General features: G+C 43.2%; 2 protein-coding genes across 2 annotated transcripts; both read right to left on the reverse strand.

The window, feature by feature from the left end:
• Positions 1-491: 491 nt before the first annotated feature.
• On the reverse strand, positions 492-15,688 carry slc22a7a (solute carrier family 22 member 7a). The gene is made up of 10 exons (XM_064965324.1): positions 15,245-15,688; positions 11,766-11,869; positions 11,084-11,238; positions 10,364-10,532; positions 8,231-8,354; positions 6,135-6,244; positions 5,386-5,600; positions 3,445-3,553; positions 2,933-3,139; positions 492-2,720 (listed from the first exon to the last, which is right to left on the reverse strand). The coding sequence occupies exons 1-10, from the start codon at positions 15,617-15,619 to the stop codon at positions 2,645-2,647; spliced, it is 1,644 nt and encodes a 547-aa protein (XP_064821396.1). The 5' UTR covers positions 15,620-15,688; the 3' UTR covers positions 492-2,644.
• Positions 15,689-30,312: 14,624 nt separating this feature from the next.
• ttbk1a (tau tubulin kinase 1a) lies at positions 30,313-76,981 on the reverse strand. The gene is given in 17 exon segments (XM_064965326.1): positions 30,313-31,829; positions 32,155-33,644; positions 51,770-51,933; positions 52,295-52,629; positions 52,984-53,165; positions 53,567-53,641; positions 53,644-53,776; positions 55,917-56,071; positions 56,471-56,596; positions 57,087-57,179; positions 57,866-57,931; positions 64,401-64,505; positions 65,074-65,214; positions 67,498-67,571; positions 70,194-70,341; positions 71,536-71,694; positions 76,854-76,981. Coding segments are annotated over 16 exon segments (3,819 nt in total). The 5' UTR covers positions 71,644-71,694; positions 76,854-76,981; the 3' UTR covers positions 30,313-31,405.
• Between the last annotated feature and the right edge of the window lie 33,553 nt (positions 76,982-110,534).

Below are 110,534 nucleotides of genomic sequence, written 5' to 3' on the forward strand. Positions count from 1 at the left end.
TTTACAGCTGAAATCGTTAATGGTGAAATAGCCATGTCATTGAATTGCAATATAACAACAAAGAAGTTACTGGAAACAATAAACAGTTTTTTTCCCCTTGGACATGAGAACAATAGGTCCTGTATTTTTTTTTAACATGTTGCGCGACGTCTCCGATGGCTCGGCAACAAAAACAATAACAACGCTGGTGTGGAGGGGCGGACGTGGCGCTGTTTCCACCTGCTGCAAATTCCATATTTAAGGAAATGTGCCCCATGAGGGGTAGTGAGCCAGAGAATGTCATTGCCTGTGCTCTTAAGGTCGTACTGCCTTAGTTAGCGACCAGAATCACACCTACACCTATGGATTCAAACGGTATGGCTAGAGAACTACAAGGATTTAAATATGATTGTAATTTGGCGATTGGAAACCACAAATGCATTAGCACCTCTAAGAAATACAAAAAGATAAGTATTTAGTATTTTTTGAGAATATTATATTGTTGATACAGAGTCAAAAAAAAGGTGGATTACATCATGACCAAGTACAATGGTTTGTTACAAAGGCATGACATACAGATGAAGTCAGAAGTTTACATACACTTAGGCTGAAGTCATTAAAACTTGTTTTTCAATCACTCCACAATTTTCTTGTTTAACAAACTATAGTTTTGGCAAGTCGGTTAGCACATCTACTTTGTGCATGACAAGAGTCATTTTTCCAACTATTGTTTACAGACAGATTATTTCACTTATAATTCACTGTATCACAATTACAGTGGGTCAGAAGTTTACATACACTAAGTTGACTGTGCCTTTAAACAGCTTGGAAAATTCCAGAAAATTATGTCATGGCTTAAGAAGCTTGATAGGCTAATTGACATCATTTGAGTCAATTGGAGGTGTACCTGTGGATGTATTTCAAGGCCTTTGCTTGACATCATGGGAAAATCTAAAGAAATCAGCCAAAACCTCAGGATAAAATTGTAGACCTCCACAAGTATGGTTCATCCTTGGGAGCAATTTCCAAATGCCTGAAGGTACCACGTTCATGTGTACAAACAATAGTACGCAAGTATAAACACCATGGGACCACACAGCCGTCATACCGCTCAGGAAGGAGACACATTCTGTCTCCTAGAGATGAACGTACTTTGGTGCGAAAAGTGCAAATCAATCCCAGACAACAGCAAAGGACCTTGTGAAGATGCTGGAGGAAACAGGTACAAAAGTATCTATATCCACAGTAAAACGAGTCCTATATCATTATAACCTGATAGGCGCTCAGCAAGGAAGAAGCCAATGCTCCAAAACCGCCATAAAAAAGTCAGATTACGGTTTGTAACTGCACATGGGGACGAAGGTTGTACTTTTTGGAGAAATGTCCTCTGGTCTGATGAAACAAAAATATAACTGTTTGGCCATAATGACCATTGTTATGTTTGGAGGAAAAAGGGAGAGGCTTGCAAGGCTCCACTCGCCGTGTTTGGAGGAGGAAGAAGGATGAGTACAAAGAAGGATGAGTACATTCCCAAGAACACCATCCCAACCGTGAAGCATTGGGATGCTTTTCTGCAAAGGGGACAGGACGACTGCACTATATTGAGGGGAGGATGGATGGGGCCATGTATTGCGAGATCTTGGCCAACAACCTTCTTCCCTCAGTAAGAGCATTGAAGATGGGTCGTGGCTGTGTCTTCCAGCATGACAACGACCCGAAACACACAGCCAGGGCAACTAAGGAGTGGCTCCGTAAGAAGCATCTCAAGGTCCAGGAGTGGCCTAGCCAGTCTCCAGACCTGAACCCAATAGAAAATCTTTGGAGGGAGCTGAAAGTCTGTATTGCCCAGCGACAACCCCGAAACCTGAAGGATCTGCAGAAGGTCTGTATGGAGGAGTGGGACAAAATCCCTGCTGCAGTGTGTGCAAACCTGGTCAAGAACTACAGGAAACGTATGATCTCTGTAATTGCAAACAAAGGTTTCTGTCCCAAATATTAAGTTCTGCTTTTCTTGATGACATAAGTATTTTATCAAATACTAATGAATGCAATAAAAAAATGCTAATTAATTACTTAAAAATCATACAATGTGATTTTCTGGATTTTTAATTCCGTCTCTCACAGTTGAAGTGTACCTATGATACAAATTACAGACCTCTACATGCTTTGTAAGTAGGAAAACCTACAAAATCGGCAGTGTATCAAATACTTGTTCTCCCCACTGTATGTAAACTTCTGACCCACTGGGAATGTGATGAAAGAAATCAAATCTAAAATAAATCATTCTCTCTACTATTATTCTGACATTTCACATTCTTAAAATAAAGTGGTGATCCTATTTAACCTAAGACAGGGAGTTTTTACTTGGATTAAATGTCAGCAATTGTGAAAAACTCAGTTTAAATGTATTTGGCTAAGGTGTATGTGAACTTCCGACTTCAACTGTACATGAGTTACACATCTAATTAATATAGACAATACAATAGTGACATATACAATAGTGACATGCATGATACATGATATAGTGGAAAATATCCATCATTCTAACATTTTTAGGATATGACCATTGTAGGAAATAATTTTTTCCAATTCAGAAGTTTGGGGAGCTTTCAGGTCAGGACTTGGTACTGGATTTGAATGACCAGCAGCAGCCTTAGGAGTTATCTCATGCTGAAGCTACCGGTAGTGAGTTTATTTCATTCAACTCAACCATGGCATCATTTCTAGATGTGCGCTTATGCCTACCAAAAAAAGGGAAAACAATTAGGCACCTGAACTCGTCATATTAACATGAAATATTTTTACAGTAGCTAATAAATTGAGCAGCAATGGTTGCCAACAATCATCAAGCAAGTTTGAACAGAATCTGTCACACTTTTCAATTGTTTATCCCAGTCTGTATTTACGGACTGAAAACGAGAGCTTATTATGCAGAGAGTGTGTTTGACAGTACCTTCCCTCCTCTACGTCGAGGATGTTTTCCGGAAGACACAGATTCATGGTCTCGGGCAGCAGGAAGACCACACAGCCACTGCCAATGGCGGTGGCAGCGAAGATAAGTGGGGGCGTGAACACCCAATAGTCCTCCAGCAGCATGACCATGGGGACCAGTGAGCCCCCCATACGCCCGATGAAGGAGGTGTAACCTAAACCACACTGTCTGTAGTAGGAGGAGAGTGCAAAGGTCGTGTTACCACAGTCTATCCTGGGGTCTCATTAAGAAAAGTTTCCTAGTTTCTTACTTAAATTTCACAGTCAACTCTTAAAATGTGAGGAAACAAATGTATCCATAGTGGACAAAGTAGACTCTGTGAAGCAGAATTGAGAAACGCAGAAGACTAAGAATGACAAAGGTTTGAGAATGACCAATCAGACAGTTCAACCATCATCCAAGAATTGAAGGTGATATAGGAGTAGTGTGCATATGCATGTAAGTTATGGCGCTAGTTTCACAGTCCCACTTACCTGAGAACGGTGGGATAGAGCTCCGCTGTGTAGAGAAAAGCTGTAGTGAAAGCAACTTCTGAGAAACCCTTCCCCACCACAGCTATGCAAGTGCGAACCAGGGCATTTTCTGGATGAAGAAACAAGAAGGATAGGATAAGAACAGGGGCGTTGTGATCCCCAAATCTGACGTGCCACAAAGTATGTGAGGATGGCTGAGGGGTGTAAGTTGGGAGAATTTTGTATTTTTTCAAACACATGAAACATCTTTTTCCAGCAATCTAGAGCCGCAATCATTATGCTTAATTCTATGTACAAGAATACGTATTTTTTTCTATATATCTAAGCACACCTCTTTTTTAAAGAAACTAAATATGCTTCTCTGCATCTCTGCAAAATTTGAGAGGCGCACCGCGATGCGGTATGGAGCTTGATTTGGCCTAAGCATACATCCGGAGGCTCCCCAAATTGCATCACACCCTCCATATGAAGCCTCCGACCACATCAAGCTTAAATTGGCTTTGACTTGATTGATAGCCTGAAATAACTTCTTGATAGCTAGTTATGAGGGACGTTCACATACTTTTGTATATAGTGTATCTGGGTGAGCTAAAACCAACTTTACAAAATTGCTAGGTGGCTAGTAGTATTACATTTGAGTAAATTTGACCAAATCACTCACTCATAATGTACCAAGTATAATCTGTTAAATGTATAAATATTATTTACATATTAATGTTTAAAAAAATAATGAAAAACTTGACTAGGGGAACAACTATTCAGAGACTTGCAAAATGTAGATAACCTCTCTCAACAACAATTATACAGAGCAGGCCTGACACAAAATGTAGAAATAGTAGCTTACTTTGACAACAATTCAGTGAATGCAACAAGTATTAGATAGAGAAGATAGAAAACAGACAATTTGAAAAAGTACACAACTTCCCAATAAGATTTGTAGGACAAATGATTCATATTTCACACTGTCACATTAGTGTTTGCATTTAGCCTACAACATGACATGGAGTTTCTGGGAAAACATGACCCCATCCTTTAAAGTAGAACAGAACAAGTAGAACACCCAAATGAGGTTTCTACACATCTCCCACTCTTTGCCCTGCGTCCACTCCGGATGCACACCACTCCCTCTCTTGTGCCCTTTAAACTTCACCAGAGAGTGACCTGCTTTCAAATGATGAGTAACAACTCGGTCCACACCCTTCTGTGTCACTCTGTTGGCTCCCCCCTTCCCTACCACTATAGCCATCACAAAGTGAATGCACAAGGGGCATTTTAAATGCCTTCAGGGACCAGCACCTGCAGTTAATGGGAAGGGCCTTTCCAGGTTCCCTCATACAATGTATGCATTTATGATGGCAATGTTGAGCATCCCCCAAAACACATACTTCCACCATTTCTGCCTGTGTGTGTAACATTCTATTAGCTTTTCAGTTGGTCAAGATGGTCAACTGCTCATTTTCTTGTTGTAATCCATTAAAGCTCTGGAACAGATATGTTTATTCTGCCTGAACTTGGACACTAGTTTGAGGATGTCCTTCCCTGAGCTGTTTGTGGACAGACAATCTCTTTTGACCCTCCACCAACACGCCATTACATTATCTGCAGAAGATTTTACACTCTGAACTCTCTGGAGCTTTCCCTCCATAATGGCCTTGGGGAAGTTCTTACGATTGGGCCTTACTATGCCACAACAATCAGTACGGTGGATGCCCATGAGTGCTCCCTATGGGCATTACGCCTCTGGATAAAAGTCCCAGGATAAGAGAAGAGCAACTGTGATATGCATGTATCAAGTAGAAGAGCAACTGAGTTTTAAACCGTTGCATTGATATTCAATGTCACCATTTAGTATTTTGTGAGTTGTTTTAATATGGCAGAAACTCTTCAATACAGGACCTGAAACCCAAGGTGAGTGTGCATAGAGTATTTTTAATAACCTACCTATGGGGATAGCGGTATTGAGAGCTATCAGCGCTCCCGTTATGATGAGAGACCATGCCTGGCCATTTCTTCGGCCAATGCGATCCAAGGCGAAGTAGGCCCCCACTTTGGCTGGGACTTCAATTGCGCCGTAGACAAAGTGAGTGAGGTACATGTTCAGACCAAACCCTGTAATCTTAAAGCTGATCCCATAGTATGCGAACGACACAGCAAACCTTTTGGGAGGTAAATATAGGTAAAAACATTACTTGCAGTGAGGGCTCGACATATATTATAATCAGTAATTGGGGAAACTTAAAATATGAGTAAGTGAAGGAAAGTATGCAAGGGAAACATTGTATGAGGCAGAATATTTTAATGAAAATGTGTTGAAAGTGGAATCATGGAGATTGCAGGCCTAAACTGGACACAAATGTACATGCATGCACACAAACTACACACACACATACACACACACACACACACACACACACACACACACACACCTATTTCTCTTCACAGCAGTAAGTCCACTCTCGCCCTAGCTTAGGGGCAGGCAGACTCTATATATCTCCAATCAAAGTTATGGGTGGAGTTGTGGAATGATAGACCTTTCAGGCCTAACCTGGAGACAAACACACTCATGCACAAACACACACACACACATTTATTCCCAAATACTCCACTCTCCCTAGCTTAGGGACAGGCAGCTTCTCTAATTGTCTGTCTCTCATCGAAAAGGTCAAGGGTGAAACATTTTTTCCTCATACCAGAATATTCCTGAGCAAATAGTGATTTTCCTGAGCTTGGGTGTCTTGACCAGATCCAAGTAGGAATAGTCCTTATTGGCAACCTCAGAAACAGTTACCTTCCTCAAAGTCTAAGATAAGAACGAATTAGAATATAAAGTTCAGAGATTAATGTTCAGATATATTTTATTAGTCATCAGTAGAATAATTTTGGTCTGTAATGATGATGACATTTTATTCTACAATGCTCAATAGCTAATAAGCAGAGCTTTGCAAAACATATTTTAAAATACAATTGGACAAAATGTAAAAGTTCCAAGACAACTTTTGTACAAAATACAATTTTTCGTTCAACTGTTCAGGATTTATCCATTTGTTCTCAAACACATGTATTTTAAGACATGAAAAAATGATAGTGTTTAGTTTACATTTAATTCAATTATGTATTTACTGTGTCTTCAGAAAGTATTCATACTTATTCCACGTTCTGTTGTGTAACAGCATGATTTTAAAATGGATTACATTTATATATTTTTCTCACCCATCTACACACAATGCTCCATAATGACAAAGTCAAAATATGTTTTTATACATTTTAGAAAATGTATTGAAAATGAAATACAGAAATATCTCATTTACATACCCTGGAGTCAATACTTTGTAGAAGCACCTTTGTCAGTGATTACAGCTGTGAGTCTTCCTAGGTAAGTCTCCAAGAGCTTTCTACACCTGGATTGTGGATTGACATTTTTGATTATTATTTTTTATTAATCAAGCTCTGTCAAGTTGTTTGCTGATCACTGCTAGACAACCATTTTCAGGTCTTGCCATATATTTTATATTAGATATAAATCAAAACTAACTTGGTCACTCAGAAACATTAACTGTCTTCTTGGTAAGCAACTCCAGTGAGATTTGGCCTTTCTGTTATTATTCAGCTGAAATGTGAATTCATCTCCCAGTGTCTGGTGGAAAAAACACTGAACCAGGTTTTTCTCTAGGATTGTGTCTGTGCTTAGCTCTATTCTGTTTTTATCCTGAAAAACTCCCCAGTCCTTAACAATTACAAGCATACCAATAAGATGATGCAGCCACCACTATGCTTGATCATATGGAGTCAGTAATGTGTTGTATTGGATTTGCCCCAAACATGACACTTTCAGGACAAAAAGTTAATTACTTTGCCAGATTTTTTTCTAGCATTACTTTAGTGCCTTGTTGCAAACAAGATGCATGTTTTGGAATATTTTTATTCTGTACAGGCTTCCTTCTTTTCACTATAATGTTGTTGATCCATCCTCAGTTCTTCTATCACAGCCATTAAACTCTGTGACTGTTTTAAAGTCACCATTGGCCTCATATTGAAATCCCTTAGTGGTTTCCTTCCTCTCGGGAGGAAGGACACCTGTATCTTTGTAGTGACTGGGTGTATTGATACACCATCCAAATTGTAATTTTTAACTTCACCATGCTCAAGGAGATATTTAATGTCTGTTTTTAAAAAAATGTATTTTTACACATCTACAATAGGTGCCCCTGTTTGTCATGCATTGGAAAACCTCCCTGGTCTTTGTGGTTGAATCTGTGTTTCACTGCTAGACTGAGGGACCTTACAAATAATTGTATGTGTGGGGTACAGAGATGAGGTAATCATTCAAAAATCATGTTAAACACTTATTGCAAACAGAGTGTGTCCATGCAACTTATTAAGCAAATTTTTACTCCTGAACTTGTTTAGGATTACCATAACAAAAGGGTTGAATAGCCTAGTTATTGACTCAAGAATTATGTTATTTAATATTCATATTTTTTTCATTCAGGCTGTAACACAAAAAAAATGTGGAAAAAGTAAAAGGGTGTGAATAGTTTCTGAAGGCAATGTACATTTATTTTTTGATGGCACCCATGGCTGGGGTCAAATTACATTCCAGGCAATTCAGGAAGTGTACTCAAATTACAATTACAAATCCAATTCCCTTCAATTCTTTTCAATTAGAAAAATGTGGAATTGGAATTCAGAATTGATTGGAATTTAAATGGACCCCTACCCTGATAGCAGAACACTATTACACTGAGAAGAAAGAGTCCCCAGTGTGCACCTGGGTTGGTTGACTCACCTCAGTGTCTAGTTTTGCAGCGTAACCATACTTCCCATTCATTATGGCACACTGCACCAAATACTTCTTTGCCTCCTTCACTTTGCCATTGGCCAGTAGCCATCTGGCAGACTCTGGTATCCACCTAAATTAAGAAAAAAAAATCCTGGACATTATATTTGTCATTATCCACTGCTGTAACAGGATAATATCTTGGACACAAAATCTGAGATTCAAATCATTAGCAAATTGATTCATTAATAAACTTTAATAATAATAATACACTTTAATCCTTCATCAATCACTGTACTGTTATTCATTTTGTTTCATTCGTAACTCTACATTAGATGTACTGCATAACGCTAACAGGTGGGAACACATCATACGTGCATCTTCTTTTCCATTGGCAACTTTCTAATGTATGTAGTTCTGTCCTTGAGCTGTTCGTGTCTATTGATGTTCTGTATTATGTCATTCTGTATTATGTTAAATTTGAGCAAATGTATAAAAACTAAAACTGACATATCACATTTACACACGTATTTAGACCCTTTACTCAGTACTTTGTTGAAGCACCTGTGGCAGCGATTACAGCCTTAAGTCTTATTGGGTATGACGCTACAAGCTTGGCACACCTGTATTTGGGGAGTTTCTCCCATTCTTCTCTGCAGATCCTTTGAAGCTCTGTCAGGTTGGATGGGGAGCATTGCTGCACAGCTATTTTCAGGTCTCTCCAGAGATGTTCGATCGGGTTCAAGTCCGGGCTCTGGCTGGGCCACTCAGGGACATTCAGATACTTGACCCGACGCCACTCCTGCGTTGTCTTGGCCGTGTGCTTAGGTTTGTTGTCCTGTTGGAAGGTGAACCTTCGCCCCAGTCTGCGATCCTGAGCGTTCTGGAGCAGGTTTTCGTAGAGGATCTCTCTCTACTTTGCGCCATTCATCTTTCCCTCAACCTGACTGGTCTCCTAGTCCCTGCCGCTGAAAAATATCCCCACAGCATGATGCTGTCACCACCATGCATCACCATAGGGATGGTGCCAGGTTTCCTCCAGACGTGACAAATAGTTTAATCTTGGTTTCATTAGACCAGACAATTTTGTTTATGATGGTCTGAGAGTCATTTAGGTTCCTTGCAAATTACAAGCTGGCTGTCATGTGCCTTTTACGTCTGGCCACTCTACATTGAAGGCCTGATTAGTGGAGTGCTGCAGAGATGGTTGTCCTTCTGGAAAGTTCTCTCATCTCCACAGAGGAACTCTGGAGCTCTGTCAGAGTGTCTATCGGGTTCTTGGTCACCTCCCTAACCAAGGCTCTTCTCCCCCGATTGCTCTGTTTGGCCGGGCAGCCAGCTCTAGGAAGAGTCTTGGTGGTTCCAAACTTATTCCATTTAAGAATGATGGAGGCCACTGTGTTCTTGGGGACCTTCAATCCTGCAGACATTTTTTGTAACCTTCCCCAGATCTGTGCCTCGACACAATCCTGTCTCAGAGCTCTACGGACAATTCCTTCGACCTCATGGCTTGGTTTTTGCTATGACATGCACTGTCAACTGTGGGATCTTATATAGACAGCTGTGTGTCTTTCCAAATAATGTCCAATCAATTGAATTTACCACAGGTGGACTCCCAAATTGTATAAACATATTTTAGTTTCTTGTTTGTAATACATTTGCAAAAATGTCTACACATCTCTGTTCGCTTTGTCATTATGGGGTATTGTGTGTAGATTGATGAGAAAAAAATGATCCATTTTTGGATAAGGCTGTAATGTAACAAAGTGTGGAACAGGGAAAGGGGGAAGAATACTTTCCAAATGCACTGTATGTCATGGCTATGATGTTATTGACTGTGGGCTATGCAGGTCTTGCTCCAAAACCACTTCTATAGCATCACAGCAAAATTCTACAAGACATTGTCCTTACTTTCTTTAAATAGTCTGTTTAATGAGATTATGTGACATTTCAAGTGTAAAGATGGACAGATTACTCAATTAATTCCCTTCCAACATTTGTCAGAATTATGCTGTCCTTTATAGAGTTGGACTTCATTCCACTTCAATTCAGGAAGTACACTGAAATTCAAGTTCACTTCCTGAATTGACTGAATTGAAATGGCATTGCCGCCAACCTGGAGTTTTTCTAGCCCCATCTTACCACCAGGAGATGATGGCAGCGATGCAGGGGGACGTCACCACCAGCATGAGGTATCTCCAGTCCCGTATGAAGTATGCCAGGAGGGCCAGGAGCATATTGCCCACACTCCAGCCCAGACTGATAATGGTCCCTGTGAAGGTGCGATGCTTAATGTCCGTCCACTCTATACCTGGAGGGAAAAACACAACTGCAACTTACCTCTGTGTACAGTAAATAGCATTTATGTTTTGTCAGGTTAGTCCTTTAGGACTGAATTTGGTCCCATTGCTTTAAAACAACTGTCTGGGATCTGGGAGTCTGTTCAATGGCCATTTCAATTCTTGATGGAGCCTCAAACGGGTCTTTCACTATCATAACCCAAAATATAACGTCTTATACCTTTATTGTTCTCAAACAAGAATGTAAATAAGCCATGTATAGCTTTGTTTAAAAATATCATGTGGATGTCATGGACTGTAACTCCTTGCGTCTGGAGTGCTGTCTATACATTTGAGAGGAGTTACATTTTCCACTGGATATTCAGTCCTTGCATCCATAGCTTTGTCTATAAATTTGAGAGGGGTTACATTTCCCAGTGGATGTTCAGTCCTTGCATCCATAGCTTTGTCTATAAATTTGAGTGTGGCTGCATTGTTGTAGTTTGAACTGCAGATTGCCCCTTTAATCAACACATATCATGTTATAGGAAGCCCGGGTGGGGGTTAAAGATCATGATAGTACTCAGGGCAAGAGTGGTAATGGTCATTCCCGTCAGTGCGACTCCACAGAGGGTCCTGGTCACGGCAAACATGACGTAAGAGACAGAGAAGGCGGACATTGTTCCGAACACGGCACTGGCCACGAAGGACACTAGGATCATGGGCTTCCGACCAAATCTGCAGCAGGAGAGAAAGGGGAAAGAGTCAAGAGTTCCTTCAGCAGTCTTCACTGTCTGAATGTCTGCCACAAAATAAAATACAGAAGTTCAGAGCTCTCTCTCCCCCCAAAAATGATTTTAACCACTAGCCCTAACCCTGACCTTAATCCAAATGTTAACCTGACTAACTTGGTCATCGATTCTGATGGTATCGCACATTTTGTCATTTGTAGCATCTTAGTAAGTAAGGACATTCTCTTTTATTGTGACCATTAGTCTTGCAGCTAATGTACGACTGTCTACTTCTATCGAGACCGTGTTAAGAAAGCAAGGCCAATTTTCTTGTTTCCTGTTGAGAGAGGATAACACAGTTTTGAAACATGGTCAAGCCTATGTTTTGTAAATTATGATTGTATGCAGGCTGCTGTGGTCAAGTGGTAACATGCATGTACTGTAAATGTTGAATTTGGGAACATTAGTATTGATAAATACTTGTCACAGTTATTACCATAGAATAATTAGATTCTAATAGGATAAATAACATACTTATCTGAGAGGTATCCAAATATAACTGCACCGATTGTGACTCCAATGAAAAAGAAAGTAGCAACGGCCTGGTTTAATTTCTTACTGTCACACACCAAATCCCACTGTGAAAAAAATAAATAAACAGGTTCATAAATCAGAATTAACCCCCAGTTCCACAAGCATCCCAAGGTGTGATAGAACAGCATTCAAGACCTTTCACACTACAATGTGAAAAGAAATGATCCAAGCCAGCACAGTTTGGTTTGGGTCAACCATGTAGGGTAAAGACTTGGGCTGCAGTGTGACCATATTACCGCCACACTGGCAGTCATGAGTCATGACCGCATAAAATTCCACATGGCAGTTGAGTCACGGTAATCTCCTCTTATGCACTCTGGACATGCTTTGATAGTACCCAGCTCACTAATGACCATTGTGCCCTAATGGCCTGGTACTCAGTGCTCTATTGTCCCTCTAACCCCTCTGACATCAATGCAAATGAAATAGAAAATCACATCAAACACTTATCAGCAAAACAGTATCATGCTCTCAAAACTCACCTGTGATGATCAATTTAAAGAAAGAAGTTCAACAGCAGGTTGAAACTGAGTGCAAAACATGGTCGTTGTGGATGTTGTTTCAAAGCCTAACACAACCAAATGGACAGCTCTTTCTAAGATGATGATTTATTCAAAACACCCATATGAATATTAGAGCTTATGCAATCGCAATAGGCTTATGAGCTAAAGCCCAAAGAAAACACCCTGAATACATACAGTTGAAGTTGGAAGATTACATACACCTTAGACAAATACATTTAAACTCAGTTTTTCACAATTCCTGACATTTAATCCAAGTAAAAATTCCCTGTTTTAGGTTAGTTTGGATCACCACTTTATTTTAAGAATGTGAAATGTCAGAATAATAGTAGAGAGAATGATTTATTTCAGATTTTATTTCTTTCATCACATTCCCAGTGGGTCAGAAGTTTACATACACTCAATTAGTATTTGGTAGCAGTGCCTTTAAATTGTTTAACTTGGGTCAAACGTTTCGGGTAACCTGCCACAAGCTTCCCACAATAAGTTTGGTAAATTTTGGCCCATTCCTCCTGACAGAGCTGCTGTAACTGAGTCAGGTTTGTAGGCCTCCTTGCTCGCACACGCTTTTTCAGTTCTGCCCACACATTTTCTATAGGATTGAGGTCAGGGCTTTTTGATGGCCACTCCAATACTTTGACATTGTTCTCCTTAAGCCATTTTGCCACAACTTTGGAAGTATGCTTGGGGTCATTGTGCATTTTGAAGACCCATTTGCGACCAAGTTTTAATTTCCTGTCTGATGTCTTGAGATGTTGCTTCAATATATCCACATCATTGTCTCTCCTTATGAAGCCATCTATTTTGTGAAGTACACCAGTCCCTCCAGCAGCAAAGCACCCCCACAACATGATGCTGCCACCCCTGTGCTTCACGGTTAGGATGGTGTTCTTCAGCTTGCAAACCTCCCCCTTTTTCCTCCAATCATAACAATGGTCATTATCGCCAAACAGTTCTATTTTTGTTTCATCAGACCAGAGGACATTTCCACAAAAAGTAAGATTTCTCCAAAAGAATCGATCTTTGCACCTATGTGCAGTTGCAAACCACTGTCTGACTTTTTTATGGTGGTTTTGGAGCAGTGGCTTCTCCTTGCTGAGCGGCCTTTCAGGTTATGTTGATATAGTACTCATTTTACTGTGGATATAGATACTTTTGTACCTGTTTCCTCCAGCATCTTCACAAGGTCCATTGCTGTTGTTCTGGGATTGATTTGCACTTTTCACACCAAAGTATGTTCATCTCTAGGAGACAGAACACGTCTCCTTCCTGAGCGGTATGACGGCAAAAACTATAGTTTGTTAACAAGAAATTTGTGGAGTGGTTGAAAAACGAGTGTAAACTTCCGACTTCAACTGTAGCATATTACGGATGGCAGAAGAACAGATTTACTGAAGATGTATTTTTGGTAATTCCCAGCTGCACATTATGATGGAGCACATGATGACTGGGAATGTGACAAAGTCATAGATCACATGTTATTTGGATAGTCAACAACAGATCTGTTGATGCTCAATCTATCACCCTATCAACTCATCAACTGAATCTCTGTTGATATGCAACAGCTTGATCACGTGAAGGCTTTGGTTGGGGCTACAATTTACGATTAGGGTAAAGGGGGATACCAAGTCAGTTGTACAACTGAATGCGTTCAACTGAAATGTGTCTTCCGCATTTAACCCAATCCCTCTGAATCAGAGAGGTGTGGGGACGCTGCCTTAATCGACATCCACGTCATCGGCGCCCGGGGAAGGTTAGTGGATAGTTAGTTGAATAATTGTTGAGAGTTAATGGAACACCTATAACCTATGTACAAACCATCTATTGCAACATCACAAATACCTCATTACCACAAACCACCACATCGTCATACAATTCATCGAAGATGGGTAAAGCCCTAACAAATGAAAACCAATGGGATGGATACAAATTGTTTTATTCTACCAGGTAAATTGACTGTGAACACGTACTCATTTACAGCAACGAGCTGGGGAATAGTTACAGGGGATGAATGAGACAATTGGAAGCTGGGGATGATTAGGTGATCATGATGGTATGAGAGCCAGATTGGGAATTTAGCCAGGACACCAGGGTTAACATCCCTACTCTTACGATAAGTGCCATGGACTCTTTTAGTGACCACAGAGAGTCAGGACACCTGTTTAACATCCTGGCCGAAAGTCGGCACCCTACCATTGGGATATTGTTTTAGACCAGTGGAAAGGGTGCCTCCTTACGGGGCCTCCAACACAACTTCCAGCAGCATCTGGTCTCCCATCCAGGGACTGACCAGGACCAACCCCGTGTAGCTTCAGAAACAAGCCAGCAGTGGGATGCAGGATGGCATGCTGCTGGCATACTGTACACTTTGTGACATGTGCTGTGGTTATGAATCTGATTGGTCATCTTTTGGTAAAATATGCATGTATAAAAAATTACAATGACAGTGCTATTTATAGCTACACAACAACCATTCTATCAAATATTCAGTTGGAGTTACTGTAGTCATGGAAACAAATGATATTGGGGAAGTTTTACATATTGATCTTTTTTTCTGATTGACAGAAACCACAAACAGTAGCAATTAAAATGAACTGCATATTCACGAAGCATACATTGGGCATCTATAAGCACATTAACATGACATTACATCTCCATAAGGCATCAAACCAACCAGTACAAGTGTTCTGGAGGTAGGAGCTTAGACTGCTAGACCACCATTGTGGACAACAGTGTTCATTAAGAAAAAAAGTAACCTTTATTTAACTAGGTAGAACGGGGTCAGAACGACAGATTTTTACCTTGTCAGCTCGGGGATTCAATCTTGCAACCTTTTGATTACTAGTCCAACACTCGAACCACTAGGCTACCCTGCCGCCTTATTAATAATGACATTACCTGGGTGGCAGTGGTGGATGTGAACTGGGAGCGGTCGTACACCCAGCCGTCCTGGCAAGGCACCGACATGGACACATTGGTGTAGTTGGAGTGGCCAATGTCAAGGGTCACCGGAGTGGCAAAGGCCCTGCAGGAGCTGAAGGAGCCGTCGGCTTCACGAGGGACCCTGAGGGCCAATGTCATGGGGTCGGCCAGGGTTTCGGATCCATCTCCAGGGATCCCGAGGGCGCAGTGGTGCGGAGGCACACCTGAGATGAAGTTGTGCAGGAGAAAGTGGAGGGGGAGGATTACCCTGGGCAAGCAGAGCAAGTGGAGCACCAGGAACTGAAACTTGGAGAAGCCACCCACTTCGTCCAGCACCTCCTCGAACCTCATCCCAAGAGCGTATGAGTGTGCGTGTGTGTAAAGTCAGACAACACAGACCTGTCTTCTCTCCCCCAGGAATAGGAGTCTCTCAATGTGGAGTACCCAACAGAGGGAGGGAGGGTCTTATTCCGTGTAAGTGTGCAAATTGAGGCATACCATAGGCCTTGCTTCTGATTCCCACACTGTCTGTGGATAATCCCAATATAGTACACTACTCATCGTAGTATTTCATAGAACGAGCTTCCGTCGTACGCCTGTTGAACTGTGAGACACACAAACACTCCTTTGTGAAAAATGGTATGCGTGAAATAGTACTCACAGGGATCCTCTTCACCAGAACTTCTCACCTGACCAACAGTGAAAAAGCTGATCTAATACATTAGCTCTGGTAAGAGCTCCTTCCTGAAATCCATCGTAATAGTGCTGGTTGTATAAGATGTAAACTAATGACCAGAGAGAACTAATAATGAAGATGATCCCTGTCGAACTCTTGAGTATACAATGGGGAGAACAAGTATTTGATACACTGCTGATTTTGCAGGTTTTCCTACTTACAAAGCATGTAGAGGTCTGTAATTTTTTATCATAGGTACACTTCAACTGTGAGACAGAATCTCAAACAAAAATCCAGAAAATCACATTGTAAGATTTTTAAGTAATTAATTTGCATTTTATTGCATGACATAAGTATTTGATACACCAGAAAAGCAGAACTTAATATTTGGTACAGAAACCTTTGTTTGCAATTACAGAGATCATATGTTTCCTGTAGTTCTTGACCAGGTTTGCACAAACTGCAGCAGGGATTTTGGCCCACTCCTCCATACAGACCTCCAGATCAAATCAAATTAATTTATATAGCCCTTCGTACATCAGCTGATATCTCAAAGTGCTGTACAGAAACCCAGCCTAAAACCCCAAACAGCAAGCAATGCAGGCTAGGAAAAACTCCCTAGAAAGGCCAAAACCTAAGATGAAACCTAGTGAGGAACCAGGACACCGGATAGGACAGGAGAAGTACTCCAGATATAACAAACTGACCCTAGCCCCCCGACACATAAACTACTGCAGCATAAATACTGGAGGCTGAGACAGGAGGGGTCAGGAGACACTGTGGCCCCATCCGATGACACCCCCGGACAGGGCCAAACAGGAAGGATATAACCCCATCCACTTTGCCAAAGCACAGCCCCCACACCACTAGAGGGATATCTTCAACCACCAACTTACCATCCTGAGACAAGACCAAGTATAGCTCACAAAGATCTCCGCCACGGCACAACCCAAGGGGAAGATCACATCAGTGACTCAACTCACTCAAGTGACGCACCCCACCTAGGGACGGTATGAAAGAGCCCTAGTAAGCCAGTGACTCAGCCCCTTATAATAGGGTTAGAGGCAGAGAATCCCAGTGGAGAGAGGGAACCGGCCAGGCAGAGACAACAAGGGCGGTTTGTTGCGCCAGAGCCTTTCCGTTCACCTTCACACTCCTGGGCCAGACTACACTCAATCATATGACCGACTGAAGAGATGAGTCTTCATTAAAGACTTAAAGGTTGAGACCGAGTTTTCGTCTCTCACATGGGTAGGCAGACCATTCCATAAAAATGGAGCTCTATAGGCGAAAGCCCTGCATCCAGCTGTTTGCGTAGAAATTCTAGGGACAATTAGGAGGCCTGCATCTTGTGACCGTAGCGTACGTGTAGGTATGTACGTTAGGACCAAATCAGAGAGATAGGTAGGAGCAAGCCCATGTAATGCTTTGTAGGTTAGCAGTAAAACCTTGAAATCAGCCCTTGCCTTGACAGGAAGCCAGTGTAGGGAGGCTAGCACTGGAGTAATATGATACATTTCTTTGGTTCTAGTCAGGATTCTAGCAGCCGTATTTAGCACTAACTGAAGTTTATTTAGTGCTTTATCCAGGTAGCCGGAAAGTAGAGCATTGCAGTAGTCTAACCTAGAAGTGAAAAAGCATGGATTAATTGTTCTGCATTTTTGGACAGAAAGTTTGATTTTTGCAATGTTACGTAGATGGAAAAAAGCTGTCCTTGAAACAGTCTTGATATGTTCTTCAAAAGAGAGATCAGGGTCCAGAGTAACGCCGAGGTCCTTCACAGTTTTATTTGAGACAACTGTACAACCATTAAGATTAATTGTCAGATTCAACAGATCTCTTTGTTTCTTGGGACCTAGAACAAGCATCTCTGTTTTGTCCTAGTTTAAAAGTAGAAAGTTTGCAGCCATCCACTTCCTTATGTCTGTAACACATGCTTCTAGCGAGGGCAATTTTGGAGCTTCACCATGTTTCATTGAAATGTACCGCTGTGTGTCATCCGCATAGCAGATCCTTCAGGTTTCGGGGCTATCGCTGGGCAATATGGACTTTCAGCTCCCTCCAAAGATTTTCTATTGGGTTCAGGTCTGGAGACTGGCTAGACCACTGCCGGACCTTGAGATGCTTCTTACGGAGCCACTCTTTAGTTGCCCTGGCTGTGTGTTTCGGGTCGTTGTCATGCTGGAAGACCCAGCCACAACCCATCTTAAATGCTCTTACTGAGGGAAGGAGGTTGTTGGCCAAGATCTCACGATACATGGCCCCATCCATCCTCCCCTCAATACTGTGCAGTCGTCCTGTCCCCTTTGCAGAAAAGCATCCCCAAAGAATGATGTTTCCACCTCCATGCTTCACGGTTGGGATGGTGTTCTTGGGGTTGTACTCATCCTTCTTCTTCCTCCAAAAACGGCGAGTGGAGTTTAGACCAAAAAGCTCTTTTTTTGTCTCCTCAGATCACATGACCTTCTCCGATTCCTACTCTGGATCATCCAGATGGTCATTGGAAAACTTCAGACGGGCTTGGACATGCGCTGGCTTGAGCAGGGGGACCTTGCGTGCGCTGCAGGATTTTAATCGATGACGGCGTAGTGTGTGACTCATGGTTTTCTTTGAGACTGGTCCCAGCTCTCTTCAGGTCATTGACCAGGTACTGCATTGTAGTTCTGGGCTTATCCCTCACCTTCCTCATGATCATTGATGCCCCACGAGGTGAGATCTTGCATGGAGCCCCACACCGAGGGTGATTGACCGCCATCTTGAACTTCTTCCATGTTCTAATAATTGTGGCAACAGTTGTTGCCTTCTCACCAAGCTGCATGCCTATTGTCCTGTAGCACTGACGGAAACATGGATCACCACAGATAACACTGCTACTCCTACTGCTCTCTCTTCGTCCGCCCACGTGTTCTCGCACACCCCGAGAGCTTCTGGTCAGCGGGGTGGTGGCACCGGGATCCTCATCTCTCCCAAGTGGTCATTCTCTCTTTCTCCCCTTACCCATCTGTCTATCGCCTCCTTTGAATTCCATGCTGTCACAGTTACCAGCCCTTTCAAGCTTAACATCCTTATCATTTATCGCCCTCCAGGTTCCCTCGGAGAGTTCATCAATGAGCTTGATGCCTTGATAAGCTCCTTTCCTGAGGACGGCTCACCTCTCACAGTCCTGGGCGACTTTAACCTCCCCACGTCTACCTTTGACTCATTCCTCTCTGCCTCCTTCTTTCCATTCCTCTCCTCTTTTGACCTCACCCTCTCACCTTCCCCCCCTACTCACAAGGCAGGCAATACGCTCGACCTCATCTTTACTAGATGCTGTTCTTCCACTAACCTCATTGCAACTCCCCTCCAAGTCTCCGACCACTACCTTGTATCCTTTTCCCTCTCGCTCTCATCCAACACTTCCCACACTGCCCCTACTCGGATGGTATCGCGCCGTCCTAACCTTCGCTCTCTCTCCCCCGCTACTCTCTCCTCTTCCATCCTATCATCTCTTCCCTCTGCTCAAACCTTCTCCAACCTATCTCATGATTCTGCCTCCTCAACCCTCCTCTCTTCCCTTTCTGCATCCTTTGACTCTCTATGTCCCCTATCCTCCAGGCCGGCTCGGTCCTCCCCTCCCGCTCCGTGGCTCGACGACTCATTGCGAGCTCACAGAACAGGGCTCCGGGCAGCCGAGCAGAAATGGAGGAAAACTCGCCTCCCTGTGGACCTGGCATCCTTTCACTCCCTCCTCTCTACATTTTCCTCCTATGTCTCTGCTGCTCAAGCCACTTTCTACCACTCTAAACTCCAAGCATCTGCCTCTAACCCTAGGAAGCTCTTTGCCACCTTCTCCTCCCTCCTGAATCCTCCTCCCCCTCCCCCCCCTCCTCCCTCTCTGCAGATGACTTCGTCAACCATTTTGAAAAGAAGGTCGACGACATCCGATCCTCGTTTGCTAAGTCAAACGACACCGCTGGTTCTGCTCACACTGCCCTACCCTGTGCTCTGACCTCTTTCTCCCCTCTCTCTCCAGATGAAATCTCGCTTCTTGTGACGGCCGGCCGCCCAACAACCTGCCCGCTTGACCCTATCCCCTCCTCTCTTCTCCAGACCATTTCCGGAGACCTTCTCCCTTACCTCACCTCGCTCATCAACTCATCCCTGACCGCTGGCTACGTCCCTTCCGTCTTCAAGAGAGCGAGAGTTGCACCCCTTCTGAAAAAACCTACACTCGATCCCTCCGATGTCAACAACTACAGACCAGTATCCCTTCTTTCTTTTCTCTCCAAAACTCTTGAACGTGCCGTCCTTGGCCAGCTCTCCCGCTATCTCTCTCAGAATGACCTTCTTGATCCAAATCAGTCAGGTTTCAAGACTAGTCATTCAACTGAGACTGCTCTTCTCTGTATCACGGAGGCGCTCCGCACTGCTAAAGCTAACTCTCTCTCCTCTGCTCTCATCCTTCTAGACCTATCGGCTGCCTTCGATACTGTGAACCATCAGATCCTCCTCTCCACCCTCTCCGAGTTGGGCATCTCCGGCGCGGCCCACGCTTGGATTGCGTCCTACCTGACAGGTCGCTCCTACCAGGTGGCGTGGCGAGAATCTGTCTCCTCGCCACGCGCTCTCACCACTGGTGTCCCCCAGGGCTCTGTTCTAGGCCCTCTCCTATTCTCGCTATACACCAAGTCACTTGGCTCTGTCATAACCTCACATGGTCTCTCCTATCATTGCTATGCAGACGACACACAATTAATCTTCTCCTTTCCCCCTTCTGATGACCAGGTGGCGAATCGCATCTCTGCATGTCTGGCAGACATATCAGTGTGGATGACGGATCACCACCTCAAGCTGAACCTCGGCAAGATGGAGCTGCTCTTCCTCCCGGGAAAGGACTGCCCGTTCCATGATCTCGCCATCACGGTTGACAACTCCATTGTGTCCTCCTCCCAGAGCGCTAAGAACCTTGGCGTGATCCTGGACATCACCCTGTCGTTCTCAACTAACATCAAGGCGGTGGCCCGTTCCTGTAGGTTCATGCTCTACAACATCCGCAGAGTACGACCCTGCCTCACACAGGAAGCGGCGCAGGTCCTAATCCAGGCACTTGTCATCTCCCGTCTGGATTACTGCAACTCGCTGTTGGCTGGGCTCCCTGCCTGTGCCATTAAACCCCTACAACTCATCCAGAACGCCGCAGCCCGTCTGGTGTTCAACCTTCCCAAGTTCTCTCACGTCACCCCGCTCCTCCGCTCTCTCCACTGGCTTCCAGTTGAAGCTCGCATCCGCTACAAGACCATGGTGCTTGCCTACGGAGCTGTGAGGGGAACGGCACCGCAGTACCTCCAGGCTCTGATCAGGCCCTACACCCAAACAAGGGCACTGCGTTCATCCACCTCTGGCCTGCTCGCCTCCCTACCACTGAGGAAGTACAGTTCCCGCTCAGCCCAGTCAAAACTGTTCGCTGCTCTGGCCCCCCAATGGTGGAACAAACTCCCTCACGACGCCAGGACAGCGGAGTCAATCACCACCTTCCGGAGACACCTGAAACCCCACCTCTTTAAGGAATACCTAGGATAGGATAAAGTAATCCTTCTCACCCCCCCCCTTAAATGATTTAGATGCACTATTGTAAAGTGGCTGTTCCACTGGATGTCATAAGGTGAATTCACCAATTTGTAAGTCACTCTGGATAAGAGCGTCTGCCAAATGACTTAAATGTAATGTAAATGTCTGTAGCTCATCCCAGCCTTGTGCAGGTCTACAATTATATCCCTGATGTCCTTACACAGCTCCCTGGTCTTGGCCATTGTGGAGAGGTTGGAGTCTGTTTGATTGAGTGTGTGGACAGGTGTCTTTTATACAGGTAACGAGTTCAAACAGGTGCAGTTAATACAGATAATGAGTGGAGAACAGGAGGGCTTCGTAAAGAAAAACTAACAGGTCTGTGAGAGCCGGAATTCTTACAGGTTGGTAGGTGATCAAATACTTATGTCATCCAATAAAATGCAAATGAATTACTTAAAAATCATACAATATGATTTTCTGGATTTTTAGATTCCGTCTCTCAGTTGAAGTGTACCTATGATAAAAAATTACAGACCTCTACATGCTTTGTAAGTAGGAAAACCTGCAAAATCGGCAGTGTATCAAATACTTGTTCTCCCCACTGTATGTTGGCTTCCATCTATGATTTAGAAAATGTGATTTTATACTGAACAAATATATACATGCAACATGCAACAATTTCAATGATTTTACTGAGTTACAGTTCATAAGGAAATCAGTCAATTGAAATAAATTCATTCGGCCCTGATCTATGGATTTCACATGACTGGGCAGGGCCGCCCATCCACGGGAGCCAGGCCCAGCCAATCAGAATGAGTTTTATTACAGACAAAAATACTCCTCAGCTTCATCAGCTGTCTGGGTGGCTGGTCTCAGATGATCCCGCAGGTGAAGAAGCCGGATGTGGAGGTCCTACGCTTGCATGGTTACACATGGTCTGCGGTTGTGAGGCCGGTTGGACGTACTGCCAAATTCTCTAAAATGACTTTGGAAGCAGCTTATGGTAGAGAAATTTACATTCAATTCTCTGGCAACAGTTCTGGTGGACAATCCAGCAGTCAGCATATCAATTGCACGCTCCTTCAAAACTTGAGACATCTGTGGCATTGTAACACAACTTAACATTTCAGAGTGGCCTTTAATTGTCCCCAGCATAAGGTGCACCTGTGTAATGATTTTTCTGTTTAATCAGCTTCTTGATATGCCACACCTGTCAGGTGGATTGATTATCTTGGCGAAGGAGAAATGCTCACTCGCAGGGTTGTAAGCAAATATGTGCACAAAATTTGAGATGGGTGTAATGGTCATGTGGATTGTGAACTGTGAATATATTGTTTATTTAAGCAATGGCACAGGGGGTGTGGTACATGGTGAATATATCATGGCTAAGGGCGGTTCTTAAGCATGATGCAACGTGGAGTGTCTGGATACAGCCTTTAGCCGTGGCATATTGGCCATATACCACAAATGTGAATCTGAAGTGCCTTATTGCTATTATAAACTGATTACCAATGTGATTAGGGCAGTAAAAATAAATGTTTCATCATACCCGTGGTATACAGTCTGATATAACATGGCTGCCAGCCAACCAGCATTCAGGGCTCAAACCAACCAGTTTATAATATATGATAATGCATATGTGCACTTGTATGGATCAAAACATTGTCTTTTAAGGTGGTATTTAGGTGCATATTCAGTGTGCAGGCCTTTGTTCTTTTCATGTAATTTATTAGACCAACAACTATGTTTTTTCAGATTTGTCTATAACCACAAGCATTTCTAGAAAGTGTGAGTGATGGAGGAAGCCATCATACAGTAAGACTGAAACTCATATAGACTGCTTCTTTTTCAAACTTTAACTTGAACTTTAAAGTAAAATCTTGTTACTGTGACAATACAGAGGCGGATGCAAGATGCAAGCAACGATGGTTTAATGAATATAGTTTACAGCAGCAACAGGACAGACAGACTGTACTCAGACGGAATCCGACCCAGGGACTCGGGCGCATCTTCCGATGATAGCGTGCTGAGAAAACCAGGGGAGTGGGTCCGGATGGGTAGGAAGGAGCACAGCAGATAATCCACACAAGGGTGGTGAGAGAAGAGCACGGACACACGACACAACCTCAGGGAAGAAACAACGATCTGACAACAAGAAACACTGGTTACAGAACATATAAAGGGAAGATAAGTGGTTCCAGCTGGCGCAGACAATCAGGCCGAGATTGGGAACCACGCCCACACAAACACGGGAGAGAGAGAGAGAGAGAGAGAGAGAGAGAGAAAGAGAAAGAGAGAGGGAGGCAGTGGATTCATGAACCGTGACAATACCCCCAGGTGAATTTACCTGTCGATTGAAATCATCGATAAGGGAGTGATCCAGAATGTCCCTAGCAGGCACCCAACTTCTCTCCTCCGGACCGTAACCCTCCCAGTCCACCAGGTACTGGAATCCGCGTCCCCTCCTTCTAGAGTCCAAAATACGATTGACAGAAAAGGTGGGTTCCCCATCAACAAGTCGTGGCGGCGGGGGAACCGGGACCGGCGGGTTAATGCGTGCCTGAAACACAGGTTTTATTTTAGACACATGAAAGGTAGGATGAATTCTCCTATACGCCGGAGGAAGCTTGAGCCGGACCGCCACCGGACAAATGATCCTGGTGACTTTGAACGGCCGATAAATTTGGGGGCAAGCTTGTTAGAAACGGATCGGAGTGGAATGTTCTTAGTAGAAAGCCACACTCTTTGGCCAACGACGTATACCGGAGGCTTCGACTGGTGGCGATCGGCCTTAGCCTTGGTGCGCGCCCCCACCCGGAGAAGAGTCTCACGGGCTCTGCTCCATGCATGACGGCACCTCTGGATGAAAGCGTGAGCGGAGGGAACAGTGACCTCGGACTCCGTACTGGGAAAGATAGGTGGCTGGTAACCTAAACTACACTCAAACGGAGAGAGACCCGTGGCTGCCACTGGCAACGAATTGTGAGCGTACTCAACCATAGAGAGTTGTTGACTCCAGGAAGAGGGATTCTTAGAAACCAAACATCTCTCTCCAAATCAACACTCTCTCCAAATCTTGGTTGGCCCTCTCCGTTTGACCGTTGCTCTGGGGATGAAACCCTGAAGACAGGCTGACACTCGCTCCCAGTAACCTACAAAACTCTTGCCAAAACTTGGACACAAATTGGGGCCCCCGGTCAGAATCTACGTCCATCGGCAGGCCATGTAAGCGAAAGACGTGATCCACGACAGTTACCGCTGTCTCCTTGGCAGATGGTAATTTAGGCAAGGGAATAAAATGAGCCGCCTTCGAGAACCGGTCCACCACGGTCAAAACAACCGTCTTGCCCTGGGAGGGCGGGAGGCCGGTAACAAGATCTAGTGCGATGTGGGACCAGGGTCTCGAAGGGACCGACAGCGGTTGGAGTAACCCATCTGGGGGTCGATTAGAAGTCTTCCCAGTGGCACAAACCGAGCAAGCCAAGACAAAACTGTGAATGTCACGAGCCATCAGTGGCCACCAAAAGCGTTGCTTAACCAAAAAGCTAGTGCGGCTGACTCCTGGATGACACGCTACGTTGGAGCAGTGCCCCCACCGAATAACATCGGACCGACACCCCTCCGGCACAAACAACCGATTAGGCGGGCAACCGGGCGGAGGCGTTACCCCTTCTAAGGCCGTTTTGACCCTCGATTCAACCTCCCATGTGAGTGTGGAGACCACTAGGGTCCCGGGTAGGATGCACTCGGGAGTGGATGGGCGTTCGGAATGGTCAAAAATGCGAGAAAGGGAATCGGGTTTGACATTCTTGGAACCCGGGCGATACGAGAGAGAGAAGTCAAAACGTCCGAAAAAGAGTGCCCACCGCGCCTGCCTGGAGTTGAGTCCCTTGGCGGTTCTGATATATTCCAAATTTTTGTGATCGGTCCAAACTATAAAAGGTACCCCCGAACCCTCTAACCAATGGCGCCACTCCTCCAGTGCTAAATTCACTGCCAACAACTCTCTGTTGCCAATGTCGTAGTTGCGTTCCGCAGGTGATAACCGATGGGAAAGGAACACGCAAGGGTGCATCTTGTCGTCAGAAGAGGAACGTTGGGAAAGTACCGCACCTACCCCCACCTCTGAAGCGTCCACCTCCACCACGAACTGACGCGAGGGATCGGGAGATATGAGGATGGGAGCCGAAACAAAGCGGCTCTTGAGTTTGGCGAATGCAGCTTCGGCTGTATCGGACCACCTGAACGTCACTCTGGGGGAGGTTAAGGCGGTAAGAGGAGCGACTATCTGGCTAAAGTTGCGAACGAAACGCCGGTAGAAATTGGCGAATCCCAGAAACCTCTGTAGGGCCTTAAGGGAATCTGGGCTTGGCCAATTCACCACAGCCTTAACCTTGTCAGGATCCATGCGAATACCTTCAGTCGAGACGATGTAACCTAGGAATGGAACGGATTGTGCATGAAAAATGCATTTCTCCGCCTTGACAAAAAGTCCATTCTCCAACAACCTCTGAAGCACTCGTCTGACGTGCTGAACGTGTTCCTGGAGAGAAGAAGAAAAAATCAGTATGTCATCCAGGTAAACATATATGAACTGATCAATCATATCTCTCAGCACGTCATTGACGAGTGCCTGGAAAACCGCTGGGGAGTTGGATAGCCCAAAAGGCATGACCAAATATTCGAAGTGCCCTCTGGGGGTGTTAAACGCGGTCTTCCATTCGTCCCCCTCCCTTATGCGAACCAAATGATATGCATTACGTAAATCCAACTTAGTGAACACGGATGCTCCCTGTAACCTTTCAAAGGCTGAGGACATCAACGGTAAGGGATAGGTATTCTTCACTGTGATGTCATTCAACCCACGGTAATCAATGCAAGGACTCAGAGATCCGTCCTTCTTCCCCACAAAGAAGAACCCCGCCCCGCTGGAGAAGAGGAAGGACGAATGAATCCAGATGCCAGAGAACCAGAGATGTATCTCTCCATAGCCTCCCTCTCAGGAACAGAGAGTGAATATAACTTGCCTTTAGGCGGAGACTCACCTGGCAATAATTCTATTGCACAGTCATAGGGACGATGCGGAGGAAGAGAAGCAGCACGGGACTTACTGAACACCTCCTTCAGGTCGAGGTATTCAACGGGCACGTTAGACAAATCCACTGCCTCCTCTAGAAACACAGAATCAGACACAGACGAACAAGCAGACACTAAACAGGACTCAAGACACTTGTTACTCCACATGGATATAGAGTTATGACCCCAGTCAACTCTGGGGTTGTGTTGGGTGAGCCAAGGGTGGCCGAGAACTAATGGTGCAAGGGGTGAGTCCATGAGTAGGAATGATAGTGTCTCAGTGTGATTGCCAGAAGTGATGAGTGTGATAGGTTCAGTGGTGTGAGAAATGTTGGGGAGTTCTTGACCATTGAGAGCGTTGACGGATATCTTGTGCGTGGGTGAGGTGATAGGGATCTGGAGTTTGTGAGCGAGCTTGAAGTCCATGAAATTACCCTCTGCTCCTGAGTCCAGTAAGGCTTGGGTGTCGTGCGTGTGGGTGGCCCATCTTAGTCTTACCGGGAGGAGAGTAGATGATGAGGTCTTCTCTGTGGTGACACCACCCGATAGTAGCCTCATGTTTACTACCGGGCCTGATCTTTTACCGGGCAGGAGTGGATAAAGTGGCCCGCTCTACCACAGTAGAGACAGAGTCCTTGGGATCTCCGCCTCCCTCTCTTCCCGGGAGAGGCGAGCTCTCCCCAGCTGCATGGGTTCGTGAGCGGAGGCTGAACTGGCCGTGTTCCCGCCGCTGGCATGCCAGCCCTCCGTGTTGTTATACGGTCTGTTAGGGCATGCTCGGCGGCCAATACGACTCAGACGAGCGTCGACCCTCAAGGCTAGTTCCACTAGTCCATTTAAACTCCTGGGAAGGTCCAGAACATAAATCTCCTTCTGGATCCGGTCCTCCAGCCCATGCAGGAACATGTCCCACTGCGCCTCCTCGTTCCACTGACACTCTGCGGCCAGAGTGCGGAATTGGATGGAGTATTCCGATACTGAACGGTCTCCTTGGCGAAGGTCAGCGAGTAGTCTGGCTGCCTCCCTACCCGCCACGGCCCGATCGAAGACCGTTCTCATCTCCTCAGAGAGTGTCTGGAAAGAGGTGCAGCATGGGTCCTGGTTCGCCCACACCGCCGTTCCCCAAAGAGCCGCTTTGCCTGATAGCAGTGTGAGTACGAAGATAAGTGGTTCCAGCTGGCGCAGACAATCAGGCCGAGATTGGGAACCACGCCCACACAAACACGGGAGAGAGAGAGAGAGAGAGAGAGAGAGAGAGAGAGAGAGAAAGAGAAAGAGAGAGGGAGGCAGTGGATTCATGAACCGTGACAGTTACGATCTCACTATTCACTCTCCTTGATCTTTATCATTCTTTGTTGTCTCCAAGTTCAGTCAGGGCTGCAGGAAAATGTGCGAGGTGACATTTGCCACACCCCTTTTTATTTTGTTTAATAAAATATATTGACGCAAAGCATTAAAAAGAGGGGAAAAATGCTATTTTTTAACCGATTTGCCTCATGATTTGTCAACTCAGGCAAAGATGATCTGTCCTTCACATGGGAGTGCTGCTGCGGGGTCTTTGCATGTCTTGACCAATCAGATTCACGGAAATCGTGGGCCGGGCACAACACACAAAGCCACTTTCCTACAGTATTTATTTAGCAAGCGTGGGTGAGGAGTTAGCGAAGTAACTTTGGTCAACACTGAGTTTATCTCAGGCATTGGGGCGGCAGGGTAGCCTAGTGGTTAGAGCATAGGCCTAGTAACCGGAAGGTTGCAAGTTCATACCCCCAAGCTGACAAGGTACAAATCCTTCGTTCTGCCCCTGAACACACAGTTAACCCACTGTTCCGAGGCCGTCAATGAGAATAAGAATTTGTTCTTAACTGACTTGCCTAGTTAAATAAAGGTAAAAATTACTGGTCAACGCATTATTTGCTTGACAAAAAACGTTTCATTTTGATTTCGGCACAAATGAAAATGTTTCAGGGCATTGTCTCAGTTTAGAGTTCGGCGCTCGACTAGCCATGTGCTACATGCACGCGCAGTTACAAGTCTGCTAGAAATAGCCGCAGGCGGACGAGCAATATCCACAGTTGTCGTATGGATGAAGCCTGGGTTGGAATATGAAGCTAACTGAATGTGAAGCTTTAGAAAACCCTGAGTAGATCTAGCTTGCTTTGTAGGATACCCTCTGGTCAACATGATACCACACTGCCAACTCTCCAGTATCTTTGGTTTATAAGCTAACCCAGCCAACAATATTTCCCAAATTCATTCACTCAAGTCCTGTATTCCGGTATTTAGATTTGCATTGACGTAAATCATCACATGACCTCTCTCTGCTCTCACTTGGTACGTTTACATACACTCACGAGATACACTAATAGTTTGATTAATACGTTTACATGCTTTGCAAGATCAAGGATTTCGCTAATAATCCTGTTTACATGGAACCATCTTAAATCAGGCTACTTGATGGGACTTTGATGACTGTCAGAAAATCGCCAATCAAAATAACCACCGTGACCATGTTATTTTTGGGAAACCCGTTTGATTCTGAGTTCACATACAAAAGGTATGTGAAAACTATTTCGAAGATGCATACTTTCAGTTTTTTCGAACTCACTTCACTCACACGAAAGAGGGAGGCTCGCACTGCTGGTGCTAGCACATGTGCAGATCAAATATACCGCTGGAACGCCGATTAAGGTGTTTACATGTCCTAATCATTTGAAAGATTGCAAAATAAATCCAGGTGTTTTAATACGCGTATGCTTAATTCGATTATGACCTGACGCTGGTTAAGATAGACATGTAAACATCTTACTCGGCCTAATGTCATACTGTGGATGTAAACATACTCACTATTCCACCACGCCTTACCTCATATTCATTTTGGATGTAATACTTTTTTATTGACCTTTTTACAATACGTCAACCTCAGGGAGACATCTCACAGCCTCGTGGTAGGGAGGGAGAGACCATATGCCATCTCATGTGCTTGCGTTGAACAAGAGGGGGCGGTGAGAAAGGGAGGCCTCCCTTCTACTGGATATCTCTCAGGACTCATAGGCTCAGCTTTCAGTGCATGTATAACAGAATTTAAAGGGCAACTCCAAGAGACCATTATTCTCAGCACAGTAATGCACTGCAATGAAACATAGTCCTATGCGCATAACTTGTATTATTTATGTAATCTATTGCTTCCTGTCGGGATGGATCAAATATGATTTAATAGCATTAATATTATTCAAATGTGGGTTATGTACTTGCTCAGGAATATTCCGATATGGAAAATAATAAACATTTTCACCCCTGGCCTTAACGATTGTAGACAGACAATTAGAAATGCTGCCTGACCCTAAACCAGGGAGAGACTGGACTTACCATTGTGAGGAGAAATGTGTGTGTGTGTGTGTCTGTGCGAAACATTTTTGTACACGTCTGTACTGTAACTTTACCTCTTGAAAATAAAATGACCTAAATTTGTGAAAACACTTCAAAAATGTGTCAGAGTCAATTCACCCTGATAAGTAAAACGTTCAGACCTATTCAGTTGCCAAGGACAGTTCCGTTCCAGTACTAGAGGGCCCGAAACACTTCTGCTTTTTGTTTCACCCTGGTACTTTATTGCCCTCATCTGGTGTTCACCTGGTGAATCAGTCTCTGATTAGAAGAAGAGGAAAACAAGAAGCAGTCCGTTCTAGGGGTGATGGTTATATCTGACAAACAGTGTAGAAAGGAAACAGGAGATAGTCAATCCACATGACCATGATTTTACTTTAGCTCAGTGCCCTGCAATTGTAGGTTTCATTTACCCAATACAAACACAAAACATGGGTTCCAATGATCCACAATTAATTTCATTGTCAGAACATTAAAAGGCAGGTATCTATCGTTCAAAGTTAACCTTATTTTTCCTCATGCGTAAAAAAACAGGCATATTTGCCAATGTTGTTCAACAGCAGAGGAAAGGCAAAATATACAGGTTGTTTTCACAAGATAAAAAATAAAGACGTCTTTTTCAAGAAATTATCATATTATATACACGTCTTCGGAATGTATATATAATCAAATACCCCAAAAATAGAATGATATAACGCATGCCCATTGTCACACGCTAACAAGGAGGCCAGCAATATTACTTCTGCATTCGCTTAATATCGGCAGTAATTTACCCCATAATCCAACCTTCCTCTTTTAACACATCTGACCAGAGTTGGGAATGACTGTGGCCTTTGCATTCTATCAGAATTGGTTATCGCGTCAGACCATTGGAAGATTGAGACTTTCGTACATTTCCTTAACATTATTCAACTTATCAAAAGTGTTTGTGATATCTATACCATGCAATGTAAAGTGAGCAGGATATTGTTGATGATAACTTAGTATACCGGTGTGAGACATTTGTGTGTTGAGAAAGACTGCAACTTGACTTGCAAAGGGGTCATGACGACCGACTTTGTTCAAATACATTTCTTGCATATAGGATGCAAAATCCACAAACCTAAAGAAATGTTCAACCTCAGAAAGAAAAGGAAAATGTATACAATGCACCAGTGAACAGCGTACACAGAGCAGCATGGTAGCATCGCTCCTCAGTGACATTGACTAAAAGTTCTTTGACTGGAAGCTCATGAAGATCGTTCCGTGCTAATACGGAACAAATGTTGTTTTCATGGTCTAGTTAGTAGAGGTACATGATTTTAATCAAAGAAGGTAATTGAAAGATTAAAAAAAGATGGTAAACCGCGTCAGTCTTACTTTGGGGTCGGCCTGGAGCTTTTTGAGGCATTGAGTCTCTCTGAGGACAACAGAGAAGCGTGTGCGTTTCATCCCAGTGAATCTGTTTACTATCTCGAGGAAGCCATCTTGTCCTCTCTGCTTTGTTTCGCTTTGGCAGGACCTGTGGATTTGGCTCGATTTCTGGCAGGCATAGTGGTGAACGCCTGGGTAAAGCGGACCTGTGAGTTGGCCTGTTTCATGGTGGTGGTAGTAGTATTAGCCCTGGGCCGGAGCGGAGGGGCAGTTGTGGGCCGGACAGAGAGGGGCTGTCTAGTTGGAAGGACACGTTGGGGGGAGGGGCTGTCTGTCCTGCAGTGGGAGGTGCTTAGGCTGCGTCGGGTCATGAAAACACAGCGCAGGGGCATACGGGGGCTGCCGCAGGGCTGGGCGGGGACAGGACATGGCCTCGGACAGGAGGAGGAGCCAGTCTGCAGAGGTTTAGACCGCCTCTGGGTCTGGAGAGTGCTCAGTCCTATTTTCTGAACTTGGAGTCTGAAATAAGAATAAGTGGAATAAGAGTTACTTCTTCCTCCCGGAAACCTTTGATGAGTCATCATTTAAGTGTTTTTACAAAAATCATAACAAAACTTTAAAGAACATGACACCGTTCAACCAATCAAATTAAGTTTAGGTCATAAACGACAGAAATCAGACCGTCTTTGGCAATGGCTAACTCTTGATATTTGGCACTGTAAAGAAGTGTTTTCATAAATTATAGTAAAACAATCAAGGATCTTTTCATTTACTGTGGGAACCAATGAGCCATACAATGTTATAATGTTATGTTTGCAAACATGATGTTGTGAAGACTACTTACCCATTACCAAAGGTGGATGCATCTCTACAAATGCCCGATCCTGGCAACGCGAGAGGGGAGGCCACGGCGGCCACCAGCCGCCCCGAGGGCCTCTTGATGGGGGTGACGGGCCTGGGGATTCTGCTGCGCCACTCTGTATGGCTCTGGTCCCCCCCAGCCCCTGCCCTGGCCTTCAGACATGAGCTCCTCCTGGCCAGGGACTCATCAGAGGCGTGGGTGTCTTCCTCCGAGCCGGTGGTGGAGAGCGTCTCGGAGGCCCTCCCATCGCCAGAGGACAACGAGGAGGATGTCCCCGAGGGTAGCCTCATCCAGCGGCCCTGCTGCTTCTGCACCACCAGACGTGCCAGGTCCAGTTGCCGGGCTCTCTTCCGTAGTCGCGCTCGGGCAGAGAGTGAGGCTGAACGCTCTGAGCCTGTGTCCTCTTCAGATAGTAGAACCGGGATGCGGCTTTTGATCCTCTGCCTGAGTGCGGGAAACGGTAATCCAGCGTTGGACTCGGCAACACCTTCGGTAGACAATGCCCCATTGTTGGGATATGCAGAGAGAGTTTTGTGTTCCAGAATGGGCGACATGGCTTCTGGGACAGGCTCCAAGGATTTAACGAAAACCAGCGGTGGGCGGTCGTCTGGTTTGGTGCGAGTGACACCCTTCTCCAGGGTCACGTCTTGGATAGAATGGACTTGGGGCTTTCTGGAAAGACGCTGGGATTCCTCACCCTGTTCAACATGTACAGTCTGATCATGGGAGTCTCCTTCCCATGGTGAGGTCTCCGGGGTAACGGCCGAGAGGTTGCAGCGGTCGCTGCTTTCCTTTGCGGTCTGACATCTGGAAGACATGACGTTAGAGTGGGAAGTCTCGGCGATGTGGACAAAGGTTTGCTCGACTTTGGTGAAGGGGGGAGACGCGGGGGCGATTGGGGTGGATGGCCTCAAGTCTGACCTCAGTGTGAAGGAGAGCTCTGGCTGGCTGCCCGCACCCACCAGAGGCATATCGTTCCTAGGGGTAGAGGAAGACGGCGTCCCAAAGTCAACCTCCAGCAGGACGTGTTCTCCCCCAGTGGATGGAGACTTCCGGGTATCCCCTGGCGAGAACAGAACCAGGGTCTTGGAGCCGTCTTCCAAGTCAGGGTCAGCATCTGTGGCGGGTTCCCGGGGGCCCCTGGGACCATCCTCGGCCATGAGGGTATTAGGGGCCCCATCCTGGCTCCGCTCTGTGCTTTTTTGGCTGGCCTCGCTGTTCGACTCACTCTTGGTCACGTCATCGTCTCGCGGGCCCTGGGGCTCCTGGACCTCGTTCTCTGCCGGCAGAGCTGCTGTGAAGGTTCGCCGCTGAGGAAGGGTGCCGGTCAGCATGACGGTGAGGAAGTCGGCACGCTTGACCTGGAGCTGGGGAAGGATGTGGAAATGCTCCTTCTCGTCCAGCTGGCCCTTGGTCCTGAAGTCTGGACAAGGCTGAGATAGGCCATTGTGCTCAGTCGGAGACATGATCACCTACAAAAGATTAAATAATTAAATAATTACTTTTGCACTTGGAACAAGAGGCATGCTGGAAATATTGTCAAAAAATATAAAACAATAAGTATTTGGGAAGATATGGCTCACGTCACATGATGTAAATGAGGACAAAACTGGGAAAACACCCAAGATTATGTAATGTGAACAGGATAACTTCATAAAGAACGAAACGAGGGACAAAATTGTTTCCCCAAATGATTTTATGTTTTTTGGGTTATACACAGGCTTTTAAAGATTGTCTAGATTACATACATTGATAGAAAAGGCACAAAAATGCATTGAAGAGTATTCCCTTTTCGAGAGACACTCCAATATCTTGTGATTTTCAAGTGTTTCCCTTCATAAAGATTTGACATACAGTACTGTAGTATATACACACTAAAACCAACTATCTTGCATGCTACTACAGATTAACTGAGAACTCAGTAGGTAAACTGGTTAAAAGTACATATTTTCAATCTGTTTTAAAGTTAAAAATACATAATTTGATCCAGTTTTGCCCACTGGGAATTGAACATTTATTGAGTTGTATGTATGTATGTGTGTATATATATATATATGTTTAGTTGATTTACAAAAAGTTTAAAATACATGCTTTTTACCTGTAAATATTACAAGCAGACTGTACAATTGTATTGTGATACAAAAAATGCTCACACATGTATATACAGTATATCGTACATCTAAAAGACACTCACGGATCACGCTTGACAAATACTGCAGTTATACTGACTACTACTTATTTCTTTCACAATTATATCATACAGTACCTTCTACTATCTCACGAGCCCTCTGTTTCCAAATATGAAGATGAATGCTCACTCATTTACAACGATTTGACAAAAATCTCTCCTGCACACTGAACAATGTTCTTGTCTTATATTTGACGAGGTTGAAGCACTTCTGACACCATGATAGGTACTGTGCAGCAGAGCAGAGGCAAATAGCTCAGCTTCAAAATGTTAATGATCAATTTAGTGATACCCGCGGCCTACCCGTACCGTAATTATTGATGAGAAAACAGGCCCTACCCAGCACTAACCCAATGTATAATGTCAAGGCCCATCGGGCTCAGGTCGGGTAGCAGAGCTCTAGCCTACATCCCTGAACACAACAGGCGCATTTTATTCCATGTATTCATTTCCTGCACTAATGTGTTATAATTTACACACCCAACGTTTATTTGAAACAGGTGGTTTTTTGTTGAAATGTGTGCCGTTGCCCGGCTATTAAAAGGTACACGTGGCTATTTGAGACTGCATTTCATTTAAGTTTTACAGTACATCTTCATTTTCAGCCAATTTCCCTTAAGGAGATGCATAAAATATTCAATTCATTAAACACTTAAAGACTTATAGACTGAAAACATTTTCAAATTCTAGGCTATCATTGACAAATATAACTCTGCAATTCAAGATAATAATTGTATACAAGACCACATCATGCTTTTGTATTAACTCAGCTTGAAAGGCTGAGGGTTAAGGGGCTTTCTGAGCATACAGTGTACTTTACAGTGCAGTGGCTTTGTGTAATGTTGTGATATGTTAAACAAGTATCACATCTATGGCATTTTCAATCACTCTTAGCCCATGGCTAAAAGGGATTTCTGCCACAATAAACACTTTACAATATTTCACAAGACACTTTGCCCATGTCCTGTGGATTTCGCAGCAGATTTCTCAACTTATAATGCTATCCATTTACAATAGGTTGGACACCCAGCCTTGCGGAACAAGTCATTTTTCAGACTATAGGACAGGATATGCAGAACATATGGAAGATATGCTCATGTATCAGTGACGTGAACTGAATATGTTTAACTTATCTGAGAAATTAAAATAAGAAGGTGCGAAGTACATAGTTTTGTGAAAATGCTAGTCCCTCTTCGCTGCACCTTGAAATACATTTTTGATCCGTGAGTATACTCCGAGTCAATATTCACATAATAAGGAATTGCACGACCACAAATTGGGGGAAACAAACATTCTTTCCAATTGACCCCCATTGTAAAAGAGCCAACTTCATTGTTGATTTTTTGTTATACAGAAATAACAAAACATGCTGAAAAGCTGCTGTGTTGTTCAATGTAACCAGGTAAAATCCAGATCTATGGTTCGCAATGCTCCCATGTAGGGAAAAGCCTGCGAGAAGAGCTATTTGGCATGGGAAATGTGGGGTGCCAGTGTCCAAGTATGAAATGTGGGGTGCCAGTGTCCATGTATGAAATGTGGGGTGCCAGTGTCCAAGTATGCTACACATAGCTGTGTGTATGGAAAACATTTCCTCACAGGTAAGACAGTTAACCTGTTAAATATAGTCTGTTTGTAACTCCACTCACTACTTGTAGCTGTATAGTCCATTTGTTTGTGTTGTTGGTCTGGCTATCTTAATGTTACGGTTGATAGCTAGCTAGCACTCACTCACATGGCTCCTAAGACAGTCATGAAAAGGGTCATGAGGAAAGACCTACAATATAACGTTTTTTTCTAAGCAGTGGAAACGCAGGCAATGTTGAAAAGTCATCTTTAGACATATTGTACTTTTCTTAAATGTAGTTTTGTAATTGACTAAAACAAGCAGACAAGAAAAGTGCGTTTGAAAAAGGTCACGTTTTTGCTGTGAGCCAATGGGGTAACCACAGGTGGTTTCCCCACAGGTGAGTGAGGCCAGTACGTTCCACTAATTGGGTGCCCTTTGAGTAGTATACCTTGGTCAAACAAAACTTTTGATTTCACCTATTTTATAAAAGGGTTGACGTGTTTTGCTAGAGAATTGTCAAAATGAGCAGAATCAGCTCACCTGCTTTCACACTATGATTTGACTTCTAGAATTAAGAATGAATAGTTTCACCATATCAAAACGAGAGTTTGGTTAACAGGGTTGACCTTTAAAATGAGGGACAGATGTAAATTAATCACAAATCACGACATATATAATAATCTTTCAGAAATGACTTTGTCAATGCAACAACGTAACTATAGCATTACAATGATGAAGACTTTGGAATTTTTGGGGTTATGTTGGTTAAAATCTTCCAAAACTCTGAAAAACTTGAGATGGGATCTTTCAAAATTCTGGCACTTTAGCAAGTCTTTATTCATATTATAAAAACAGATTTATTGAATTGTCCATGTTGGCTATATTAAATGGTACTTCATTGAATATAACAGGCTTTTAGAATTCAATATTGGTGCACAATTATTATTATTATTTTATTTTGTACTTTTACCTCCAATTGGTAGTTACAGTCTTGTCCCATCGCTGCAACTCCACTACGGACTCAAGAGAGGCGAAGGTCAAGAGCCATGCATCCTCCGAAACACGACCCTGCCAAGCCGCACTGCTTCTTGACACACTGCTCGCTTAACCCGGAAGCCTTCCGCACCAATGTGTGGGAGGAAACAGAGTCCAGCTGGCAACCGAGGTCAGCTTGCAGGCATCCGGTCCGCCACAAGGAGTCATTAGTGCGCAATGGGATAAGGAAATCACGTCCGGCCAAACCCTCCCCAAACCCGGACGACGCCAATTGTAGGCCGCCTCATCTGTCTCCTGGTCACGGACGGCTGTGACACAGCCTGGGATCGAACCCGGGTCTGTAGTGACGCCTTAGGCCACTGCGTCACTCGGGAGGCCCATTGGTGTACAATTTCTACTTAAAATACTAAAGGGACGCAAAAGGCATTCATTTCATAGAATGACCGTACTATACATTTACAGGCAGAGGTTTGATATTATTATATATCATGCAAATAATGTTAGAAGTATGAAAACAGTCTTGCACAATCCAATCACTCTGCAAGTACATTTCAAAATTGCCTGCGTTATTTTCCGAGTTCAGTGACAACATTCGTCATCCTGTTTTGATTGAGAGTAATTATGGCGAGATTTGTTTTGCCGAGAACGGACAAAAAAGTACAAAAACAATATTTTTTTAATATCATTGACAATAATGTCAAGGAACAATTTTTCATGTGTGCAAAAATAAGTTTGGAGTTAGCAGCTTGCACTCTCAGTACATTCACTGAGTAGTGCTCGTTACATGATGCTATACACAAAACACAAATCGTTTAACCAAGCAGTGAGAAATGAACAGACGGAACAGTTATCGTTTTTAAATCAGAGACAGAGGCGACATTCAGAGAGGGATGCTTGCTTGCTTCTTAGTGCTGTTAAGTAAATGCAAAGCTTGGCAAAAGTAAAACTGGTGCATATTTCTGTAAGCGTAGCCCTTTAGCGCATTCACAAAAGCAATCATAAAAGAAAACATAAGATCCTACTCATTGAGAAGACCAAATAAGAAGGCTGTATGTGGTTATGCCATTTCAGAAATACAGTAGTATCGTTCCTCTTCACAATGGTTTCAGCAAAACAGGGAACACAAAGCCAAGAGATACATGGTTATTACAAGATATCGGTAAAATAACAGCATAAAATGTTCATTAAAATGTTGAAAAGACATCCAAAAAACAGTGGCGTGTAACAAAAATCAGCTTACAGTGCAGCGTGAAGCCTGTGATGTCACGGGTCAAGTATTTCTAAGCTGAGGTGCAATTCTATACAATTCATTTCTATACTGTACATTGCACTTGGCTACATCAACAGTGCATGCCCTTTACATCAGAATTGCTACCCACTTATGTGTCTGAAACCTCATTGGTTGGGGATGGAGAGAGAGTGGCATAAAATGAGTGTGGAAATAACCAATCCTCGTCCTTTCCTCAACTTTTTTCTTCAAAACGGCGTAACATTTTTTCCCCTAAGCACCCTTATTTATTGCGTTTCTCATCTTTTGCATCAATATTTTCGACCTGGGCCCAACAGTAACCAAGTTCTCCTCCTTAATAAAGTGCAATCGTGAGGTACAGTACTCAAAGGACAACAATGGAGAAAGTGCTATGTTGATGACTTATCTACACAAACATACTGTCACATACAACAGTCGATCCTGATACAGTATGTAGCTCACTTCACTGCAAAAATACACACCAAAACCCACAGAATTCCAATGGCATTTTTGGCTAACTCTGGCTACTTGAATTAATGGTTTATGCTATTCTGCAGGAAGATAGATAACGCAAAGCCCCCTCAGTGCAATCCAAACCCTGGCATTATCTATCTATAACAATGATAGAGTTTAAGTGCTGAGCTAATGCAATGGCAGAGATGTCATTCTATGGAGCTTAAACTGTAAGTGCCTGAAATACTTTGGAACCAGATTTCAATTCATAAAACACAGCTGTTTGCATAGTACACCCTAACCATTGGTCCAGGGTCTACCCTGCTTATGGTTAAGGATAGGATTCAGGGTTGGGGTGATCTTATCCTAGATCTGTGGTTAGAGGCAACTTCTATCTCAAGCAGGAAATCCAGTCTCTCTGGGTAGAACTTTAAAACGTGCAAGTTTTCCTCCGTCAACATCCACACATAGCAGCTTTGTTACCGATTCCAGACAGTGATGTGATTGCACGACCAAAGTGATGTGATTTCACGATTTCATGACCAAACGAACTTCGAGGGTGAGCTGAAGCTGGAAGCAACGTCAGTACAAGAAAAGTTTGTTGGGAGCTTAATGAAATGGGTTTCCATGGCCGAGCAGCCACACACAAGCCTAAGATCACCATGCACAATGCCAAGCGTTGGTTGGAGTGGTGTACAGCTCACCGCCATTGGACTCTAGAGCAGTGGAAACACGTTCTCTGGAGTGATGAATCACACTTCACCTTCTGGCAGCCTGACGGATAAATCTGGGTTTGGCCAGGAGAATGCTACCTGTCCGTATGCATAGTGCCAATTGTAATGTTTGGTGGAGGAGGAATAATGGCCTGGGGCTTTTCATGGTTCGGGCTAAGCCCCTTAGTTCCAGTGAAGAAAAATCTTAATGCTACAGCATACAATGGCAATCCAAACAATTTGTTCTTTCAACTTTGTGGCAACAGTTTGGGGAATACCCGTGCATGACAATGCCGTGCACAAAGCGAGGTCTTTACAGAAATGGTTTGTCGAGATCAGTCAGTTCTTCAGTCTGGAAGAACTTGACTGGCCTGCACAGAGCCCTGACCTCAAACCTATCACCTTTGGGATGAATTGGAATGCCGATGAGCCAGGCCTAATCGCCCAACATCAAAATGCCATTGTAGTCATAGTAGCCATAATGGAAATACAGTACAGATGTAGGATCTTCCTTTTAGTCAGTTTGCTATAGCATGAATATAATCCTGCAGCAACAGGACATGGAAATTATTATGTGCATTATAATGAATGGACATTTTCGTAGGGGTTGATACATTTTTTGTTAGAGAATTCAAGTCTGAAATTTCAAAGCCTTTTTAAAAACTCAGACATAACAAGTTTAAATTCTCAGCAACAAAAGAGTGATCAAATTAAGATCGTACATCTGTACAGTACATTGAAGTCAACCATGATAACGCTTGTCATAAATCATGACACAGAATATTAGAGAACAGGAGTTTTCCCATTGCAAAACCCCACATGCCATATCCTCACCCTTCAGAAGCCTGCCTAATCCATTGCTCAAGCATTTCACACTTATTGATGAAACCGATGACTGAGGTGGTATACTCCTCAATCCGGATCATATTCCAGTCTGTGCTAGCAAAACAGTCCTCTAGGGTAGCATCCGAATCATCTGACCACTTCCATCTTGAGCCCAACAGATCCACAGATGATACAATCTCAATCGCACTCCCCACTGCCCTTTCCCACCTGGACAAAAGTAACACCTATGTGATAATGCTGTTCATTGACTACAACTCAGCGTTCAACACCATAGTGCCTACGAAGCTCATCACTAAGCTAAGGACCCTGGGACTAAACACCTCCCTCTGTAACTGGATCCTGCACTTTGACGGGCCGCTCCCAGGTGGACGATGAGACAGGCTATAGGGAGGAGGTCAGAGAACTGGCAGTGTGGTGCCAGGACAACAACCTCTTCATCAATGTGAGCAAGACAAGGAGCTGATCGTGGACTACAGGAAAAGGTGGGCCGAACAGGCCCCCATTAACATCAATGGGGCTGTAGTGGAGCAGGTCGAGAGTTCCAAGTTCCTTGGTGTCCACATCACCAACAAACTATTATGGTCCAAACACACCAAGAGAGTCATGAAGAGGGCACCACAAAGCCTATTCCCCCACAGGAGACTGAAAAGATTTGGCATGCGTCTCCAGATCCTCAAAAAGTTCTTCAGATGCACCATCGAGAGCATCCTGACCAGTTGCATCACCGCTTGGTGTGGCAGCTGCTCAGCATCTGACCGTAAGGCGCTTCAGAGGGTGGTGCATACGGCTCTGTACATCACTGGGGCCAAGCTTCTTGCAATCGGTGTCAGAGGAAAGCCCATAAAATTGACAAGACACTCCAGTCACCCAAGTCATAGACTGTTTTCTCTGCTAACGCACAGAAAACGATACCGGACAGCCAAGTCTTGGAGCAAAAGGATCTTTAACATCTTCTACCCCCAAGCCTTAAGACTGCTGAACAATTAATCAAATGGCCACCGGACTGTTACATTGACCCCCCCGTTTTGTACACTGCTGCTGCTTGCTGTTTGTTGTCTATGCATAGTCACTTCACCCCTACCTACACGTACAAATGACCTCTAACCTGTAGCCCCGCACACTGACTCAGTACCGGTATCCCCTGTAATAGCCTCATTATTGTTATGTTATTTTTTATAATATTTTTACTTTAGTTGATTTGGTAAATATTTTCTTAACTCCTCTTGAGCTGCACTGTTGGTTAATAAGGGCTGGTAAGTAAGCATTTCACGGTAAGGTCTACACTCGGAGCATGTGACAAATAAAGTTTGATTTAACAATGACCATAAGTGTTTGCAAGACGGCACAAACAGATCTGGGACCAAGCTACACAAGATCAGTGTGACGACTGCAGATCATTGGATAGTAGCACCCTAGCATCTCATGCCGTCTCTGGGGAATAATTGAACTCGAATGCTTTGTCACAAGACCCTCGTAAGTGTCAGGAGCGTGACATAACTGCCGCCTTGTGATAAACAAGGATAACTTATGACTCTACATTGTTATGACACCGTAGATAAAGTAGCTGGCCTAGCATGTACCTAAGTCAGTTGGTTACGACTGCTTAAAGTCAGCTATCACTAGAGGCCGTAACTGCTTATGACATCTATATGTCATTATCATGACAGTGCACATAGGTCTTATGAGGAAATATTATTTCAGGAAAGTGTGGTAACACAACTTGTAGCTTGCAGGTGTAAAGCTTTATTACTTGTTATAAGCATGTATGAGCCTTTATAATGACTTACATTGCATTATAACGTCATCATAATGCATTATACCTGCACGGGCAATCTGCGATTGGTACATCCCTTTTAATACATACCCATTGATTCTTAAAGAATATAACTTAGAAATGCCTCATGAGCTTGGTTCAACTGTCGTACCCCATCAGAAGCCAAAATATATGCTTGGTTTACTCCATTGATTGTAAACAATGTAATTGTTAAACAGCATCAAAACATGGCTAAAACTGTACGTTTGATATCATGGATCTTCATTCCTTACATCTATAGCTCTGTCTATGAATTTGAGAATAGTTCTTCATTCCAATCCCTCAGCTGTTTACCAAAACAGTAGTGGGGTGGACCGCCTTGTTATTGATTGAACTACATATTGCCCCTTTACTTAAAGTGTTACCGAAAGCGTTACTGTATTCCTTTAGGTTCCCCTCGCCGACATGACCTGCATTCGACGACAATCCCGCAAGCCTTCAGCATGAATGGAAAAAGAAGAATGCAATGAAGTTGAACAGCCTCTTAACAGTCCCAGTTTTGTGACTCCTCCTCCTCACAGCACCATTAAAGGATGAAGCAACCTCAAGTTTACACTTCCACCACTTTTTACAGAAATGGTGTACATTTTTGTGGCATGAGCAATTGACTTTGCAAGGAGCAGACTTTTAAGAGTTTATTGCGTGAAAAATATTTTGCAGTCAGCACTTTTCTTCTCTTCATATTCACCTTTTTAAAGTTAGTTACATTAAAGTGAGTTGTTTGTGTTTTAGTTCAGCATGTTTGCGTGTGTCTGAAAGACAATGTGTGTACGTGTGTGCAAGCGTGCATGTGTTTGTGTTCTAACCAACCCGCCAAAATATGGCCCTTTGGGTTACAAACTGCGTGTGTGTACATGAGTATGTCCCTCTGTCTGTACACAATGGGTGTGGACGAGTATATATTAATGCATTTTGGCATGCAGAGTGCCCTTCCCTCAGCTCGCGTTCTTGTTCATGAGCTTGGCAAGCAATTGCTGGATTTGTGTGCGCGACACGTTCAGGACCGAGTGCCTGCTCCGCGGGCTGCCCGGGCTCTGCAGGGGAGCATGGCGCCGGTGTGTGGAAGCGTTCATGTGGGCGGGGCTGCTCTCGGCCGAGCGGCTCCGCTGGATGAAGGACCCTCCGGGGTGTGGGTACTGCTCCGTCTCCAGTGTGGAGGATGAGAAGACGTAGGAGGCCAGCCTCCGCAGCTGATTGGGCCTCGGGTGGTGCCTGTCATCCTCCAGCTGCAGAAGAGACCAATCAGAAAACAGAAGGAGGGGCATTAGGATGGAAGGGGGGAGGAACAACCAGGTCATGCTAACAGACTATAGACTAGTATCAGGCCACGTCCCAACACTCCTGAAACAGCTTCATTTCCTTGTCTTCTTACCCTTCCTCACCAGCGATCTAAAAAGATTAGATAGTTTAGAGTTATTGCCTTGGACTCTCAACTATCCAGTACCTTTCAGGTCAGCTGATAAAAGAAGGAGACAAGGAAAGGGATCCATATAGAGTATTGAAACATAGCTTGTCATACATCTCTCCTTCCCTGTGTGCATGCTGTAAGGGTTCTCTGATGTAGTCCAGAGAGAAACAAGGAGAGGAAGACTATGGTTGTAGCTAGGGTTGCCATTACAGCAGAGGCATTACAGTATGTTAAAAGGATAGAAGACAGTATTCTACAAAACTCTTAAGTGGGTTGCCAGATTGGAAGCAAATGAGAGTAGGTTTCCGTCTCTCTCATAATCAAGGCACAGTGGACACATTCCCCAACAATGCCGTTAAAAACACACAAGTACTGCACGTTCCTCTAGTATGTCAACACATTGAACCTGGGAAAATGCCTGGACACCATCAAATTTACACTTAATTTTGCTAAAAGACGTTACTTGAAAAATCACCATTGGAAAATGCTAAATGAATAACACAAAATATAGATGGTCTCATCAAGCACACGAAACACAAACACAGGACGAAGAAAAAGGGGATAAATATGGCTCAACAAAAAAAGGAGTTCGGAACAGAAACGAATTAAGAAAAAAACAACAGAAGTAAGGACTATCCTAAACTGTGCTTACCCCAAAACACCACTTTATTTCTTCGCTTGTTGTTCCCATGGCACCCTCGCTTTTTCTCCTTGGGTGAGTGCAACTTGACATACTGTACTTTTAATTGATAGGTGGCGCAAATACATCAGTTATGTCAAGGAAGAGGTCACAGGGCAAATAAAACGAGGGTCCTTGATCATGTTTGCGATAGCGAGACCTGCCGTACTAGGCACTTGCGGTGAAATCACAAATAAGGCTGGTGAGGTAAGTAAATCAACATTTGTGTTTTCTTTTACAGTAAACCATGACAAGGAAATACAACTGACACAGGGAATGGGTGAACTGGCCTTGTGGTTTTGAAGGCCCCTTCTGTATGCAGTTATTTATTCGTACCAAACACCTGAGCAAAACATGTTCTTTAACATATTTCATGGACATACCGTAACAGTCAGAAAAAACACACAACTTACAAAAGGTTAAATAGACTTAGTGTCAAGTTGATAAAATGGTACGCAGACCTGCATAACACAAGAGTCATTCAGGACTGGTTTCTAATTGATGCAGTGCTAATGGACCCTAGTGGTACATGGATGCTGGGTAATGTGTATTAATAAAACCATCTGTAAGATTTCTTGTTCAAAAGGTTTTTAGGCACAGCAACAAGGTCAACAATATTCAATTGTAATCTAAGCCAGTGGGAAAAACTGGTCGATGTCAGGTTGTGTTCTGATTATAAATGTTTTTAGACATATTTGTTACGTCTTTAAATAATTGAAATCATCTGACCAGATAACAACCAAATTATGGTGCCTTTCCCAGGGCCAGTCATGCAGGACCTGGGACCCCCGACCTACAGCCCCCCTCTCTGTCTCATGGCAAAATGTACAGAATTGCATGAAATGTGTTATAAAACTGCAAATGTTTGTCTGCCCCATGGCAAAATGTGTAGAATTGCAGGAAAGCTATGAAATCAGGTTTATCTTAGCTAGTTTATGTATTTTTATTCAAATTGAAGAGATTGTAATCTGATGTTGGTTCAACAACATTTTCAACATTTTTTCCAGGGTTGTTGATGTCGTCATGATAAAGATGTCTTCATCTGGTTGTAATCTGACTTCGCTTCAACCAGAAAACCAGATTTCAACTAAAGGAAACCTTACAAAAGGTGACTTTAATTAAGGCTGTTGTGTGAAGTTTTGGATTTGAACACAAAATAGTTTGAGTGTGTATTTTGTTAAATATAATATAATAATAAAAATAACTTTGATTTCGGATTTCAAAGAACAAGGATTTGCTCCAAAATTAAGTATCGCCAAAATTAAACTAAAATATTTGAAAAGAAATTCCACCGTAAATTTAAACTCCATTTAAATTCCACCCAATTTTTTTTTTTTACCTTTATTTAACTAGGCAAGTCAGTTAAGAACAAATTCTTATTTTCAATGACGACAGATTTGTACCTTGTCAGCTGGGGGATTTGAACTTGCAACCTTTCAGTTAACTCTCTAACCACTAGCTACCCTGCCGCCCCAATTGAGGAAATGAGTCGTTCCATGAAATGAGTCCCTTTTGGGTAGTGTAATTTGGTGAACATTTTATTTCACCTAATTTTAACAGTCTGCCATGACAAACACATGTTCAACTTAATAAAAAGGAGGTCTATAGTAAGTGCATATTAACTGCCAAATAAAATAACAGGGAAGCTTGTTGTGTTCAACAGGGAGGGGCAATTGGGTGGGGTTTTTGGACCGACTGGTACCACCTGGTGATGTCACAAGTTAATAGTCCAATAACAAAGAGAGTTTGCTCTACTCTGCCAATAAGAGCTAGTTTTCAGGTTAAATTAGGCTCCTTCAAATTAGGTCCCTCTCTCAAACAACTTCTAGACAGTCCTAGCAAAATTCTTGCTTGAGAAATTTCATTTAGCCAAGGAGCTATTTTGGTTTCTTTTTAGCCACTTTAATTGAAAACAATCACAGTAAGGTACTTAATCTTTACCCAGAAATTATTTTATATTGAGATGAAAATGGCTGCTGGGGGGTTAAACAGACGGATTTTGATGTGAATATTTGTATTATGGTTGTATTATGTTAATTAGATTGACACTTGGGTGGGTCAAACTGCCCTAGGGGATGGGTACTTTTTAATATAATAGGTTATTAAAATTCAAGATTGGTGCACAATATCTACTTGAAATATCAAAGGAACACAAAAGGGACTCATTTTGTGGAACAACCCAACTACACTATTGTTTTAATTAATCAATCTGAACTAACTGGATTTAAAACCACATCTCAGTGACTACTGACTGATATTCTTGTTAGCCATGTCCTTTTTTTGACTGTTGTCCTTTAACAATGAGCGCCATTGTTTCATTCATATGGAGCTGTATCACATTTTTCGTTCAAACCTTTCAAATGATCTGGGAGTTATTTCTCACCCTAACCTCGAAGATAAATACACTACATGACCAAATGTGTGTAGACATCTGTTCGTCGAACATCTCATTCCAAAATCATGGGCATTAATATGGATTTGGTCCCCCCTTTGCTACTGTAACAGCCTCCACTCTTCTGGGAAGGCATTCCACTAGATGCTGGAATATTGCTGCAGGGACTTGCTTCCATTCAGCCACAAGATCATTAGTGACGTCGGGAACTGATGTTGGGCGATTAGGCCTGGCTCGTTCCAATTCATCCCAAAGGTGTTCGATGGGGTTGAGGTCAGGGCTCTGTGCAGGCCAGTCAAGTTCTTCCACACCGATCTCAACAAACCATTTCTGCATGGACATTGCTTTGTGCATGGGGGCATTGTCCTTCTGAAACAGGAAAGGGCCTTCCCCTAACTGTTGCCACAAAGTTGGAAAAACAGAATCGTCTAGAAAGTCATTGTATGCTTTAGTGTTAAGATGTCCCTTCACTGGAACAAAGGGGCCTAACCCGAACCATGAAAAACAGCCCCAGGCCATTATTCGTCCTCCACCAACCTTTACATTTGGCACTATGCATTATGGCAGGTAGCATGCACCTGGAATCCAGCAAACCCAGATTCAGCCGTCGGACTGCCAGATGGTGAAGCGTGATTTGTCACTCCAGACAATGCGTTTCCACTGCTCCAGAGTCCAATGGCGGCGTGCTTCCCACCACTCCAGCCGACACTTAGCATTGCACATGGGTGTGTGTGTGGCTGCTTAGCCATGGCAACCCATTTCATGAAGCTCCTGACGAACAGTTCTTGTGCTGATGTTGCTTCCAGAGGCAGTTTGGATCTCGGTAGTGAGTGTTGCAACCGAGGACAGATCATTTTTACACACTTCAGCAATCGCTGGTCCCATTCTGTGAGCTTGTGTCCTACCATTGCACAGTTGAGCCGTTGTTGATCCTAGACGTTTCCTCTTCACAATAACAACACTTAGTTGACCGTGGCAGCTCTAGCAGGGCAGAAATTTGACGAACTGACTTGCTGGAAAGGTGGCATCCTATGACGGTGCCACGTTGAAAGTCACTGAGCTCTTCAGTAAGGCCATTCTACTACCAATGTTAGTCTATGGAGATTGCATGGCTGTGTGTTCAATTTTATACACCTTTCAGCAACGGGTGTGGCTGATATAGCCAAATCCACTAATTTGAAGGGGTGTCCACATACTTTTTTATATAGAGTGTACATGCTCTGCTCTGAGTTAGGATGTTTTGAGCACAGGGATGTGTTGTGGCACCCTCTAGTGTTTGGCGCAGGGGAATAAAAAATAAATAAACAGTGTTACTGTACTTACACTATGTGTATGGGCCTCCCATTAGACATAAACAGTAGCACATAGTAAGCAATGTATGACACGTTCATAATCATTGAATATACCTTCACACGTAATGTTTTCTTATCAGCATGCACAGTTTATGTAAATCAGAGTTCTCCAACTCTAGGGAGCTACTGGATGTGCAGGCTTTTTCCCCAACCCAACACACCTGTTTCCACTAATCAACTCATCATGATCTTCATTCAACCAGGGATGTCAAACTCAAAACAGTTCTCTATCCATCATTTTGTGACTTTTTGATGCTCCCTGATTGTCTAGCTTTCAATTCGATGATTATTACGAGCTGGACACAGTCAAGAACACTTATGTAGGTCCATTTTAATTTCTACACAATTAAAATTTTAGTTTTAGTCATTTTAAAGTATATTGAGTTTGTGCCCCACCCCCCAAAAATATATATTTATATTGTTTTTTAAAAACTCAAACCACCCGCGGGCTGGATTGGACCTTCTTGCAGGCCGGATCTGGGCTCTGGGCCGGACGTTTGACACCTGTGCCATATGCCAACCAGCGATTTTTTTTCAAATGCTTAAAGCATTTATGAATCTCTTTGAAATGCTCATGGATGTGTATTTGGTTCATACTTAAATGCCTGTTTCTTGACACATATTTGTGTAGAAAACTGTTTTTCAGAGTTGAAAGTGTAACTAACATTTCCTTGTTTTCCATGAAAACATACATGAAATGAGTTGCAAAATGAACAGGAAATATAGTCAAGATGTTGACAAGCTTATAAATAATGACTTTTATTTGAAATAATGGTGTCCTTTAAACTTGGCTTTCGTCAAAGAATCCTCCATTTCAGGAAATGACTGCCTTGCAGACCTTTGGCATTTTAGTTGCAATTTGTTGAGGTAATCTGAAGATATTCCACCCCATGCTTCCTGAAGCACCTCCCACAAGTTGGATTGGCTTGATGGGCACTTCCTACGTACCATATGGTCAAGCTGCTCCCACAACAGCTCAATAGGGAGATCCAGTGACTGTGCTGGCCACTCCATTATAGACCGAATGCCAGCTGACTGCTTCTTCTCTAAATAGTTATTGCATAGTTTGGAGCTGTGCTTCGGGTCATTGTCCTGTTGTAGGAGGAAATTAGCTCCAATTAAACGCAGTCCACAGGATATGGCATTGCGTTGCAAAATTAAGTGACAGCCTTCCTTCTTCAAGATCCCTTTTACCCTGTACAAATCTCCCACTTTACCACCATCAAAGCACCCCCAGACCATCACATTGCCTCCACCATGCTTGACAGATGGCGTCAAGCACACCTCCAGCATCTTTTCACTTTGTCTGCGTCTCAAGAATGTTCTTCTTTGTAATCCGAACACCTCAAACTTTGTCTGTCCAAAACACTTCTTTCCAGTGTCTGTGTTCTTTGTGCCATCTTTTCTTTTTATTGGCCAGTCTGAGATATGGCTTTTTCTTTGCAACTCTACCTAGAAGTCCAGCATCCTGGAGTTGCCTCTTCAATGTTGACGTTGAGACTGGTGTTTTGTGGGTACTATTTAATGAAGCTGCCAGTTGAGGCGTCTGTTTCTCAAACTAGACACTCTAATGCACTTGTCCTATTGCTCAGTTGTGCACCGGAGCCTCCCACTCCTCTTTCTATTCTGTTTAGAGCCAGTTTGAGCTATTCTGTGAAGGGAGTTGTATGAGATCTTCAGTTTCTGGGCAATTTCTTGCATGGAATAGCCTTCATTTCTCAGAACAAGAATAGACTGACGAGTTTCAGAAGAAAGTTATTTATTTCTGGCCATTTTGAGCCTGTAATCGAACCCAAAAATGCTGATGCTCCAGATACTCAACTAGTCTAAAGAAGGCCAGTTTTATTGCTTCTTTAACCAGAACAAATCAGACTTTATTTTTCACATGCGCCGAATACAACAAGTGTAGACTTTACCGTGAAATGCTTACTTACAAGCCCTTAACCAACAGTGCAGTTCAAGAAGAAGAAAATATTTACCACAGTATTTTCCACAACAGTTTTCAGCTGTGCTAACATAATTGCAAAAGGGTTTTCTAATCATTGATTAGCCTTTTAAAATGATAAACTTGGATTAGCTAACACAACGTGCCATTGGAACACAGGAGTGATGGTTGCTGATAATTGGCCTCTGTACGCCTATGTAGATATTCCATTTAAAAAAATCTGCCGTTTTGAGCTACAATAGTCATTTACAACATTAGCAATGTCTACACTGTATTTCTGAACAATTTGATGTTATTTTAATGGGCAATTGTTTTTATAATTTCTAAGTCACCCCATTCTTTTGAATGGTAGTGTACATAGCAATAATATTAGAGCCACATTCGGATGTGAGACATTTGTAAATTATTGCTCGCTCTCTCTAACTTACACTTAGATGTTCTGTTTCTGTTTGGTTTTAGCTATGTGTCAGCTTTTCTTTCAAAAACAAGGACATTTCTAAGTGACCCCAAACTTTTGAACGGTAGTGTACATCACTGTTGGGCAAAATAGTATGATTCTCCATTTAAAAACATGCAATGACATTCTCACCTAAAAGACCCATAAAGAACTGAAACACTAATGGAAGCTACAGGCTGAGACACATTGGTTTTAACAATGAGGAAACATTTTGTCAACTTCAACCGTTCTCCAAGAATTTGCTGAATTTCCTCTATAATTCATTCAGCTAAAAGACTGGAACATTCCCCATATTTTCTTTCATGCATCTTTTTATGTATTTATGAGGTAACGGTCAGCTTAAACACATTTGGTGGCAGCGATGGGAAGACCCACGGTTTAAACCTTTCCATTTAACATTTTCAACCAAAAGGTTGTCATGTCAGGACCGTGTACATCTAACTTTCTAACACTGACGTCAAGAACATGTTCAGTGTGAAGAAAACGTTTTGAAACTAGGTTGCACCACCTGAACATGTCCAAATATGTTTTTTTTCTGTTACAAAAACATTTTGCTCGGTTGTGCCGAACTGAATATGACCCAGCTATCTGGATGTTTGCTACATTATTCTCATCAGAATGACAAAGTGTCATCATGTATGCGTATATCTTGTTTCACCAGTCAGTGTGTCATAACGAGGGCATCAAGTGCAGTGCAACCCTGACAAATGTCATCCCGAATACAGGGACGTACTGGGAACAGGAATCTGCCCGTGGTATGGACCAGCCTATCTGGCATTTGCCGGAACTGCACTATGAGAAAATGCTCTTGTGGACTCATTGAGAAAACTATTGAGAAAATATTGTAGAAATACATTGGGGAGGGGGGGGGGGGGTTACTGTCAAAATAACCCTACTCATGCCACCATCTCAATAATTCTAATATGTAAGGCTACATCTGATCTGATGCTGGAATATGCAGTTAGCAAAGCCACGTCTCCCATTCATTCCTTAGCATTACAAAAACAATTGTTAAAACCAAACTCAAGGAAAGGAACAATTTGTGCCTACTGACACAGAACAATTCACTTTTTCTCTCTTTACACTGGCAGGATATGTCACACCAATGACAGTGTGAATGACACTAAAATGGCTGTGGGAATAACGGTCACCCCCGCCAAGGTATTCAGTTCCCACTGGCTTGCAGAATTCTACGGTTGCAAAATACCCTGTTTTTCTAGAATGATCACTGAAATTAGAAGGAATCTTCCAGCTGAGATTTCTGGAATAACAGGTCATTTTGGCAAAGTTATCGGAATTTTGCAACCCTAGGCTTAGCACTGCATGTTAATTGACATCCCATCCAGAGGAGACACCGAAGAGCTAATCTTTACATAATCTGGATAGATCAAGAACAACACCCACCGCTTAGGTGGGTCTCATCCATATCATCTGAAGATCAATCGCATTGTACAGCAGGCGACCCAGCTCTGAGCTGACTCCAATGAACATGCAAGGAAAGAAGCCTCCCTCCACCGATAGGTCAGCCCGGTCTCTTACCGGTCTTTGCGGTCCAATAGGACGGCCTGACGGGAGTGAATGACAGGGCGACATGGCGGGGCTTCCCCCACTTCGTCTGGAGGCTTCCTCCTCAGTGAGCGTGAGCATGCCCCGGCTGCTGTTGGTCGTGTGGGTCGTCTTGGGTCGCACCACCATCTCCGCCCCTAAAACAAAGGATTGGTTAGGAATCTACTACCCTTTTCATACTATCATGCCAACCCGAACCAAACTGTGATGGATTGAATATTTAATTTTGACATTATCCTTTTCAGCATGGTTCTGCTTGTGGAAGATGCATAACCAGGTCAGCTCAGTACAAATGGTTTGGTTCAGCTCAGTAGTGGGAAACGTGTTTTCCGGATTAAGTCAAACGTCAAACAATATTTCAACATGAGAGGAGAGATGAGCATCATCATCAACACAGCACAACTTGTACAGAATAGAACTGAATACAACAGAACGGAATGAAACAGAATTGAACTGACTGAAATTGCACATCATTGAACATAAAACCTCCAGGCCCACCTCCTCCCCGCAGCCTCCTCCTCTCCTCTCCCTCCTCCAGGGGCCTCAGCTCCTCAGGCTCCTCATCGGTGGTGCCCGACGTGGTGGGTTGGAAGTCCCTCAGCTCTGTCTCCTTGTCGATGATCACCCACTCCTTGCTATCAAAGTCTTCTTCCTCTGCCAGCGGCACCGATCTGATAAAGGCATTACTGTGGGCTTCCTGGTCCACGGACGCCACTGAGCCCTCGCCGTGCCTTCCGCGCTGCAGGCCGCAGTCCACAGACAGCATCATGGCCGGCTGGGACGAGTACACGTGGCGCGAGGGCGATCCCAGGATATCCATGCGGGACCTGATACTGTGGCACACAGATGTGTACAAATACATTCACACAGGTACAAGCACGAGGACGTGCAAGGGCACATAGACACACAAGCACGCACAAACAAATGCACACACACAAAACCCACACATTAAGTATTGAATTAAGTATTAAGGTGGAGGGCAATATTAGATAGGCTTATAGCAGTTTCACAGACCCTAACCCAAAGGACTTTCCTGGAACACCTAAGAGACTTTAATGTAGCTAGGTACAATACTAAATGTATTTTAGTACAATGTACTTCCTGGTTAACTACATTACTTAAATACTACTATACTAAAAGCTAGTACAGGTTTGGAACTAATACTAGAGCTGGTTTGTTGTGGTCACCTTTGGCCGTATCCGTCAACGCCCCTCCCATCAGCGGCCGACATGCGGTCTGACTCGGGGCTGTTGATGCGGCGGTACCGGAGCGAGCGCACCTGGCCACTGGGGGACTCGGGGGCCCCTCCTGCCCGGCACGGAGACATGGGACAGGCCCCTCTGCTGGGTTCATCCCCCTCCTGTGCCCCCTGCAGACACAGAGGGGAGAGAAGAGGAAGAGACGGGAGGGGAAAGGAGAGACAGGAGGCCACGATGATGTATGCTAAACAGTAATTCATTCTAAAATGTGTCTATTACCACTGCTAGGAGTTTAAAGGGTAGGCCTTCGTCTGTCTGGTGTACACATTTTCTGTCTGGATGTCCATCTCTGCCTGTGCATCTCTCTGTCCGTCTATCATCCTCTACCCAGCCAACCATCAATCCATCCCATATTTTTCATTAATCAAAAATGCTAAAAATACTGTATCAACAAACAGTATAAGCTATGCTAAAACATCTATATGAATGCCATCCTACCATCTACAGGCCATTGTGGTGAGACCAGGCCATACAGTAAAATGTTGTGGTCTCATTCCTCCCCCTTACTCACCTTGCCCAGGCTGATCCTGAGTTTGTTGCGGTTGAAGTCGGTGTCCTCCCATCCCTCGCCCTTAGCGGTTGTCTGGCCACCGCCCCCTGGCGGCTCCCACCGGGGGGCAGGGCCGGAGGGGCGTTCTCTTGGTCGCTGAGGTGCTCGTCCTGGAGCACATTCTCCGTGTTCTCCCTCTGGAGGTCTACGGGCACCGGGGTGTTGAGGGCTCTGAAGGAGAAGATGGGTGGGAGTGGGGGGGATGGGTTCAGGTTTAATCAGTTGATTAAGAGCAGTGGTGGCCCAATGATGTATACAATGTATGTACTAATGTATATGAATGTATATAATAAACACATGTATATAACACCTATATGTGAATATGTCCACTGGTAGTGCAGGTTTTTGTTCCTTCCCTACTCTATTCCAAAATGTTTTTATTTTATTTCCTGAATTAAGCATGCACTTAATTAATTGCACTTTGTACAGGCAACCCTCAAAGTTCAGTAAACATCTCTTTACATATCTATTTATTCAGTAAAACATTAATTGTAAACTGGTATATCAAATGCCTTACAGCCTAGTTTAGAATTCAATATCATGCATTTCAAATGGTTTGGATGAGCAGTGTGGCAGTAGCCTCGAGTTATAACAGCAATACTGATGGACACAACCTGTCATCGCTCTCTGTTCACATTGAGACTCTATGCCAAATGGCACCCTATTCCCTACTTAGTGCACTACTTTTGACCAGAGGCCTATGGGCCCTGGTCAAAGGGCACTACATAGGGAATAGGGTGCCATTTAGGATAGTGTCTCAGTGTGTGATGACGACCAAAAGACTAATGATGTCTCCAGAGATAAGGATGTCGTGTTCGCAGGGAAGTCATGCAGCTGTGTGTAGTGTGTAGTGTGTGTGTGTGTCTGAATGTGTGTGCGTGTGTGTGTTTCTAGGCGGGCTGAACAGTAAAGAGCTTCAAACAAAACAGTCATCAGAGAGAGAGAGAGAGAACATTAAAAGGATATATTTAGGTGAGTGAGTCAAACAATAGCTCCCATGAAAGATGTATAAAAGACAGATTAAAAATAGAGCACTGTGACTGTATCACGTTGTGGAACATTCAGGATCTAATATTTTGTACCATTGCCTTCGTGTATTGATCCTGTAAATGTCAAGTGTCAAATACAGACAACTGGTGAAAAATACTCTAGGATTAAAGGAAGACGCAGAAATATGACATCATCGTACACAATGGGGAAACTTTCTGCTTACAAAAATCCACAACTACAAAATGTGAATCTGCCAAGATGGCCTCTATTGGCTCTTCCCATGTGGGCATGCCTCAAGGTAGGGCATTTCAGCTGGCACATTTACATTGATGTGAACACTGACATGTTGATGAACGGACACTGTCCCTGTTAACACTAGAATCACTAAAGCTGTAATTTTGACTGCTCATTCATATCATCACAAACAGAACTGGAGTTATAACCAGGTTTAGGAAGGCATCTCATTTTTTGAATGGTTTTCCACTGTTGCCCCCTCTTCTCCCGACAGTGGAAGGTGCCGTGCCCAGTTGATAATCACCCAGATAATTGTCTCAAAATTGAACCGAAACAATACCGAAACAAATTTCACACTTATACCAGCAGATTATATATATTAAGTAAAGTTTGATGCGGGAGAAAGGGGGAGAATGGGTGAGTTGATGAGCGAAGGGAAGTGAACGGTGCATAATTATGTAATTACCAATTGTGAATGAAGAACTGGGCAGGAAATTCTATTGTAATGGTATATTCTAATTATAATCTGAAAATGGTAAAGTATATGCTCTATATCAGTTCACCAAATCCAAGCAGTTTTATCAGTCCACTCTGACCTACTTGGGAGTACACTGACCTACTTGGAGTGTGCGTAATATACAATGGCAAGAAGATAAAGACGAATGGAAGCACATGCTGCGTTAGCACTGCTACTAGATCTGAATGAAAACGACTCCGATGGTGGGAGGAAAAATCTCGGATTATTCTTCAGATTCTGAGCCTCGGCATGAACCTACACCTCCGAGGCCTAAGCGCAAAACAAGCCAGAAGGATGCTCACTCAGCAGGAGGCCACGCCACCATTAAATAAATATTATTCCAATTTTATCTTATTCATTTTTGCGATATCATATATGAAATTAATTAATTACACTGTCAGAGTGTTGCAGTCAGAGTCACTGCTCATTAGCTTGAAGGAGGTTCTCTTGAGGCCCATTGGTTCTAGTGTTATATAAAATGCAAGCAGAAAGTCGGCCTGCAGTGTATGATCATGTAAATATGGTGGACTCCCCTTTTAATCCTAATGGTAAATATATCAGGGTCCTTACCCCACAATGGCGACGGTGGGCCGTGTGTTGTGTTGTGGTTGGGTGGAGGCGGTTGTTGACTGTGTGGAGTCTGTCCCTCCTTTCTCCCAATCAAACGGCTCATTTTCCATGATGATGCGCTCCTTCATGCTGTTCTCAAACACCGACATCAACAGCTGGGAAATAAAATAAATTTGACTTTGGTTGCATCCCGAATGGCACCCTAATCTCTAAAATACACCCTATTCCCTTGACCAGACCAGCAGTCGGCCAATAGAAAACAACTCCAAATGAGACTCTGGTTGTGTCCAAATGGCACCCTATTTCCTTTGCACTGTAGTGTACCTCTCTGGTCAAAGTAGTGCAGTAATAAATAGAAATAAGTTGTCATTTTAGATGCAATTTTGTTAATGGAAATAGCACAGGGAGTACTAGGAAGCATTGATGAAGTCAACATATCAGTTTGTGTGAACATACAAAAAAGTCCCCACAATAGTGGCCAGTCAAAAAAAAGAAGAAGAGTATTTCAAAACACTTTCAAAGTACTTTCCTTGTTCTCTATACTGTGATGGTACCTGATAGTCCGGCTTGGTGTAGTAGTCAAGGCCCAATACATGGTCGAGGAAGATGTGAAACTCTGAAGGCATGTGTTTCAGCAGCATCCTATGGTCATATCGCTCTTTTATCTGCCCAACTTGCTCCTGCGCAAAACAGAAAAAAAACAGATTTGTTTTACTTTATTTTATTTATTTGCTTGTCATTCAGTGGTTGAAACCAAACCAGTCCCCCTCCATTTGCCCATTGCGCCATATGCACAAGTGTCCGAAAGCTGATGGGGTGAAAATTATCAAGGGTGTAGGGGCAAATTAGATCATCCTATATGCCACTTCGACAGAGCCAACACACACTGGGATATTTGGAGTTTGCACAATTTCATACAATGAATCGAGAGGCGTACCAAATGATGTGCCACATGCATTTAATTCTATCTGATTTCGAGGCACTACTCGTATTACAAAAGAAATACCTAGAAATACCAACTAAATGAAATGTTTAATTGTTACTAACATTGTGCTGAAAGAAAAGAAGATCCAAAAAGGCTTGCGTTTTGTTCATCTTGCGTATTTTATTATTTGACCTTAACGATTCGCTAGAAATACAGTGGGTCGTGGACGAGTGAAGTGACTCTACCTTGTCCTTGATTTTCCGCCATGGTAGCTGCCCAACTGCAAATTCCACCAACATGTAAAATAAAGACCATAGGTCATCATGGCGTCCCATTTCCTGGGGAGAAAAAAAATGAAAGTAGAAATTACAAATGATATCTTCTTCCACGCTATATCGTTTTAATTAGTACAGTATACCCTTAATTGTCACGACTCCTACCGAAGGTGGCTCCCCTTCCTGTTCGGGTGGCGCTCGGCGGTCGTCGTCACCGGCCTACTAGCTGCCACTGATCCTTTTTCCCCCCTTGTCTGTTTATTAGTTACACCTGTGTTTAATTAGGTTTATTTGTGGGGCTTTATTATCCAGCCGGCCCGCTTACTGGGTGTGCGGGATTATTCTCTGTGTACATTTTGTGCACGACTGTATTTCACGGTTGTCCGTTGATGTGTGTATTTTCTGGACTGTTTAGTTCACCGTGTTTTGGGGCATTTGTTTGGGTTGGCGTCGGTTTCACCTGTGTGGTGAATTAAAAGTATCGCTACTCTGAACTCTCTGTTTCCTGCGCCTGACGTCTTCCTCCACTACACCCCGGGCATTACATTAATAGTGCCAAACCTAAAGTTGCCCCCATAGAGATCCTATTAAATTACTAGTGGGGGTATGTATTGTAATTCCTTATTCTATGGTTGCCTGCCACCATTTTATAGTACAACAACACAATAAACAAGTTTATTTCAAAGAGCAAATTTGGCAGAATACATTTTCCAGCATATCATTTCGACAACATAAGCATTGTTATTTACTTTGTTTTTATGTGCGTTGACTGAGGCATATCGAACAGTTCCTCGAAAACCTGCGACAGTTCTCGGCTGAAAGGAAACAAAAGGGAACAGTATTAGTGACGGACCAATATCAAGATGCACATACTTCAACGTCTTGGAAAAATAACATTTCTAACACATCCTCCTTCTTGGTTTCTCCCTACTGCTCACTCTTCAAAATTGGTTTTAAAAACGAACTATTCCGATCTAATAAACACTAAAACATTTTTTTTTTTACTTAAACGGGAAGTAAATAGTAACAATTAACATTTACACTAGCATTCATCTCACATCTGTTAGCGCCAAATAACCAGGACACAACAGCTACATAGAGGATACATGCAATAAAAGTCATTTTAAGAGCCAAAAGCACGTCATTGAACATGCTAAATTTGACCTTGCAAATTCGATCTGACATACAGGTAATATCCACGCTTTTGTTGCCGCCATTTAGTGCCGTAGAGGAGCTATGGATGCTTGCTGTAAACACAGTGAATTGACATTGTATAAATAAAATAAAAACGAAATAATAAAGTAGCCAGAAACATAAGTGAGGGGTCACACCAGGCATCTGTACACTAATCCTACTAAAAGCTCATGAATTCATGTCTGCGTGTGTTCGGCTCAGTAAGCGACTTGTGTTAAACCATTATGGTATTATACTGTAGTGGAGCTCAATTTCATTTTAATCCAGTCAATATCAATAAGCAATATTCAATTAACTTGTATTTAAATAATTCAATAACTCCTTTATTCTTTCAAACGTTTTCCTACATGTCGATTCATCTCCTGAACTGACCATCTGAAAACTTCAAAATAGAATTGCGCTTCTCTAGCTTATTTTAGTAACTCAATCTCTTGTAAATTTGGCTTGGGATGGCAGTATCAGTGGTGCGGCACATGCTGTTCGTTCTCACATTACCCTCGTAGTTTGCTGGTGCCATGACCTTCGCTCCGGGGGGAGCAAACTGAACGCTCACGGTCGAGTCCCACGGTCATTTATCGAACACTGAGTACAGAGCCCTCGGAGGTAGACAGTGGGGCTGTATCCAGAATGGCACTATTTGGGACGCATCCTATGTTTAGATTTGACAGCGAGGGATGCCCCGTTATTGTCAACAATGACACCAACTGTGCTGTCAGCTGGTTATTACAGAGAGAAGGCTGCCTGTCTGCCGATTCACTCTGTCCTAAACAAGCAATTAACTAAATGCTTCTTCGGCAACAAGAAGAAGCTACTTCAGACTGAATTAGAGTGTGCCGTTCGCTGTGTGTAAGAACCTTAAGGGGAAGTCTGAGCCTCTACCTTGTGACCTTGAGAAACTTCCACATTGCACTAACTTACGCTTAGATCTTCTGTTGCTTTCAAGTTTCTATTCCTTGTCGACTGCGTATGCATCAGAACCAGGGCCCTACTCTGACACATAGCTAAAACCGAAAAGTAACAGAACATCTAAGTGTAATAAGTTCGAGAGAGTTTAAGTTAGAGAGAGCGAGTAATAATGTACAAATGTCTTACATCCGAATGTGGCTCTAAAATCATTGCTATGTAGATAGATCCATTTATAGCTGTTGCTATATAAAATAGCCGCAATAACGGGGTCCTAGCAATAGAAACGGTAACCATTGACATGAGTATAACAGAAAGGTCGAAAGTGGGTGTCCTTAGTGTGCTCTGAGGAGAACAGAAAGCTTGGTGACCACACTCACTTCACTCTGTCACCATGCACGTGACAGCCATGGCGGAGCAAGGATCTGATGGAGAAACGGGTTGGAGCATGCACTTCAAAATCAAATGTCCAAAAGGAACTGTAAAACACAAAACAAAGGCAAGCACTGAAACAAAATGAATGAATAAATGTAAGGAAATGTCAAATAAATAGACACACATCACATAGGAAAACAGTGACATTCATGAGGTCCAAATTACACACGGTAATGGCAGTAACTTGTCAAACATTTTCTATGGGCTTTTATGTAATAGAGACAGAACTATATATACACTATAAGTAATGTCCTTGCTGACCACCAATGGCCACAATTCTGGCTGAAATATTTTTAAAAAATGTATGTACATGTGTATCAACTTCCTGTAACAATCACATTCTGGCTTACAACATCGCACATTCAGAAAACGTTTCAGTTTGATTTTTGGGAACTGCTGGTGAGTGGGGACCTTACTTTTTTCAACGGGCTGTTTTCAAGTTTCAAAACACTGCATCCCATTTTATCACCTACTGTCGGTATGCAAGTGGATTGAGGGTTATCCTATCCAAGAGGCAATAACGTGCATGAAACAGCCTTAATTATACCTATATAGTGGTGATAAATAGTCCGTAATAACAGATTATTACAAGTTACAACACACAAAACATGATAGACGTAATACATATATGGCCGGTTTCCCAGACACCGATTAGGCCTAGTCTTGAACTGAGAAACACTTTTAATAGTGAATGCGTTTTCGTCTAGAAATAGACTTAATCTGTTTACACATAAAACTTCCTGAAAAGGGACCTAATCCTGCAGCATTATATACTCAAGATAGTAAACCAGCTTCAATAGAATAAAAATGTGTTAAAACAATACATTTTGGCAGCTGATAAGTAGAGTAATTTGTAGTTTGACGGATGCCTCAAGATAAAGCTAACTCTGAAAGCATTTTTGTCCAGCAGCACCTGATATATTTATATATCAATGTGTGAATATGAAAACGCCCTATGAGTTTACAAAACCCATCAACATTTAACACGCCCCTAAACCTGCTACTCAGTTACTGCATAAAGGACAGAGACATGTTATGGCAAATGAATTAGCATGCCAAAATCTCTACATTAAATCATTATTTTCCACTTCTCAGCAGCAGTCATGGAAAACAAGATTTCTGAGAAACGCATGTCGCGTGCCACGAGAGGAAAAATAGCTCCGCTATTTATTACCCACAATGATTTATTCAGTTATCAGGGAAGGAAAGTGAGGGAAGATCCCTCTTCATTGAGGAGAGAACACTACAGTATGTAGCAGCTGGTAGGTCATTCACTGCACAAGCACTGGATGCTAAAGGCTACATGCTAACAAATATGCTTTGTGGCAAATGGCTGGGGGCTGACGGCTATGTGCTAACAAATATGCTTTGTGGCTACTGTCTGGGGGCTAATGGCTACATGCTAACAAATGTGCTTTGTGGCTTCTGGCTGGGGGCTAACGGATATGTGCTAACAAATATGCTTTATGGGTAAGGGGCTGACATAGTGGCAAGGTGAAGGTCATTTGGACTGGAGAGGCCCCTGACACTTCCTTCCCTGGAGATCTGGCTGCCTCCGGGTAGGAGAGAGGCATACACTGCTATTTGTCAGGGACTGGGGGAAGAGGCAGATGAAGAGAGAAGGGAGATGGAATGAGAAGGAGGGAGGGAAGCAGGGGTAAAGAATGAGAGACAGACATGGAAGCAGGGGGTGTTAAATAAAGCAAGATGGAGAGACAAACAGGGACGGTGAGAGGTAGACAGAAAGAGGGAGAGGCAAAAGGGAGAGAGAGAGAGACTTGCATTCATCACAAATCAATGAGCTGAAGCTGACTCAGCTGTACTGGCTAGAAGAAGAAAAAATCAGAGAGCAAGAGAAGGGGAAAAAGAGAAGGGGAGCGGGGGATGGGGGTAAAGGGGGAGCGATGCCTCGGGGCATCGCCCACTGACGCATGCATGCAAATAAAATATTCATCTCACGCTGCTGCACTCACAGAGAGGGGGGGGGATGCATGAGGACACAGAGTGGTAGAGCCAGAGATATGAGGGAGGGGGGAGAGGAGAGGGAGGGAGGGAAGTGGCAGAGAGAAATAGAGGAGAGCAGATAGTGACTGAGTCAAAGAGATGAGAGTAGGAAAGCAATGTAGAAATGTAGAAGGAAATGTAGAAGGGGCAAGAGTGGGAAGGAGAGAAGATAGAAGTTACCTGAGAGAGTCTAGTGAAAATGAGGAGAGAGGAGAAGAGGAAAGAAGGGAGGGGAGGAAAAAGAAGAGACAAAGGGGAAGAATGGTCCAGTGGAGAGGAGGATGAATGCATAAGCAATTGATTAGAGGGAGAAAAAAGGAGAGGAGGTGAAAGTGCTAGAAGAGATTAAGAGAGATAAAAGGAGACGGGGAGAAGTTGGGAGAGGAGGAAATTACAGGATGGAAGTGAAGAAGAAGAGAAGAAGAGGGAAGATCAAAGGAGGGAAGAAGAGGAGAGATTGAAAATGCAGTCAATAAGAGGGGATGGGAGAGGATGTATGGGACGGAGGAGCAAAGGGGGGAGGAGGGGGAGAGTTACTGTAAGAGTGGACGACTTATACTTGGAGTGAGCTAAAATAAGACAAGACACCACAGACTGAGAGAAAGCACTTTGGATACCTCTCTCTGGGATGAAGGTGTGTTTGTGTGTGCGCGCGCATTTGCTTATGAGAATGTGTTTGTGAGAGAGAGAGAGAGAGAGAGAGAGAGAGAGAGAGAGAGAAAAGAGATTGAGTGGTGAGAGAGTGAGAGAGAGAGAGAGAGAGAGTGTTTGTGTGTGTGTCGGAGAAAGGGGAGGTTAGTTCATCTTCGGCTTAGTTTCGGTCGCATATCCCCTGAGACTTTGATTAGCATGTAAACTAACTACAAAAGCCAGGGATTACTGTGTATGATGTGAATGACAAATGGGCTGAACATTTCAACTCAATTTGAAAATGATGGAGAGGCTTTCACTTGACACCCAAATTATTAAATAAGACTATGATATTGTAAATAAAAAGGGATTTCTGTGATATTTTAAAAGGCTGATAAAAATGACCAAAGCCTGTAGGAAATCTCATACAAAATTTTTTTTAAAGTGTCTGCTAAGTGGCATATCTTACAGTATATATTATATATTATCCAAACCATGGACTGGGCACAAACATAACCAATATGATCCATCCATTTTTAAGATGTCACTGTATTATCATTAGCTAACACAACATAACCGATGAGCAGTCACTGGTTAATGCATTTTAACTGTCATCTGTTTGATTTTGTACATTACCGACAGGTTTCCCAAACTCAGATTAAACCTATTCCTGGATATCAAAGCACTTTCAATGGCGATTCTCCATTGAGCATATATTTTAGTCCGGTAATAGCTTTAATCTGGGTCCGGCAAACCGGCCCTAAGCGTTTCACAAAAAAAGCCGATACTGCCAGGCATATTGGACAGCTACCCATGTAAACAAAGAGCAGTAAAACAAGGATTCAGATATTGTACAATGAATGAGCTCACTTGTGCATGAATTGTACTGCATTGCACCAAACCCAGGGTCTGAACGTAAACAAAACAGTACCAACGATGATAATATCGTCCAGTGATCCTCAAAATTCTGCATTGTGACCCACAACCTAGACAAGGTTCTTGTTCATTATGGCACAGACCCAACGGAAAACTTTTGAAATGTTTTGTAACACAAACTGAAAATGTGTGTTTGGTATTGGACAAATCCAGGTAATCCTTCCCTGTTTCAGTCTGTTTTCTTCTGTTTGCTGCCTGATGAGTACGACCCAGAGCTAGGAGCTAAGAGGATCTTAAAGTTCAGACACACCGGAAGGATTGTCAAACTTTTGCCTGCCGACAGCATCGGCAGTCAATCTCTTTTGTGTTCACATAATTTAGCTAGATAGCTAAGGAGACTGCACTAACTCAGCAGCTAACACTGGCAGCTGTTTTACAGACACTACCTAATCCATTGGGATTTAATTATAATGTTAGCACTAGCTACAGTGGTTAGCTAGCTTGGAGGAAGTAATTAGTGTTATGTGCATTGCATCTGTGCACTTAGCTAACTACCATCCCATAGCCTACATTGTATATGAAGTGTGACTGCCTCGTCCGTGGATGTACAAAGAAAATGACCACCAAAATTAGGATTGGCTCAACGTCAAGTTGTTGGCCACTTACGAGTGTTGCGATTTGTAGGTTCGACGGCACGCAGCAGGTACCGCTCTTGTTCTAGCAAGAGAAGGAACGGCCTCCCACTGTGTTAAGTACCTATCAGCAGTCTATCGGCAGTGAGATTCTCAGTATTACATGCTTTAGGGTGGGTCATGTGACGTCATTGATCAGGACCCACCATTTAGGGAACACCGGGCGCGTTCCAGGTCTTGCTCATTTCTGTCGTGCTGAACATGGATATATCGTATTACCATTTCATAATGAGTCTCAGAGTAGGATGCTAAGTTAGAATCACGTTTGCCTTTTAGATCATAAATACATGGACAGGGGGACATGATCCTAGATCTGCACTCCTACTCTGAGATGGTTTATAAATAATAGGCCCAGATGTTGGAATCTCAGACCTGCTAATCTATGCAGCCTCACCATAGCAATAAAGATGACCTGGAACTTACCCACGAGCTGTCGATGTGCCCTTGAGCAAGGCACTTAATGGATAAGAGCGTTTGCTAAATGACTCAAATGTAAAACAAACATTTTCGTAGGACAAACCAAAGCAAAGGAACAAAAGAGGAGACTTACAGGGCGGACTTCTCCAGTGGTATTGGTGTACTGCCGCGCGAGGCCGAAGTCCAACATGTAACACTTCCTCAAGGTCGAAGGCAGCCTTCCCATGGCGAAGTTTGACTGCAGAGAAAATACATGATTATTCAGTGCACTACAGATATGGTCATGTGGCTCAGTCAGTAAGAGTGTGGGGCTACTGTAGCAACACCAAGGAACCATCACTGTGCCATTAGAGCTAGCCAGGAGGGGTGCTTGTTCTTAAGGGGGGGGGACATTGTTTGATGAAACATCGGCTATAGGAACATCGAAGAAGCCACAGATTGCCGTTGTGCCCTTGAGCAAAGCACTTAACCACTAACCTGCTCCAGGGGTGCTGTTCTGCTGCTCACCCAATGCTGCGTGTGTGTGTGTATGTGGTGTCTGTGATTGCGATTGAAATGAACCGATGGCAAAGAGACATTTCCGTTTTGATGGACAATACAGATACAGTCTTTTTTCCATGCGTCACAGCACAGCATTCCAACTCTAAAATACAATGGTTAAATGGTCAATTAGAATGCAAAAATGACACATATTTGCATTTAAGCATTGTATTTTAGACTGAGCACTGATAACCCTTCATAAAGCTGTGGCATGCTGTGCCATGACACGTGCAACAAAAACAAGTCTGCATCTGTATGATACGTACCGGTTTGATATCTCGATGAAGGAAGCCAACAGAGTGGATGGCCTCTATAGACTCCAGGATCTGTTTCCCCAGGCGGAGCGTAGTACTCATGGTGAAAGTCCCCCGAGGCTGGCTCCTCCTCAGGTCCGCCAAATTGCGTCCCTGCTCCACCCCCCAAAACAAAACAACGCTCTGGGGTGAAGTTACCTCTAGGTACAGATCTAGGATCAGCTTCCCTCCCCCCAATCATTACCTTAACCTTTGGTGGGGAAAATACAAATCTGACCCAAAATCAGCATTTAGAGGCAACTTCACCCTACTCCAGAAAACCAACCATATGTAAACAAACAGGTTTTGTGCGAAAGAACACAATTTCTAATCAGTACGGGACACCCAATCGCCTAGGTGTAATCATAGAATTCCATACAGAATCCTTATTCATTTCTTATCTGATGTCTGTGGGCCTAGTAACCTAGGCCTAGTAAAGATTCGTCATATCACTTAACATGCACTACCTATTAACATAGTGTTTGGGTTTCAAGTTTGGGGAAGCTAATTTTCACCATAAACATGCACCTTTATAATAAAGCATTCCATGTATCCTCGCATTTGCAGACTTACGTAAGAGAGCCAACTATCCCTAATGTGATGTTTTGATTGGCTAGTCATAATTTAGGCTAATAATACAACTCAATCGCTGTTCGCAGAAAAGACTGTTCATTGCAGAGTGGTGGCGTTGAGTAGGCCTAGGTTTTTTTTAATTCTTAAACATTGCAATATGCTTGGCTGGGTCTCTGCTTTTCACTGACAGTCACAATGCAACGATCATCTATTTGACCGCGCGAGCTGCCCAAATTGCGGGCCCTTCCTTCTGTAGGCTATGCAATTGAAAACAATCCACAGCTTTTATTTTAAGAAGCAAAATGTTCCTCTGTGGCCAAATCATGCTTTCTGGTGTAGTAGCCTATTTTGAATGACTTAATTTATTTCTGTATAGAGGGGAGAATGCTAATTAGGCTATATAATTTTGGCAATTTAATTACATTTACTTTATGGAAAGCTTCCCCCTAGCCTTATGGACATACCACCTCTCGCTTTTAATGCGGCATAAACACAACCAGTCATGATGTTTTCATCTGATTGTCAAACAATCACTTAACAAAGGCATTCCTGTAGGCTACGTTCGTCCACTGACAAAATCATTTCAGGATCCAAACCCAAACACTGCACTGTGTACTCGCAATTTGACGAATGCAAAGAGACATTAGTTACAAAACACCTACTGTACATGTATTGTAGTGACATTCTGCGATTGTCATTAGGCCTACACTTGTAGCCTAAACTAATTTGTCCACTGTTGTCCGCGCGCGCCTCTGTCTCGGCCACTCATCTCCTGCCTTGTCAAAACATAAGTCGAACCACAACACAATTTGGAGTGTATACCACCTGGTTTCAAGTCAATTTTCATGCGGCTGACGTGGTAATGTTAAATAATGGTGTAATAGTTTATATTTTTGGGGGCATTTTGTGTTAATTGTGATAGGCTCAAGTTTCATTTTGCAGGGAACGAAGTACCTGACCGTACCAGCTTACTGTCACACCTGATTAAGTCATGCAATGTTTTAAACCATTTTGCAACGGAAAACAAAAATGAACGTTTCGTATTGGACCAGTTAGTCAGTCCCTGTTTCAGTATGTTTCAATATGTTTCAGTATGTTTCAATAGGTTTCAAAATGTTTCAGTATGTTTCAGTATGTTTCAATATGTTTCAGTATGTTTCAATATGTTTCAGTATGTTTCAAAATGTTTCAGTATGTTTTCTTCCATTTCATGCCTTATGAGTATGACCATTGGATTCAATTTAACTTAAATAAAATTTGATACTTCCTAAATGAATTCCTTCGAACCTGGGCATTGGCTTGGCTAAGTCATCACAGCATATCAGCATATCAAGTCAATTCTGTACAGCACATAGTTGTTTTGTATTGGAAGCTGATTGCAGCCTTGTCAATAAGTCATACAGTACCAAAAGTTTGGTCATGATGGATTTTTACACCCAAGTAACATGGCAGAACAGCTTTATAGGCTGTGTCTCAATCGATAATGGATTGGATTAAGACACAGCTATAGACTCTCCATAAGATACTTTCATATTATAGAAGGCTGATAATGCTATGTCGGATCATGTCACATATGACATTTGTATGTATTGTCCATCATCAGCATGTGCTTTGTCAGCCTCTAACCAGCCACTGCTTATGAATCATTTATTCAGTTAATAAGGCCTATTTGCAAAGACTTCGCATTTCACAGTGCCTTATGCAGGCTTTATAAATTGCACTTCTTTAGAAAACGTGTTTTTGTTGAATTGTGGTCAGATTCTCACAGAATGCTTTTTGGGGATGGTGGTCAATCTTTAAAAAAAGCAAATGTCAGCTTCTTACCTGAAGTTGCATGACCACGTAGTTGAATTTGTCATTTCTCCCACAGCCAATAAATTTGCACACATGGTTTTTACCTAAACAAAAAGGCATATTTTAAGAATCGTAGTTCAAAGATGCAGATGCTAAAATATTCCATTTCACTTCAACATGATGATTGGATTGGTTTTCATTGGTTACACCGGGGAGATGAGAGTGGTGACAGGGCCTAGGTAAGATGCATTTTAAATTCCCATATCAATCAATGCAAATACAGCAGAAACACTCATGTTGACACTCAATGGCAGAAGAAAGGATAAAGTAGTCTTTTCTTTCCAGGTTTTCTTCTGTCTCAGGACTGTACTTTTCAGAACGTCTTTCTTTCTCTATGACATGGCCTTGTGTTAAATATTATATAAAATATCAAATATTGCCAGACAAATAAAAGAGGACAAATGAATACGCTGGGGAGCCCATGTTTCCTGGTCTTCATTTTCTTCACAGTTAATCCCAATTAAGGATGATCAGTTGGGCATAAATCATTGTTATTCATCATGCACCATTAATCTTTTGATGGAGCACCCTGTTAATGTGACTCAGTTAATACCGAGCATTAGGAATCTTAAGACTTAAAAAACAATTCTGAGGGAACTTCATTTGATCTCCTTGTTTTGGTTGTTTGATATTCCTTAAAAGGTATAGTCTATATGACCACATCATACGCCAAAGGGTATCGTCCTGCTTACAACAACAACAGTCTTGGCACCTCATGATATGGGAATGCTAGGAAGTGCCAACAGTAGCAGTCTAAGCTGACTTGAATTTGTTTGTTGTTTCGCCCCGCTTTGATGATGTCACATTGCAGAGTCTTCCTTTAATATGTACATAGAAATACCAACATACACACACACACACACACACACACACACACACACACACACACACACACACACACACACACACACACACACACACACACACACACACACACACACACACACACACACACACATATTAACATTAGCTCCTTCAAAGACATAGTACATGTTGCAAACCAATCGTGTCGCTTTGGGCGACAGTCACAGACTGTGACTGACGTGTGACAGCTTTCGAGGTTACTTTTTCCCCTCATATTGTGACGATGACTCGTAGCCAAAGTGAGTCACTTGTTACCCTGGCACATTGACGTGCATACTCCAGGAGGAGAGTTGCTCTCATTCTATGTGCCACGTGATTACCATCACGTTTAACACGATACTGCTGCCCCACCCAGCAGGCAAAAACATGCTGTGAGTCACAACAGTTAATATACATAAAAAATATATAGGGCCCGTTATGGCAGAATTAAAGGCATAGTCTAAGTCAAAGGATTTGCTCTAATTTGTTCACTGTTTTGGATATACTGTCGGGACCATGCAATCAAGCATATATAAAGTACTGTTAGGATGCATGTTTGGATTTAAGGGCACAATTGTAAGATATCTGATTGTTGGGACCTCTCTACTTCCTACCGATGTACATATTAACCAAAAACAAGCAGCACTCTATTGCTTATTTTTCAGGCACATTTTTAAGGGCCTTTTTATCATGAGTGGTGTATTCTTCACTACAGCTACTACTACATAATGGCCTTGTAGACATTTTACCTACACTGAACGTCAAGGAGATCAAAGGCCCCTTAATCAATAACAACATGAGCAATGATGTGGAGAAGTTTACGAGGTTACCTATCGATTCATTAGGTCTAGGCTATTCTTAGCCACTCTTCCGTGAAGCTACTATGGGTGTGGTAAGCGAGAGACACATCTGTTTCCACATTTGCTTGAACCTCGCGCAAAAGATTCAAGGGCCATAATGCAAGCAGCGAAACCGATATGCTTAAATAGTGCATCGGTGACCCACTAAATAAGGACAGGCGGAAGGGAAGGCTCTATTAAACCTGCTTAATGCAGGGCAGACAGAGACATTGTTCCTCTCCCTAGTCACTTGGACAAAAGCTCTATTCAAAGTCCACAGCCACCTAGTCACAAGAGTCTGGCAGCCTATCATTACATATTTACTAAACGAATGTAATTGTCTCTTTATGGAGTTGCAGACGTCTGTCACTGTAGACTGCATGGCTCTGCAGCTTTTAACTCTGTAGGACGCTTAAGGGTGGTCATGACAATATGAGAGGAAATTCCTTTTGTGTCACTCTCTGACAGGATGTCTCAAAGGAAACCCAAAGCAGTAACACTTTACCTGGTTCTACTGTCCTGAAACCTATGTTGTGCTGCCATGAGGAGAGATGGTTACGCTTTTTACTAGACTGTCATGAGTATGACATAGCAAATTGTATAACCAATCATAAGTGCAGTCTTAAGCAGTATTGATGTAACACATATTTATCTTACACTGGAAAGACAAATGTTCTTACTTCACTATGTACTGTAGCTGACTGAAACTTTATATATTTGTCTGTCATGACTACAACACAAACTATGTTGACACATGGTGTCAGAGGTGGGATCTGGGTTCGAGTCAAGAGACATCAACAAAGAATGCCATTTACTGTGAGAATGACAAGTCAATGAAGAATGGCTGTGCAGCACAGACACCTTCATACTCATTGACTAAGCAGAATGGTGAGCACAAAATGGCTGCCGCAGTGGCACTGCCAGGCTCATTGTTATAAAAACTAGCAGAAAAGGTCCAAAATGGCCGCCGCAGTTGGCCCTTACCCTGCAGTTTCTTCAGGACTGCCACCTCCATCTTCAGGACCTGTTTGGGCTGCTGGGCCGACTCCACCTTCAACGCCACGTTCTCCCGCGTCAATAGGTCCAGAGCTTCGTAGATCTCCCCAAAACCTCCTCCTCCGATTTTCTTCAGCTAGAAAGTGTCGAGGATAAAAGGTGTATTAAATAACATTCTTCTTGCGCTGTTAAAATGCTGGCTTTAAATCAATGAAATAACTGTACTGTGCTAATGAAATTGAAGTTCAACTTGACAAACCCTTTTGCATGAGGAACACCAGTTTTGATGGAAGAGTATGTTAGCCTGATCCTAGAACTGTTTGTGCTGTCTCCTATGGTCATTGTCAGGCATGACAACGACCAAAATGTGTTGGCAAGACAGCACAAACTGATCTGGGACCAGGCGATAGAGAGGTGTGTCTTACTGGTCGAACAGTAATCCAGTAAATTCATTTTTGCTGAGTGATTAGATAGTTGCCCTCCTTTGTCCCATCCCTCCTTCTCCAGCCCCACTTCCTCAACTCCTCTATTGCCTTTGTCTTTCTTTCACCAAGTACTTAAGTGATTTGAACAACCCTATTATAATTTATGGCTTGATCATGACAGCCAAGTGCCGAAGACAAATATTTACCAGTCATCTGCAAACACCCTCTACTTTCTTCCTCAGCTCTTCGGCAGAGGGATCTGTCAATCCGTGATTGGTTCTGACAGGGTCGTCCAAGTGATCACCATCAGAAGCACAGTAACTTTGGCTGTTGCGCTATCACTTCCTTAATTCAGTGGGCCAAATGTGTGGAACTGCGTATAGCATACCATAATTAAAGGGCCAGAAGTAACCCACAAAAGTTTGTCAGATACCATTAAAGGGACATTTCACCACAACATAAGTGTGTCCAATGATTTAACACCATAAAATCAGTATTGAGTCAATTTTACATTCTGTTCTGTAGCTCCAGAAGTAGAGTTTAAATCATTGGACAATCTTGTGGTCCCAAATGAATAGGAATGGCTGTGTATTAGTTAGTTCCAATCTTTCCCATTCTGGCTGGATGGAGGCCTGCAGAATTCTGTAATTTGCTTGCTTTAAAGGTATGAAAAAACCTGACAAACTGATATTGGATTTATCTGCTCAACTTCAAGGTATGAAAACACAGATGTTCGAGTGGACTATCCCTTTTATTCTGGTGAGACATGTAGAACCTTAGTAATGGGGAGTCAAATCTGTGTGTGTGGAGGTAACCTTGTACTTAGCCCCTTAGGGAAACACTGATATAGAAAGACTATACACAAAGAAAAAAACACGACTAGATCTACTATGTAGCGTACTTACCACTTTCCATCGGTCCTTGACCATGCAGTTAGGCGGCAGTATGTCCGCCGTCTCCCCAGCCACATTCATGTTGGCGTGGTCCTGGAGGGCTGGCACTAGGCACTGCATCTGCCAGCCCGACAGAACGCGAGCAGCTCCCAATTTAAATGAGCCATTTATCTGGAAAAGGATATTCAATAGGACATAAGTCAGTCTTATTCCCTTTCTTTTAACACAATACCCAAGAGCAGGCATCACACAGCGCACTCAAAGCAAAAGGCATAAGTCAGGGTTGTCTTACAAAGCCATTCCTTTTGTTAGCTCGGGCCAAAGTGGAGGAGAAAACAAAATGGTATTTGCAGTTGTCCGTGCAAATACCCTGGTCATACAGAAAGCTTGCTGGTATTGACGGTTGTAGTTGGACATCTAGATTGTCTTGAAAGAACAAGGGGGACAGACAGTGCATACTCTGCATTTCTTGCCTCAAGTGAACAATTGAAAATAAGGCCTTAGGTATACTGCATGTTGGAGGTACATCAACTACAGCGACTATATCTGTCCATGGATACGAAATGTCCTTCATATCTGAATAACATCAGGCCCAATAAGGAGATGCACTTTCTTTAGTGTGTAGCCAAATCAAATTTCAAATGACTTTTGGCACTTGAAGCACAGTAGATCACACTCTGCTTGAGCGCTGAGTTAAGAGTTTTGTACAAAAGCTTGATTATGTAACAATGTATTTAACCAGGCAAGTCAGTTAAGAACAAATTCTTATTTTCAATGACGGCCTGGGAACAGTGGGTTAACCTGTTCAGGGGCAGAATGACAGATTTGTACCTTGTCAGCTCGGGGGTTTGAACTCGCAACCTTCCGGTTACTAGTCCAATACCACCCATACGTAGGCTACCCTGCCGACGTATGCCAATAGTGTACCCACAATATATGTAATTTGTATGTGATAAATGGTTTTAGTGACCTACTATATAAAGTGGGATCACAATCCTTCTCAGTCATGAACACTGCTGTACAACAACAAATTGACAATATATCTATGAAATGAATAGTAATGGAAATATTATTTGGCCTCAAATTTTCTGGTTGTAAACTCATTTTTGGGGTTAAGAAAACGTCATATACATAGTTTACAACCAACTGGTCTCTGTTACAATCAGGTAAAGACGTCCTCTTCATGACGAGATCAAGGCGTCACCAGATAACAACCAGATTTCATTATACAGCCTGACCATGACGTCATTGCAACCAATTTTGCCTGATGAGATAGACACTTCGTAAATTTGACTTTTAAAACTAAATCTATTTTTACATTGTAATATCTGGTCAGTCGCTGTTAGCCCGCTAAACTATTACAGACAGTATACGTATTATTGGGTTCGAACCGATATCTATCAAATTGTATTATTCTGGGTAAACAACATCTGGATAAGAGTAATGAATGTAAGTAGGTTAGTACCAAAACCATGCTATTCTGCATGCAGGGCCATGGACCATTTAGTTATGCATGCACAGCTCAGCTCCATTTGGGGGGAGGTGTACTTAGTCATGCCTAGGTTGAGGCCAGTTGAGAGACTGTGTGCATTATCTAGCAGATTAGTCAGCTGTGGAAAAGAGTGACAAAATGCACTGGAACACATACAATAGGTTTAGACAGAGCGTGTGAGCCTACGAGGGTGGTATTGCCAGTGCTTATGGCTTTAAAGCAAGGTTTGTCAATGCACCTGGGTCGGTTCCCAACATTTGCATTGCTACGGCGGGAAGTGTGTGAATGGATGCTGTGTCATTGAACGTCAACGTGCCGATAACTGGTGGTTATTTCAAGCACTCTCATAGCACAGCAAGATTACAGGCCAGTAACACGGCAAATGTAGCAAGACCTGGGTCATGTTCAGTAGGCAAATGTTGTGGAACCTTGCAGATAGAAATGTCATGAATAGCGCTTACGCGACTCCTTATTCTTCATGCCAGAGGTGCATGTTCGTTCTACGTAACATTTTATATCTGAATGTCCCATAAACATTGCACCATGCTAAAAGCGGCCCTGGCGCTCTCATCAGACTTGCTCTAAAACCCACAAGAGCAGGCAATATTGTAAGTAGTTCAAGTGAAGGTAGGACCAGGCAGAAGTACTGAATTCAACCAGCAAGCATTCAGAGTTCTAGAACGGGGCGGAAAGGTGTTCAGGGAGCATTTCCTCACTTAGCGTCCTCTACACAACCTCCAAATTAACTTCCGCACACTACAGCCATGGAATTGGAATAAATATTACTTTAACCTTAAATCACTAAAGGGATAGTTCACCCAATTTATAAATCATATTGGTGTCCTTGTCCCGAGACTGCTTAAAGGGTAAGGAAATGAATGTCATTTTGTAATTTGAGTGACTAATAATTGATTAATCAAGATAATTTGCTGATCAGCAGTTATAGTGACTGCTCATCATGATGCCACCCTATAAGATCATATCAAGTAGGCTTCAGGTTGTGTGGTTTAAGATAATATATAATGCTCTGTCTAACTATTATAATATTATGTCCATCTTGCCAGGTGTTATGACAGATTCTGCTAATGTAGGGAAACACTGCAAGCCTGTTCCACCCTTTGGCTGTAAGTTCAATAATAATCTTGGAAAATGAAAATCATATTAGCATCATCATAGTCTCATTTTCACTGGGCTGTGATAGCAAAACATAAGGGCAGTGCATCAGTGAGAATAGTGAGAGACTTGATAGACTCCTATCAATTCTAACACACAACTAAATGTGTATTTGCTGTCCTACACTATCAATAGTGTGAGGGGATCTACTTTGCGAAAAGCCAAGGGTTTTTGCATTCAAGTTTCCCAGAACTATGAAGCGAAATCATGAAATTTCCTTGAAATCCGCGAAGGAAGCCGCGACAGCCATTTTGTGTTCAAACTGGTGGGTAAAAGTGCAGCCACATTTCCAAGGGAACTTTGAAGAACACATTAACCTCTCACCATATTTACAACCTCTTCAAAAACCTTACGTCTGAGAAAAAAATCCTGAACTTGGCCAATTTAGTCGATGCCAAAACCCTCCTTTGTTAGCCTACAAGCCAAACAAATAAAAAAAATACAAATACAAAGAGGTTTGTTACGACTGCCTCCACAACCAAAGCAATGATGTTTAGAGATATTTATATAATTATATATAAAAATAATATTTACGAGAATGCCAGTTGTAATTTGAATGAGTAGACAATGATGACAAATAATACTATGATAGACAACAATACACACAAACAATACAACGCAATAACTTAGCATAACATCCATATAAGACAATGATTAAAACGACGAGACATACTGTACATAGCAATGGACAGTTGAAAATGAAAAGAAAAACATTTAAAAAAATATTACAATCTATGGATTACTTCACAGGTCCCAGATCTATATTTGGCAGTATACATGTTGTAAATGGGTCCTGATCCAGGCCACAGTTGAACCTTTATTATTACATGTAACACAAGCAAGTAAAAAGTTGGAACAATTACACAAATTTGACATCTCATCTTAAAGTCGTTAATGATAGCCTAACAATTAGACAAATATTTAGCCTTACTCTTAAACACAAACTGTAATAGTATTATGTTTCCATTGAGTTGAATTGATACCTCCTATAAGCAAATTAACGCTACACTGGGGGTGTGTGACTCTGTAGACCTATCTGCTACGAAGGCAACTGACTGTTCAACAAATAACATGCAAAGAGAGAGTTTGAGTTAGTCAATAACCAATACCAACAAAGGGCCAGGTTAAGTAGTATACATGCCTAACTGACGGTTTAAATATGGTCAAATAAATAGCTATAGCCCTATCACACAATAATTAAACATAACTTTTTGTTCAATTTCTGGACAACATTTCTGTCAATTTAGGGCACCCCTTATGGCTCAAGAACAGCCACAATGGCAAAAGTCACATATACCCTGCAATTCCCATTCATGCCCGGTAGGCCTACTGATATCAACAGTAGGTGAAAGTTATTAGCCAAACGGAGATGTCATGAAGAATATTACCTGGCGCAGAGACGGCACGTTAGTCTTTTCCGTCTTTTTGGAATCTTCATTTGGGATTTTAAGGTGGGAGAAGACTTCCTCTGACAAACAATAGCCTTACTGCTACAGCTATACACTCAATAATAGCATCATTTTCCCATGTATGACCAAATCCATTGCGATAACTTTTGAAAGGTCCATATAAACATCGACTCCGATATCCGACGCTAAAATGAACCGTACTCCTATGCATTTAGCAGGCAATCATCCCAATCGAAACCTCCAATAAATTCAATCAAACATTTGATTTTCTTCAATTGTGTATTGGCCTAACACTAAAAAAATACTTGCATTTTTTCTAAACTAGAATAATGTCCTATTTCTTCGACAAAAATGTGTCACGCAAGCGGATTCCTATGATTCCCAACTGCTTTGGACAGGTGTAGTCTTTGCATGAATGCACAATTAAAATACATTGTCGACGACTAAAATCCAGGTAAGCAGTTGAGTCCAATTCCGAAAAACTAGTCCGATACAATGCTTTGTCTTAATAATTGATGTCTCGGTTTAAAATACGGTTGTTATATGCTCTCCAACGCCACGGCTCTCCGTCCATCCCACTCCACAGTTTTTGTCCGCACTGCAGCGTAGACTCATGCTTGACAAGAGACCCACCTATTACTACCGCCTTTATGGCGAAAGGGGGCGCACGACATCCCATAAAGATTATGCAAGAACTCACAAAGCTTGTCCCACCTAACAAATATTCTACCCCAATAACAGTCCGTTTCTTCTCCTCCAGTGTAATGGACAGAGAGTTGGCAGTTGGACGGCAGCCTTTCTAATCTTACAATAATATTGCATCTTTTAATGGAATTGTTTGATAAAGGTAGACCTACCATTAGGAAAAATAATACCGAATGCAATTTAGCATAAATGAGAGCAAAAACATGGGACTACAATTCCCAACGTGAACCAATCACTGGAAAAGGCCAGCCCTGAACTCTATCATACTAAAATACGCACAATAATAGATATAGGTCTATAATAGCCGATTGGCATTAATGGAATTGGGAGGATCAAAATGTATTGCTATTATTTTAAATAAATTCCGCGGCCATTAGTACATTCTACTGCAATTCAAATCCAAATTCCACATTTATATTCATTAAGACAACTATAATTCCTTAAATCAGCCACCTGGGCCTTCCGTGTACAAACATACATCGATATTTACGTAACCCTTCAAAACTGGGGAATGGAAATAGCAATAGAATAAGTAAAGCTTTTCTTCTTACCTAATTCTCTTCAACCGTGATGACATGAAAACCTCGAAGACTTTGAAGAGGCGCATTGTTTCGCCTCAACGGTCAAAACCATTTCAGGATGTTCGCCCCACGTACCACCATTTCTACGGCAGCATCCTCATCCCTGCTTACATTCGCGATCCCAGCATCAGCATCATTTAGCAACCACAACGCTCGTCCTCTGTGCTTTCCTCAGAGCGTGTGTATAGGTTACACAGCACATACCGCCACCTACTGGAGCGGAGAATAATATTTGAGACCTGGACGAACAATTAGGTTTATAATTATGTTTTGAAAAAATAAACATGGTGACTTAAAAGTTAGGGAGGATGACGTATGAAAATGATTTTGAGCAAAACGTTTCAGGTGGATTGTTTTCATTTGTATATTTTTATAAATAACAGCATCTATATAATTTTGGGAGTTCTCAAAGTAATTTTGAGGAGGACCTTTCTCCCACAGATATTTCAGTATAGGCTTCCCTGAGTATACAGCAGCCTAAAATAGTATTACAGTAGTATTAACAAGTGACAGGGCTGTCCAAGGTACCTCTCAACCAACCTGCACATAGGCTGTGCTGCTGCAGAGCCTTTTGTAGGCTGCACACTCTTGTTTTCAGTGCTTGTGAGTGCAGTTTATGTCAAGCAAATGGAAAAGGAAAGCTGTTTACGGCTTCAGGTTCTCACTATTTGGAGACTTAATGTTAATGTGCAAAGTGCAAGAACGGAGGTGCGTGTGTACCTGACAATTCAATAGGCTTTATTAGTATGGACAGATAAAGCACTTACATTGTCAAAGCAAACATACAGGAAAATATCAAGATGATCCAATAATAATAATATTAATAATAATAATAATAATAATAAATACCTGTCTTCCAGAAAGGCCCTCTTCATCTCAGTGATTTAACGGGGTGTCCTCATGAAATGCTGTGAAGTGTTTTTTTCAGCTTAGCTTGAAGAGGGGTTATCATTGAGATGGTTGGGGTCTCCTTTTCACACGTGATTATAGTTGCAACTTTGAGAGGTGCCATCACATTCATGGTGTCTTCTGTATAGCTTAAGTCCTTCTCAGTAAGAGTGTTCACGTCATCCCCCTTTCTGAGCTCTCTTGACATGAGTGTGGCAAAAAAAAAAGGTTGTTGCTTCAGGAAATGCTCAAGCATATCCTAGGAGCTGTTCCAGCAGGTGGTCACATCTAGATCATCTTGTGGGATGGCAAGGCAAATGGCTTCTGCTTCTCCTGATGGATTTTAGTTGCTGTTGAGTTGCGATGGAAAAAACAAACCACCTTCCTCACTCTTGCCAGTAATCTCTGGGCATTATTGATGTTACTCAGGGCATTGTGGGAGGCCGGATTTGGGGTCATCTAAATGTAGGATAATCTGGGCCTCAACTACAGCAACAATCAAGTTAGCTGCGTTGTCCTTGACCAGGGTCCTGATTTATAACTTTTGCGTACATTTCACACTGAATTTCTGCTTGTGCCATTTCAGAAAAGTCTGCGCACATACAAAAATATAGAGATCTATAAAGTTGGTTTCCAGTTATAAATCAGACCTGTCGTAAAACTGTGCGCGTGTGAACGAACATTAAAGCTCTGCTTGGTAACGCCCTCCATTCACCTTTTATGGTGACAATAATTAAGACTGATTCTGAAAGAAAGAGCAATGGCAATTTTGGGCAGAATGGTGTGGGCAGAATGCTTTGATATTTTGCAGTGACTAAACATGCATGCTGCCTATACTGTAGCACGTGCCTGCCCACGCATTCTGCAATATAAGGATATTCGAAAACAATTTAAAAGTTGGTTAAATGCTACAGCCCACACTTCTATGCAAAATACAAATAGTTTTTCAATATTTAGTTTAGTAATACGTTAGTGGGTTTCTATTTCCTGACTTGGTATAGGCTCTGAGATTAAATAGGCAAACATGTCTCGCTCCTATAGCACAGCAATACAGCAACCTGCCCATATTATCAAATATTTGACACAAGCTACCGGTCTATTTACTGTGTTAGCAGAATGTTTTAATATTTTGCAGTAATTTATGCTGTATCTGGGAAAGGAATGTGACAGTTTCTGAAGAATAAAAAATGGCAAATTCTTGTAGACCTGTCAGCAGAACATTTGAATTCAAAAGTGTTTTGCATTAAACTTTTCTCCCAACATAAATATAATGAACTGCCCACGAATTCTGAAACATTGTCTTTTACAGTAGCATATATATTGTTACTTACAGTAGCATATATAGGCCTACTTCAATGTAAAAGATCAACTGTTCACCTGTTAAATTCAACTATATATTATAAACTGCACTGCCTATGCAATTGCAACTTGAAATACACTATTTACTGGGCTACTAGGTCCAATTAATTGAGATATGCACATACTCTGAACAAAAATATAAATGCAACATGGAACAATTTCAAAGATTTTACTGAGTTACAGTTCATATAAGGAAATCAGTCAATTTAAATAAATTCATTAGGCCCAAATCTATGGATTTCACATGACTGGGAATACAGCTATGCATCTGTTGGTCACAGATACCTTAAAAAAGGTGGCGTGGATCAGAAAACCAGTCAGTATCTGATGTGGCCAACATTTCCCTCATGCAGCGCGACACATCTCCTTTGAGTTGATCAGTATGTTGATTGTGGCCTGGGGAATGTTGTCCCTCTCCTCTTCAATGGCTGTGTGAAGTTCTCCTTGGCGGGAAACTGGAACACTCTGCCTTACATGTCAATCCAGAGCATCCCAAACATACTCAATGGGTAAAATGTCTGGTGAGTATGCAGGCCATGGAAGAACTGGGGAATTTTCAGCTTCCAGGAATTGTGTACAAGTCATTATCATGCTGAAACATGAGGTAATGGCAGTGGATTAATGGCATGACAATGGGCTTCAGGATCTCGTCACGGTATCTCTGTACATTCAAATTGCCATCGATAAAATGCAATTGTGTTCATTGTCCGTAGCTTATGCCTGCCCATACCATAACCCCACTGCCACCATGGGGCACTCTGTTGACATCAGAAAACCGCTCGCCCACACAACGCCATATATGTGGTCTTCGGTTGTGAAGCTGGTTGGATGTACTGCCAAATCTAAAACGACATTGGAGGAGTCTTATGGTGGAGAAATTAACATTCAATTCTATAGCAACAACTCTGATGGACATTCCCGGCAGTCAGCATGCCAACTTCATGCTCCCTCAGAACTTGAGGCATCAGTGGCATTGTGTTGTGTGACAAAACTCCACATTTTAGAGTGGCCTTTATTGTCCCCATCACAAGGTGCACCTGTGTAATGATCATGCTGTTTAATCAGCTCCTTGATATGCCACACCTGTCAGGTGGATGGATTATCTTGGCAAGGAGAAATTCTTTCTAACAGGGATGTAAAGAAATTTGTACCAATTTCAGACAGGTCCCTTGACACTTGTGAGGGTCGTAGAGCAAAATGGAGAACACATACATACTGCGTCTCCCCTTTCCATAGAGTGGTCATAATAGTTTTGTAGGTCAAACTGTTCGGACTCTACAGACGTTTTTGTGAGAAGACCAATTTTTGGGATGTCTCATGGTCTGACAAACACCGCTATAGCTCTGCCACCTTTCACCGCAGCCACTGCCAGCTAGCCTACAAAGTCAACAACGCAGCCACTGCCAGCTAGCCTACTCCAGCAGTACTGTAACATTACAATCATTTTAGTCAATAAGATTCTTGCTACGTAAGCTTAACTTTCTGAACATTCGAGACGTGTAGTCCACTTGTCATTCCAATCTCCTTTGCATTAGCGTAGCCTCTTCTGTAGCCTGTCAACTATGTGTCTATCTATCCCTGTTCTCTCCTCTCTGCACAGACCATACAAACGCTCCACACCGCGTGGCCGCGGCCACCCTAATCTGGTGGTCCCAGCGCGCACGACCCACGTGGAGTTCCAGGTCTCCGGTAGCCTCTGGAACTGCCGATCTGCGGCCAACAAGGCAGAGTTCATCTCAGCCTATGCCTCCCTCCAGTCCCTCGACTTCTTGGCACTGACGGAAACATGGATCACCACAGATAACACTGCTACTCCTACTGCTCTCTCTTCGTCCGCCCACGTGTTCTCGCACACCCCGAGAGCTTCTGGTCAGCGGGGTGGTGGCACCGGGATCCTCATCTCTCCCAAGTGGTCATTCTCTCTTTCTCCCCTTACCCATCTGTCTATCGCCTCCTTTGAATTCCATGCTGTCACAGTTACCAGCCCTTTCAAGCTTAACATCCTTATCATTTATCGCCCTCCAGGTTCCCTCGGAGAGTTCATCAATGAGCTTGATGCCTTGATAAGCTCCTTTCCTGAGGACGGCTCACCTCTCACAGTCCTGGGCGACTTTAACCTCCCCACGTCTACCTTTGACTCATTCCTCTCTGCCTCCTTCTTTCCACTCCTCTCCTCTTTTGACCTCACCCTCTCACCTTCCCCCCCTATTCACAAGGCAGGCAATACGCTCGACCTCATCTTTACTAGATGCTGTTCTTCCACTAACCTCATTGCAACTCCCCTCCAAGTCTCCGACCACTACCTTGTATCCTTTTCCCTCTCGCTCCCATCCAACACTTCCCACACTGCCCCTACTCGGATGGTATCGCGCCGTCCCAACCTTCGCTCTCTCTCCCCCGCTACTCTCTCCTCTTCCATCCTATCATCTCTTCCCTCTGCTCATACCTTCTCCAACCTATCTCCTGATTCTGCCTCCTCAACCCTCCTCTCTTCACTTTCTGCATCCTTTGACTCTCTATGTCCCCTATCCTCCAGGCCGGCTCGGTCCTCCCCTCCCGCTCCGTGGCTCGACGACTCATTGCGAGCTCACAGAACAGTGCTCCGGGCAGCCGAGCGGAAATGGAGGAAAACTCGCCTCCCTGCGGACCTGGCATCCTTTCACTCCCTCCTCTCTACATTTTCCTCCTCTGTCTCTGCTGCTAAAGCCACTTTCTACCACTCTAAATTCCAAGCATCTGCCTCTAACCCTAGGAAGCTCTTTGCCACCTTCTCCTCCCTCCTGAATCCTCCTCCCCCTCCCCCCTCCTCCCTCTCTGCAGATGACTTCGTCAACCATTTTGAAAAGAAGGTCGACGACATCCGATCCTCGTTTGCTAAGTCAAACGACACCGCTGGTTCTGCTCACACTGCCCTACCCTGTGCTCTGACCTCTTTCTCCCCTCTCTCTCCAGATGAAATCTCGCTTCTTGTGACGGCCGGCCGCCCAACAACCTGCCCGCTTGACCCTATCCCCTCCTCTCTTCTCCAGACCATTTCCGGAGACCTTCTCCCTTACCTCACCTCGCTCATCAACTCATCCCTGACCGCTGGCTACGTCCCTTCCGTCTTCAAGAGAGCGAGAGTTGCACCCCTTCTGAAAAAACCTACACTCGACCCCTCCGATGTCAACAACTACAGACCAGTATCCCTTCTTTCTTTTCTCTCCAAAACTCTTGAACGTGCCGTCCTTGGCCAGCTCTCCCGCTATCTCTCTCAGAATGACCTTCTTGATCCAAATCAGTCAGGTTTCAAGACTAGTCATTCAACTGAGACTGCTCTTCTCTGTATCACGGAGGCGCTCCGCACTGCTAAAGCTAACTCTCTCTCCTCTGCTCTCATCCTTCTAGACCTATCGGCTGCCTTCGATACTGTGAACCATCAGATCCTCCTCTCCACCCTCTCCGAGTTGGGCATCTCCGGCGCGGCCCACGCTTGGATTGCGTCCTACCTGACAGGTCGCTCCTACCAGGTGGCGTGGCGAGAATCTGTCTCCTCGCCACGCGCTCTCACCACTGGTGTCCCCCAGGGCTCTGTTCTAGGCCCTCTCCTATTCTCGCTATACACCAAGTCACTTGGCTCTGTCATAACCTCACATGGTCTCTCCTATCATTGCTATGCAGACGACACACAATTAATCTTCTCCTTTCCCCCTTCTGATGACCAGGTGGCGAATCGCATCTCTGCATGCCTGGAAGACATATCAGTGTGGATGACGGATCACCACCTCAAGCTGAACCTCGGCAAGACGGAGCTGCTCTTCCTCCTGGGGAAGGACTGCCCGTTCCATGATCTCGCCATCACGGTTGACAACTCCATTGTGTCCTCCTCCCAGAGCACTAAGAACCTTGGCGTGATCCTGGACAACACCCTGTCGTTCTCAACTAACATCAAGGCGGTGGCCCGTTCCTGTAGGTTCATGCTCTACAACATCCGCAGAGTACGACCCTGCCTCACACAGGAAGCGGCGCAGGTCCTAATCCAGGCACTTGTCATCTCCCGACTGGATTACTGCAACTCGCTGTTGGCTGGGCTCCCTGCCTGTGCCATTAAACCCCTACAACTCATCCAGAACGCCGCAGCCCGTCTGGTGTTCAACCTTCCCAAGTTCTCTCACCTCTGGCCTGCTCGCCTCCCTACCACTGAGGAAGTACAGTTCCCGCTCAGCCCAGTCAAAACTGTTCGCTGCTCTGGCCCCCCAATGGTGGAACAAACTCCCTCACGACGCCAGGACAGCGGAGTCAATCACCACCTTCCGGAGACACCTGAAACCCCACCTCTTCAAGGAATACCTAGGATAGGATAAAGTAATCCTTCTCACCCCCCCCCCCTTAATGATTTAGATGCACTATTGTAAAGTGGCTGTTCCACTGGATGTCAGAAGGTGAATTCACCAATTTGTAAGTCGCTCTGGATAAGAGCGTCTGCTAAATGACTTAAATGTAAATGTAAATGATGCAGAAGTGCCAAATCAGCGGATGCATTGGATTGAGACGCATCCAAACACAAAAAAAAACAGATATCTCTAGCTTAAATTGATGGATATTGATGGGGATTTGTTTATTATCTTACTTAGGTTGACGCACCACTGTGTTGTGTGAGTGTTTTTTTATAGAGCAAGGCAGCTCTAACCAACATCTCCAATCTCGTCTCATTGATTGGACTCCAGGTTAGCTGACCTCTGACTCGTATTAGCTTTTGGAGAAGTCATTAGCCTACAATCTAGCCTACACTGTGAATGTTTAAATGATGTATTCAATATAGACAAGAAAAATACAATAATGTGTGTGTGTTATTAGTTTAAGCACACTATGTTTGTCTTTTGTTGTGACTGATCTGATCTTTATCTAAAATTTGATTACCAATTTATGCAAAAATACAGGTAATTCCAAAGGGTTTACATACTTTTTCTTGCCACTGTATATCAGTGATTTATTAGTGCTTGTCTGTTTATCTTTTAAATTTAAGTCAGCAATGTCATGCTTATTTTAGATTCTTGCTGGCAGTGAGACATTTTTGTGTTGCCAAACAGCGTCTCTTACTGCCAACAAAAAATAATAGCATGTGATAGGTACTTTGAGTACCTATTTATTTGTTTCTCATTTAGTTAATAAATAATGAATGCAATACATTTTTTTAAATAATTTATCTTCAGAAGGAATGTTATTAAGAATGTATAATGGAATTCATTCAATTGTTACTGCATATGTTTTTGTGGTGGATTTGACATAATTGTCAGGTTTTTATTTGTCAGGTTATTTGAGGACCTATTAAGTTAATTAGTGTTACTTGCTCAGCAGTCAGGCTAAATATTGTGTAACTTGTTTCTGACTTATTAGTCCCACTTTAAATATTTTAAATCACTCTAAGGTTTAAGTTAGAAACACTATTCAAACTCTAAAAAGTGCAGACCAGTATGGAATAGTGTGCTTGTATACAACTTCTTTTTGTCCTTCTCCATCTACTTCGATGGGATTTCTTCATAATTTTAAAGCTCCCATTGTTAAAAATGCCCATGACTTCCAACATTCTATTCATTGTAAACAATGAAACCTTTAACACATATTACCTCATTTTGACAAACACTTGAAGATGTGTATTCAAATCTGAAATCAGAACAGAAATAACTTCTACCAATCAAGATGAACAGCTGTTTTAGTAATCAACAACTTATCTTCTTTTTGAAGCAACTGACATTATTTTACCACTTTCCCAAGAACTTGGAAACATACATCATATGAAATCTTAGTCTACTTCTCTTCTAATCTGAAATCGGAACATAAATATATTCTACCAATCAAACCATACATAAGGGATACACGATGACGCTTCAAGATAATGTACAGAGCAGAATCGTTCATGCCGGTTATACCACGGTTGCCAACGAAAACAATAAAGCACACATTTACCAATAGAAATTACGCTTGTTAAGTAAATTCATAATATATCATCCTCCCACCAAACCTGGTCATTAATTCCATCGGTTAAGTTTCTAGAGACACAACCTAGTCCTTCATTCTTTTTGTTCTATGTATATGGAGGCACACCAGTCATTCTTATCCCTTGATTGCAGATGTGGGACTATTTGACAGCACTAGCGGCAATTATGGTTTGTAGGCTTAGCTATATTTTTAAATTTATCAGTATAATAAAAGCGGTGTGCTGGTTTATTTTTTATTTTAAGTTATTGCATTGTTTCCAATGCACTTCCAAAATAAATGTAATCAATATAAAACATATTTACAAAAATGTTATGAACACCAAAACACAAGTTTAAAAAATATTCAAATAATTAAATTGTTGTGATGTAAGGGATTAATCAGCTTGCTTGGTTCCCTGGAGTAAACTGTCTTTCCAGCTACTGGTGTTATGTACTTGAGTGAAGACCCAAAAGCGGTTTTAACAGAAAACAGAGTTCTTTAATGAAAAACAGGAATGGCATAAATCCTCTTCCAACGTAGTCAATGGAACAAAAAGAACGTTAGTATAATGCAGGAAAAGAACGTTAGTATAATGCAGGATGCACCTGCCAGGCAGACTCCGACAGGATAGGACAAGGTGGAAGCAAACGGGACGACAGCTTGCTTCTGGCATCAAAAACACAAACAAGAATCAGACACTGAAAGTAGCAGGAACAGAGAGAGAAATAGAGACCTAATCAGAGGGGGAAGAGAGAACAGGTGGGACAGAGTGAATGAGCTAGTTAGGGGAGATGTAGAACAGCTGAAGAATGAGAGACAGAGAAGGTAACCTAAAAAGACCAGCAGAGAGAGACAGAGTGAAGAGAAAGGACAGGAACAGACATAACAAGACATGACAGTACCCCCCACTCACCGAGCGCCTCCTGGCGCACTCGAGGAGGAAACCTGGCGGCAACGGAGGAAATCATCGATCAGCGAACGGTCCAGCACGTCCCGAGAGGGAACCCAACTCCTCTCCTCAGGACCGTACCCCTCCCAATCCACTAGGTACTGATGACCACGGCCCCGAGGGCGCATGTCCAAAATCTTACGAACCCTGTAGATGGGTGCGCCCTCGACAAGGATGGGGGGGGAGGGACGAGCGGGGGCGCGAAGAACGGGCTTAACACAGGAGACATGGAAGACCGGGTGAACGCGACGAAGATAGCGCGGGAGAAGAAGTCGCACTGCGACAGGATTAATGACCTGAGAAATACGGAACGGACCAATGAACCGCGGGGCCAACTTGCGAGAAGCTGTCTTAAGGGAAGGTTCTGAGTGGAGAGCCATACTCTCTGACCGCAACAATATCTAGGACTCTTGGTCCTACGCTTATTAGCGGCCCTCACAGTCTGCGCCCTATTACGGCAAAGTGCCGACCTGACCCCCTTCCAGGTGCGCTCGCAACGCTGGACAAAAGCCTGAGCGGAGGGGACGCAGGACTCGGCAAGCTGAGATGAGAACAGCGGAGGCTGGTACCCGAGGCTACTCTGAAAAGGAGATAGACCGGTAGCAGACGAGGGAAGCGAGTTGTGGGCGTACTCTGCCCAGGGAGCTGTTCTGACCAAGACGCAGGGTTACGAAAAGAAAGACTGCGTAAAATGCGACCAACAGTCTGATTGGCCCGTTCGGCTTGACCGTTAGACTGGGGATGAAAGCCGGACGAGAGACTGACGGAAGCCCCAATCAAACGGCAAAACTCCCTCCAAAATTGAGACGTGAACTGCGGGCCTCTGTCGGAAACGACGTCAGACGGAAGGCAATGAATTCGGAAAACATTCTCGATAATGATCTGAGCCGTCTCCTTAGCAGAAGGGAGCTTAGCGAGAGGAATGAAATGAGCCGCCTTAGAGAATCTATCGACAACCGTAAGAATAACTGTCTTCCCCGCTGGTGAAGGCAGTCCGGTGATAAAATCTAAAGCGATGTGAGACCACGGTCGAGAGGGAATGGGAAGCGGTCTGAGACGGCCGGCAGGAGGAGAGTTCCCAGATTTAGTCTGCGCGCAGACCGAACAAGCGGCGACAAATCGACGCGCGTCACGTTCCCGAGTGGGCCACCAGAAACGCTGGCGAATGGAAGCGAGCGTACCCCGAACGCCGGGGTGGCCGGCTAACTTGGCAGAGTGGGCCCACTGAAGAACGGCCGGACGAGTAGGAACGGGAACGAACAGAAGGTTCCTAGGACAAGCTCGCGGCGACGGAGTGTGAGCGAGTGCTTGCTTTACCTGCCTCTCAATTCCCCAGACAGTCAACCCGACAACACGCCCGTCAGGGAGAATCCCCTCGGGGTCGGTGGAGACCTCAGAAGAACTGAAGAGACGAGATAAAGCATCAGGCTTGGTGTTTTTGAGCCCGGACGATAAGAAATAACAAACTCGAAACGAGCGAAAAACAGAGCCCAACGAGCCTGACGCGCATTAAGTCGTTTGGCTGAACGGATGTACTCAAGGTTCCTATGGTCAGTCCAAACGACAAAAGGAACGGTCGCCCCTCCAACCACTGTCGCCATTCGCCTAGGGCTAAGCGGATGGCGAGCAGTTCGCGATTACCAACATCATAGTTACGTTCTGATGGCGATAAGCGATGAGAGAAAAACGCGCAAGGATGGACCTTGCCGTCAGAGAAAGCGCTGAGAAAGAATGGCTCCCACGCCCACCTCTGACGCGTCAACCTCAACAACAAACTGACTAGAGATGTCAGGTGTAACAAGAATAGGTGCGGATGTAAAACGATTCTTAAGAAGATCAAAAGCTCCTGGGCGGAAACGGACCACTTAAAGCACGTCTTAACAGAAGTAAGGGCTGTGAGGGGAGCTGCCACCTGACCGAAATTACGGATGAAACGACGATAGAAATTAGCGAAGCCCAGAAAGCGCTGCAGCTCGACGCGTGACTTAGGAACGGGCCAATCAATGACAGCCTGGACCTTAGCGGGATCCATCTTAATGCCCTCAGCGGAAATAACGGAACCGAGAAAAGGGACAGAGGCGGCATGAAAAATGCACTTCTCAGCCTTCACATAAAGACAGTTCTCCAAAAGGCGCTGGAGGACGCGTCGCACGTGCTGAACATGAATCGAGAGAGACGGTGAAAAAATCAGGATATCGTCCATGTAAACGAAAACAAAAATGTTCAGCATGTCTCTCAGGACGTCGTTAACTAGTGCCTGAAAGACAGCTGGAGCGTTAACGAGGCCGAAAGGAAGAACCCGGTATTCAAAGTGCCCTAACGGAGTGTTAAACGCCGTCTTCCACTCGTCCCCCTCCCTGATGCGCACGAGATGGTAGGCGTTACGAAGGTCCAATTTGGTGAAAAACCTGGCTCCCTGCAGGATCTCGAAGGCTGAAGACATAAGAGGAAGCGGATAACGATTCTTAACTGTTATGTCATTCAGCCCTCGATAATCCACGCATGGGCGCAGGGACCCGTCCTTCTTCTGAACAAAAAAAAACCCCGCTCCGGCGGGGAGAGGAGGAGGAGACTATGGTACCGGCGTCGAGCGAAACCGACAAATAATCCTCGAGAGCCTTACGTTCGGGAGCCGACAGAGAGTATAATCTAGGGGGGAGTAGTTCCCGGAAGGAGATCAATACTACAGTCATACGACCGGTGTGGAGGGAGAGAAGTGGCCTTGGAACGACTGAACACCGTGCGCAGATCGTGATACTCCTCCGGCACCCCTGTCAAATCGCCAGGCTCCTCCTGTGAAGAAGAGACAGAGGAAACAGGAGGGATAGCAGACATTAAACAGGTCACATGACAAGAAACATTCCAGGATAGGATAGTATTACTAGACCAATTAATAGAAGGGTTATGGCGCACTAGCCAGGGATGACCCAAAACAACAGGTGTAAAAGGTGAACGAAAAATTAAAAAAGAAATGGTTTCGCTATGATTACCAGAGACAGTGAGGGTTAAAGGCAGCGTCTCACGCTGAATCTTGGGGAGAGAACTACCATCTAAAGCGAACAAGGCCGTGGGCTCCCTAACTGTCTGAGAGGAATGTCATGTTCCCGAGCCCAGGTCTCGTCCATAAAACAGCCCTCCGCCCCAGAGTCTATCAAGGCACTGCAGGAAGCAGATGAACCGGGCCAGCGGAGATGGACCGGAAAGGTAGTGCGTGATCCAGAAGGAGAGGTCTGAGTAGTTGCGCTCACCAGTAGCCCTCCTCTTACTGATGAGCTCTGGCTTTTACTGGACATGAGGTGACAAAATGACCAGCGGAGCCGCAGTAGAGACAGAGGCGATTGGTGATTCTCCGTTCCTTCTCCTTGGCCGAGATGCGGATACCCCCCAGCTGCATAGGCTCAGCATCCGAGCCGGCGGAGGAGGGTGGCAGTGATGCGGCAGGTGGCAGTGATGTGGAGAGGGGAGCGACGGAGAACGCGAGCTCCTTTCCACGAGCTCGGCGACGAAGATCAAACCGTCGCTCTATGCGAATAGCGAGAGCTATTAAGGAGTCCAGACTGGAAGGAACCTCCCGGGAGAGGATCTCATCCTTAACCTCGACGAGGAGACCCTCCAGAAAACGAGCGAGCAAAGCCGGCTCGTTCCAGTCACTAGAGGCAGCGAGTGCGAAACTCAATAGAATAATCCGTTATGGACCGATTCCCCTGACATAGGGAAGACAGGGCCCTGGAAGCCTCCTCCCCAAAAACAGAACGGTCAAAAACCCGTATCATCTCCTCCTTAAAGTCCTGATACTGGTTAATACACTCAGCCCTCGCCTCCCAGATTGCCGTGCCCCACTCACGCGCCCGTCCGGTAAGGAGAGAAATGACGTAGGCGATGCGGGCTGCGCTCCTGGAGTAAGTGTTGGGCTGGAGAGAGAACACCACATCACACTGAGTGAGGAATGAGCGGCACTCAGTGGGCTCCCCAGAGTAACACGGCGGGTTGTTGATCCTGGGCTCCGGAGACTCGGAAACCCTGGAAGTGGGCGGTGGATCGAGGTGGAGTTGGTGAACCTGTCTTGTGAGGTCGGAGACTTGGACGGCCAGGGTCTCAACGGCATGTCGAGCAGCAGACAATTCCTCCTCGTGTCTGCCTAGCATCGCTCCCTGGATCTTGACGGCGGAGTGAAAAGGGTCCGGAGCCGCTGGGTCCATTCTTGGTCTGATTCTTCTGTTATGTACTTGAGTGAAGACCCAAAAGCGGTTTTAACAGAAAACAGAGTTCTTTAATGAAAAACAGGAATGGCATAAATCCTCTTCCAACGTAGTCAATGGAACAAAAAGAACGTTAGTATAATGCAGGATGCACCTGCCAGGCAGACTCCGACAGGATAGGACAAGGTGGAAGCAAACGGGACGACAGCTTGCTTCTGGCATCAAAAACACAAACAAGAATCAGACACTGAAAGTAGCAGGAACAGAGAGAGAAATAGAGACCTAATCAGAGGGGGAAGAGAGAACAGGTGGGACAGAGTGAATGAGCTAGTTAGGGGAGATGTAGAACAGCTGAAGAATGAGAGACAGAGAAGGTAACCTAAAAAGACCAGCAGAGAGAGACAGAGTGAAGAGAAAGGACAGGAACAGACATAACAAGACATGACAACTGGTTTAAATAAATTCGGACACTGCTATTAATGGTGAAGTGGCAGTGTAGCAAATTGACGGGTAAGTCGAACGAGTCACTCTCTTGTGACGATGGGGCCTGCCACCATTTCCATCATTTTGCATTGTTGCTACTGCTTTCGGTGGGGTTTTGTGGACTTTCTACCTCGGAGGAGATGAGGCTAGTGACTCCACCGCTTTATTTCTGACACTGAAGGGCCCAAGTAACTACTGTCACGAACCGGCTCAAAGCCCGTAACAAAAGGGAGACAACATGGAGATAAGGAGTAACAAAAGATATATTTATTAACTAAAGCAACTAAGGAAAATATACAATGGTGTGTGTAATCAGTAGTGTAAGTGAGTGTTTTGCATGCATGAATGTGATTATGCAGGGTTTTTAAAGGTGCTAAGGCAAACAACCAAAAACCACCAAGAAACTCAACAAAAACTATCAAAGTGTCTGCATGGAGAGAGTCACCTCCATGAATGGGGAAGTGGTGTATTTATCCTGGGAGACACCGGGCCCAGGTGTTTCCCATGTAGCTGACGACCCTCCCAACTCCGCCCACCAGCATCCTAATAAGGAAACAACAGAGAGAGAATACGGCAGACAGTGGGAGGGTCGTCACATTCCCCCCCATAAAACCGGGTACCAACAAGGACCCCGGCACAAAATACCACCCTCTGAGTTCCAAATTGACACAGCTTTTGCGCCACAAATTGATGAGGGGTTACGTGTTCACACTTACAATTTGCCCAGCCAACCTCCTCCACAGACCTCAGCAACTTTCACACAGGAAGCAACATTTAAGAGGAAAGAAGACCATGAGGGAGCAGATAGGACAGAGAGAACATGACAATACAAAACAATGGTCAGTCACGTAAACGTTTAGGAACAGGGCGCACGAGAGAGCGCATCAGCAATCACGTTCAGTCCCCGGATGTGCCTCACATCGAGATGGAATGATTGTAAAAATAAACACCATCGCATTATCCTCTGGTTTGGACACATCATGGACCTCAAAAAAGTGAGGGGTTTATGGTCGGTGTAGACCACAATAGGTACTACCCCCGACCCGACATACACTTCGAAGTGTTGTAGCGCCCAAATGAGTGCTAGCGCCCCCACTTTCCTTTTCAATAACCGAATAGTTCAACTGATAATCGTTAAACTTTTTGAAAAAGAAACAGGCCTCTCAACCCCAGACACATCTGCTTGCAGCAAAACTGCACCTGCCCCCACATGACTAGCATCCACCTGCAAGGTAAATGACAAATCCATGCGAGGAGCAGCCAGCACGGGAGTTGAGGTAAGCAACCTCTATGCATCTTCAAAAGCGTGTTGACAACAAGTAGACCAAATGTAAACAGCCGTAGCTTTCAGCATATCTGTCAAAGGAGCGACCACAGTAGAGAAGTTATTACAAAAACTACGGCAATAACCAATCATGCCCAAGAAACGCATCAGTTCCTTTTTAGTAGTTGGTGGTGGAAAAGCATCAATAGCCACCACTTTAGCCCGAACAGGACGCACTTCACCCTGCCCAACCACTTTTCCAAGGTATGTAACGGTTGCCTGAGCAAACTCACATTTGGCCAGATTGATTGTGAGGCGACCCGCAGCCAGACGTTCGAACAAGGCTTGAATACGGGACAGATGTTCTTCCCAAGTATCTGCATATATCACTACATCGTCCAGATAAACAGCGCACCCGGTCAGACCGGCGACAACCCTGTTCATAAGTCGCTGAAAAGTGGCAGGTGCATTACGCAGACCAAAACTCATAACCGAATACGAGTACAGACCAAAAGGTGTAATAAAGGCAGAGATTTCACGTGCCCTAGTCGTCAGTGGCACCTGCCAATAGCCTTTTAACAGATCAAATTTGCTCACAAACTTAGCTGCACCGACTTGATCAACACAGTCCTCCATCCGAGGAAGAGGAAATGAACCTGGCTTTGTGACACTATTTACCTTAAGGTAGTCCGAACAAAATCGTTTTGTTCCAACCGGTTTACTGACCAAGATACAGGGAGAAGCCCAACTGGAGAAAGAAGGCTCTGCTATCTTACTCTCCAGCATGTACTTGACCTCAGCATCCAGACAACGTAGTTTCTCTGAAGAAACTCTATAGAACCGCTGACGAATGGGGTCAGCATCTCCAATGTCAATATCATGTTCTATTAAGTTTATACGTGTAGGTGTATCAGAAAACAAACCTGGAAATCTCTGAATCAGACCAACCATCTCTTTCCACCCATCAACAGGTAGGTGAGTGAGAAGACTGAAAAATTCAGAAACACTGGATATTTTAGACAATCTACCCTGCAATATACAATCATCAGGACCAGGAACATCTTCCTGCTAACGCACAGATCTAGCACAACAAGAACCCAAGGAAGCAACGATATCAGCCAAAATAACAGGTTTATCGTCCTCTGTAGAATACCGTCCTTCAGTCTCAGAGGAACGTTCATAATAGGGTTTTAACAGATCTACATGGCACAACTGGTGTGCTTTCCTCCGTTCTGAAATGTAGATAATAGATAATTAGATAATTTTGCTCAGTGTACTGGTGCACCACTGTTTATGGACCTTGAAACTTGGCTTGAAAAGGGGAACCAACAATTGGCAGCAGAGCAAGAACCTGGTCACCCGGACTAAAGTGACGAGGCTCAGTTTGGCGATCAAATATGCCCTTCATCCTCTCCTGTGAAGATGATAACTTCTCTTTAGTAATTTCACCAGCCGCGTACAGCCATCGCCGGAAATCACACACATACGATAACAGGGACTGAGGAGGCTCGGGAGACTTCCAGTCTTCCTGGAGAACAGATAAAAGTCCACGCACCCTATGTCCAAACACGTGTGAATGAACACAGGAAATGAGTCATGAGTGAACTGATGTGAAACAGGTGCAGCTAACGCTGTAGGCTTAGATTTAGCATAAGCACCCTTTGACCTGAGAAGTGGACATTCGTTTTTCCAATGACCTGAACCTTGACAGTAGTGACACTCCTGCCCAAAGTCAGCTTTAGCATGGGAGTCAGGCTCAACCCTAGTTGAATAGAACTCTGCCCGTGAACCAAAGTATCTCGGTGAGCGAAGCCCAAATCTATCCGAACGCCCCCACTCTTTCCGAATACGGGGCTCTGCAAAGACACTTTTGTGAGTCAACACATACTCGTCCGCCAAAACCGCAGCCTCAGCGACATTCTTTAGACGTTTATCACTAATCTCAACCTTGTAGTGTTCAGCGACCTTCAATAGTTGTTCTTTAGTACCTAAATCTAACAATTCCTCCGATGGAAAGCGAATGAACTCATCTACATAAGACGTCATAGTCACACACAAAAATTCTAGCTCTTCCCCTCTGCTGAGCACACCAGACCACAACCCGAGAATTGACAATCACCCTGAGCACCACAGAAGAGAGATGATACGAAGCTTCCCCAAAACCTACAATAACTCAACCCTAGTCTTCGTAGCCTGCTGGCAAGGACAAACTCCCCAGCATGCTGGCAAATTCCACCAAGCCACGGATGTGCCCCCGAGACAACTGCTCAGTCCACAGACACCACACAAAAATAACAAACATTAACCATGCCCAACATATTCCAAAAAAATAAACATGTCGCTAAGCCTATCGGGGGAAAATGGCAATAGCTCCGGGTAGTGTTAGAATTGCGTCAATTCGAATCTGGTATCAGGATAAATATGACAATGAGTCACCGATTGTATACTATGTATTTTTTATTAGCTAAGCAATAAGTGGTAAATGCAATTGTCGTATATACGGGCTCTCTGTCCCACCTCGCAGGGCAAAACAGAGACCTGACAAGACGTATGTAAAACAGTATTCTTTATACTGTGATAGATAGTTCCAACCCGTCTGTTGGCCTATCACAGTAGAGACTGGGCGTGGTTTAAACTTGTCCAGCCTATTGCAGGCGCTCAGGCGGGTCCCCGCCTCTTGGCGCTTCTGTTGATAGATGTAACTTGCTTGTGAAGAACATCCAGGTTCTCATGCTCCATACCGTTATCTCGCACCTGGCTCCTGTTATCTAACAAAAGACTGCTTGTTCTCGCAACACCCCGCTCTGAATGTGCCCCCTCCCAAATAATTTGAACAGTTCCTGTCTTCATGCTTCTCTGTATTTTTCCATCATGAGAAAGTCCCATGGCCCTGATACTTTTAACAATGTTTCAAGTCAGCTATGTTGCATAACACATACATACATCCACACAAGCCAACAGCAGATAATATTCAATCATATATATGGTAATGGACTATAGTGCATAACACAGAAACCTCATAATCCCCCTTTTTACACCCCTATGGGGTGTAACCATACCATCCGATATACTAGGTTGCTAATGAACCCAGGAACTTTAAACCTTTATTTTGTGAATATATGAAGTGATGCACATCCCTTTGTTGATTAACATATATAAACTGGAGTTTGATTCCCCCTTTTGACACCCACAAGGGTGTCAATCATTATCCTTTATTCCAGCAGTCCCAACATAGTTATATGTTAATAGCATTTCATGAAAATAATAAGTTTATTATTTATTTTTTAACAGAAAAACTGAAAATCAATAAAGAAAAATAGAAACAAAAATCAACAAATGATATGCTTTTGTCTCCCCCTTTTGACAACCTCAAGGTTGTCCTTTGTCAAAAACAGGATAAAACTTTGTTTATTGACATGTAAGATATAGGATAACTTTGGTCATGGAAAACAGAGTAAAGCAGAGCAAAGCATTATTATAAACCATCTGGTCCTCTCAGCTACTCCTATCCTGTACCAGGTGGGCTCCTTGCCACCCAGGGACTCTAAAACTTCATATAAGAGAGGACAAGTTATATCGTACACGTTATGTATTTAAGAAGTTATCATTCCACAACCTCAGCCACAGCAAACCAGGGGTCATCCTTAGTCAGCCCCATCTGTCTCCGGAAGTTAGATTCCGTATCTGCATCAAGCAAAGGCATCATGCCTGAAGCCTTCACCACATCTGTAACAGACTTCTTAAAACACGGTATGATGCAAGCAGCACAACACATCAATAACAAAAATACAATAATTAGGGTCAGAAATCCAGTAACCACCATACCAGTGTACTTACCAAACCAGGCTCCCAACCAAGAGAACAGTCCAGACTCCTCCACCCCCGCCATGGTCCTCATCTCAGCAGATAGTGCATCAAGCCCACTAAGGGCCTTAGATATACTACCATCTGGACTGGTGTTATTAGGAATATACGTGCAACATTGTCCACCGAACATCTTACAGACACCCCCCTGACTGGCAAGAAGCATATCCAAAGCAAGTCTATTCTGTCTGGCAACCCTAGATGTGGCCTCAAGCTGTTCAGACAGACCAGTGAGTGCATCACGGGAGTAATTCACAAAACGCTGTTGATTATATTAGATATAATTAATCCATGCAGTCTGTCTTGCATCCACTATGGCTGGACCCATAATAGGTAGTAAGTGCCAGAGTCCATCATTCCTACCCAGGGCCTGAAACTCGTGAGGAACCCCCACTGGCACGCCCAACTGGTTAGTGTGTATGTCAACTACATCCTCTGTCCATGGAGCACTACGTCTATGTCTCCCATGGGATGGAATGTTTTCAGGTCCCCTGGATACAGAACCCAACAGCTGCTCAGCAGTAACATCAACAATGGTCAGCGGAATTATCAAACTGGTCAGAGCACACGTACCTTGCCAGTCTCCTCTAAGAATGGGTCTCAGCACTCTTTTGGGTCCACAGATCCACCACACATCAGCCAGACCACTAGTTTGGTTTAGGCCTGTAACTGGCCAAGTGGAATTAATGGATGTGTTACTACTGCAATCAGCTTCAGACAATCTCCCAAATGTAATTGCCCCCATATGCCTTAACACACAAAGGGGCCCGATGAGGAGGTACTGTAGGAAACACAAGGCTCAAAGAGGAACAGAGACTTGAATTGGGCTGAACCTGGTAAAAACCTCTCAGAATACACAACCACCCCTCTCCATCTCCTATAGCAAATGGGTGCGTAGCCAGAACAGGTCTAGCAAAACTACAAATTCTGCAGTCCTTTCTTTTCAGGGTCTTAGCTGTATACCTCATATAGGACAGCCACAAATTGTCACTACCATCAAAACCAGTCTCAGTGCCTAATTGATCAATAGCTGAATAGTCTAACATTAATTACCTGAATGGGATTTAACACAGTGGTGGCAGGTTCGGTCCAGGGGTGGTAGAGGAGTGTGTCTGGCTCTGGTTCGTCTGGGACCTCTGGTTTTGGCAGCACCTTAATAGAAAACACACCCATCGTGTCTGTCCTGGTCCTTTGTAGTCCGAGGGTGTAAGTGCCTGCATCAGAGAGCTTAATAGTTGATGGTTGTAAAGGTGATGAAATCCTACTAAAGTTCAACAGTGCTCCCAGGTTTTCCCCATATCATGGAAATCCTATCCACCTTTGTGGGATCCACTAGATGCACTATTGTAAAGTGGCTGTTCCACTGGATGTCAGAAGGTGAATTCACCAATTTGTAAGTCGCTCTGGATAAGAGCGTCTGCTAAATGACTTAAATGTAAATGTAATCCCCTATGCTATAAGGATACCCTCATCTCCAATCCCAGAACTGTCCCAAGTCGGTTATCATGTAATCCCCATACGGACACCCTCTCAATTTAATATAATTAAATGTATAATTTTCGTCCATTTGTTCTGTAGACATGCATTCAGCACTCCACGGGTCAGAACCTGGAATCCGCTGGTACCTCACCATCTATTGTCATCGATTTCTCCAGAGTCCTGGAAATAAGGCCTCATACACAGGGAATTAGACAACAGCCCCATAAAACTAAACAGTCACACAGGTGAATGTAGCCCATAATACAGTGATCATAATATTTTTTCCCATTTTCCGAACATACTTATCAAAACAATTAGTCAGAGAAGTATCCACCCCAGAGTTCTGCCAAACCGTGAGCCAGGGTGGTCAAACCAGCTGAGGCTTCGGGCACTGATTCGTCCGGAGCTGTGTTATTTGGGATGTAAACACAAACATGGTCCTGATAATCATGCATACTTCTCCCTTTTCAGCCATTAACAAATCTAATGCAATTCTATTCTGCCAAGCCATCCAGGCTGGTTGCTTCAGTCTGTTCTGCAAAAGTTTTAATAGCATCTCTGGTATAATTGTTAAAGCGCTGTTGATTATAATAAATATAATTAATCCAGTCCACGTCCGTGGAACCCCAATGTTATCAATGTATACTTTGTCCTTCCATACTGGGTGAGTGGATTCATATAGCCCTCTCTCTCCAAATGAGCTATGACCTGTGTCCACGATCAATATGGGAACCTGCACCGATATATCCCATAATGGCTCAGTGTCCTAGACTGCCATGTAGTTAGAGACTCCATTTTGGTCTACATAAAACTCCATTGAGAGATCCTTCCCAACCTCTACTCTAACTTCCAGTCTACCCAGATCTAGGGATCTCTTATGCTTATTTTGGAACAAAATACTCACCGTCTAAACCATGGGTCAAATTACCACTCTCCGCATACTCAAGTAGGATGTGCTGTATCAGGAATATGTCACCCACGATAAGACAGCTCAGACGAACAGCTTCCATGTGAAGCCCCACCCTCTCCCCGAGAACTCATCACTTAGCAAGAGCCAGACACATCTTCACTTCTATGAACAAAAACAGGGATGAAAAAACAGGGAGGGTTTTTTCATTCGAGAGATGGCCCCCGGAATTCTGTTAATTCCAGTTCTCCTCTCGAACACTGTTTATTGTTTGCAGTGTCATTGTGTCTTACCCTCCCTCCGTGTGATATGAATCCGGGTAGCTCTTTCAGCTAGCTGTCACCAGGAGTCCTTGGTATGGTCCCCCCAACAAGCCTCTGGGACTGGATTGAGTGACTTCACCTGTAGTTCACCTGTAATGCATAAAATCCTGGACATACAGGCTTGGTTAATAAACAGTTTCTCATATGTTTTATCTGATTATATCTTTAGCTAAAAAAATGTTTATTTTATTTTTTATTATTAGTTTCTTATCCAATAGGCCACTAACTTAACTTACCCACCACCCTTTTGATACCTGTCTCTGCCCAGGTATCAACCTTATATACCCTAAATAATGACTTCGGTAGGATTAGTAAATTATCCTTATTTTCTGACATTACCATGTATGTCCAATTCTCTCTTGGGCATCCATTCATCCCAATCCTGTATCAATTCTGTCCAGTGGCTTATCTAGTTTAAGAATTATCTGTGCTATTTATATATGTTCTTAAATATATATTTTTACCGATTTAAACAGTAATTCCTTTCTCTGCTCTCTCTCAAAATGCCACTAAGCGTCTCACTGTTTGACTATCTAAAATCATTGATTTTAGAAAAAACATGTCTATAAGTGGCCATCTCTAAATTCTTTACATTTCCTTAATCAATTTATCTTAATCCTTACAATAATCCTAAATCACCACAGATGTCCTATATTCCTGTCAAATTTAATAATATTTAAAATACCTCCTAATGGTTAACCAGAGCCTGAACAAATGCTCACCATATCGAAATCCTTCCTACACTTTACAAGCTCTTTACTTCAGGGATCCGCAGTATTCTGACAATAACATGGAATTTAATATATGTTGCATAGGGTGGAATACCTTATCTACAGTAATTTATCACCCCTATGTATTCTCAATGATAAATATAACTATTTTCTGTTGTAATATCAAATCCATAATAGCCAATTCAAAAACGTCACAGCTAATATTGTAAATCAGCTTCAGTGATTCAAACAATAATTCTAAACCCCAAACTAAACTCCATTATAACTAATTTACCTTAAAATTAGTAACCCAACTGACCACAATTCATTATACTAATGGCTCTCCCCCAGGGCTGATCAGACCCCAAAAGATAGCCACGATAAGGTCAAAAGGTCATACCATAGACATAAAGAACCCTTTATCCTTAAAATAAAAATAATCACCTGTGTAATTAAAACCCATAAAATAAAAACTCATAAGGTTCCATATGTGAGCGTCCTCTTTAAAATACTTTTGTACTAAAACAAATAGTTCTAACAATTGTTTTATGTGTATATATTTGCAGACCTTTTTCAATTTGGTCGTTTATGGCCGCTCTCTCCCCCACTCTCCCCAAAATTATAATCCCAGGAGGCTTCTAAAAGAGAGACACAACACGCCTAGCTAGCATTCACTATGCTACTTCGATTCAGAACCTCAATAAGTAACTATAACTAAAACCTAATGATAATTCCCCTTTGACTCAAATCATTAATCATAAATTTTAATCATCGTCTACGTATATGTTTACTTGAATGAACATGCTACCCTTGGATACAATTAAACCTGATAACATTATTATCCAATGTATTATTTTTTCCCTCTGCCGCAAATGTCGTACATTTCTCAGTGTAAGAAATCCGTAATTTAATCCCCGAAATTTAATAAATATGCATTCGCATTCTCCCATGGGTCCTTTAATTTACTTATTTTAGATAACTTCCATCCGTCCCGGAATGAAGAATCCTACTTAAACATGCCAGAATACAATGTTTACCTAAATTAAATCAAACCCCAAAATTGACCATCACGTTTACATCTGCTAGTTTCTCAAGAAAAAAAAGAAAAGAAAAAAAACTTGCCCCTGTTACAGATGTATACGTATCAGGGGAAAAGCTCATAAAACATTTCGATGGGCATAAATCGTAATTGTCTCTTCGATATTATTTAGAATTCATCAGATTTCGATAACTGTCTCATCCCATGAGCCAGCACCTTTAAAAACTAAAAAATATTAAAAATAAAAATATGACTCCATAGAAATTGCCTCGCCATTATATCGAACAAATTAGTCTCTCAATTCAACCTATACAAACTATCAAAAAGTTCAGTCATATCTTGAACAAATACTAATAACCGTATCAGTCCGGGCAAAACCCATAAATATTTGAATTACAATCAGAATGAATTTTAGCCTATCGATGTCAAGGCTGAGACACGAACCCCAGTCCCCCGCATCGAAGGCAAAAACTTTACCCCAACACCATTCAACTGATTGAGTTTCCCCGCCAATAACCATAAAATTATAATTGTCTATACTAGCAAACTCCGGCACAGAGACAATTCCCAGAAAACATTACAATTCAAAAGCCCAAGCTTTTCCCCAGCGAGGATTCTCCTTATTCTCCGTTTTAGCGTCTCCAATATCAAACCAGGCTCCCTGTCGACTAGGAGCCCGTTGGGCGCGGCAATGCTGCAATCTTCTGTCCACTCCCTGTATAGCTTTTCTCCCCGCTTCTACCACCAAATATTTTTTTTAAGTGGACCTCAGTTTTCAACACCTTCTCAGCCTCTTGACTAGTCATTGTTATGTACATTTGGGGTGTGTATCATAACATTTTTAGAATTATTTCCAAAACCAATTCACCACTTTTTTTCATGTCAACGTTGCTACCTCCTTCGTCAATTAACGGTATGACTTCAAGAAATACCCATAGGTCGTTCAAACTGGTATTAGCTATTCCCACTCAATACCCAATGTACTACATTCATTCAGTGAACTTATCTTATTTCCAATAAAACCCATCTCATTACCCTTAGGTCATTCAACTGTTATTGTACGCCGACTAATAACTAATGTACCACAGTCACTCGAGGAACTTATCTTATTTCTAATATAACACAGGTCTCTTGCCTGTACTATTAGCCGTAGATCATTCAGCCCGTCATCAGTACACCGACTGATAACTAATGTACCACAATCATTCGATTTGTCTTATCAAATCTTTGTTCACACCAGTAAGTACGCCGACTCACCCACACAAACCAGTAGATACGCCGACCCACCTAGTACATTACATTTGCTGTTATATTGCCGTTCATCCACACAAGTAGGTTCGCCGACCCATCCTCATATAAACCAGTAGCTTCGCCGAACTACCTAGTACATTACATTCGCAGTTATATTGCGTTCACCTCACATTCACACTGGTAGGTTCGCCGACCCACCCTCACATAAACCAGTAGCTTCGCCGAACTACCTAGTACATTACATTCACTGTCATACCATAAAAGTGATCGATCAGTTCAAAATTGCATTTACCACTATGTAATCCTTATGATCCTTTACCAATATAAATTAACAGAATTGTTACTTACATCAAACAGGTGTCTCACAAAACTAAATTTGGATAACTCCAATGTGCAGAACTTTAGTTTTTCACAACAGGTGTCTGCCTACCTTTTTTAGTTGACCGGTCAGGATTTGAGAGACACACCGTCCGACGACAGTACTGGCCAATCGGCTGGCACACCAATGTCCAGCGAAATCCTTCACCAGATCACGTCCGGGGTCACCAATTGTTAGAATTGCGTCAATTCGAATCTGGTATCAGGATAAATATGACAATGAGTCACCGATTGTATACTATGTATTTTTTATTAGCTAAGCAATAAGTGGTAAATGCAATTGTCGTATATACGGGCTCTCTGTCCCACCTCGCAGGGCAAAACAGAGAACTGACAAGACGTATGTAAAACAGTATTCTTTATAATGTGATAGGCCAACAGACGGGTTGGAACTGTCTATCACAGTAGAGACTGGGCGTGGTTTAAACTTGTCCAGCCTATTGCAGGCGCTCAGGCGGGTCCCCGCCTCTTGGCGCTTCTGTTGATAGATGTAACTTGCTTGTGAAGAACATCCAGGTTCTCATGCTCCATACCGTTATCTCGCACCTGGCTCCTGTTATCTAACAAAAGACCGCTTGTTCTCGCAACACCCCGCTCTGAATGGCCCCCCTCCCAACTAATTTGAACAGTTCCTGTCTTCATGCTTCTCTATTTTTCCATCATAAGAAAGTCCCATTGCCCTGATACTTTTAACAATGTTTCAAGTCAGCTATGTTGCATAACACATACATACATCCACACAAGCCAACAGCAGATAATATTCAATCATATATATGGTAATGAGCTATAGTGCATAACACAGAAACCTCATAGTAGCAAGTTCCACTACCCTACCCAAATCTCCCACCGAGGTACACAGCCGATTACTCACCTCAGACTGACGTCCCAACAGAAAGTAGAACAAGAGTTTCCAGGCTAGGCAGGGCCTGGAAACTAACCATTATACTATCTCCAACGCAGCACACAAACCAAACAACAAAGGCAACCAATACTGGGCCTATCAAACTCAAACAAAATATGCAAACCAAATTACGTACCTCCACGGTCTCCCAAACCAATAGTTCAAAGATCCCGGATGAGCCCCCACTTGTCACGAACCGGCTCAAAGCCCGTAACAAAAGGGAGACAACTTGGAGATAAGGAGTAACAAAATATATATGTATTAACTAAAGCAACTAAGGAAAATATACAATGGTGTGTGTAATCAGTAGTGTAAGTGAGTGTTTTGCATGCATGAATGAATGTGATAATGCAGGGTTTTTAAAGGTGCTAAGGAAAACAACAAAAACTATCAAAGTGTCTGCATGGAGAGAGTCTCCTCTATGAATGGGGAAGTGGTGTATTTATCCTGGGAGACACCGGGCCCAGGTGTTTCCCATGTAGCTGACGACCCTCCCAACTCCGCCCACCAGCATCCTAATAAGGAAACAACAAAGAGAGAATACGGCAGACAGAGTGGGAGGGTCGTCTCACTACTACTCTTGCACCTGTGCCTGGTGATACGTATTATCTGTCTGGACTCCAGACCTGTATTTGATAATAGCTTTACTGCTGTGTAGCGGGTTGACAACCCGGCCTCTTGGCTCTAGCTAGCATGTTGCCAATGTAGCGTACCCCATTGTCTCTTTAGTGTACCAAATGCACCTCTTGTCTAGCTCATGTACCAACTAACGCTATATACTCCTGCTCTTATTGCAACCAAACTAGCAACTGAGTACTCCTGCCCCGTTGTTGTGCGGAAAGAAGAGTAGAAGTCACGGAGGATGTTTAATTCTTCTGGCCCATATTTGTCGCAGTATTCATTTTTCTTGTTTTCCTTTAGCAATCCAATGTTTTAACAACCCATTCTGTAGTTTTGAAGGTATATATTTTTTGTGACGTACCACTTCTATCTTGGCTAGCTTCACATCCGTAATTTCCCTGTGTCTGTCAGCTGTGCGATTTCTTTTCAGATTGATAATGGGACTTTTATCTCCCCACCAGTCATGGATAGGATAGCTACCAGGCTTGCCAAAAAGGTCAAAAGTAAAAATCGGAAAATAATTTTGTCTCAATCGTGTAGGCTAATAATAGTAATAAAGTAGCAACTTTGTATCACTGTCAGTAGTCAATAGAATGTTGGGTCTTGTTACTAGGTCACATATTTTCATTCATAAATAGTATTCATTCATAAATGTGTAGTGATTTAGAACGGTAAAAGGGCATTTACTGCTGGAACATACTTCAAAGAGGTATTTTCCAACTGTCCTGCATATCTGGTTTTAATGCCCACTCTAGAGTGCCATTGTAGCCAACGGCATATTTTACCACTTTTCCAACAAGTTAGACAAAAACTAGAGCCTATGAAATCTTCCTGTATTTCTCTAGTATTCAAATATGAGGTACAGCTGTTTTAGTAAGCACATCAACTACATTTCTTCTCAACTTTCTGAAACAACTTCCGTTTTGTCCACTTTCCCAAGAAAACAACATATGAAATATTAGTCTACTTCACTGTTATTTAAATCTGAAATCAAAACAGCTGTTTTAGTAACCAAATCAACTACTTTGGTAACCCTTCATTTTACACACAGTGTCAATTTAGTCTTAAACAAACTTAATAGGAACCAAGGAAGTTAGTACTATATTAATTAGTAAATACAAAGTCACATGTAATTATATAGATATGTACAAGTAAGTAAGAAGGTAGGTACAACTAAGTACCAGTTAATAACTATGCCTAGTCACGCCTCTACTTCAATTTAATATAAAAGAAACATCAAGGAGTATATAGTCACAAAATGTGTTTATATAGTAAAACATTTTAGTCCCAAAAGTAAGTACAAGTAAGAACCAACTTATTACTATATAAATACCTAGTCACAGCAGTCTCTTTTAAAGTAATACCTAAGAATCACCAATGAACATACATGGTAATCATTTATTACCATATAAATACCCCCCAAAATACCTTCAAGTCATCTCTCCTGTTGTTTCTATGTACTTTACCTTTAGTTACCATGTATGTTCATGGTATCAGGGATGTAAAATTAAGTGGTTTCTGTTTCCACATAGATACAATTTAGTTACTTATGAAGTACCATTATATTGGACGACTCCATTCCATGAAGACAACAGCAAATCTGTTCGTGATCTTACTCTGTTGTTACAGGGTACCACCTTCACACTTACAGGGTAAGTAGGAGGTAAGAGGCCTGTAAAGAATAATTGGTGTCTGTTTCCACATAGATACAGTGTAGTTATTTGTGAGGTACCACTGCATTGGACGAAGAGAACAAAGTGATCCAGTTTGTCAACGTGGGAACATTCTTCGCAATAAAGACAAGCACACAATTCAGAGTGAAGTTTATTTAACGAAAATCAACCAAACAAACCTAAGTAGAAATCCATTTGTACTCACAATCAGAACGAGTTAGCATAACATCAAATGTTTTTGATTCCTAGATAGTCTCATGGAAAACAGTTTATGGGTTTGAGAAAGTAGCAGCAAATATGTTGACCTATTATGAGCGATTGTGAGCAACTGAAGTGAATGGAGAGCCTCACAAGTTTGACGAAATTACCTTACACTCTTACAAAAAAGGTTATCTTGGGTTCTTTGGACAATATATAAAAAAGGTTCTTAATTTTCAAAAAACAGTGAAGGAAAAGTACCTTCCCAATCCCAGAGTATTATGCAGTCCCTCCAGGATTTTTCAATTTGGCAATCACAACATGTTCCCACATATTTTGCAAGAGTACTATTAAGACAGTTAAATCATAGCAATATGACCACATACAGCGGTCCGATAACTGCAATACAAAAAGAGGGCTAGCAAGTTTAACCAATCAGCACACTTTTACTGCATTAAAAAAGTTCAATCAAATAACACGTCAACAAACCTTTTTATTTAGAAATAGTGTAAATTCAAGTAGCTTTAAAATCAAAATAGGTCCCTACATTTCAGGTAGCCATAGGATTAGTCTCTTTTGAGGGACAACACATTTTCCTGGATCTAGGTACCATGGTTACTTTAGTTTACAACTCAGGGGAGAACCTCAGTCTCCATAGTGATTGTGGCTTACAGGTAAAGTCTCTGGTCTCAGGTGAGAACAACCTGATTAACAATTCCACTTCTTGGCTCCAAAGTCAAAGTTGCCCACCGTTCTGGAACTGCCAAAGTCGTCTGGGATTCCATTCTGTGTGCGGACCCCCAAAACCCCTCTGCAATCAAGATGATCCTGAGGAAGGTTGGTTGTCCAGGTTCATCTCAGTAGGCTGTGTCGAGTCCTGAGCTGACCCAGGTGGCCTTGCACTGACCAGGCCTGATGCAGGGTGCTGTGCAGCATGTGGAGGCCAGTGTCAATGCCAGGTGTCCGAGTACCTTTCTTTCTACTTGACAGAGGGTCAGTTGAAGGATAGGTGTCCGAGTACCTTTCTTTCTACTTGACAGAGGGTCAATTGAAGGATAACCTTCCTGTCAACCAGGAAGTGAGCCAACTCAATAGGCCTAAACTGTCGTACCAAATCAAATTTTATTTGTCACATACACATGGTTAGCAGATGTTAATGCGAGTGTAGTGAAATGCTTGTGCTTCTAGTTCCGACAATGCAGTAATAACAATGAGTAATCTAACTTAACAATTTCACAACAACTACCTTATACACACAAGTGTAAAGCGATGAAGAATATGTACATAAAAATATATGAATGAGTGATGGTACAGAACGGCATAGGCAAGATGCAGTAGATGGTATCGAATATACATATGAGATGAGTAATGTAGGGTATGTAAACATATAAAAGTGGCATTGTTTAAAGTGACTAGTGATACATTGTAGTGTCTTTGGCTATGCCGGATTAATTGATATGACATGCTATTCTATAAAATAATTTCTCCATAATTAATATCATCTGATTGAGCTAATCATGTAGATATAATTAACTAGAGAGTTGGGCACCACAAAATAATATTTATAGAGCTGTTATCTTCCGAATAAACTCTTAAAGACCTAGTAATATTTTACTTCAATAGCAGTCGATATCAATCGTCTTAATTCAGTCTCATCTGAAAGTTGTAAATTCTTTTATCTGCATGAACCCTGGCTAACAAGTTGAATCAGCAATACAAAATAGGGTTTAATTATTTATTTTCTAAATACCTAACTAATCACACAGAATTACACATACACACAATTAATCATAACTTGATTACAAATTGCGTCATAAAGGAAAATGTCCCTACCGGGCGGAACAGCTATGACAGCTTGTTACCCAAAAGAAAAGGGGCTGGGTTGAGTGAAGGAGTGGGAAGAGTGAGGAACAAGGGGAAGAAGCTGGGCTATCGTAAATACAGTAACTTATGCATTCTTTATTTAACTAGGCAAGTCAGTTAAGAACAAATTCTTATTTTCAATGACGGCCTAGGAACAGTGGGTTAACTGCCTGTTCAGGGGCAGAACAACAGATTTGTACCTTGTCAGCTCTGGGATTTGAACTTGCAACCTTGCGGTTACTTGTCCAATGCTCTAACCACTAGGCTACCCTGCCACCCCAGGGTACTGCCCATTTGGAAAAGGAAAATGCAATAAATATTTATTCTGAGCTGCGCTTCAATAGGTTGGTGGTAGATGGAAGGCCGTGTTGCCAAACCGAGTCCTTTGTGCTTTGATGAATGTCTCTGGTGGTCAATTGGGTACGTTGTAGTAACATTGTTGTTTGGTAGCCGGGATACTCTGTCTGTTCCTTCCTAACCTGCGTTTACAGCTGCTGTTGCTAACTAAACGGCTAGGAGGTATCACTTCTGTAGTGAATAAGAGTTCAAAGTTCATACCATTCGCAACCAAAGCTCACGCTGATGTTGGCTTCGTTCTGTAGTTATCATCTGAACCATTCTGACATTTGACCTCACATCCGCGGAACAGGAAGTTCTATTGTCATCAATGCTTTATATAGGAAATGAGAAAAGATGTGTGTGTCATAGTTTACAACCTCTGTCTCTTCACGTGGGCGGGCCACTGAGTGAGCAGCCCTATCTTATGAAAACCCACATCTCACATTTTAGAAGCTAAAATCACATTTCATCCCATCACAAATGATTTCAACAATTCCACGTGAATCCGATAACTCTGATGTGTAGACTTTCCACTGTAGCGTTTATGTCATCTTATCATTGATGAGAATGTCTCAGATGACAACCGATCATATTCATTAAGTACCACTGCATATGTTCAATTGTTCGTATTACCAGAATATATCTAATTTCCCCCCCACCTACTGATGTTCCCAGAATCTCTATGTTAACCAAGGGTTTTGCAAATGTAACCTCAGTAGGGTAGAGAGAGGAAAAAGGGGGGAGAGGTATTTATGACTGTCATAAACCTACCCCCCAGGCCAACGTCATGACAACATGTATTACATAAAGATGGCAAGATGCAGTAGATGGTATAGAGTACAGTATATACAGTGCCTTGCGAAAGTATTCGGCCCCCTTAACCTCTTACACTTATGGTGGCGCTATTTCATTTTTGGAAGAAAAACGTTCCCGTTTTAAACAAGATATTTTGTCACAAAAAGATGCTCGACTATGCATATAATTGCTACTGTTCGAAAGAAAACACTCTGACGTGTCCAGAAATACAAATATCTTCTCTGTGCGTGCCCTTTAACGTGAGCTTCAGGCAAAACCAAGATGACTTGGCATCCAGGAAATGACAAGGATTTTTGAGGCTCTGTCTTTCATGATCTCCTTATATGGCTGTGAATGCAAGAGGAATGAGTCTGCCCTTTCTGTCGTTTCCCCAAGGTGTCTGCAGCATTGTGACGTATTTGTAGGCAGATCGTTGGAAGATTGACACCGTGTCCGCCCGGTGTCCTGCGCCGAAATTGGTGCGCAAAAGTCACCTGCCAGTATTTTTCCATGGGGCACAGAGAGAGAAGCAAGCTTCCATGAACTGCATGTCAATGAAGAGATATGTGAAAAAACACCTTGAGGATTGATTCCAAACAACGTTTGCCATGTTTCGGTCGATATTATGTAGTTAATCCGGAAAAAGTTTCACGTTGTAGGTGACTGCATTTTCGGTTCGTTTCGGTAGCCAGGCGCAATGTAGAAAACGGAACGATTTCTCCTACACACAGACGCTTTCAGGAAACACTGCGCATTTGGTATGTGGCTGGGAGTCTCCTCATTGAAAACATCAGAAGCTCTTCAAAGGTAAATGATTTTATTTATTTGGTTATCTGGCTTTTGTGAAAATGTTGCGTGCTACATGCTACACAAAATGCTATGCTAGCTTTGCATACTCTTACACAAATTAGTCAATTTCTATGGTTCAAAAGCATATTTTGAAAATCTGAGATGACAGTGTTGTTAAGAAAAGGCTAAGCTTGAGAGCAAACGCATTATTTTAATTTTATTTGCGATTTTCAGAAATCGTTAACGTTGCGTTATGCTAATGAGCCTGAGGCTTAGTCACAATCCCGGATCCGGGTTGGGGAGTTTCAAGAAGTTAAGTTAATACTTTGTAGCGCCACCTTTTGCTGTGATTACAGCTGTAAGTCGCTTGGGGTATGTCTCTATCAGTTTTACACATCAAGAGACTGACATTTTTTCCCATTCCTCCTTGCAAAACAGCTCGAGCTCAGTGAGGTTGGATGGAGAGCATTTGTGAACAGCAGTTTTCAGTTCTTTTGGATTCAGGTCTGGACTTTGACTTGGCCATTCTAACACCTGGATATGTTTATTTTTGAACCATTCCATTGTAGATTTTGCTTTATGTTTTGGATCATTGTCTTGTTGGAAGACAAATCTCCGTCCCAGTCTCAGGTCTTTTGCAGACTCCATCAGGTTTTCTTCCAGAATGGTCCTGTATTTGGCTCCATCCATCTTCCCATCAATTTTAACCATCTTCCCTGTCCCTGCTGAAGAAAGGCAGGCCCAAACCATGATGCTGCCACCAGCATGTTTGACAGTGGGGATGGTGTGTTCAGATGAATGAGCTGTGTTGCTTTTACGCCAAACATAACGTTTTGCATTGTTGCCAAAAAGTTCAATTTTGGTTTCATCTGACCAGAGCACCTTCTTCCACATGTTTGGTGTGTCTCCCAGGTGGCTTGTGGCAAACTTTAAACAACACTTTTTATGGATATCTTTAAGAAATGGCTTTCTTCTTGCCACTCTTCCATAAAGGCCAGATTTGTGCATTATACGACTGAGTCTCCCACCTCAGCTGTAGATCTCTGCAGTTCATCCAGAGTGACCATGGGCCTCTTGGCTGCATCTCTGATCAGTCTTCTCCTTGTATGAGCTGAAAGTTTAGAGGGACGGTCAGGTCTTGGTAGATTTTCAGTGGTCTGATACTCCTTCCATTTCAATATTACCGCTTGCACAGTGCTCCTTGGGATGTTTAAAGCTTGGGAAATCTTTTGTATCCAAATCCGGCTTTAAACTTCTTCACAACAGTATCTCGGACCTGCCTGGTGTGTTCCTTGTTCTTCATGATGCTCTCTGCGCTTTTAACGGACCTCTGAGACTATCACAGTGCAGGTGCATTTATACGGAGACTTGATTACACACAGGTGGATTCTATTTATCATCATTAGTCATTTAGGTCAACA

Source organism: Oncorhynchus masou, chromosome 5, assembly GCF_036934945.1.
Source record: "Oncorhynchus masou masou isolate Uvic2021 chromosome 5, UVic_Omas_1.1, whole genome shotgun sequence".
Taxonomy (NCBI): Eukaryota; Metazoa; Chordata; class Actinopteri; order Salmoniformes; family Salmonidae; genus Oncorhynchus; species Oncorhynchus masou.

Coding starts and splice junctions, on each gene's coding strand:
- slc22a7a (XM_064965324.1), bottom strand. CDS start 15,619: ATGAGGTTCGAGGAGGTGCTGGACGAAGTGGGTGGCTTCTCCAAGTTT. Junction 3,140..3,444: donor CTCTATCCCACCGTTCTCAG/GTAAGTGGGACT, acceptor CTCCTACTACAG/ACAGTGTGGTTTAGGTTACA. Junction 2,721..2,932: donor CTCGACGTAGAGGAGGGAAG/GTACTGTCAAAC, acceptor TTTTTTTGGTAG/GCATAAGCGCACATCTAGAA.